General features: G+C 39.8%; 5 protein-coding genes across 15 annotated transcripts in view; 1 reads left to right on the top strand and 4 right to left on the bottom strand.

Moving 5' to 3' along the window:
- stx19 (syntaxin 19) overlaps positions 1 to 688 on the bottom strand; it is a 7,695-nt gene extending 7,007 nt beyond the window's left edge. The window contains exon 1 of the mRNA XM_063006478.1: positions 601 to 688. The gene's annotated coding sequence lies outside the window, so the exon portion shown is untranslated. The remainder of the gene's footprint in view (positions 1 to 600) is intronic.
- A 5,160-nt stretch (positions 689 to 5,848) lies between these two features.
- Positions 5,849 to 10,464, bottom strand: rsph1 (radial spoke head component 1). Its single transcript, XM_063005654.1, has 8 exons — positions 10,339 to 10,464; positions 9,038 to 9,151; positions 8,398 to 8,503; positions 8,214 to 8,304; positions 7,924 to 8,059; positions 7,761 to 7,832; positions 6,138 to 6,264; positions 5,849 to 6,014 (listed from the first exon to the last, which is right to left on the bottom strand). Exons 1-8 carry the CDS (start codon positions 10,387 to 10,389, stop codon positions 5,929 to 5,931), a joined length of 783 nt encoding a protein of 260 aa, XP_062861724.1. The 5' UTR covers positions 10,390 to 10,464; the 3' UTR covers positions 5,849 to 5,928.
- Positions 10,465 to 14,126: 3,662 nt separating this feature from the next.
- On the top strand, positions 14,127 to 20,290 carry cln5 (CLN5 intracellular trafficking protein). Its single transcript, XM_063006687.1, has 4 exons — positions 14,127 to 14,233; positions 18,830 to 19,004; positions 19,091 to 19,316; positions 19,399 to 20,290. The coding sequence occupies exons 1-4, from the start codon at positions 14,127 to 14,129 to the stop codon at positions 19,884 to 19,886; spliced, it is 996 nt and encodes a 331-aa protein (XP_062862757.1). The 3' UTR covers positions 19,887 to 20,290.
- A 3,262-nt stretch (positions 20,291 to 23,552) lies between these two features.
- fbxl3a (F-box and leucine-rich repeat protein 3a) lies at positions 23,553 to 28,097 on the bottom strand. The gene is made up of 5 exons (XM_063006246.1): positions 27,939 to 28,097; positions 25,321 to 25,666; positions 25,055 to 25,177; positions 24,785 to 24,956; positions 23,553 to 24,498 (listed from the first exon to the last, which is right to left on the bottom strand). The coding sequence occupies exons 2-5, from the start codon at positions 25,663 to 25,665 to the stop codon at positions 23,858 to 23,860; spliced, it is 1,281 nt and encodes a 426-aa protein (XP_062862316.1). The 5' UTR covers position 25,666; positions 27,939 to 28,097; the 3' UTR covers positions 23,553 to 23,857.
- A 1,948-nt stretch (positions 28,098 to 30,045) lies between these two features.
- Positions 30,046 to 118,046, bottom strand: mycbp2 (MYC binding protein 2). Of its 11 annotated transcripts, none has more exons than XM_063006012.1 (85): positions 117,391 to 118,046; positions 112,757 to 112,832; positions 105,104 to 105,319; positions 100,822 to 100,975; positions 100,526 to 100,722; positions 97,672 to 97,914; positions 97,510 to 97,581; positions 97,325 to 97,421; positions 96,567 to 96,640; positions 96,150 to 96,288; positions 94,571 to 94,647; positions 92,607 to 92,811; positions 88,995 to 89,159; positions 88,570 to 88,728; positions 88,252 to 88,456; positions 87,321 to 87,466; positions 86,893 to 87,003; positions 83,702 to 83,806; positions 82,886 to 83,005; positions 82,154 to 82,235; positions 81,279 to 81,396; positions 80,954 to 81,158; positions 80,501 to 80,654; positions 79,559 to 79,731; positions 79,198 to 79,323; positions 78,943 to 79,070; positions 78,708 to 78,799; positions 77,690 to 77,824; positions 77,482 to 77,565; positions 77,295 to 77,391; positions 76,786 to 76,978; positions 75,978 to 76,252; positions 75,089 to 75,310; positions 73,062 to 73,253; positions 71,276 to 71,482; positions 70,905 to 71,042; positions 69,927 to 70,105; positions 69,558 to 69,700; positions 69,366 to 69,466; positions 68,601 to 68,819; positions 68,177 to 68,399; positions 67,913 to 68,031; positions 66,939 to 67,026; positions 66,675 to 66,724; positions 66,405 to 66,577; positions 65,825 to 65,969; positions 65,513 to 65,719; positions 65,360 to 65,415; positions 65,159 to 65,274; positions 63,722 to 63,819; positions 63,182 to 63,298; positions 62,584 to 62,724; positions 58,913 to 59,137; positions 58,029 to 58,161; positions 57,744 to 57,869; positions 53,662 to 53,826; positions 51,607 to 51,705; positions 49,614 to 51,230; positions 48,412 to 48,581; positions 48,063 to 48,307; positions 47,312 to 47,479; positions 46,778 to 46,935; positions 46,036 to 46,235; positions 45,774 to 45,923; positions 45,187 to 45,347; positions 44,906 to 45,062; positions 43,530 to 43,754; positions 41,380 to 41,445; positions 41,036 to 41,275; positions 39,526 to 39,615; positions 39,338 to 39,418; positions 38,982 to 39,248; positions 38,598 to 38,881; positions 38,407 to 38,503; positions 38,149 to 38,268; positions 37,181 to 37,282; positions 36,936 to 37,064; positions 35,798 to 35,930; positions 35,574 to 35,677; positions 35,288 to 35,476; positions 35,093 to 35,200; positions 32,930 to 33,139; positions 32,070 to 32,177; positions 31,707 to 31,872; positions 30,046 to 31,172 (listed from the first exon to the last, which is right to left on the bottom strand). In XM_063006012.1, the coding sequence occupies exons 1-85, from the start codon at positions 117,660 to 117,662 to the stop codon at positions 31,057 to 31,059; spliced, it is 14,238 nt and encodes a 4,745-aa protein (XP_062862082.1). In that variant the 5' UTR covers positions 117,663 to 118,046; the 3' UTR covers positions 30,046 to 31,056. The 11 variants fall into 11 exon arrangements, with proteins under 11 accessions (XP_062862082.1, XP_062862083.1, XP_062862086.1 ...); XM_063006013.1 differs by having other exon boundaries at positions 86,893 to 86,979; positions 117,391 to 118,045; XM_063006016.1 differs by lacking the exon at positions 63,182 to 63,298.
- Positions 118,047 to 126,862: the final 8,816 nt, after the last annotated feature.

The following is a 126,862-nucleotide window of genomic DNA, read 5'->3' as shown; positions in this document are numbered from 1 at the left end:
ACAGATTTCTGTTTTTACTGCATTATTGAAAATGTCCCAACTTTTTTTGTAGGGTTTGTATATCAGTTCTATCTAATAGTTACAGAAAAGTTAATACAAAATGTGAAATGATAAAAATAAAAAGCTCCTCCCGTCCTTGCTTATAAAGAACAATAAGCCTAGGCTTAGTGACATATTCTGTCAACTAATTCATTGTGAATCCAAACTATGAAACTGGTATTACAGCAAGTTTTGAGTTCAAGTCACTTAGAGATGTGTTTTTGTAATAGAAGAGTTATTCTAACTACGTTGTTTGATCTCTATTTCACATATGTTCTTTATTTATTAGCCAAGACAAATGCCTTTATTATATGTAGCTTTTATCTTTTATATGTTTTATATGTTAAAAGGGTGAGAATGTTTAGATTTGCTGTGCTTTAATGCATTACATTGTGCTGGCTGGTAAACAGCAAAAAAGTCACACACACACACACACACACACACACCCCTCAATACTTAGGATGGGTGTTCACACATACACTATATAGATCCCTGTCTATGAAACTGTTAAAAATATTTTGTATTACGCTCCTTTACCCTTTCAGTAAGAAATGATTTTACCTTTTATCTTGTGATCTGAGAAGACTTGAATCACACTGCATCATCAGTCCAGTAAAGATCCTAATAATCAAGATTCCTCTGAGACATTCTTATCCAGAGACAAACTATCTTCTTCAGCTCTTCTAGTTTCAGTTACACAATACAGTATGCTGGAAATTCTGGTAGTGTTAGTTTACAACCACACCCACTGTTACAGTTAGGACTTTGTTTAACCAATGAAGGACAAAGTATGTTAGGGAGTAACATGAATAAGCAAAGCATTGAATAAACACAGGCAATGCCACAAGCAGTACCACCTCCCTTTGCCTACTGTAATTTAAAACAACAAAAAGCTCACTTCACTATGATTATTTCTGACAGGGTTTAGGATTTCTAACTTCCATAGCAGGAAGTGGAGGATCCCAAAAACATTAAACTTATCGCAAAGCTTTACTTTATAGCTCCAAAAAATACGCAACAACTAGAAAATAATCAGTTTCTCTGTTTCACTATTTAAAGGAGTGTGTTTGAGTAAACATTTTTATTTAATAAACTACTGGCATTTATTTGCAGAAAATGACAGCTGGTCTAAATACCAAACCATGCAGAGTTTTCAGACCTTGAATAATGCAAACAGTCAGTATTCATTTTACAGAACACAATACTAATGTTTAACCTTAGGAAACGTTCAGAAAGCAATGGTTGTTGAGGGACATTTGAATAAGCGGTCATTCTGGTCAGTATAGAGTCATTTTCACCCTTTGCCAGTCTTTGTTGCCACCGATGTTTGCTGTTTGACCTTGTTCAGACTCTAGTAACTTTGAGGTACTACTAGCACTGCTTTTGCCACTCAGCTGGTCCTACTGCAAAAAGAACGATATGGCCACTGTAATGTTTTTTCACCTTTTTACATTAAATAAGATTTGGTTTAGGTGATCACTTAATCTGCACCTCATTAAAATAAAGTGTGCCTGTTTTTGGAATTTAACAAGCATTGGAGTGGTTTCTTATTTTTTACCAAAGCTGGAACTATTTACAATAACAAATGTAATTCTTGTAACATTTCAGGCAAAACAAACAACATGCTATACAAATGTCTTTTTTGTATAGCCTGTTTTTAAAAGTCCCACTGAATCCCTGCAACCCACTGAACTGACAGTGTTTAAAAGTATGACAGTTTGTATGTTCTGTATACTCTCAGGACTCATACATACAGTAATATCAGAAGAAAAAAAAGACAGAACAGTGCCTGGGTAACTTCAGGATCTGAGCAGATCATTTTAAAACCTTGAGAACATTTAGTGTGAGAGTAGAGTGCTTTTAGAAATATGTTTTTGTCCTCGGTAGAGATAAGATAAACTGGCAGAGGGTTAAGACAGGCAAAGGCATTCAGTAAAGCATGTGAATTTAGACATATGCAGGCATATTTAACCCTAGGGTTAAATAAGTGCTTAAAAAAGTGGACCTACAAATGTACCATAAAATACAAAAGGAAGTAGCAACTGTATATGAGCAACAAATAAGCTATTCATCTCTTTAGAAAAATTTGAGTGGAATGCAATGTTAGATTAAATCAGATGTCAGAGTCTCGACAGTTTGTCAGATTTTAAGGGGAAACAGAAGGTTAAAAATAAAGCAATAAGTTAGGAGCAAATAAAGGTGTAACCAAATACAGTACACCCTTGTAGCACCAATCACACTAAATAAGGTGTAATCCAAACTTCTGGTTCACCTGTTTATAAGCAATGTGATTTTGAAAATTCTGACTGACAATGTACAAACCCTATACCTATAATGATGGTAAAATGTAAATAAAAAATGACAGCTATGATTTGCAAATCCTTTTTGACCTTTATTTGATTAAAAACTGCACAAAGATATTTAACTCAGTAACTAAACAACTAAGTAGTTTTTTCATATACATAAACTGTGTTGACTGAAACACAATCTCAAAAATGAGTTATACCACTGTTACATTACCTTTCCTTTAAACAATGCTGTGAAATTGTTTGGGAACTAAGATATTGTTTAGGTAGTCACCGCAAAGAGGAATTGTTGTTCGATATTACAGTGTGGATTGCAGACAGGCCAGTCTGGCAACTGCATCATGCTATAACTATGAAGTCATGCTGTTGTAACACTGGTAGATGGCAGCATTTACAATTTACAGTAAATTGTAAACAATTCTGGCAAGAATTCAGCATTTTGTTCTTTTAATTCAGCATTTTGTTTGTAAAAACAGTGTAACAAAGGTTTTGCTTTTTATTTTAGCACTTATTCTGCATGTTATTGTGGAAAAGCAATTACGTGTGCATTGCATTTTACATTTTTCCTCTGTAGTGATTGCATTTGAGTTTGGCACTCATTCCTTTCCATACTGAGGCCACTTCATAACTGGTATGTCAAGGTTTGTTGCTGATCAGATGACAAAGAAAGGGACTTCTGGAGAAAAGCTTTGAGGTTTTAGTAATTTGACCACAAACCCAGAAGCAACATGACAATTGGGAGTTTCAGGAAGACACAAGATTTTAAAGATTTAAAACTATGTATTAAATGGCCTGTCTGACCAGGTCAGAGATGCAAAAGTTGTTCCAGAAGTTTGATGATACCTATCAGCTGTGGGGCGTGCAGTGTATACTGTGGGTTCACCTTCTCACACAGATCTTGTTAATGCATTACAGCAAAAAAGATCAGATCAACAGCCCATAAATACAACTACAACAGACAAAACTAAACTAACATGTATAAAAAAGCACAACAATTATCAATTTCCCAGTAAATCCACAAACTCTACAGGTACATCCGGGTCACTGGATAACTGGTTTAGTATACAGTACACCAGGGAAGCCAAAACATTCAAGTAAACACCAAACTCACCAGTCTGTTAGGTCAGTTTGACGATAAAATCCATTCTCTGCTCGTTTGCCAGAAAATTGAGACTTTGTCGTAGAATGTCCTGTTGCGCTTCAGTTAAATCAGCAACATGCATCATTTTTTCCTAAATAAGATTTAAAAATGAAAGTGACCGACATTGCTTAATTATTCGGAGTTTCTCAGTAAAGTATATCCTCAGAAAAGGCTTTTAAATTAGGTACGGTCAGTGCTTGAATTGAAGGTGAATAAAAGGCCAGGTACTCTCCCTGTTTACATGTTGGTGTGTATATTAACCAGTATCAGCAACACGTTGAATTTACATTTGTTTTGAATTTGTACTAGACTTGCCAGTAGAACAGGAGCAGGTGAGCATCACGTAGTGCCCTCTGGGTAATATAGTTTATAAACGGTTATTATGACTAGTCCAAAAACTCATATGGAGATTTTGGCCAGTATGCAAGAAAAAAAAATCACGGTACGCCAAACAGTAAAACACAGAATACAAGGTATGCATTACTCAACAATGCCAGTCTCATTTGCAGTCGTCATTCAAATGTAGCTAGCTAAACCTAGCATATACAAAGACGGGGTTTTTTTTTTAACGAAAATAGAATGCATAGCCCCTTCTTTAGTACGCTGATAAGTGGTAGGTAGCTATGTGTCAGCCCCCGTAGTCAAAATTATAAATGTGCTTTTGCTAATAATAATGACTTACTCTACAAAACCCATCAAAATATCATGAGAAGGAACATTCAGGCATGTACTCAGGATAAGGCCCTGAAGCCATTCTAATTAGGAGTGAAATAACCTTTCTCTGAAGGGTTAAAAGGACCTGACTGCACACTACTGGCTATTAAAAACAACTGAGGTGGAAAAAAAAACTGTTAACTAGACATATTAACAAATTTTAGTGTGCTGTATGTATATTTTTGTCAGATTTGTTATGTTTGAGTAAACTCACAATAGACCTATAAAGTAACTCAAATGATTAATGTTTATAGACAAAGATTAAGTCTCAAATATTTACACAAGATAAGGCGATGGCCAGGCGCTTGTGTATGCTTTACAGCAGTAGAAGAGACAGCACCAGGTTGCACTGTAGTACGATCCATCTCTCAACGTACAAAAGCTGCTGGTAATGTCCTGGTACCACAGAGTCTTGTTAAGTCAGAGCACTTTGACAGCATGCTGGGTGGGTGATCCACATGTTTTGGCTCACCAGTTTCCGTGAGTTGCTAAAGCTTGATTAAAAACCCAGAAGGTAGTATACACCTTCCTCTGCTGACATTACTAGGAAAAAACGGACAAGTTCACTATTCATTCATTCATTCATGCATTATCTGTGTTACCACCTCTTTATCTGTAAAGGGACCTTGCTTTGTGCCCACAAACATGAAGCAAACAATTGTCTATGATGTCTTGTTATGCTGATGCATTAAGATTTCTCCTTACTGGACCAAAGAGGCCTTGGGCAACCCTGTGAAAACCACCATACAGCACTGTCACTCGTCCACCAAACTTTACAGTTGGCACAATGCAGTCAGGTAAAGGCAGGTAATGTTCTCCTGACATTCACCAAACCTAAACATGTCCATCAGACTGCCAGATATAGAAGTGTGATTTGTCACTACACAGAACACATTTCCACTGCTTCGGAGTCCAGTGGTGGCGTGCTTTACACCACTTCATCTGACGCTCTGCATTGCATTGTGCTTGATAATGTAAGGCTTGCATGCAGCTGTTAGGCCATGGAAACCCATGTCGTAAAGCTCCTGGTGCACAGTTTTTGTGCTGATGTTAATGCCAAACAAGGTTTCAGCTCTGGGGTTATTGAGTCAGCAGAGCATTGGCAACTTTTATGCCCTATGCACCTGAGCACTCAACGACCCAGCTCTGTAACTTTATGTGGCCCACCACTATGTGGCTGAGATGCTGTAGTTCCTAAATGCTTTCACTTTTCAATAATACCACTCACAGTAGATTGTGAAATATCTAGGGGGAAAGAAATGCCATGAACTGACTTGTTCCAATGGTGGTATCCTATCTCAGTATTGAGCACTAATGAGCACACTGATCTAATGCTTGTGTGCAGCTGCTCTGCCAGGAAAATCAATCCATGAATCTCCTAGCAAGCACTGCACTGATGTTCCATGTAGAGGCATTTAGAATTAGTTAAATGCTGTGTCTAAATGTTTGTAAATGTCAATTACTTTGACACTTGTTCTGTAAGCTTGTGTTTGAGGTTGTGTTGTATTTCCTGACCATTTTATTAATACAAGGCAAACTGCTCCCATCCTGCTATGACTTCTGATTACATCAGGGTATCTTGTGTGCATGATCTGCATCTGATCATATGATAGATACTTATAACAATAACTGAAAAATATCAAAAGTGTTTATAGAGAAAATAAGCATATATTTGTTTAATGATAGTTAAACCAATAGTTCTGTGAAAAAGAAAAGCATTCAAAATATTTAGCTGGCTTCCGGGGCTGAGGTCTGCTCAGTTTTTTGTTCCTCTAGGTGCACCTGTGCCATTCCTTCCTCAGACAAGCCCAGACCTAGGGAAAATGCCTTTAGATCAATTAACATGGAAACAGTATGGCTTTCTAACTAAACTATTTCTGCTATATCTGTATCAATAATGGTCCAAACAGTGCAGGTGTTTGGGCACAATGACATACCCAAGGAGGCATTGTCTGAGGCATTGTCTTTAGCAGGGGTGTTGGATGATAAGCTAGTGATAGCTCTGGGTTTCCATTTTAGAATGGTGGAAGTTACTGGTTCCTCCTCATCTGTATCTCCTTTATCCTGAAGTAAAAAGATCAAGTCATAGGCTTGCATTAGTACATGCTTACAGTGTGTTCCAATAAAACTAATACTACTAGTGTTAATATTTTTATATTATGCATCTATATAACAAAAACTCCACAGTCTAACTACAAGGATTCTCTAAGATCAAACCGTTTGGCAACAACACGACAAATAAACAAGTTTTTGGGTTTGTTTATTTACTTTCATATTTCCTTGTTAGCATGCACAAGGGAATCAATGTAACTACTCTAAAAGAAAGAGGCACAGCAACAGTCTATCAGATCAAAATAACCATCGCAGCAGAACCTCGTTGCCAGTGGCTGCAACGGAGAGAAAATGCTCTCGGTGAGAAGGGAAGGGGGGACAAAACTTCAAGGTCTTCTGATCCTTAATCGTCCTCATATCTAGAGCCGGCTGAAGTTTTAGCAGGGGAAATTATTTTAATCAATCACAGGATTAATTCCTAAAATACTCAGCACACCACATTGCAAACTTGAATGACAGTAATAATGAAATCGTTAGTTATCTTTGACAACTACATTTTATGACTAAAAGCATGTGGAAACCCACTGTAATTGGTGAATGTGTCTTTTAGCAAAAAACAATTGATAACAAGTGCATTAAATTAAGACTAGAGCCAGGTATCTTTATATACAGATACAACAATAGATTACAGTAAAAATGCACTCTAATAGGATGCCACCTTTTTAATAAGGCAGTCTGTAAAATATTTACTGCTAGAGCTGCCCTGGTCAACGTCATGTGCTGTTTCTGATAAATAAGAACATATAGGCTTAATAACAACTAAGCAGTAAAGTGTAGACCACACAGCAACATAAAGACATAGGACGATAAACTGTCCTCATTTGCAAAAATAATAATTCACTTTTAAACTGCCTCTGAAAACAACTCTCTGCAAAAACTGTTGAGAGCCTTAAACGGTTGTATAGGAGTGTTGCAAAGCACACAACTCTTGGACTGTGGAGAATGGAAGTGTACTTTTTCAACCTGATTATATGTCACCTTCTTGCAGTTTTATGGGCTAATCTGTGTTTGGCAGATACCAAGATAATGTTACTGGCCAAATGCAGTGTGTCAGCTGTAATGTTGTTGGAAAAGAAATAACAGTCTGGGGCATTTTCAGGTTTTGTGTTAAGCTGCTGGACAACTGTGCACTTTGTGGCATTTGGTTGAGTTTTTTTTTTCTGTTGTCAATGGCAATGCCATGTGATCAAAGATGATCCATAAATAAATGTTTTTCCAAGTCTGATGTGGAAGAACTTGACTGTGCTGCACACTTCTCTGAAATCTACCACACCCAACACCTTCGGGATAAATTATGTAAACTGTAAGACAGGTCTTATTGCCCAACATCAGTGATATGAGCAGCTCATTAATGCTTTTGTTGCTGAATAAGAGAAAATTATTTATTGCCATTTATTTGTTTGTTGTACATTGATACACATGCAGCTGATATAAACAATTATGATTACCTGAACAACCTGCAGATACTCTCCATGTTGCTCGCAGCCAATGTCAAACACATACTGTCCTGCTCCTGAGGGCTGCAGAAAGCCTCAACAAATGAGATCAAACTAAAACACAAGCCTAATCTTTATTATGGAAATGCAGAGGCAGAAAAGTGTGGGAACTTACATTATTGTTTAGAAAGTTGCCCTGGTATCTGTGGTTCTGATAAATTAACTCTCCAGCAGACTCCATCTTACCCATGACCCATGGGCCAATATATTTTGATTTTGTGTCGTGGTATGTGTACACCCCTTGTCCATGCCTATGAGACAAGCACATCAGAAAAGAAGCTGGTAAATAAATAACTGCAGTATTTTCAGCACAATCAACAAATCTGCACAAAGACTAGTCAATTTAGCCAGGCCAAAGTAGCTATAAAGTAAGATGATCTGTCTGAACTAAAACAGACAACAAACCTTTGATGCTGCAGCCACTCCCCATCATAAGTGTCACCATTGGGATATGTATAGATGCCATGACCGTGGCGCTGGTCTTCCACCCATGAGCCTATAACAAAGGATGAAACAAGAGAATCACATTGAGTATATGGTATCGCTGTGAAATTTCTGCTTTGAGGACACAAGTGCATTAAACTCTCACCTTCATACTTAGAACCATCAGGGTAGTAGAAAACACCCTGTCCATGCTTCAGATTCATGTAATACTCCCCTATGTAACGAGCCCCGTTCTTAAATCTGTAAGTCCCCTAATGAAAATACCAACACAACTTTTGAACAACAGTGAACAACACAAATGAACAGATAAAGGAGAATATACAGTTGTCCCCAAAAATATATATTTTTAAAGTAGGGTTACTATTAATTTCCATGTATTTCCTTGTGTCTTCCTAGGCTTTACATGCTGGGTGGGTGGTGGAGGTTGTAATCTGAACTAAAAACAAATGTATTGCATTTTGTTCTTACTGGGTTACAAAATGGTAAAGTGCTGATACAAATAAACTTATTAGTATCAATAAGAGAATAAATGCTAATACAGCCTAGTACCCAGTTAAGAAGCACAAAAGTTGCTAGCTAAAATGAGCAACAGCAGAATGGAAGTAATTTAAGGAGAGAGTAAAGCAAGTGATCTACCCTGTGTTCACCTTAATAAAGAGATTTTCTGATACCTGTCATTCAGATGGAAGTAAAACTATTTAAGTAGCCTACTTTAAATATACATTAGCAGTACATAATGGACATATTTTTCTGTAAAACAAGTATGTATTAGTATGGCAAAATACCTCCCCACATCTTTTGCCCTGTTTGTACATTCCCTGGTAGGTGTCTCCATTTGGCAGTACTGCTTTCCCCTCGCCGTGTCTCTCTCCTTCTTCATTCCTTTCACCTTCATATTCCTAACCCACATGAACACACAGGAAATTATTTTGCGAGGCAAATTACATGTTCAATGACATGATATTTTCTGTTCTAAATTCATAAATCAAATTATAGAAAGAAATCAAAATAGCAGTGCAATAGTTAGTTTATTAGGATTTTAACATCATGTTTTACACTTTGGTTACATTCATGACAGAAACGGTAGTTACTCGTTACACAACATTCATCAGTTCACAAGGTTATATTGAACACAGTCATGGACAATTTAGTGTCTCCAATGCACCTCACTTGCACGTCTTTGGACTGTGGGAAGAAACCGGGGCACCTGAAGGAAACCCATGCAGACACGGGGAGAACATGCAAACTCCACACAGAAAGGACCTGGACCACCCTACCTGGGGATCAAACCCAGGACCTTCTTGCTGTGAGGTGACAGTGCTACCCACTTAGCCACCGTGCTGCCCACAGTGCTATACACCTGCCCATATGCCATACAAAAAAGACAGGAAACTGCTTCTACTAGTTACATAAAAATTAAAGAGAGATTGAAATACATCATTGTTAACTTCTTTTTTTGCTTCCAAATAACTTTGGGAAAGGGGGACATTGTCGTGCTAGGAAACATTCTAGTGTGTAATTCAGCAAAGAGAAAAAAAAAATGTATATAATGTCTCCCAATGCCTGAAATGCACACAAGCACTCACACATTCTAACATGACTCAAGTCAAATTTAACACAAAACTTAACACATCATTTACAGTAAAAAAAAAACTCGAATAGGAATATATATGAAAAGTGTTACAATTTCTTTTTATTTGTTGAATTAAATATATTTAAAAAACAAACAAACAATGAAAGCAATGAATGTTATGTTAAGCAATGTTTATGTTATATTAGCAATTTAAAAATTAATTGTGCAGTACAATGGGCAAAAAAAGTTTCCTGTAGTGGGTGTATGATTTCTCTTTTTATTTAAATCTAAAATTCGAGCAATGACTCTTTAGAAATAATAATATATATAAATAAAATATAATAAACAGTTTTACTTAAATAAATAAATCGATATTAAGTACCTGCAGTGGTACATTGATGTACAGAACTATGTGCTATACACGCCGTAACCCCAAATTCCTCATGCCTAACGCTCCACAGCGGTGTTTTTTAACCTAATAGTGAAATATTTGAATAAAGATGCGGTACTCACTCCTAGATAACCTTGCTCATCTTCAAAGTCTTCAGATCCCGCATCAGACATGATTTATTCTTCCTAAAGCAGCTAACAGCAGCAAGAAGTGAGTCGGTTAGCGTTCGGTTACCATGACAACACACAGGCAGTAAACACGTCTGAAACGGACATGCGCTAAGGGTTAGAATAGTCGTGTAAAGGTGTCAATACGGAGCCTAGCCAACTAGTTCACACAGCTGAGATACTGAAACCCAAATAACTCATACACCATCACTATCATTATAAAATATATAAATATATCACTATTATTATGCAAGACAATAAATATGCAAGACTAATGCACTGTGTGCGGTATACTAACTATACGAAAACAGCTGTGAGTAAATATCCAAAGGGAGTTTTTGAGTTTTATTATTGATAATGTTTATATTGTTATACACCATACTGTTCATTTGTCTTTTTTATTGTACTGAGTGTCTTGCTATCCCTTCGCTGCTGTAACTTTCCCTACTGTGGGACTAATAAAGGATTATTTTATCTTATCTTAACAACGCCGGTACTTGTTAGCTTAGTCGCTAACTGCTAAGCTAATTGCTATGATTTCTGTTTCCAAAAATTACTCTATAAATATAACTTTATCATATTAATATTGTAATAATGATTTTGTAAGTAGCCACTCTCAGTAGGGTTGTAGATAAAGTTAGAGGTTTAAAGCTGTCAGCTTTCTTGTTCTGGGTGTTTACTTTCTCGACACTTCGGAGGTAAAACGAGATGTGCAATAAAAAGTATTCCAAAAGTATTCCATTCTCTCTCACTCACTCACTGCTACATGTGTTTGGTCTCTCTGTGCCGCTCAGTCACGTGATGGTACCACAACAAAACACAGCAGAGCAGGAGGGGAGGAGCCAGGTGAGCATGTACGATGTAAGAGGGGCGGAGTCTGTACTGCACACACACACACACACACACACAGGCTCTCTCTACTTTCTTATAAAACGAGAGTAATGTACTGAATGTAGTGAAGAAATAGTAAAACTAAAGTATCGATCCGATTCCAATACAAAGGTTGGTATTGATACTATCGATATTTGGATCGATCCGTCCACCCCTATTAGATAGTACAAATGTAGCTGTAGCCTACTTTTTATTTGTTAACAATCAAAGTAGAAAACATTTTTGACGTGTATGCTATGTAAGGTGCTCGTTTTATTTGTTTGGTGGACATACAGTATATCATTAAAATAACCGGTGTTAATGTCTACCTATGTTACAGGATGTAACAATTCTGTTTCTGTCTTTTTCTTTCTTGTTTTCTTTACCTTTCCGGTTTGCCGTTTTTGCTTTATTCTGTTACTCTTTTTTACTCCTTTAGGCTTAGTCCGAAGTACAGATGCAATTAACATTATTTAACCTCCATTGCAAATGCATACTTTACAAGCAATCAGCTCTTTGCAATAAACCAATCAAACGAGCAATTTAAATAGCTCAGCACAATACAATTACATTTACAGCATTTAGCAGACGCTTTTATCCAAAGAGACTTACACAATAAACAAGTGATTTCTCCAAATTATATATATATATATATGTGTGTGTGTGTACAGTGAGGAAAATAAGTATTTGATCCCCTGCTGATTTTGTAAGTTTACCCCCTTACAAAGACTTGAACAGTCTATAATTTTTATGGAAGGTTTATTTTAACAAAGAGACAGAATATCAACAAAAAATCCAGAAAAAAAACATTAAATGAAAGTTATAAATTAATTTGTATTTAATTAAGGGAAATAAGTAGTTGATCCCCTACCAACCAGCAAGAATTCTGACCCCCACAGACCGGTTAATTAGTCCTGTCCCTGTATAAAAGACTCCTGTCACAGAATCAGTTTCTTCCGTTCAAATCTCTCGACCACCATGGGCAAGACCAAAGAGCTATCAAAGGACGTCAGGGACAAGATTGTAGACCTGCACAAGGCTGGAATGGGCTACAAGACCATCAGCAAGATGCTTGGTGAGAAAGAGACCACTGTTGGTGCGATCATTCGAAAATGGAAGAAATACAAGATCACAGTCAATCACCCTCACTGGGGCTCCATGCAAGATCTCACCTCGTGGGGTAAGAATGATTCTGAGAAAGGTGAGGTCAGTCCAGAATTACACGGGAGGAGCTTGTCAATGATCTCAAGGGAGCTGGGAGCAGAGAAATGCTGGATATGACCCCAAGAACACCATCCCCACTGGGCATTTCTCTGCCTCCAAACACGGCGAGTGGAGTTGATGCCAAAGAGCTCAATTTTGGTCTCATCTGACCATATCACATTCTCCCAAGCTTTCTCTGAATCATTCAGGTGTTCATTGGCAAACTTCAGACGGGCCTGTACATGAGCCTTCTTAAGCAGAGGGACTTCGCGGGCACTGCAGGATCTCAATCCATTACGGCGAAGTGTGTTACTAAAGGTTTTCTTGGTGACTGTGCTCCCAGCTCCCTTGAGATCATTGACAAGCTCCTCCCGTGTAATTCTGGACTGACCTCACCTTTCTCAGAATCATTCTTACCCCACCAGGTGAGCTCTTGCATGGAGCTCCAGAGCAAGGGCGATTGACTGTGATCTTGTATTTCTTCCATTTTCGAATTATCGCACCAACAGTGGTCTCTTTCTCACCAAGCTTCTTGCTGATGGTCTTGTAACCCATTCCAGCCTTGTGCAGGTCTACAATCTTGTCCCTGACGTCCTTTGATAGCTCTTTGGTCTTGCCCATGGTGGTCGAGAGATTTGAACGGAAGAAACTGATTCTGTGACAGGAGTCTTTTATACAGGGACAGGACTAATTTGTGTGCCTTTTGTGCACATAACCGGTCTGTGGGGGTCAGAATTCTTGCTGGTTGGTAGGGGATCAAATACTTATTTCCCTTAATTAAATACAAATTAATTTATAACTTTTATTTAATGTTTTTTTTCTGGATTTTTTGTTGATATTCTGTCTCTTTGTTAAAATAAACCTTCCATAAAAAATATAGACTGTTCAAGTCTTTGTAAGGGGGTAAACTTACAAAATCAGCAGGGGATCAAATACTTATTTCCCCCACTGTATATATATATATATATATATATATATATATATACAGTATATATATACACACACACACTGATCAGCACCGATCATACCATAACATTAAAACCACCTCCTTGTTTCTACACACATTGTCCTTTGTATCAGCTTCACTTACCATATAGGAGCACTTTGTAGTTCTACAATTACTGACTGTAGTTTATCTGTTTCTCTGCATGCTTTGCTAGCCCCCTTTCATGCTGTTCTTCAATGGTCAGGACCCCCACAGGACCACCACAGAGCAGGTATTACTTGGGTGGTGGGTAATTCTCAGCGTTGCAATGACACTGACATGGTGGTGGTATGTTAGTGTGTGTTGTGCTGGCAGAGTAACAGATGGACTACAGTCAGTAATTGTAGAACTATATATATACAGTATATATATATCAAGAAATGTACTGTTTGCAAATATGCATTCAAATCTAAATTTATAAAATAATTAAAAGATGGCAATTTAAATAAAATTTATTAATTTACATCTCACAGCTGTTTAGCTGGAATGACCCTGTACGCTTGATCTGTGTATTTGTGTTAGTTTCAGTATCAGATATAAAAACATAACGCATCTGTGCAGAACGTTTTTACTGAGTGTTTGCTGTGTAGCGCGTGACACAGTCTGCATCATGTGACCGCAGTGGTGTGGAGAAATGAGGAAGCGTGGCGGAAGAGCTGTGAACTTTTACAGTGTAGAATGAAATATGAAGCGGTTCGTTTTAACTGGTTATTCTGTTTTAAGTCTTTTATTTTCGGTGGTGATTAGTTCTCAGATTAATCATGGAAAGCAAGTTTGGCCGGTGCCTTACAGGTAAGATAACGCATCGCTAGTAGGAGCTCGTTAAAGTGATGTGAGCTTTATTTTAGCTGGCTGGATGTGTGATGTCTTCTGAATGATCTGGTTTAGTGTGATGTGTGATGTCTTCTGAATGATCTGGTTTAGTGTGATGTGTGGTGTCTTCTGAATGATCTGGTTTAGTGTGATGTGTGCTGAATGATCTGGTGTAGTGATGTGTGCTGAATGATCTGGTTTAGTGTGATGTGTGCTGAATGATCTGGTTTAGTGTGATGTGTGCTGAATGATCTGGTTTAGTGTGATGTGTGCTGAATGATCTGGTTTAGTGTGATGTGTGATGTCTTCTGAATGATCTGGTTTAGTGTGATGTGTGCTGAATGATCTGGTGATGTGTGATGTCTTCTGAATGATCTGGTTTAGTGTGATGTGTGCTGAATGATCTGGTGTAGTGTGATGTGTGCTGAATGATCTGGTTTAGTGTGATGTGTGCTGAATGATCTGGTTTAGTGTGATGTGTGCTGAATGATCTGGTTTAGTGTGATGTGTGCTGAATGATCTGGTGTAGTGTGATGTGTGCTGAATGATCTGGTTTAGTGTGATGTGTGCTGAATGATCTGGTTTAGTGTGATGTGTGCTGAATGATCTGGTTTAGTGTGATGTGTGCTGAATGATCTGGTTTAGTGTGATGTGTGATGTCTTCTGAATGATCTGGTTTAGTGTGATGTGTTCTGAATGATCTGGTGTAGTGTGATGTGTGCTGAATGATCTGGTTTAGTGTGATGTGTGCTGAATGATCTGGTTTAGTGTGATATGTGGTGTCTTCTGAATGATCTGGTTTAGTGTGATGTGTGCTGAATGATCTGGTTTAGTGTGATGTGTGATGTCTTCTGAATGATCTGGTGTAGTGTAATGTGTGCTGAATGATCTGGTTTAGTGTGATGTGTGATGTGTGCTGAATGATCTGGTTTAGTGTGATGTGTGCTGAATGATCTGGTGTAGTGTGATGTGTGCTGAATGATCTGGTGTAGTGTGATGTGTGATGTGTGCTGAATGATCTGGTTTAGTGTGATGTGTGATGTCTGCTGAATGATCTGGTTTAGTGTGATGTGTGCTGAATGATCTGGTTTAGTGTGATGTGTGATGTCTTCTGAATGATCTGGTTTAGTGTGATGTGTGCTGAATGATCTGGTGATGTGTGATGTCTTCTGAATGATCTGGTGTAGTGTGATGTGTGCTGAATGATCTGGTTTAGTGTGATGTGTGCTGAATGATCTGGTGTAGTGTGATGTGTGATGTCTTCTGAATGATCTGGTTTAGTGTGATGTGTGCTGAATGATCTGGTTTAGTGTGATGTGTGATGTCTTCTGAATGATCTGGTGTAGTGTGATGTGTGCTGAATGATCTGGTTTAGTGTGATGTGTGATGTGTGCTGAATGATCTGGTTTAGTGTGATGTGTGCTGAATGATCTGGTTTAGTGTGATGTGTGATGTCTTCTGAATGATCTGGTTTAGTGTGATGTGTGCTGAATGATCTGGTGATGTGTGATGTCTTCTGAATGATCTGGTGTAGTGTGATGTGTGCTGAATGATCTGGTTTAGTGTGATGTGTGCTGAATGATCTGGTGTAGTGTGATGTCTTCTGAATGATCTGGTTTAGTGTGATGTGTGCTGAATGATCTGGTTTAGTGTGATGTGTGATGTCTTCTGAATGATCTGGTGTAGTGTGATGTGTGCTGAATTATCTGGTTTAGTGTGATGTGTGATGTGTGCTGAATGATCTGGTTTAGTGTGATGTGTGCTGAATGATCTGGTTTAGTGTGATGTGTGATGTGTGCTGAATGATCTGGTGTAGTGTGATGTGTGATGTGTGCTGAATGATCTGGTTTAGTGTGATATGTGATGTGTGCTGAATGATCTGGTGCAGTGTGATGTCTTCTGAATGATCTGGTGTAGTGTGATGTGTTCTGAATGATCTGGTGTAGTGTGATGTGTGCTGAATGATCTGGTGTAGTGTGATGTCTTCTGAATGATCTGGTTTAGTGTGATGTGTGATGTGTGCTGAATGATCTGGTGTAGTGTGATGTGTGCTGAATGATCTGGTGTAGTGTGATGTGTGATGTCTGCTGAATGATCTGGTGTAATGTGATGTGTGCTGAATGATCTGGTGTAGTGTGATGTGTGATGTCTTCTGAATGATCTGGTTTAGTGTGATGTGTGATGTCTTCTGAATGATCTGGTTTAGTGTGATGTGTGATGTCTTCTGAATGATCTGGTTTAGTGTGATGTGTGATGTCTTCTGAATGATCTGGTGTAGTGTGATGTGTGATGTCTTCTGAATGATCTGCTTTAGTGTGATGTGTGATGTCTTCTGAATTATCTGGTGTAGTGTGATGTGTGATGTCTTCTGAATTATCTGGTGTAGTGTGATGTCTTCTGAATGATCTGGTTTAGTGTGATGTGTGATGTCTTCTGAATGATCTGGTGTAGTGTGATGTGTGCTGAATGATCTGGTGTAGTGTGATGTGTGCTGAATGATCTGGTGTAGTGTGATGTCTGCTGATTGATCTGGTTTAGTGTGATGTGTGCTGAATGATCTGGTTTAGTGTGATGTGTGATGTCTTCTGAATGATCTGGTGTAGTGTGATGTGTGCTGAATGACCTGGTGTAGTGTGATGTGTGCTGAATGATCTGGTTTAGTGTGATGTGTGCTGAATGATCTGGTGTAGTGTGATGTGTGATGTCTGCTGAATGATCTGGTGTAATGTGATGTGTGCTGAATGATCTGGTGTAGTGTGATGTCTTCTGAATGATCTGGTGTAGTGTGATGTGTGATGTCTTCTGAATGATCTGGTTTAGTGTGATGTGTGATGTCTTCTGAATGATCTGGTTTAGTGTGATGTGTGATGTCTTCTGAATGATCTGGTTTAGTGTGATGTCTTCTGAATGATCTGGTTTAGTGTGATGTGTGATGTCTTCTGAATTATCTGGTGTAGTGTGATGTGTGATGTCTTCTGAATGATCTGGTGTAGTGTGATGTGTGATGTCTTCTGAATGATCTGGTTTAGTGTGATGTGTGATGTCTTCTGAATGATCTGGTTTAGTGTGATGTGTGCTGAATGATCTGGTTTAGTGTGATGTGTGCTGAATGATCTGGTTTAGTGTGATGTCTTCTGAATGATCTGGTGTAGTGTGATGTGTGCTGAATGATCTGGTGTAGTGTGATGTGTGCTGAATGATCTGGTGTAGTGTGATGTGTGATGTCTGCTGAATGATCTGGTTTAGTGTGATGTGTGATGTCTGCTGAATGATCTGGTTTAGTGTGATGTGTGATGTCTGCTGAATGATCTGGTGTAGTGTGATGTGTGCTGAATGATCTGGTTTAGTGTGATTGATGTCTTCTGAATGATCTGGTGTAGTGTGATGTCTTCTGAATGATCTGGTGTAGTGTGATGTGTGCTGAATGATCTGGTGTAGTGTGATGTGTGCTGAATGATCTGGTGTAGTGTGATGTGTGATGTCTGCTGAATGATCTGGTTTAGTGTGATGTGTGATGTCTGCTGAATGATCTGGTTTAGTGTGATGTGTGATGTCTGCTGAATGATCTGGTTTAGTGTGATGTGTGATGTCTTCTGAATGATCTGGTGTAGTGTGATGTGTGATGTCTGCTGAATTTACATTTACATTTACTGAATGATCTGGTTTAGTGTGATGTGTGATGTCTGCTGAATGATCTGGTGTAGTGTGATGTGTGATGTCTGCTGAATGATCTGGTTTAGTGTGATGTGTGATGTCTGCTGAATGATCTGGTGTAGTGTGATGTGTGATGTCTGCTGAATGATCTGGTGTAGTGTGATGTGTGCTGAATTATCTGGTTTAGTGTGGTGCACTTCAGGAGTTACAGTCGAAACCTAATTAAGTGAATAGTGTTCACTGTTCTGTGCATATTGTTTTGATAGACAGACAGACAAATAGAAAGACAGATAGCTAGCTAGACAGACAGATAGATAGCTAGCTAGCTAGATAGCTAGATAGATAGACAGACATATACGTAGATAGATAGATTTATACAGGTAAGACAGGATCACAGCTTGATACATTCTTCAATAACAATGAAAAAGTTATATAATTACCCTGGGTCTGGGACCTTTCTGTGTGGAGTTTGCATGTTCTTCCCGTGTCTGCGTGGGTTTCAAGTGAGGTCAATTGGAGATACAAAATTGTCCAGGACTGTGTTCGATATAACCTTGTGAACTGAAGAACCTTGTGTAATGAGTAACTACCGTTCCTGTCATGAATGTAACCAAAGTGTGAAACATTACAATAAACAAACAATCCCACAGTCCAAAAACATGCAATCAGGTTAATTGAAGACACTGAATTGCCCTATAGGTGAATGGGTGTATGTGTGTCTGCCCTGCGATGGACTGGCGCCCCGTCCAGGGTGTTACTGTGTGCCTTGTGCTGATTGAAAAGCTGGGATAGGCTCCAGCTGACTACCACCTGTTGTCTTGGACTTTAATTTTATTTATTTATTTTTTGTAACTTTTGTTTAAAGAAAATTGTAATTTATTGTCTACAGCAAATTACAGCCCTGACACTGTACTTTTTTAGGCGATTTGACCGCCGTCCACCCACTGACCCATACTGCCAGGCGCTGTACCCGTTTTGCCCAACTGGAGACTCAGGAGGCCGCATTCCTGACATGAATGAAAATGATGTCATTTCAGTGTTTCGACTGCAAACTCCAGTGTGGGAATTTAAATATGGAGATCTTCTGGGGAAATTTGTAAGTTGTTCATTTAAAGAGAAAAAAAAATTACCCATACAGATTTTCTGTAAACATAAAAACAAGATTATGTATTTTCTTTTCAGAATATAATGCATGATGCCATTGGTTTTGCCAGTTCTAAAAGTGGAAGAAACTACACTATGGAGTGGTATGAGCTCTTTCAGCTCGGAAACTGCACGTTTCCTCATGAAAGACAGGACACAGTGGAACCATTTTGGTGTAATCAGGGCGCTGCCTGCTTCTTTGAGGGGATAGATGACGTACACTGGAAACAGAATGGAACTCTTGAAAAAGTGGGAGAGATTTCAGGTATGAACTTAAGAAAGGAAGGTGTACAAAAGATCTTTAGTATATCGTTATTGATACTGTTTACATTTTGTTTTGCTCATAGGTAAGCAGTTTAATAGTCTGGCACAGTGGGTTAAAGAGGACAACGAGACGGGTATTTACTACGAGACGTGGACAGTACGTTCAGACTCTGAAGCCAACGCCACCACTTGGTTCGAGTCATTCGACTGTTCTCAGTTTGTGCATCGCACATACAGAAAACTGAATGAGCTAGGGGCCAAGCTCTCGAGCAAAACTCAGACGAACTACACTAAAATTTACCTGTACGGTGGTGAGCCTACCTTTCTTGGGAATGACAGCATCTTCCACCAGGAATCCATGAAATCTCTGGCCATGGACATCAGAAAGTTTTATCACTCGTTTCAGCCACACCAGTCAATGCTCCAGTTTGTTCTCAGCTTGATTAAAGCCTATGAAAAAGTAGTATTGGAGAAAACATTCTATTTGTACTACAATTTTGAATATTGGCACTTGCCAATGAAGCCACCTTATATCCAAATTACATATGAGGAAGTACCTTTACCACGATAACTGTCTTTACCAAGAGTAAAATGTTTTACTTACTGTATTCCACTGGCAAAGCAGAGTATATATTCACACCACTACCAGCTAATACCTGTTTGCTAGGTTTTGCATGGGATTTGCTCTGTCTAATAGACCAAAGGTGCCTAAATTGCCAAAGGTGAAAATATATTTCTTTTTTGCAGTGATATTTGCAATCACAAAATTAGATGTAATTTTAACAAATTATTTTTTAAAAATTGTAGTTAAAACAATGATCAAAGCATCATGTAAACATAAATAATACTACAGACAATAATTTTCCAACCTTTTTCCCCCAATTTTCTCCCAAATTATTGCTTATTTTGTGATTATTTACCAATGAGAAACATCAAAGGGTTAATTTGGTTGGCAAATGCAACATGAATGTGATGTGTTCTATTATTAATAAACTTATATGAAGTGTTTTATTAACTCTGTGTAATTATGCACATATTCAAATCAGTTTCTGGTCAAACATTTACAATTGAATTTTATATTCTTTATTTAAACAGTGCAAAATGCAAAGCAAGTAGGAATGTTGAGAAATAACAAACTGAGGATAACACATAAAGGTTTACCAAAATGAACATCACATAAGCTACTTGTACAGATACTCAATAAAACTGACTCAGTTGCACGTTGAGATGTACACTATGGCCAGAAGTATGTTGACACTTGACGATGACGTTGTTGGAAATCCTATTCTAAAACCATGTGCAATAATATGGACATTGATTAATATGTTTTATTCATTTTGACTTTGTCAGGAAAGGCTTACCAAAAGATTTTGGATGTTGTCTGTTTGAATGTGTGCCCAATTCAAAGGGCATTTATGAGCTTGGGCAATGATGTTGAATAAGAAAACCTGCAATTGGTGTTTAACTCTTCCTAAGGTGTTTAATGGGGTTGAAGTTGGGATTCTGTATAGACCACTAGAGTTGCTCCACACCAAATTCAACAAACTGTGTCTTTATGGACCTTACATTGTGCACCAAGGCACAGTCATGCTGGAACACAAAAGATTTCCCCCCCCCCAAAGTATTGCCACAAAGTCTTTGTTTTATACACAATAGCAATGTGTGGCTAAAACCATGAAAATCAAATGTTAGAAGTGTCCACATACTTTGGCCATAGTGTATTTGTGATATGACAACCATAATAACATTTTACTCAATATATAAACTTTACAGAGACTAATGTTAAAGCAATTTCTTTTAGCACAAGTACAATGTAAATAATAAAAAGCTTTAGCAGTCTTTACAATAACATGTTTAGTAAGCTGACAGTATTCCAGTCTTTGTAGCACTGAAAAGTGACAGCAGAAATTCCTGGATTTATAAAAAAGGGAATTCCTTTATAAACAGAATTTCTGTTTTTAAAGGTTTTGTTTCCCTTATTGGACTAATTCATTCAAACTCATTAAAGTCATTTAAATATATTTAAAACAAAGCTGTGCACAAAGCACCTCCATAAATATAATAATATTAAATACAAGGATAGAAAGAAACTTCAAACCCTGATATAAGGTGCAGGACAAACAAGTAAATTACTGTTAATATCAAACACACAGCATTTTCTAATATAAAAATAAGACTTCCTTCTTAAAGGCAAATTTCTGGTGCACTCCAGTGATTACAAGATGTTGAAGTCAAACAGTGGTAAAGCATCAGCAATAAAGTGCTGATCTATTTTTAAAAATCTTTTAAACAGAACTTTTCTCAGCTCCAGTCCTGTGGGCCACGGCCACGTATCTTGCATTTGTAAGGATGGCTTGATAGTTAGTTGTGTTTGGGACAAAGAAATTTCAAACACAGCAGATCGGAGTGGTCCACCTGGGCTGAAGTTGAAAATCCCTGTTTTCAGAGGCATCATACACTCAACATGAAGAAATAGAGGAAATATTCAGCTAATAGATCAGTATGAAAGACTTTAAACATCACCTATTCAGGTTCATTACTTACAGAATACAAGTTCTGTTTAGACTAACTAGATTAAACAATTATACAGCCATGTTATTTATTTCTATTAATTTCTTGCTAATAAGCATAGTGGTTTGAAAGCCCCCTCTCTGCTAAAAAAGTAGAATTTTAATTTGCTGTGTATGTAAGATACATTATGTAAACATTTATGCATACTAATGTTAGCTAAATCAATCTTAGTGTCTAAAGTGAAGGAAATACATTGTATGACATATTTTACAGGTATAAAATCAAAAGCCATCAGCATACAGTGGATATGAAAAGTCCTGTTACAATGCCAGGGTTTGTAATGTACAAAATTAGACCAAGATGATTAATTTCAGAACTTTTTCCACCTTTAATGTTTATTCTGAACACAACCAAATCCCAAATTATAAGAGGGTGTGCACACATATGCAACCACATTATTACATACATATTTATTTACATTTTGTTGTTTTTACATGGCACAAACCTGGCATTTTAACAGGGGTGCTTAGACTTTTCATCCACTGTAGGTATTAAGACTGCTGTGTACATTTTTACATTTACTACAGAGCTATTTATAAACAGCCGAACTACATTTATTCCTGTTTTTCTCTTCGGTTTTATTAAACCCCAAATTAGCATTTTACACCCATATACTGCAAACAGTGTCTTCTCCACTGAACCCTCTGTACACTAACCCAAGTTCCCCCCAGTTAACAAAAAAACAGTAAAATTCTCATTATGTAAAAGCTGAACAGAAATAATGATTCACATTATTTTGTTCATTAGTGGATAAAGGTGCCACTGAGTCGAGCAGGGAATTAAACAGACTTAATCACAACTATTTAGCGGCAAAACAGCATCTTATACTACTTTCAGCAGAGCTTTTTAAGATGTTCTACATTAACATGTATTTAGCAGATTTTATCAAAGCAACTTAAGACAAGACAGGATGCATTTAGATCTGTTGTGTCTTGCTCTCAAAGGCCCAGCAGCAGCAGCTTGGTGGGGATGGTAATTAAAACTCTAAACGTTGATATAAATAGCTTAGTTCCTTAAGCAGTGGAATCATTAGTACTTACATTTATTACTGTTAATGCTCTCTTCAACATAAAACCATTTAGTTACCACTGCTGTACAAACTGGGCAGAAGGAACTAAATTAGTAAAAGACTTCAATGTTGTTTCACACACACAATTCCCTACACACATTATAATACATACATTTCAGATCATCAGACTATCAGACAAATATCAGACCAAGAAAACACAAAATGCTTTTTTAAATGATTTCCAGCCCTACCTGGCCCTATGCCATGATGCCATGTTCGAAAGAGATTCAAATACAGTCATCTACTTGTCTGGAAAAAGTTACAAAGCCATTGCTACTGCCAAGGGTTCCACAACCAGTTAATTAGGGTTAGGGGGCATTTAAAAGCTGCATTTTGTATTTACTTATGTTGTCTTTATCTTCTGAATAAACGGAAACATTTAAATGAGACAAATTAGCAAAAAAAAAATCTGTTGAGGGGCGAATACTTTTTCACTATGTATGTACACAAATTTACAAAACAATAAGTTATAGCTGTCAAACATTATTTGTAATGAAATGTGGGATATTCAAATGTATAAATAAACAGCCCACGTGATGTAGGCCCTTTTACATTTTTTACTCTATTCTAGTTAGAATAAAAGTATTTTCCCCCAATATTTCAATTCGAGCTGAATACAAGCTTATTAATAAAATCCCAGCACATATACACTGGAATAGTACCGCATGTTTGCTGCTGTATACCTAGTGTTCAATTCTTTATACAGATCTTTTCTTGTTAGCAATCTTAAAAGCGACTGCTGACAGTTCCCAAAACTTTGAGAAAATAAAAATCTCAACACCCAAAACCTTAAAATACTTTTTGAAAAGTATGAATAGCAACGTATAAAGTCATCTAATGATTCTCTTATTTGGTAAGGAGTAAGCTTGATGATTAGGTATGTGTAAAAAGGTCTGCAGGTTTCACCAGGTAGGCATCATATCAGGAAACCAGACACGGCCGAGATGTTTGGACACCTCCCAGTGGATCTCGTCCAGGCTGTACTTGTGGTCAGGGATAAGCACTTCCTCCATGATGGACAGCTGTGAGAGGCGTCTTCCACACATCTTCACAAACTCCACAAAAGCGCTGCAGGAGACTTCGCACTCGCCCAGGCCGATGGCAGACAGCTGCTTACAGCGTTCAGCAATGCGTATCAGTTCCTCGTCCAGTGGACGTAAGCCATTAGCACACACAACCAGTTCGACAAGTCGGGGACAGTTCATGCCTACGCGCCCAAGAACCTCTTTACTTACTGAACGGCCAAAGTAGAGGTGCGTAACGGGAATCTCATCCCGGAAGAAAGGCTCAAACTCATCATCGTAGAGGAAGAAGTACATAACCAAGTTGAATTTGGGTGAGTGGCGCACCATGGCATCCCAGCTGCTTTTCTTGATGGTGTGGAACTGCTGACCTGGGTTTTCACTTACCACATCGATGCGAAGGTGCTCAAGATGCACGTGTTTCTCTGAGGAGAGGGCAAGGAGTAGCTCATCACTCAGCAAGTGGTAATTCAGTGCAAGCTCCCTCAGGCCGTGGCACTGATCTGCAACACACAGGATTCCTGCAGGCAACAGAGTTAAAGGTTGCAAAACATTTAAACTAACCTGAAAACATTTAAATAAATAAATAGCAATTAACAGCCATAAGAAATTGGGCAGGGTATCAGTTTTGCTCAATATGAAAAATAAGTATTGCAAAAAGCCAAAGTAGTTTTGTAGAGTTATTATATGGAGAACTGACTGAATACGTATGTGTATGTATATGTATCATGAATGCAGCCTTAATGTCAGATCATGGAATCTGGTATATAATATAATATCTATTCAAACTGTGACAGAAAGTCTTACCAGCTGGGGAGACATGGGGGCAACTGCTCATCTTCAGCAGCTTGAGTGTGTCACTGTTGTTGGCCACTAGGACCTTAAGTGATGGGTCATCAACAGGTGTGTCATCGATTTTAAGTGAGGAAAGAGACTTGGAGTTGACAAACACCACTGTCAGTGCAGAGATGAAGTGGGACTGTGGAGATAAACAGAATTGTTAAAGATGAACAGGTCATTTTCTAAAAAAACAAAAAAATAAATAAATAAAACAAACCTCATGGTTTTTGCATTTACCTTTGGTAACTCCATGAAGCTTGGACGTGCTGTCGAAATAAGGCCCAGGGTCTTTAGAGAGCAGTTTACTAGCTGAGACAAGATGTCACAGGCTGCTTCTGCTGATTCTGTGCTGCTGTCCACCTAAACAGCCACATTCAGCAATATCACACAATTACAAGAAAACATTGCATTAACCAATTCAATAACAAACATAAAATGAAATAGGTAGAAGTTATTCTGCAAATGTAAATTCCTAATACCACACTTCCTTTGATGCCCCTTACCTTAAAGCTGACATACTGCAAATGATTCGAGTGCCTCTTAATGATCTGCTTGATAAGATCAGGATGAGTGGCTTTTAGGTAGGAGCTTGCAGGTTGGTTGAGTTCAAACTCAAAGCATCTCCAGAGCTCTGGCATGTGAAAGGCTTCGTTCCAGCCACGACACACCTGAGAGGCAAAGGCTCGATCCAGGAGAGGCAAGTACTGGTACACACGCAGCAGAATTTCCTGGGGTAACCATGCCCAGGTGGATGCCACATCTTCACTGGGACGTCTTGCTCTCTTGCAAACCTCTGCCAAGTCTTCACAGGACAAGCCACTGCACTCTTTGCTAACTCTTCTCTTCATTCTAAATTAAAACAACAGGGGAAAAACATTTTGCTTTTAGAAAATACAACAAAAACTACATGTACACTATATGCCTAAAAGTATGAAGATACCCCTCCTAATTATTACTTTTAAAGGCATTCATTGCCAACTGGTGTAAAATTAATTATATCAGATAGATTCTATGTTTGGGGTAACACTGTTCTACTGCAGAAGGACTGTGTTCCTCTGTGATCCTGTGCACAAAGCAATGAGTGTTTCACCATCCATCACACCTCTTTTGCATGTTGGCCACCTCTGGGCAAAACAGGCTTTTTTGTTTTAAGTTGCACATCTGTTTATGCCACCATGCTTTCTTTTGAGAAACCATCATTACCATAGCACTTCCAGATGTTTGGACTGCACATCTGTGCAGATGTACACAGAAACATGCACACTTCGACACAGTCTCAAGCTCTCTTCTTCTAGGGCTGCCTTGCAGGCAAAAAGCAGTAATACAAAGCTCTTATACAATCGCTTAGGGTGATAATACAAAAAAATGACAATTTCTCAATTAAAATTATTTTAGTTCTTTTATAAAGCAGTTGGACAAAATACATTTTGTTTAAATAAAACTGCTTTTGGAAAGTGTAGAAAGTGCAAATTATCCGTCCTAATCAGTGAGTTCAGGTGTCTCACTCATTTCTGACAGGTGTATAAAATCAATTATATAAAAAAAAAAAAAACCCTGATATTTCCAACTTTTCAGCAACAGTTTGGTGGAAGCCCTTATCAGTACCAACAATAAACTGCCCATGTGCACACAGTAAGGTCCATAGACATGATTTGATGATTTTGGTGTGTTGCAATGTATGTGGACTGCACAGAGCCCTGGACTTAACCCAAATAAACACCTTTGGGACAAACTGGAATGTCAATTGTACGCCAAGCACAAGTTTATATGCTACATGTAAATAAATTGTTGTTTGCTCAAATACAGCTGCACATATAAATGTCAAAGTGAAAGAACAGACAGTGGACCTAGATGTTTGATTATTAGTTTCATTTTCCAGATTTTCAGAACCTAACATTAATCACAAAGTGTACAGACCAAAATTAAACTCTAATACGTTTGGTACTCTGCAGTATTTTATATTAAACCTGAAATAATCATAAGCTACATATAATTCAGCTCCTTGTACAGTAGTGTGTTATTATTTCTTTTAGTTTTTCATGCTCTTAATAATTCTTTTTATAGAGTAGTGTACATTCTAAATTGTAGTGTATATTTTACTGTTTTAATTGCTTATCTCTCTTGTTTTAATTTCATATTTCCCAAATTGTAGGGTATATTTTACAATATTTTCTTTAAATTTTTCACGTTCTTAATTTTTTATCTCTCTTGTTTGAATTTCATATTCTCTTAATTGTAACTAAATGTTTGCAAGAAGTCTTTCTGAGATTCTAGATCTCAGGAATGTTTTAATGCTTTTAATTAAAAAATTTTTCCTTATGTAAAGCACTTTGAATTGCCACTGTGTATGAAAGGTGCTATACAAATAAACTTGCCTTGCCTTACAGTAGTACTTTACTAACACTAACTTTACTAAATTATACACCACGTTTAGTAGGTAATTTAACAAATATTAAGATAAAACTGACAAACAAGAAAAAGAAATAATTAAAATGTTTTATTGGTATTAGTTATATTGTAGTATCTAACGTGTAATGACTTCGAGAGAAGCTTTTCACATATCATCTACATTAAATATGTTAAATATGCACAGATTATTGCTAGATCTTATCTTGCATTCTGGGTAGATAATATAATGTTGTATTTTAATTACTCTTTATTGAGTTTCAAGCCCAACTTTAACGAAGCTAACAGCCACCTCTAAACATTTAATCCTGAACATAAATTAGATGTAAACAAACCGACTCAGGCTGCAATTTCGTAGCGCACCCTCTCGTTTAATGCCAAACCCTCCGACGATACCAGCCGTTCTGTAAAATTGTATAATTATTCCTATCTGTCTACAATATATAATGGTTATTATTCAGTAAAAGTAGGTTATTATTTGGGTAATGACTGCACAGACTAGCGTCTACACCATATAAAATCAGTCCAGACGGTTAGTTAGATTAGCAATTAGCATTAGAATAGCGCTGTTCTAATCAGCTATTTTGCAATTTAGCGAATAACGAATTATTTAATATAAATACTTAAATATTTATGTAGCATTAAATGTACTGTATTTTGTAGGTTTTAGCTATTACGCACGTCGCTAGCTACTGTGCAGTGCAGTGTTAGTTACCTGGTTAGTGTTTACACTGAGCCGAAGGTGTTTTACTGACCAAACAGGTCAATCCACCGCACTGTAGATTAGCCCGGACTCCCTCGATTAAACAACCGACCAGCTAATAAAAGGTACATTGAGAGGTACAGCAGGTTTAGCTGATAAATACGAACAGTTTCCTGTTACCGCGACTGCTGACTGACCTAATTCCTGCCCTCAATCTCTAAGAATGGCGTTGTTGTTGTTGTTGTCGTGTGACGAAGAGTGAGGCATCATGGGATATTTGAATACGAAGCCGCTTATTAAACCCTGAATCTGTGACAGGATTCTAGCAGTTTCTCTCAAATAGACGGTTCTTAGTGCGTAGGGGTTTATATAAATAAAAACAGACTTGACTTTACACAGAAGCTAACACTGTGTAGACGATTCATGTGGCAAAGCCAACATATTATTCGGATCCGTCACCAACTGCAGAGGAGACGCATAAGACACAGATGGAGACAAAATCAAGGCCTACACACTTCATCAACGTTATGAGAATTTTTAACTGTAATTTATTAAGAACCTTTTAATAAATTTTTAATTTTCTTCACTTTTTCATACCATTATTTATTGTTCTTCAGTTGAACATTTTGTTGGTGTTCTGTCCGTTAAAAATTAAGGCTTTTACAAACCAAAACAAACTGAGTCATGTTCCAGAGAGTGACTGAGGAACTGAAACTGTGTAGAACCTTTCATACCACCTGGTTTTACACTTTTAATTTTCTTCACTTTTTCATACCATTATTTGTTGTTCTTCAGTTGAACATTTTGCTGGTAGCCTTGGCTTATCCCAAGTTTTCATAAAAGAATAAAGTCACCAACTGCAGAGGAGACGCATAGGACACAGATGGAGACAAAATCAAGGCCTACACACTTCATCAACGTTATAAAAATTTTTAACTGTAATTTATTAAGAACCTTTTAATACATTTTTAATTTTCTTCACTTTTTCATACCATTATTTATTGTCTCAGAATCTGGCAGCATTGTTAATTCTTCATTCAAAGTTTTTATAAAAGACTAAAGATAAACAAGGTCATGTTCTCAGACACATGAAATAAATTACCATAATATACTGTAAATATATCCCGCAGTTCAGCGTTACCAGACATTTACACCTATTTACACTGAAGAACATTCAAATAACTTTGAACCAAGTTGAAAACATTCCCGGTTTATTTCATTTTCACTATTAAATTAAATATAAAATAAAAAAAGTTGGGTAACATGGTAGAAGTAGGTGTCACAAAAACATGGAACAGCATGGCATGTTTCTTTAAGTGGATGTCCTCCAGTGTTACCAAAAACATGCAGAAGCTAGTGACTACCCTACATTTACCTTCCAGGTTGGATCGAGTTAATGTGTTCTGTGATGGATTTGCCACCTGTCCAGTGTTTTCAAGGTGATACTGGAGCCACAGTGATGTATGATGTAAATGACAGCAGACCAGCTTGATAAAGTTAGTACTATAAAGCTCCATTGGTCACGAAACAAAACCAGTCGAAGTACTCTACAAGGTACACTAATCTATAAAATTAAAGCTTAGTCTTTAAGGGGACTTTCACAACTGCATGGTTTAGTCTAGAGGCCCCTAGACTGGGTGTCGATGGAAATTTTTTATTTTGGCCAGTCTTGAAGAGATCTGGCGAATGCTTTAGAAAGAAGTGATCTCTGTATTATGTACAATGTATTATCAGATCACTATCTTATCAACTAAAAAAATTTCCTGTAAAATACTATGTAAAAAGCTGTGTACATTTTTGTTGTATCTATAGTGTTAGGCAAAAGGTTGGGAATCCTCTACAGGGAACAAACATCTGCACATTTCAATTCACAGTTGTTTTTACATGCAATCATGTGTAAATGCATTATTAACATTGTTTTCATTCAAACAAACAAATTGTGCAGAATAAGCCATATTTTAGTTTGTTCTCTGTAGAGAACGTTAACTTTTTCAGTTAGCAAATAAACTAAATATGATATTCCAGATCATTATACTTGTGTGACTACATAAATAATTAGAGAACATGCACACATTGGGTATAATTTCATCAGCAAAGAAAGACACAATTGTAATTCACATTGCAGAACAGAATCTGTTTTATTACCATCCAACTCTATCCACCACAGATAATACAATGCAGATTTACAGGTAGCAAGTATTTTTTGTCTTTTACAGCAGCGGTTCATTACACATCCACTCATTCTCACACCTCCAAAAGATACACAATTTCTAAATTTTTTTCTGGTATGAACACTGGCCCCAGCCAGATTTACATGTTCTATTTTACAGTACAATAATAGAACATACTCACCTTTAATAGATTTAAAAACACAGAAAATGGGTTTGTACCACATAATATAATTGAGAAAGTCGAAAGGGTTTACATTAACAGATGTAGGCCTGTTGAAGATTTCTGAGCACAAAGATGTTTTATATTTGCCTGGTGAAGCCACAACAGCGTTTATCACTGTATAAAAATGTACAGTGGCTTTTTTTGACATACATTCCATGTTTACAGCTGCAAGAGTGGAGAGGCACACCCAGTATTGCACTTCATTAAAAGTTCTGGCTCAAAACAAAACCCAGAATATCAAACAAAACTGAAGTGTAGAGTAGCAACATCTGAGTACACATATTTTGGATAATATTATATACAAGTTTAGATAAATCGTACACTATTTTCCTGTCATCATAACATTCCTGACAGTCCACTTATATAATCTGAACAGAACTGTTTCTGCTAAACCATTATGCACTCAACAGTGGGGAATACTGTACAGAATTGGAAGGGGGACCATTTTTTATATTGTTACACTTCAGTGATAAGAAAGTGCGCACTGTTTATGGGAGCCGAGTTACAACGGCTACATGCAAACACGTCACAAAGGTTTTGTCTATGTTTTATCTTTTTCCCTGGATTCCTTCGGGTCCACTGAGAGAGACATCGAACCTCAAAGCACAGTGGTGTGTCACTGCTTCCTTATAGCCAGACATCAGGGATCATTCCTCTTAGACTGGCTTAAGCAGGGGTCTGCAGTGGCAGGTATACCTGGGACTCGGAGAGCGACCATCACGTGGGAGCCAGCAACTTAGAAGGTATGGGCATTTCTGCACACACCACAGCCCAGGGCAAATTCTTCTCCAGTGGGAGGATGCACAACATGCAGGGGGCACTCACTCCCCTCCAGCTGTTTACCCTTAGGACCTGTTAAGGAGAAAGAAAAACAACAAAAATGACATATAACAGACATGGTGCTTTATTTACAAAGTTGTTACAAATTAGGGATCATTACAAATTAGTCAGTATATTTCCGAATCCCAATAATTAAGAAAAACTTAAATATGCATTACTAAGTGTAGTGAACAGAAATAAAAAGGAAACTGATTTTTTTTCTTCTTCCAAATGGTAAATTTTTGCTATAAATGTCTTTTTTTTAAGGGTCAAAGATCTTTGGACTGAAAATCTGATTAAGATAAAACATTATTTAATAATATAATGTGAAAATATTTATAACAATGTTTAAATTTCATAACATGCAGAATAACAAGCTGAGAAACCTGCACTGCTGAAAAACTACAATTTGAAATATAAACTATGAATGTGCTACATTATTTCAACCTGTCAAATTCAGTATTAAATATTTACATTTGTATGTAGAAATTGTGCATTAGAATGATCAAACAGCTGCAATCTGTACATTAGGATGGCATTTGTTAAATGATTGGGATTGGAATTTACCAGCTGGACAATGAGGCAGCTCTTCTTTGGGGACGCTGGTCATTCTCTGGAAGTCATCATGGCAGGCATTGCAAAAGTGTGTGGTCCCGAAGCAAAAGAATACAGCGACAGAACAGCAGTAACGGCATTTATATTCAAGAAAGTCTGTCCCATGTTTGGAGCACATCTGCAAGAGGAAAAAAAAGTTTCTTTGTTTACAGCAGCAAATTATTCTTATTCTTTTGTTCTAAAAATAATTTAATAGAATTACATTAAATATGCCAATAGCGGCATCAAAAACCCCTACAATGTAAACGTATCACAATATTTAAAAATATGCATACATGCTTGTATTTAAACAAGATTGAAATTCTTTTCAATTACCTGTGCCCTGGACACATCTGAGCATGCTCCACAGATGAGCTCCCTGGGATCGTAATCATCGCCCTGTCCCGCCTCTGCATCACAGCGTGCCTCTCCTCCAAAATAGGCCTGAAGGAAAGTTTACAGATCACATTCTGGGCCAAAAAAAGTAGTTCTTTAGGTAATGGATAAACTAACTGTGATTTATGGTACCATCTAACCTTAGGGTGTGTTTACACATGCAGTTCAGTTCCCTCGGTACATTATTACATTTTAGTCCTGGTTTGCTCAGCGTTTACACTCACTAATTTACAATCACTTATTGGGAATGTGTATACCTGGTGGTATTTTTACCAACTGGAAACACAAGATGAGGTAAAATGGATAAAGGAGTCAAAACAACACAGAAATTCCTCCACTGCACACACCAAAGAAGGCACGCTCACGGCACGTTGAGTTGCATCTTGTGACATAACATCCTGTGTTTGGTTTGTTTAGATGACTTTTGTTGATATTGTGTTAACAACTAAAACTAATCACATCAGAATTTGTTCAGAAAGCTCACCAGAATTCAAAAAGTACAGAACTAACAATCACACCAGTTTGTTTTAATCAAACCAAAACTGACAAGTATAAACACACCCTTAGAAGATCTATTCCTCACAGGACCAGTGATAGCTATCCTGCTGTTCCCAGTACTTTCTTAGAAATTAAGATTCATTTGTTATAATGCATGTTTTCTCTCATAATTTGTGGGTTCCATTTCAGTTAAATGCTAAATTAAAACACATTTTTATAGTAATAAAAATAAATACTGATCAAACTTCACATTTGAACAGAAACTATTAATTACAAAAAAAAATGCAATCTTTAGGACCAACCTTTTTGCACTTGTAGCAAACATAATAAGCATATCTATTCATAGCAAATCCAGCAGGGTCATTGTAAAAGCGAGCTCCTGGCATTGTAATGGCCTCACTCTTATGAAGGCCTTCATATTCCAGTCTCATTAAAGCTTTTCTTCTTACATCTTCATACAGTTCTTTAATAGGATCCAGCAGATCTTTGATCACGGAATGATTAATTTTGTTCTAAAGAGAGAAACAAGCACGGAATAACAAAATAAATCAGCACAGGTATTTCAGCACAGGTATACAGTCAAAAACCCTGAAGTAGATATAGTAAACTTCACATTTGTAAACCACTTTTGCATGTTCAAAGTGTGCAATGTTTATTACTAATCAGAAGGACATGATAATAAAATAGGTCTGCAAGAACAATGTGATCAAATCAAGTGTATCAAAAGACACATTCCTCCAACTAGTCATATTATATATTTTTTATTTATTAGGATTTTAATGGCATGTTTTAAACACTTTGGTTACATTCATGACAAAACAGGTAGTTACTGGTTACATAAGGTTCATCAGTTCACTGTGTGATGTCAAACAGTCATGGACAATTTTGCACTTGCACGTCTTTGGACTGTGGGAGGAAACCTGAGCTCCCGGAGGAAACCCACGCAGACACGGGGAGAACGGACCACACAGAAAGGACCCAGACCGCTCCACTTGGGAATTGAACCCAGGACCTACTTGCTGTGAGGCGACAGTGCTACCAACCGAGCCACCGTCCCATCCTGCTAGTCACATTATAAGCATGCCTTTAAGAGGCCCTCAACAGTTCACAATACACATTTAAGGATGAAAATGGTCTATGGTATCCAATTACCCAGCTGTATCTTTCCTCCACTACTACAGACCTTTACCAGGTTGAAAGATGCTTTTCACCTGCCAGAGAGAGGTTTACGCAGAACTGCAGTATCGCATATGGAGAGATGCACACTGCTATCTATTAATCCCCATCTCTGTGCGAGCTCCTATGTCCAGCCAGCAGAGATGCAAATTGCAGCAGTAGTAAGGAATCCCTTAGACTCATTTCACATCAGACATAGCCAGTCAACAGCACAGCTGAGATTACAGCAGCTTTTAAATCCTTCTCTTTTCACTTAGCAATAGCTTCATTTTGTAACTGGGTCAAGACATATAAATTTTACTTAAGCAATAGAACACGAGAGGGAGTGTGTTATCACGAATAACATCACGGCTGTGATTTGGTCGCAGGCACGAGCCGAAGGCGAGTGCCGTAGATCATCATGTCTATGTGTTTTCACAAAATAAAGAAAGAAAATAAATCAAAGAAGCCCTAAATTTAATAATAAATATGCTTTAATATTGACAATACCTTCCGCCAAAAAGTAGTTCCACAACCAATATAAAGTTTAACACTACAAAGCAGACATCCCAAGTTGCAAAAACTCATTTCAGGGAGGTAAGAACAACAACAAGAAAAAGGTAAGAACCTCCAAAGGGAAAAAAAGAAATAAAAAAACCTCTTGCACACACCAGAGGATATACAGGTGATAACAGAACTCTTAGAAGCTGCTAACTGGGCTATTATGCTAACTGTTCGCGTTACAAACACATTAAAGTTCCCTACATAGTGCACTAGAATGTGTATCAAATCACGGATTTATGTTCCCTACATAGTGCACTAGATAGTGAATTAGACAATTGGTTATGTTCCCTATACAGTGCGATAGATTGTATATCAGATCACGGATTTAAAACGTGATCGGGAGCTGTGTCGCCTGCGTGCACGTTTGTGTGTGAAGTATTATTGGAAAGAAATACAGGAGATAAACTGTTCAGTAGAGCTTTGTTTTATTGCATCCTTAAACTGAACCCACGCATGCGTATACGGCATCAAGCATAACTCCGTATTCTGTGTTAACCCTTTAACGTCTTAAAGGCATATTACAACAGTGTGCATGCAGCTTGTCGTTACTGGCAACGCGTCAGCGGAGTAATACCGTTGTGGTGTGAAAAGCCCGTGCTGTTGTCACGAATATCAGCACGGTTAGAAGGCTTCTCAACCAATCAGATTGTACGGTTGGAACTAACTGTTGTATAAATGTGAACTATTGTCCTCTATTGTGGTGAATAATTTAAATCGGCAGCACATCAGATGAAAACACTACATACCTTACAGATAGGACAGGACATAAATCCAAAGGTTATTCTGGGCCCAAGCCAGCGGTTTTCCAGCACTCTGCGTGTGCACTGAAGATGGAACACATGGCTGCAGTCCAGCTGAGAACAAGCAGACACAGGTCAGATGTATAACACATTCATAAACTTGAGTACTGGGTTCACCTGTCTTTAAAACAGTTCTAGTACCTGGACAGCAGGGGCAGCAGACAAAGCCTCGGTGAAACAGATCATGCACATATCATCTGCATCCTGTTTCAGACAGCCAGTGCTCTTGTCACAGCCATGTAGACAGGGTAAACACAGCTCCTCATTCTTCACCCCACCGCAAGGGTGACCACACGCATGGGTCTTACTGCAGGCCAGTTTGGCATACTCCTACACGCGTGCACATAAACACAAACACACATTATACGTAAACGAATCGCTTTGATCATGTTGCTGATTGTATTTTGAAATGTGCAGAGCTTTGTACCTGACAATCTGGGTCTGAGCACACACTGCCTACTGCAGACAACTCTGTGCCATTTCTGGTACCACAGAAGCGGCAGGCATCTGAGCTGCTAGAAGCGGGTTTACCTAAGGGACCAAATATATAGAAATGTGTTGCCATAATCAATAAATCATTTTGGGTAAAATAATTAAGACAAAATACAGCACGACACTAATACTGTAGAAAGGAATACATGAATTGGTTACCTGTGTGCTCTCTGAACTCCACCATTGCCTTCATGGTCTTGGAGTCAGCCAGTGCCATAAGCCAGAATAATTTGGTCCTTCCACAGCCTTCATGAAGATCAACTTTGATAGCTTCCTCTTCCTCTTTAAAGACCTTCAATCACAACACCAAAATGATCAACGTGGTCTCACAAATGCAGGTGCTTACTAATTTGCACAAGGTTATTTATCTATTTATTTATTAGGATTTTAATGCCATGTTTTACACACTTATTGTAAAAAAAAGCACTATATAAATAAAGTTGACTTGACTTTGGTTACATTTATGACAGGACAGATTACACAAGATTTATCAGTATAAGTCTTTAATGTCAAACACGGTCATGGACAATTTCGTATCTCCAGTTCACCTTACTTGCATGTCTTTGGAATGTGGAAGGAAACCGGAGATCCAGGAGGAAACCCATGCAGACACGGGGAGAACATGCAAACTTCACACAGAAAGGACCTGGGTCGCTCCATCTGGGAATCGAACCCAGGACCTTCTTGCTGTGAGGCGACAGTGCTACCCACCGAGTCACCATGCCGCCGATTTTATATAAATAACAGGTTTAACCATGGTTGATGGGCTGTAGGGAGCTCGGAGGGTAGAGAGGCAAGTTACGCCAACCCACTACTGCTGGGATTCAGTGTTTAAAATCAGGTGGACGTCTACATACAGACATGATATCTATGCTATGTCTAGAAGAAAGGGTGGTTGAGGCCCTGCAATTGACATGTGTTCGGTCAGGGATGTGTTACTGTATCGCCCCCAGTAGTTCAGGTGAAACCAAACCCCTGACCAAGATAAAGCAGAGGTGAAATGTATAAATAAAATGAAAAGAAGGGATATAATAGTTTGTTATATTATTTTGTCTTTATCAGAAACACGTTTTTGCCAAAATCATTTCCTTGCATTATTCATGGCTTAGCAAATTCCTGGAGGAACTGTTAGTTGTAAAATATTACTATTATTAAAACGAATATCAAGATTAAAATTTCTAAAATAAGCAATAAAGGTCAAAAGACTATTCACTTGAATGACTTTGATCAACTAAGACATAATAACACTGCCCTTGGAATTCTCTAAGCCTGCTTTATACTTCTCCAGTTATTGTACCTGTCTCTGATGGGAGCGTGTGCGCCGGTGCAGATGAAGGAAGCGATCGCAGTCAGTACACAGGTTCCCACACACGTTACACAGAATGATGGCCGCTGTCTCGCCGTCATCGTGATTATCACACATGGGCTGTAAATAATCAAAAGAAATGCATTTAAATGTTTGGTTTAGTAGTAATAGCATTTATGCATTTATAGGGTCTTGAAGGACTCATAGGTCTGCTGTTAAAATGCAGTGTGGTTTACCATCTGTTTCTGCTGGCCATCTTTGCCCATCCAGCGGCCTGAGGACAGACGGTCAACGTGGTCTTGATCCAGAACACAGAGAGAAGCCAGAGCCAGCCAGAGCTAAACATAAATAACATGCAAGAGAGTTTGTATTAAACAAATAACAGGTGTACAACAGTGAGGAATAACAAACAAGTCATTAAGTAGTGAAGACCCAGAAAGCAGGATAATCTGGAGAAATTTTATCCATACGGTCACCAGAAGTAACATATAGACAAAGAACCGTGGTAGCCTAGTGGGTAGAGCTTTGGGCTATCAATTGGAAGATTGTCGGTTCAAATCCAGCCCTTGAGCAAGGCCCTTAACCCTGTCTGCTCCAGGGGTGTGGTACAATGGCTGATCTGCGCTCTAACCCCAGCTTCCAAAGAAGCTAGGATATGCAGAAAAAGAGTTTCATTGTACTGTACACACGTTTATGTATAAAGGCCTTGTTCTTCTTCTTAAGGTAAAACATTAAATATTCCATTTAATTCAAGACTGAGAAAATGTACAAATGTACAAATCATTGCATTCTGTTTTAGCAGCACTTCTCTTCCATCTGTTAAAAAAAGGTTTGCATAGCTTTGTTAATTTATTCATTCCTTTCCTTAACTGCTTTATCCACAGGGTAAGGATAAAGGGTCAAGGTCATGGGGTTTCCACCAGGAAACACTAAGTGCAAGGCAGAAATACCCTGAGCAAAGGCCAATCCATTGCAGAGCTTTGGTCACCCCACCCTAGACATAGCCAATCACATCTGTGTAGATGAACGGCTGGCCAAAAGCACAGCTAAGATTCTAACCCGTTTCTCAGCGTTGGTAAACTACCATAATGGCCTGCTGTGCCACCCAAGCGCCTCTGCCAGCTTTGTGAAAAAGTCAAGTGCCTTATTTGACCTGTGCTTGAATGAAACAGATGGCAGCTCATTAAAAGAAGTTTAGTCATACCCGTGTGGTAGCAATGCAGCGCACTGGTGAACGGTGCTCTTCCTCCATCTTGGTGAGAGCAATAATGGTCTCAGCGATGGCGTTTTTAGTTACCCTAGACCAGGCTTCTGAGAGATGACCCTGGTGCAAAGAAGAGATGGTTGGTGATGATGAAAAGAGATGGTGTTCTAGTTTTGCATCCACCACCAAAACCATTCTAAACCCACAGTGGAATTGTGGTGAAATTTTTAAAAAAACATGTTATCATAGAATTCTTACAGCAGCCATGTCTTTAACCAGCTTTATGATGATCTCAGAAATCTGAGGTGGCGTCGAGCCTTTCATCCACCAGTGACTCTCACCTCGACGGATGTAACTGCTCAGAAACAGAAAGATAAAATAACTCATGATGTTACTACTCCAAATATCAAACCCATTTCTTTCATATTATCTTAAATTAGTAAGCTCACCTTGAGTTGAAGATCATGGGCAAAGTGACTGTTGTGACGCCCTTGCCTACTGCCATGCCAGCAATGCCAGCAATTGTAGTGCCCTTGGCCTTCAGTTGTACTGTCAAAGCCTTGGCAATACAACCCAGGAACATGTCCAGGATCCCCAGTTTGTTCCAGTCACCTTTCTCTGTTGAGTGGATGATGTCACTGATATCTGCTGGTGGCAAAGCCTTCACTCCGATTATGCTGGCCAGTCGTACAGGAGTCACCTCAGGAAGGACCCGTCTGAGCAGTGACGTTACCTGGGTGGAAATTAAAGATGAAAACAAGTTATAGTTATGGCCATAGTTTCAATGTTGAGCAAAATTAACTGGTGGCAATCTACTACACACTGAGACACACCTGTCTCTGGACACGTGGTGAAGCTGTGTGCAGTAGAGAGAAGAGATCCTGTAGCAGTGTGAGTTGCTGAGCCAAGTATTGTCTGCCCACATTGGAGCCACTCAAAGCAAGAACCATGGACAGCAATTCAAAGCAGTAGGCATCAGAGGAGGCGTCGTCATCACTGGGCTGCGAGTTGGCGTTCTCCTTACTAGAAATGGCATGTTCCCACTCCTCGCGTACACGGGTCGCTTCCATGCGTATGGCCTGAACAATGTGAGCACAAACCTGGGCAGAGAAAGCAAACAAAACAGAAGAGATTGATTTAGAATTCCTTATAATATAGCCGAACAATCAATCTTTTAATAACACTGTACCTGTTTCTGCAGATTAGTGAGCTTGCTCCTGCTGAATATGATGCCAACCATGTGTTCTTTTAAATCAGCATCAGATGGTGCCTAGTAAAGATGTGGAAAAACAATCATTAGGAGATGAAATGGTACTTGGTGGCAAGTACATACATGTTTCTTTGTGTTTTACAATCATTGCAAACACTGATGCTGACCTTGTCTTCACCCTCTGGAGATGACAGCAGGTTCTTCTCCTCCTGCTCTGGAGTAGGCTCAGCATCCCCACAAATCAGCTTTCCAAACACCTATACAAACAGCAGTGGATCAATTAATGAGGCATTAAAGTAATTAAAGTCTAAGACCAGTTGGGACACTAATTGGGTGTTTATATACTGTATTTTTGCTTTCAGGAATTAGTAAGTGGTGCTCGGTTGACCCAGCATTCTTTTATGCTAGCCCCCCATTGCTAAGATTTGGGTTTGAATCTCATTGGTGCTTTCGACTGAAAGGACGTCTACACAGACACGGCTGGCTGTGTCTAGTTGGGGATGGCCAGGTGCCCTGTCCTGCCTTGCACCCAGTGTTTCCCACTGAAACTGGACATGCAGTGACTGACCAGAATAAAGGGGTTGATGAAAATTAAATGAACTTTTAATTTAAATGTCCTTGTACAGAGATCTGACTTTTTTTAAATATTAGAATTTAGGGCATGGCAATATGGCAAAAACATTTCATGATGTGTTTCATATTTTATTTCATAGTTACATTTATTTTGAATAACATAAATTGTTCGTTTTATGGACTGTATGTTTAATTTAATAATTAGAAACTATGCTTGTTTACGGTTATGATTTTGTTCTGGGTTTTTTCCCCAATCTGGTCATTTCCAGGTACTGACTGTGAATCCGCTGCTGCTTAGACCAGTGGTCCCCAACCACCGGGCCAATTATTACCAGACCGCACAGAAAGAATGCATAGTTAGAGATTGCTTCTATTTCGGATGTTATTGTGTTATCGTCACCCCTAGGTGGGAACAGCATCTTGTTGCAGCGAAAAAAGCTAATTTTACATTGTTTGTGAGCAATATTATTAAATCCTCCCTTTCCCACCAATCCGTGAAATTATATCTTATATGAAACCGGTCGGTGGTGCAAAAAAGGCTGGCTTAGACAATCCCCAATCTGATCAAGGAGAACAGGATTACCACAACACCCTCAGGTGCCTCCCAATCTGTGGCCGCTTCTGATCACCCCCCAGTGTTGGGTTCCCCACACAGAGCCGTATCACACGCTAAGCTACACGTATTACCCCCATGCCACATAAGGGCTCGAACCAAACACTCTGCAGTGGTGTGCTAGCGCACCAGCTTAAAAATAATTAATCATAAATTAAAAACTACTGCAGGCTTGATAATAACTTATAAACAATACTTATAAATAATATTTAACAATACTAAATAAAACAGCTTAATTGATGAATAACAGGTTGTTTCTTCATGCAGAACAAATTTGGGGTTTAAAATTCACAGATTTTATGAATATTTAGAGTAATTTTAATAGTTAAACAGTTAAACATAGTGGTGGGTCATTTTTGACACTTAAGACAGCACAAGAATTAAAAATGATCAAATACTACAAATACAGTTAAGGCTGGAAAACCTGGAGAATTGTCCAAACAGCTTTAATTTACCCACACTAAATAATAACCAAATAGAGTCAGACTAACCTGTGAAGTGATGAGACGGAAAACACGGAGGGTCTCCGCTTCACAATTCTTCTGCTGGGCCACGCTAGCTGAGATCTGCCCAGCGATTTTGATGCTCTCACCATCCTTCCATCCAAGCACTTTAACCTGCCTCACCCTCAGTGTGTTCTCAGGCCCCTTCATCTCAATCTTGATCACATGGTGGTCCCCACCAGGCAGCTCACTGGTCACCCAGCCCATGTGCCTCGAATCCAAGTCAACCTGAAACAACAAATATTCCACTTACTAAACCAGCCATGACTATGCTGTTTAGCTATTATATTAGCCATGTTGCTAATGTGAAGATCTTGATGAAGCAAACTGACCTGTTTGATCCTGCACAGGTCTTCTACCGCCTTTCCACAGAGGAATGTCATTGATGTGACTTTGTTCTAATAGAGCAGAAAATGAATAATTTAAACACATCTAATTAATATTTAAACAACTATTATTACAATGGAACCTCGATTTAATAGACCTCCATTTAACGCATTTCGGATTTAACAAACAAAATCTGAAAAACTGAATGTCGGGTCCGATTGTTTAAAATTCCAGCGAGAAGCGTGCCAAAACCAGTAGTTTAGTAATTGTCCGCTAGCTGGTGCACGTCTCTCTGTTTACATGAGTGATAGGCTTTATTTTGCCGGGAGGCTCGCTTTGTTCTCGCCTTTTTCTCTGTGTTTTATGCAAATTCTAGTGCTTAGTTATGGCTTCGAAAGACAAGGGAAGTGTTACGCCAAAGAGGGCACATCTACAGGGGTTGGACAAAATAACTGAAACACCTGGTTTTAGACCACAATAATTTATTAGTATGGTGTAGGGCCTCCTTTTGCGGCCAATACAGCGTCAATTCGTCTTGGTAATGACATATACAAGTCCTGCACAGTGGTCAGAGGGATTTTAAGCCATTCTTCTTGCAGGATAGTGGCCAGGTCACTACGTGATGCTGGTGGAGGAAAACGTTTCCTGACTCGCTTCTCCAAAACACCCCAAAGTGGCTCAATAATATTTAGATCTGGTGACTGTGCAGGCCATGGGAGATGTTCAACTTCACTTTCATGTTCATCAAACCAATCTTTCACCAGTCTTGCTGTGTGTATTGGTGCATTGTCATCCTGATACACGGCACCGCCATTGGATGCACATGGTCCTCCAGAATGGTTCGGTAGTCCTTGGCAGTGACGCGCCCATCTAGCACAAGTATTGGGCCAAGGGAATGCCATGATATGGCAGCCCAAACCATCACTGATCCACCCCCATGCTTCACTCTGGGCATGCAACAGTCTGGGTGGTACGCTTCTTTGGGGCTTCTCCACACCGTAACTCTCCCGGATGTGGGGAAAACAGTAAAGGTGGACTCATCAGAGAACAATACATGTTTCACATTGTCCACAGCCCAAGATTTGCGCTCCTTGCACCATTGAAACCGACGTTTGGCATTGGCACGAGTGACCAAAGGTTTGGCTATAGCAGCCCGGCCGTGTATATTGACCCTGTGGAGCTCCCGACGGACAGTTCTGGTGGAAACAGGAGAGTCGAGGTGCACATTTAATTCTGCCGTGATTTGGGCAGCCGTGGTTTTATGTTTTTTGGATACAATCCGGGTTAGCACCCGAACATCCCTTTCAGACAGCTTCCTCTTGCGTCCACAGTTAATCCTGTTGGATGTGGTTTGTCCTTCTTGGTGGTATGCTGACATTACCCTGGATACCGTGGCTCTTGATACATCACAAAGACTTGCTGTCTTGGTCACAGATGCGCCAGCAAGACGTGCACCAACAATTTGTCCTCTTTTGAACTCTGGTATGTCACCCATAATGTTGTGTGCATTGCAATATTTTGAGCAAAACTGTGCTCTTACCCTGCTAATTGAACCTTCACACTCTGCTCTTACTGGTGCAATGTGCAATTAATGAAGATTGGCCACCAGACTGGTCCAATTTAGCCATGAAACCTCCCACACTAAAATGACAGATGTTTCAGTTATTTTGTCCAACCCCTGTAGGTATTTCTAAAAAGTTCAAACTTATTTATTTATTCATTAGGATTTTATCGGCATGTTTTATGCACTTCTGGTTACATTTATGACAGAAACAGTAGTTACTCGTTACACAAGATTCATCAGTTCACAAAGTTATTGCCAAACACAGTCATGGACAATTTTGTATCTCCAATTCACCTCACTTGCAGGTCTTTGGACTATGGGAGGAAACTGGAGCTCGTAGGTCTAAAGAAAAAATAAAGGAGTATGCAGTGAGATTTAGTGTAGAAAAAAATAAAAATAAAATAAAAATATTCATTTACATGTTATATATTACATATTTACATATCTATTGACCTTAGTGCTGTTTTCGTATATTTTCGCAACCCCTGGAAAAAAAACCTCGCATTTTACGGACCAGTGCTCCCCCATCTGTTAAATCGAGGTTCCTCTGTATCTGTAAAACTATAAAACCAAACCCAAAAATGATTTTACCCCAAGGTCACGAGAGTTATCAATGTGCACTGACACATACAAGGCATTAATGCCTTTCACACAGCTGATAGTAATGCTTTTAGTCTTGTTCTTGTCCTCGTCCCCTGATTCCCAGAACGTCTCAGTCGAGCCATCTGTCAGACTGCCAATCATAGCAGGTCTGCTTGAAGTCTTCATGTCAACCACACTGGTCAAGTCCTTCAAGCAGGTCACCAAGCACAACTCCTGTATTAAAAGATATGTTACAACATAGAGAAGGTAAATATTACTAGACACATTACTTTTTTTACTCCCTGTTCATTTAGTTATTTCAGCAATTGCAACGAAGCAGAGTACTGAGAGAAAACACAGAGATGCAGCACTGCCTAATGGAACACAGTATGAAATAATGTCATTATTAATACTGTAGTTATTGTTTAGCAAAAATTTTTGCAATCTGTCACTTCTGGACAAACCCAGATGTACTGATTAATAAAAAGATAATGGCATTGTATTCCCACAAACAATTTGCACTGGAATGTACTAATTTTCAAGGAGAAAAAAGCATTGTGCACATCCCCGTCTCTAAAAAAGCATGTCAAGTCCACTATGTGACAGAATCACACAGGGTTACTGGTCATTCTGCTGAGCTTTGTTGCTGAAGCGTTTCTGGTTTTAAAAGTCTTGATCTAAGACTTACAGTATGTAGATCATATGTAGATCTATGGCTTTCTAAGGCTTATGAATGATCTAGTGCAGGGTTTTGTCAAACCCTTGGGTCTGTCGCGAGCCAAAAAAATGGGTCACAGAGAAAAATAATAATTACAAATCAACCAATTTTAACAGGCGAAAACCCGACATAAACTTGTACATAGACGCCCCCTTGTGGAGGCTTTACGTTACATCTAATAAACCACAGTGGGACCAGATTGCCACCATTTTTTATAATTAAGTATATTTCTGTGTGTTTCTTTTTGATGCAAAACCGACCGAAAGGACATCTACACAGACACGGCTGGCTGTGTCTAGTTGGGGATGGCCAGGAGCCCTGTCCTGCCATGCACCCAGTGTTTTCCACTGAAACCGGAAATGCAGTGACTCAGACCAGGATAAAGGGGTTGATGAAAAACATATTTAAACATAGTGGAGAGTCATTTTTGACCCCTCAAAACAGCACAAGGATTTAAAATGCTCAAAGACTACAACTACAGATAAGGTTGGAAAACCTGGAGAATTTTCTTAAGAGTTTTAATTTACCGACACTAAAAAATAAACAATTAGAGTCAGACTAACCTGTGACTAACCCATTTTTTGTGTTGGCTGACAAAATGTGGGCCGCTTGAAAAAAAAAGTGATCTAAGGCCTAATAAATGTATAAAACAAAAAAGTGTTCCAACCTGGCTGATAGCTTCATATCCCGATTGCACACTGATGTTAAAGCTCTCTTCGCTGTCTCCATCATCTGATTTAGACAGGATATTGTTGATGTGATGAAACACGTTACTTTGGTGCAGAAACTGGTGGTCTGACTGCTTGAATTTGAGACTCCAGCACCTATTTGAAGTATCAGGATTTCAGTCACAAAACAGATTTTAAAGATAGACATAACAGACAAATAAGTGTGTTTGTCTGGTGGTGGTGGGGGACAGTATTTTAAACAAATCAGTTGATCAGTCACCTGAGAGCCATTTGTTGAAGGGAACTGCCACTGGGTAGTGACATCATTAGGTCAGAGATGGTCTGAAGGAGCCGGTGGAAGGTGTGAGGAAGTGGGTGTGCAGCCTCTCCTGCAATGACGATATCAGAAAGTGGATGCTCACACACACCCAAGTCCTTCTCCTGAAGAAAAAACACATCAGATGGCATTCAAAAATTAGACCACATTTAAAAAAGGTGTTTTTAATGACGCAGTTGCATTTTTAATGTATTTTTCCACAATCTTCCCTCCCAGTCTAGTTGTATCCAATTACCCAATCACATTTCACTTCCTTTACAGCTGCTGAGGTCTACTCCTGAACGAGAAGAGCCATGACTACTAACACAGCCCCTCTGACACATGTGCAGTAGTCGATTGCTTCTTTTCACACACACAAGGCAGATTTATATGAAGATCCATATAGCCCACAGAGAGTCATGCACTGATCTCCATTATCCCTTGTCTTATTGTGCAGGCGCCATCAACCAAGAAATCCCCTCCAGCATTCCCACCCTCGGACAAGCCAATCATTGTCCGTATCTGAAATTCAAGTAACAACACATTGTTACCTGCTCCACGATATCTTTGTTTGCTTTGTTCTCATCCTCCTCTTCCTCCTCTGGCTCACTGGGAGATGGAGTTAAAGAAGCCACAAAGTGCCAGAGGATATCATGGAGAGACGTGGTCTGAATTACATTGCACAGTAGCCAGTTGAATGCCTGACAAGGAAACAGAGAAACTTTATCATGAACCATGTTTTTCCTTTATTATTGTATGTGCTGATGTCCAAGTCTCACTGACAGGTTGAGTATCAGACCGGATATAACTTACCTCCATGGCAAACACCCTGCAAGCTGACTTGCGCAAAGCATGCTTCATGGCCACCTCCAGGCCCTCCAGATCATGGTGCTGAATGACAAAGGCAAGCACAGGCCACTGGAAATTTCTTTCCCCCTTACTGAGAGAGCCGTGTGCCGAGATCAAACGAGAGAGCTCAGGAGAAGGGTGGCGCAAAAGGGAAGAGCCCACTTCTGCAAAGCAAGGAAGGATTCATGTAACATGCTTTATCATGTCAGGGGGAAATGTCTAGAGCTGGCACTTATACATAAATTTACAAGACAAGACCATTTTTAAATGACTGGGTGGATTTACATTTAACCAGCATCAATAATTTTATTGTATTTTTTTAATGCATTTTCTCCCCATTTTCCACTCGATTTAGCACACTCAATTTTGTCTTCCGCTGCTGAGAGACACCAGATTGCATCCAAGGAGAGCACGTCACTGTACTAGACTGTGCCACACATACCCACCCACACCCACCCACCCACACATAAACCTGCCCCGACTCTGCAGATATGGTGGCCAATTAGCACCTGCTGCAGGCACTGCCAATTATGCCCGCCAGATGGCACCCAGCCGACCGGTGGCAACACCGAGTTGCGAACCGAGGAGTTCAGAAGCTCGGTGCTGGTGTGCTAGCGGAATATCCCGCTGCACCACTTGGACGCCAGCATCAATAAATTGAGAAATTATTTCAGAAGTCAGTGGTAATAATACTGTCATTGAGTACCTGCATCCCCACTGTGCACCCTGCGCCTGGGTACTGCCTTCACTCGGGCTGGAGAAGCAGAGTGCTGTTTGTCATACTCGGAGGCAACCACCGAGTAGGAGCGCTGGAATACGGTACGTTTGGCTGTGTCACTGTCCGTAATGGGGCTTGTCTCCAAACTACCAAAGCAACAGGGACAAAAAATAATCATTTTAATGACATAAACGTCTTATGTGTTATTAAAACAAATCCATGGCAAAATGTAATTTAATTCTCTTCAATAGTACAAACAAAAGAGAACTGGTAGAGGTCGGTGCACTGGACATTGTGCGAAAGAGACAACACGAACTGTGATTACTCCAAAGTATAGATTTTCAAAGTTTCAACTATTTTAACCTATTGAATCACCTTTAACAGCCGAAAGAAAAAAAATAAGCAAAATATTTAATTGTATTTGCCTAAAACTATTGTTTTTACATAAACATGAGTAAATTATTATTTCTTTAGACAAAAGATGATTAACATTGCAGCAGAACATGAAAGATTGGCTATTACCTGGGCGGCATAGACTTCATGTTGCTTTCTGGTTCCTCAAAGACATTAGGACAAGCATCTGGTGTGACAGAGATATAAGGAGCCGGGACCGATGTCGATCTCAAATAGCGCATCTCATCCTGGAACAGGTTTTCATCCTGGTAGGCGCCGAAATTCTCTGTGTGTTGACTGCAGCACAGAACACATACAATGTGTCATTAGTAAGGCCCTACCTAATTCACGACCATGAAAATTGTGTCATGGACCATGAAATGAGCAGTTTCCTGTGTAATATGCAGGTTTACTGGTTAATTTGCACTATGAGGCCGTCCTAGCAATTCTACAGCAATTGATTTAGCAATCAGTTAGTCAAAATGTTTGAGATGTTGAAGTGTAAAGCAGCTAAAAACACTAGTCGGGTAACTGAGTTTGGAGAACTCCCAACCATTTTTGAGACCGTCGCTGAATTTACAGTCAACCGTTGTAGGACTAGTTAACTGTTAAGGTAGGCTGTGCTGTGTGTTGTAGCTTCTGTTTATTTTGTCATTCAGTTTATGAGTGGAATTTAATGACTGCCGTGAAATGTGGCGCTTTTCTTAAAAAATCTGTTAAATCTGTAATCTTTAAAATTAAGCACATTTTCCAGTGAATTTAGTAGAGTCCTAGTCATTTGGTATGTTTACTGACATTTATATTTAACTTGGTCTTGGTATTTTCAGTGTGAGAATTTAACCAGACAGGTACAGATAACAGAAAATAGTGACGTATTTACCGAGCCAGGGTCTGCAAATACAGGCAGCCAATTTTATTCGGCAGCTCCTCAGAAACGCCCTCTTTGAGGCTGGGTAGGTGTGCATGGAACGGTTTGGGTGGATGGTGGCACAGCATGCTCGGCTCTGCTGCACTGCTCAGGGACAAGAGGAACAGGGCGTTGGCACGGATCACCTGGTGAGCCTCCATAGTCGGAAGTGCTCGAGGAGTTTTCACTTGTAGGGGCTTCTTTCTGGACTGCTTGACCTGAACCAAAAGACAAGACGGAATTAAATCTGGATGAGTTAATACCAACGCTAAATAACAAAATCGAACTCAGTGTATGTGTACGCGTAAAGCTGGGTTTATACCTTCTCCCTGGCTGCAGACTGTTTCTCTCTGAGGTATTTCTCTCTGCAGCGGTCACACACCAGATACCAGGTGCTGCCTCCTATGCCACCATCTCCGCAGTTTCCTGCCCATCCGCCACAGAAGTGGCCAATGCTATTATAGCCCTGACCGCCAGCATAACGTCCACAGCCTGACAAAAACAGTGATTTTAATTACATCTAAAAGTTTTTCAAAATGTATGTACAAATGCAAGAAGGAAATACATTTAAAGGTCATTACTTATACAATTTGGTCTTACCCATATCAAAGTCATAATAATAGACAAACAAATACTGCTTAAACTAATATATAAAGTACATATTTTATTTTTTTAATTGACTTTTATATATTTTCAACAGCCTGGATTGTAAATATAACAATTTGTCCTCCTACTTTCAGTCATTTACCTCCTAATCTAGTCATATCCAATTACCCGATTGCATTATGCTTACTTTCTACTGATGCTGACCTCCACTCCTGACTGAGGAGAGCCATGACAAACACACGCCCCCTCCGACACTATGTGGATCATGCACTGATTTCCATTACCCCTCGTCTTCAGCCAGCACAGGTCACAATTGCATCAGTTATGAGGATTCCCCTCTGGCACCCTCCCTGCGAACGAGCCAATCACTGTCCGTGTAGGTGCCCAGCCTGCCGGTAGCAGGGCTGAGATTCGAACCAATGAGTTAGAGATGTCATTAGAGATGTCATCTCTGGTGTGCTAGCATGTTTTACTGCTGCGCCACCTGAGTGCCCCAGATACAAGTTCTAAATTAAATTCTATCCTTAGTGGTAAACATTTTATCTTGTGTTACAATATTGTCGGCTGCTGCTGTTTAGCAAAAACACAAATGGTTGCCATGGTAACCATTATTTTAAATAAGTAAACTGAGGTTCTTGTTGTGTACAATAGTTAATAGCAACATATAGTTGAATAACAACAAGCTGGAATCATTAAGATGCTACCAATACTGAATCTAAAACAGGTTTAACTACTTCTAAATACTAATCTAAAAAATTGAGCTAAAATAGTTTTTAACTTAAATTTATATTAAAATTAAAAATTAGTTTAGAAGGAATGCCTTTGTTTATTATCATGAAGATTACACCAGTTTCTTTTCCTATCTAATACTATAAAAAATATACAGTATGTATAACAAAAAAACAAAATGTGTTATACCTGGGTGGGTTTGCCTCATGTGGTAGGTAACAGGGTAGGGGTGAGACTCTCCACAAAGCTCACAGATAGTGTCTTTCTCTGGGCCTCCCATGGCCAACTGCGCCATCTCCCCAAACAGGTTCCCTCTGGGGCGAACCTCTGCTTTCTCCTTCTTCTTCTTTTCCTTCTTAGCCTTTTTGTTGTCCTTTTCATTTTCCTTCTTTTTCAAAATAGCACTGGAACCAGGGCTGGGAAAGATCATATTCTGTGTGGCAGCTTTAATAGTTGCCATAGAGATATCCTCCCAAAAAGCAACAAGGTGTTGAAGAGTGAGGGGCAGAATAGACTTTGACCTCAATGTGGAATGGCTCGTCACCTCATAGGAGACCTCACCTTTTCCATCCTCACACTTCTCAGGCAGTGGTGGCTCCTTAAGCATGGACAGAACCTTGTTCTTATTAATGCTGCCCATCTTGGAGATGTCAGGTCCATGTGGTGATATGTTGAACATGTTAAGAGCAGAGGAGATCTCCAGAGAGTGACGATTCTTCTGCTTGCTCTCCCTTTCATCCGCATTCTGCTGGCCGCTGAGTGAATTTCGAATAGGTGCATGTTCTTTGGTCAGCTCAGGGTTGAACTTCAGGAAGGAGGAGCAGGCCATGGCATCGTGCACAATGCCCTCGTGCCATAGGAAGGCTGCAAACACAGCCCTGGCACATTCAGCCACAGAGGGTGACATGGCTTGCTTGGCGGGTTCAGTATGACGAGCACTGTCACCTTTAAAGAGTGGGCTTGATTTGTCCTTTTTGGGGCGTGCATGCCTGCTGGAGGTCTTGCGGCTGACCTTGGGCGAGGATCGACTTTCTGATTCCTCCTTGACTGGTGCCTTTCCGATACTAAAATGTACTTTGGACGAGCCTTCTTCAGCATTAGCTAATTCTGAATTTTCATCATTGGCTTCATCGTTGGACAAAAGGGTGCTGGAAGAGCACACTTCTACTACTTCACTATGGAGATTCTCCTGGACAACATGGGCGGACGGAGTACAGTTTTCAGCATCATCACCTTCACCCGTGTCATCTTTGGGTGAGAGTTTTGATTTGGGAGATGTAGACCTGCCTCTTATTGGTTCAGTCAGGGGTAGCTTTTTCTTTCTCAGAACATCAGGGTCCAGGGTGTAGGAGTCAGATTTGGACCTCTCACGAGGAGGGTCTAGATGGGCCTTGGAGGAGGGACAGACTTTCAGTGGGACATTTTTATCATGTGGAGAGGAGGAACGTGGGGAACCCGTGCTAGAGGGGCTCGACCTGCCTGAGGTACTGATTTTCTGTTTGGGTGAGGAGGAACGTGAGCCAGGGTTTGGCGACTCAGACCGGTGACCTGATGTCTTCCCTTCTGCCTTCAGGGCCTGTAGAGTGTTGTGGTTGGGTGAATGGGAGCGGCTGTGGGAGTCGGAGCGCAGTTTTCCTGTGTCTGATTTAAGGCTCAGAGCCTCGCTAGCAGACAAGCTATCAATGGACTTATTTTTGCCCTGGTCAGTAGTGCGGCTGGAACGGCTATCTCCTTTGGAAGAGCGGCCTTCATGATGGTGCCTGCTTGCTGGAGACATGGATCGAGTGGTTTCGTTTCCCTTCTCACCTAAATATAATAAATCATTGGTTACAAATTGGAAGAGATACAAATATGTATGAAATAATTCTATTAAACATAAGCTTTGTTAGTGTGCATTGGGGAGGGAGGGGGTAAAGAAAAAGAAAACAAAATGTCAAAGTTAAAGATGATTGCTGATAAGTAAAACAGGTAAAAATGTATAACAGCAGGGACTAAAAGAATAGAAAATAAAATAAAAATGACATGAACGATAATGGCAAGTATCTGCTGAACGATGTCTTTCAATTTTACAATTTGCTTAATTTTCAAGCACCTCCAAGTTCGAATAAAGCATTAAAGGCATCGAAGAGTGACCCATTACCAAGTGACCCAGTGCTCCTAAGAGAAGGCATGCATTACCCACCCTTTTGCCTGAGAGTAAGAGATGAGAGAGCGGTGCCAGACCCAGTCGCACTGCTTTTGTGCACACGCTCATTTGAAGAAAGGCTGCATGATGAAGCATCTACAGCAGAAAACAGTTGCAAGGAGAGTAAGCAAGATTTGACCGAAGAAAGAAAGAAAACAAAAGAACATGAGAGATAAAAGGAGTAAAGAGTGGAAAAAAGAAAACATAAAGGCAAAGAAAGAATATAGGCACTGATGATAAAGAAATAAAGCAGTAACTAATGCAATGGCTGTGAGTACATGCAGTGGTTTAAGAGCTCAACAAATGCCCACGCAGCCTCTTACTTTCTCTATTTCTATATGTAACTTTAAATCATTTCATACAATCCTTCGATTAAACAAAAGACGAGGACATGACTCACAATTTTTATTTAATAAAAGCAAAAAGTTATGCAACACATTTCTCTAATTCTATCTTCTCTAAATCTAATTGCCCTGAATAATAAGGCCTATTTGTCAGCAACACGTTTCTAATAACTGGAGGATCTGTGGCCCTTTTTTTTTTTTTTTTTTTTTTTTTTTTTACATGAGTCACATAAGAGGGCTTTGTCGTATTAATAAAGCTTAAAGAATCCTCTCAGAGCACTCCTATAAGCCTAGAAAAGTCTAGCTAGGAGTTTTAGCTCAAGAGCGATTTAAGATCAATCTCAAAGCAATTCTGAGCAAAGAGTGAGGATGCGAGGCTAACCTTGTTGCTGTATTTGTGAATAAAAACCCACATACACCAAAATAAAAGCACTTATTATGATATATTACAAACCTTTACTTTTAAATAACAAGCCTACTTCTGCCTTATTTACCCTAATCACACCAATATTTACTTGCTTTATTTTATTTACAGTTTATTTACAATGCAGGTCATTTTTTTTACTTAATTTATTTGATATTAACTGGTGAAAAATAGATTGCTCTTTACAGTTACTGTGATTGCTGCAAGGCATGAATGTCCAGTGAAAACAAAATGAACTGTGACATATGCTGTAATTGTTTGTGTGATCACTCTGATGATTAAAGAACCTGCCTGTTACACAAACACATTAAGAGCCAACATATTTGGATCATTATAGATAGAAATGTATGGTTTAAAGCCCTTATCCGTTTTAATCACTGATTATGGCATAATGCTTGAATGATCTGAATAATATAGTTGACTAAGTCTGGGCAAGTCTTAAAACGATCGAGTAAAAATGCCACCACTAGTTTTTTTAATGAGTAGGCTATAACAGTAGGATTCGAGCATCAGAAGCGAAATAACTGACCCGTATTGCAAAGGAACATGTGCATATAACCCATTACTTATCAAAATGAATCCATCAAAATGGTCCAGTTGGTGTTTAAAACACATTAACTTTATTTTGCTTTACTTAGATTGTCGTTGTCTTATATTAACTTTAGCTTGTAAATCTAAAACAATATGTAACAACTAAATAATAAGCAAAAAAATAAATAAAAATGTTTAAAATCAACCCATACATTGAGAATTGTACTACAGACATATTTATTAAAAAATGTCTGGTATTTTCAAAGGTTTAGTCTGAAAGACATCTAGTGTCCTACTGTATAAATCTATAAAACACCTCAAGTACAGATTAAAGAATATAGATTTAAAATATGTAATTAAAGATGCTCAAAATGTGTAACAAGTAAAAGGGATATATATATATATATATATATATATATATATATATATATATATATATATATATATATATATATATATATACACATATATATATATATATATATATATATATATATATATACACACACATATATATATATATATATATATATATATATATATATATATATATATATATATATATATATATACACACACACATACACACGCACAATAGCAGCAGGCAGAAAAAAAGTTGGCTTAAGGCTAAGGCGCACACAAACACTTCAAATGGAAAATGAAATATTAAAAGCAAAACATAAATACTAAGCCTTGTGCATCTGTGAAAGCAAGCACCATCACTGTCATACAGATGGCCAGACTTAGACTTACTCAGAAGCTGTGGTTGTGGCTGAGGCTGCTGGGAAAGGGATTGTCCAAACACAAAAGGGCTGTGGACAGGGGAAGAGGGAGGTTTGGCGGCTTGCTCAAATATGGAAGGAGCTGGGAGGAAAGGCCCAGACTGAACGGAATTCAGTATGGCACTCAGCCGGACACCTGTAATGTGGAAGACAATGGGAAGACTAAAGGTTTTACGATAGGATTCAAAAACCCTTTTCACATATGCACTTTTGCCTGGGAATTTACCGGGTAGGGATTCAGTTTAAATGCACCCCAGAGTAAACAAGTGAATTAACCGGGTCGAGACCTATTAAATTACGGGGTGACATTATTGGTTAAGACAAACTGGCACACATGCAGGTAGTTTACAACATTAGCAGAGTAACAAAAAGACAAGTTTCTTTTTGAATTAGATATTATTTCCATACATGTCATTATAATAGCGAACTAGAGTGCTTTATTTCTATTGCATCCATGCGAGAAACATAATGGCTAACTTAAAGCCTGTAATAAAAAAAATTTTTTAATCATTTTTATTTTTTATACGTCATCCACAATTAAACCTTGGACAAAGATTTTGGTTATGGTTTATTTTGTGAGCTGACAATATGAGAGCTTTCTGGTATTGTGTCCATATTGTACAAATAAAGCACAAATCATCTCGTCTCATAGAACAAGGTGAGATATTCACCCCTCATATCAATTCATATTTAAGACCTATGACTAAAGTAATGTAATGGAATAGAACTAAATTATCCAGCATGAAAGACATTACCCCTTTTTGCCCCCATTCAGAAGTAATCTAATAATAAAACTGAGCAGGACGGACAGTCACAGTCTTGTAATGTGCTTACTCAGCCGTGAAAAACGTAACTAGAGTAAAGATGAACTCAAATTCCACGGCATCAGGCATGTCCTATCTGTTGTGTATTGGGTCTTTTGTTTGTAAATGGGTGCAACCCGGTAAATGATCAAGTGAAGGGTGCATGTGTGAATTATACAAAGTTGGGAAATTACCAGTACAGGGAACCAGGTAATTACCCAGGATTTAACTTTGAAAGGAGATTAAAATGTTTAATGTTAGTTTCATCAACAGCCTCACTGACAGTGGAGATGAGTGTTATTAAGTTAGTTAAATCACAGGAAAGTCAGTAAGGCGGGTCTACAACATCCACACCTCAGGTAAGGTGAAGTATACAAGGCCCTGGCCTAGGTATTGGCTGTTGCAATATCGGCTTGGCTTTTCTTTCATCGCTTGCAAATTGTTTTTGGAGTCACTATTGAAACCCACACCAAAAAATTGTCATCTTAATGTTTGATCATTAAGTTGTAATGAATCAATTCATCATGCTGCTTAGCATAGGCCTATGAGAGCCACTCAGCAGCAAGAATGCATGGCAGGGCCAGGCTTGAACCCGAATTCACCACTAAGATAAACAGAAGGGTAGAAATTGGTAAGACCAGACTGTAGCACACAGTGTTACGCTCATGCACACAGTGATGGCTCGACATGGCACTGATGTTAGCCATGACACACAATACATATGAGCATGCACAGCACAGAAAGAAAAGCAAATACTTAGTTAATATGATAACGCTTGTTAGCTCCTTTTCCCCACCCGAATATGACTGTACCAAGAACTGCATTAAAGGATACCAGAACTTATTACTTGTTATTGTACAACACATAGTAATTCTAGGCAATGTGTGGTTAGATGAGGATTGGATTGTTAGACATGAATAAAGTGAAATTTAAACAAGTTGCAAATCTTATTCAGATGATCCTCAGGTAGTAGCACTTACATAAGTAAGAAATATGGCTTTTTTTTTTAACTTTTGCTATTTGTATCCATATAGTTCAACAGCATTTGCATATCCAAGTAAACAATATCATTAATAATAATCCTTGACAATAATATAATATTTTACAACTAAGGTAAAATACTAAGAAAGTCAGATATTTTTATTGTTTTAACAAAAATATATTCCTACCCGAGGTACCTGAGGATATGTTGCTAACTACCCAAGGTCGGTAGTAACATGCTACAATAACAAGGTAGGTTCTGATTAAATCTGATGTGCTTACTCTTGTAAAAGTTTTAGAACAACAGTCTCCAAACCCCAGCTACTGACTGGGCATATAATCAACTGTAGACAATCAGTCAATATGTCAAATTTCTAGGGAAAGTGGACTTAGCCCAAAATCAGTTTAAATATACATTGTGATCTGGCTGTGCAACAGTGAAAGAAATTTGAAAGGCAAAGGCACAGAGGTCCCTTTTTTGACTTATGGTGTATATACAGGGGTTGGACAAAATAACTGAAACACCTGTCATTTTAGTGTGGGAGGTTTCATGGCTAAATTGGACCAGTCTGGTGGCCAATCTTCATTAATTGCACATTGCACCAGTAAGAGCAGAGTGTGAAGGTTCAATTAGCAGGATAAGAGCACAGTTTTGCTCAAAATATTGCAATGCACACAACATTATGGGTGACATACCAGAGTTCAAAAGAGGACAAATTGTTGGTGCACGTCTTGCTGGCACATCTGTGACCAAGACAGCAAGTCTTTGTGATGTATCAAGAGCCACGGTATCCAGGGTAATGTCAGCATACCACCAAGAAGGACAAACCACATCCAACAGGATTAACTGTGGACGCAAGAGGAAGCTGTCTGAAAGGGATGTTCGGGTGCTAACCCGGATTGTATCCAAAAAACATAAAACCACGGCTGCCCAAATCACGGCAGAATTAAATGTGCACCTCGACTCTCCTGTTTCCACCAGAACTGTCCGTCGGGAGCTCCACAGGGTCAATATACACGGCCGGGCTGCTATAGCCAAACCTTTGGTCACTCGTGCCAATGCCAAACGTCGGTTTCAATGGTGCAAGGAGCGCAAATCTTGGGCTGTGGACAATGTGAAACATGTATTGTTCTCTGATGAGTCCACCTTTACTGTTTTCCCCACATCCGGGAGAGTTACGGTGTGGAGAAGCCCCAAAGAAGCGTACCACCCAGACTGTTGCATGCCCAGAGTGAAGCATGGGGGTGGATCAGTGATGGTTTGGGCTGCCATATCATGGCATTCCCTTGGCCCAATACTTGTGCTAGATGGGCGCGTCACTGCCAAGGACTACCGAACCATTCTGGAGGACCATGTGCATCCAATGGCGGTGCCGTGTATCAGGATGACAATGCACCAATACACACAGCAAGACTGGTGAAAGATTGGTTTGATGAACATGAAAGTGAAGTTGAACATCTCCCATGGCCTGCACAGTCACCAGATCTAAATATTATTGAGCCACTTTGGGGTGTTTTGGAGAAGCGAGTCAGGAAACGTTTTCCTCCACCAGCATCACGTAGTGACCTGGCCACTATCCTGCAAGAAGAATGGCTTAAAATCCCTCTGACCACTGTGCAGGACTTGTATATGTCATTTCCAAGACGAATTGACGCTGTATTGGCCGCAAAAGGAGGCCCTACACCATACTAATAAATTATTGTGGTCTAAAACCAGGTGTTTCAGTTATTTTGTCCAACCCCTGTATATCAAGGTTGAATTGAATTATGGTAGCTATGTGTACTATGACAGTCAAAGGTGATGTCTGAATAAATTTTAGTATTACAACTAACTTTATTTATATATGTGTGTATAATTGCATATTTATTAAATACTGGATTTAAAAAACAAAAACTATATAGCAATTGTATCCACACACAAAACGTTACACTTGAAATATTAAAAGCTGGTGGATTTATCAGAATTCCTATGTTAGCTAGGAAAAAAACCTATGTGGTTTTATGTCTTGTAGCAGGACCAAGAAAATATAAATACATATACCTATGCCAACATGCATACAATTTTAAAATTAAGAGGGTAAATGATGCATGTACTGTGCTTATTCTACAAATGTGTGTACAAATCCTGACATTTCTGATTATGAGAGAACAATGTCAATGAGAAATGAGTACAAAATAACATACAGAGGTTTGAAAAAATGCTGATTTGTTATGCAGCGTTGAGCAGGCTGATAAATCTTACTGGCCAATATACGGTGCTTAAGCTCACCTTTACTGTTAGTGATACCATAATCGAAGCCCTGAGCTCCAGTGCTGTCCATATTCCTGCTGAAGGTCTGCACTGAGAATGGACTTGGGGGAGGAGTCTGAGCACTATGCTCCAGGATGGTTTGCTCTGTTAAAGGAAAGCAGGTTAACACAGTGACTTTTGAGATAAAATCCTTGAAAAAGATTTCCATTTGAAAATTTTAAATTGAGTTTGATGTCACTTACTGAAGCAAGCAAGGTTACAACATCATATATGGCCTTTTTTTTTATCAATGACTGGTGTTACCTTCTTCATGGCGCAGATACTGGTTTCCTCCTTTGTCTCGGGCAAGGGACCAGGCCTCTCCATCATCACTCTCACAAAACTCAACTACGCTGTTCTTGTCCAGCTGCACCCAGGTGCCCTCAGAGTTAATCACCTGATACAGAGATAGATATATAGAGATAAAGACAGAGAGAAAGAGGGATAGAGACGGATGAATGGATAGACAGACAGACAGAATTTATCTGTTTTATCTGTTTATCTGTATATTTATATACATATATATATATATATATATATATATATATATATATATATATATATACACAGTATATACACACATATACATATATATATATATATATACATATACACATGTGATTAATGTGTACAAATGTGATTAATTTTAAGGAGGAATTAGAGAAAAGCATGACACACCACACCCTCTAGACAGACTAAGCAGGGTTAAAGGAACAATCAGCCACCTCTATGCCAGACCATGAGGGGGGAATTCACAATTTTGAGTGGGCAAAGGTAATCACAGATGACTTCAGCTTTTGGTTTGAGCATAATGCAGGAAACATGGCATATCAAAACGACTGAAGTTGGCATATTAGTCACTAAGCATTCCAAAAAGTTGCATTGGCCTGTTAAGAGTGAGAAGAGAAGCAAAAGCTGAAGCCATGCATGTTTTCATTAGACTTTATTTCAATCAGCAGAAAACGTCCACACCAGAGGCATATCAAGTATCGTTTGGTAAAAAAAAAAAAAAAATATCACACACTTCTATTTTATAAGATACAGAGAGGGAAAGGAAACTGGTAGTACAGTGTCTGCAGCACTAATAATAAAGCAAGAAACTAGGTGATTTACTAGCAGCCAAAAAACACACAGGTGGTAGTCCATACCTCGCCTACTGCCTTGACTTTGTTCCCCAGAACTAACATCCCAATGGGGATACCTCTAAGGTTTGGGCAGCTTCGGATGTTGTGACCCGAGGGCCCCGTCTTCACTACCTTATAAAAACCTGGGCCACCACCCGGGCCAGCCCTGTCCACACTGCGCATGGAAGCTTCATGGGATGGGCGGCCATTGGTCTGCCTTATACACTCATCTGACTGGGGCTTGGCCTCCTGCAAAACCAAAGGTGACAAGTCAATCTCTCAAGCAGAGCAGCAACAAGTACAAAACATTACATTTAAGCCTTTCCTCTAAAAGCCTTTCCTCAGACATCAGGCCAACCAACATGGTTCTAACTTGGTGCTGTGTCCCCCAAGCAACAGGCCAAATCAGCTATTCAGAATTACTGCATTGTCTATCTACTACTTATGTATATAAAAAGAAGTAGTCTAGTCTATTGCAGCCATAAGTCTGTCTTTACATCATGCAAGTAACCTCTGAACTACAAAGCCATAACCTGAACACATTTAATATACAAATATAATTAATTAAAGGTAAAACAAAAGGCATTACTTATGTAGAGGCAAAATATTTTCTAAGCATGCACAACTTATCATCCTGAGTCCTCCCATAGACACCAGTTACCAAAAACATGCATCTGTAATACTACACATATACTGTTATAATTACAATGAAGATTTTCAGATGACAAAAATAAATAAAAAGGAAAGGATCAGCCAAGCCATACGCATCTGTCACTCCTTTTAACAACTCACCTCAGTGAAACAAGACAAGGTCATCCATAACCAAACAGTGATATCCCTTACTCCTTACCTAGTTCTAAAGGTATTCTGAGCAAGAACATTATAATCACTGTAGGAAATCACTTCTAAGATGCAGTAAGGGTGCTGCTGATGTGGATTTTTCTTTTTGGAAGAGAGCTAATTTAGCTAATGATTGGAAGATGTATTAATACAAGTATTGATTTGTTATTTTCCTGAAACACACATGTATTGTATTAGGGCTTAGAAATGAATTAAGGTGTAAGAATAGAAGATCAAAGCTCCAATAAAATTCAATTCAAAAACAACAAAATTAACAATCTTCCAAAAAAAGACAAAACAGTGGTGTGTCATGCTGTTCTCCCCAAGATTCCTAATTAAAGTACCCTAAACAATAAGTCGGCTGCTCCCATATTTAGGGGTCACCACAGTGGATCATTCATGCTTTGGCAGTTTTACACCGGATGCTCTTGGGACTGACACTGATATGCATTGAGAAGTACACCTCGCAGTGGCTGGGCTGTTTGTATTCGTCACAAAATGTATTACAATTTTAGATGCAAGACACATTAATGAACTGGTTTGTTATTCTCTCATTCGCATACTCATAATTAGCTGTTGAAAGTTTCTCCACAAGGAGGGAGCTATTGGCACGTTAGTCATTTTTGTTTTTCCTTGTTTCTACATATCAACCTGCAGACACACTTTTTACAGTCCTCAATGTAGGTTTAACTGAACAAAGAAGCCAAGAACAAGCTAACGATCATTATATGAGTCGTATTTTAGATTAGATGGGGGTGGTGTCTGTCTGCAACTAGCAACAACCTAGTTTTGTTCCTTTAATGCAACTGGTTCAAGTGTTTTTCCCCCCTTTTTTTTTTTTAAACAGCTTTTTTTCCAGACATTTTTTATTCTCCCTATTTTCCTGTGTACAGTAATCCCTCGCTATATCGCGCTTCGACTTTTGCGGCTTCACTCTATCGCGGATTTTATATGCAAGCATGTCTAAATATAAATCGCGGATTTTTCGCTGGTTCGTGGATTTCTGCAGACAAGGGGTGTGTTCGAAAAGCTAGGAAGCTCTCTACATAGACGCATTTCACGTCATCCTGTGCGCTTCCGATAAGGAGGCTGTTCCAAATCCTTCAACATTTCAACGTTATTTTCACTCAAAAACGAGTGAGCATCCGACGCTGCCTTAGTGATCAAGGCAATCCCAGAATTCATTGCGGGTCGGGTGCTCTTCTCTCACAGAAAAATAAACATGGCTGACGGTGCGGACAAACGAATGGAGTTCTTTTAAAACGTAAATAAAATATTACTGATTTTTAACTTGTATAAACTTGTACCGAGTGTTTTTATTTGCAAGTTCGGGCTTGTCAGGAAATGTAACCGTAATCGGTACATGAAAGGAGATGTTATATTGACATGCTACCTCAATCCATTGGTTTTAATGACAAGATGCTAAACGCTAAACCCGATGGAATCGGGTTATGAAAATAACCATATAAACACATGGTTTTTACTTCGCGGATTTTCACCTTTCACCCCGCAATCGAGGAGGGATTACTGTATCTCTATTTTAACAAGGCTTTGTTTGGATAAAAATAGGGAAACAATAATGAAATTTTTAGTGCACTACAATAATGATTAAGTTCACCAGCATTGTTGCTGCTCAATACAACTGTAAACAGACATAACCAGTCAGACTGAGAGCAACCTCAGCAACTCGTTGGCTGCAGCTGTGTTGAACTAATGGATTAAAGCATGCAAGAATGCTGGCCTTAAAGGGGACATATCATAAAAATCTGAATTTTATTTGGACATAAAACTGGTAAAACAACTCAGTGTGGTTCATGTGGTACACAAAGTATACTTACAGAATGTCAATTATTGAAATTTTCTAACCGCCAAATTTACCTGCTCACTGATATCTACCTAATAAATGTACAACATAGACCCACAGTTCTAACCACTTGGCCTGAAATAAATGCTAGTGATTATTCTGGCTGTAAAAAAGAAAATGTTTCATAGAAATTGATCTGACAGAATCAAGACATTAAAATAAATTTAAGTCTGTAACGTTTATAAACCAGACTTAATAATGGAAAGGGTTTGCAACCTGTAAGTAGTTGTAATTAAATCATTCAATGTTTGATCTTTAAATGTATTGATCGAGTTTCCCCCATATTAATCTCCCTAGTCTATTCATTTCCAATTCCTAATTGTAAATCCCCAATCTGATCAAGGAGAGACAGATCACCACACCCACATGTCCAATTCTTATCACCCACCAGTGTTGGGTTCGCACACAAAGCTCTATGTGACATCCCCTCCTCACTCACACAGGCGCCCAGACCAGTCAAAGTGTGCATATCGCAGCGGCAGCAGAAAGTGACCCTTGTCCGACCTCCCCTCCATTAAACAATTGGGTTTCTAAGGACACTAGGACCGGTCGGTGGCTCTGCACAGATTCAGACTCGCGAGTTTGAACACTCTGCAGTGGTGTGCAGGCGTGTTAAGACTGTTAGGCCACCAGAGCACCCACGTTGGATTATTTATTATGAGGTAGCTACTTATATTATTTGGTTTGCACTATTAGCAAAGTGCTGAGCCAACCTTCACACATTTTGTCCATGTTTTGATCTCACGATGATAAAGGTGAATAAACATTTGTTCTAATTTATTTGTACATTTTGTACAGCAGTATAGTATAGGCCCCCTTTAAAGAGGTGCTTCATGCTAGCACGACGTTTGCAGATGCACTTGAGAACTTGGATCGCATCATTTAAGACACAGTTCTCCAGTTAGCCTTTGATTTATGAAGCAGAACCCTTAATGTCACACAAGCAGCCTAAGAGCTCCTGCTTGTCTACGAAACGGAGGACTATACTTACATCGACAGGGACCAGAAGACTTCTGCCCAGATGTTGGTTAAAAGAGAGGCACCAGGCTTCAGTGTACCCATTCATGTTGGGAACATACTTCTTTACAGTCTCATCATTCAGTCTGAGCCACACACCATCATCATTGTGGATCTATGGGAAACAAGCAACAGAGCAGAGCCATGCTTCCTGTTTCTGCTAACAAGCCCTTGCACGATCCTTAGAGGCTGCAGAGGTTCGGTCAAAAGTACCATGACTTTACATGGCTTTACTATGGCTGAATAAATCTAGAGAGTTTAAGTATATCAATGCTACTGTCTTACAGATTATCAAAGGTGAACTATGATTAAAACAAAAGAACTTTGGGTAAAGCTAAAATAGAACTGCAGCCTCAAAGTCTCCCGCATTGGTCAAGCAAAGAAAAAGAAAAGATTGGAGCGGCAGAAATGATTTGAAAAGGCTTTTTGATGTAGATTTAATTTAAGAACACATCGCCCCTTCAAAGTCAATTACTGTCACCAGGCTGATGATTAGATAAAGACACGAGAGAAAACAACAGCACTTGAAACCATCACATAAGATCATGTATCCCTAGTCTAGATTGGTTTACCTCGTCAATGAAAGTGATGGTGCCATTGACTTGGACTATGCCTATCTGTTCACTCTGCAGAGAGGGGTGACTACGCACACGCAGCCCTGCGCTGTCCTTGGCGACAAATTTGCGCACCTGAGAGAAGCAGAGAGAGAGAGAGAGAGACGGGGAGACGGGGAGACAGTGAGACAGGCAAGCAGACGGCAGGAAAGCAAGCACCTCAGATCACAAGAGCACGAGACGCATATCAGAAGGGATACACCGCAGACAAAGTGAGAACTGCTCCATTCTAAAAAATAATCTCTGAGAATTAACAGGAAGGCCCAAAATAACAAGTGATTCTGCTCAGCAGTGTTGCTCGTTTCCCAGTGTATAATTAGGTTAACATGGCATGAAAGAAAAATGCGCTCCCTACAAATCAGGACCTCAAACTTTAGTTTCAACTCTCAAGCTTTGATGGAAAATCGAAACAGAGATAAGACTAATGAGAATTCCTCCATGGCTAAAACAATCAGGTCTAGAAATCAATCTTCTGTCTGGAGTTAACTAGAGTCTCACCTTGCTTGGCTGGGGTTCAGCTTTGGGCTTAACCATCTGCGTGCCTGGAGGAATCATGCCTTTTGGTGGATCTTTTACTTCAACCTCCAGACCAGCATCTGTAACAAAAAAAAAAACCCTGGCTATCAGCACAGTCATCAAACAAGATGTGTCCAGCCCTAGACAGAATCACAATGAACTTTAGGAGCATTGCTTGCCTACACTAATGCCATTATTTATTTATTAGGATTTTAACATCATGTTTTACACACTTTGGTTACATTCATGACAGGACAGGTAGTTACTGATTACACCAGATTCATCAGTTCAAGTCTCAAAGTCAAACACAGTCATGGACAGTTTTGTATGTGCAATTCACCTCACTTGCATGTCTTTGGACTGTGGGAGGAAACCAGAGCTCCCTGAGGAAGCCCACACAGACACTGGGCGAACTTGCAAACTCCACACAGAAAGAACCCGGACCGCTTCATCGAACCCAGGACCTTCTTGCTACCCACTAAGCCACTGTGCTACCCTCAATGCCAGAGCAAGTGAACTAAACAAAACCAAAAATAAGTGGGCAGCGGTGTGTGCCAAGCTTTACTGAAACATTTCGCAATTTTATAAGCATGTGCTTGGACATCAGGTATGAAAATGTTGCCAAATTCTTTTAAACGGCAACCATTCATTTTTAAAGACTTTACAGTTTTAGGCTAGCAAAGCCAATAGCACTGTTGAGATTCGAACCCTGAATCCCACATTACTGGTATGGCATATTACACTGCAATATACTGTACAGTGCACTTTGACTTTATTAACTGCTCAGATATTTCAATGATACATGATTTAAAATTAGAGGTACGGCACTAGAGCTTTATTATAGTCGTGTTTGTCATCAGTGAAGACCGTGAAGAGCACAAGTTTCACCTTAAATAGCATTTTAAATAAATATTTCTACTAGACTCCTTTAATAATGTAGGTTTTGATTTTTTGATACTTGTAAGGTAAATGTAATACAAATTATATAATTACTTGAAATCAAAAGCTGGAAAACACACATTTGGTGCTTTAATGCATTATTCATTCGTTCATTGTCTGTTTTACCATCACTTTATCCAGGTCAGGGTCATGGTGGGTTTGATTCATCGGGTGAAAGGTAGGAAACACCCTGGAAGGAAGCACACGGACACAGGGAGAACCAGAGAGAAAAGACCCTGGTGGCCCAGCCAGAGAATCAATTTCTGGTCACTTTTGCTGTGAGGCGACAACGCTACCCGCTACGCCACTGTGCAGCCTGCATTTCAATCGTTGCTGTGTAATTATTTTGTCCCTGATGTTCTTTTCAAGCTCTTTCCCAAACCAAGTGAAACTGGGTCGAGGTGTTTGTGGAAAGTGAGGGTAAGCACGGCAATGACTGTCTGAGTGGTTCTGCCCACTGTAAATCAAATAACAACTTACCAATCTCAATGCCGTCTATTGTGACATGGATAGTGTAGAGCCCCACAGCACCAGGAGTCCAGTTTGCACTGTAGGTGCCATCTGTGTTAGCCCTGATGAGCATGTTCTCACTAGGCCTAATGAAAACATAAAGCAGTGATGAAAGTGCTGCCATTCATCAGAAAGAACCCATATTTTAAACTTTATTTTACCCACATTTACCTCTTAGGAGTGGGTGATGCAAAGCGCAGCTCTTCAAAGGAATAATTCTCATAAACCTGGGCAACAAAAGCACAATCCAAATATGAAACATGCATACAAGCAAGGCACATTCATTCTAGTAGTTTCCTACACAGTAACAAAGCAGCAATGAACCTTCATCATGGTAATTGCAATGTAGCGGGCCTCTTTAATGATCATGGGCTCATAAGTGGCCTCCAGTTTTGGTGGTGGGAGGCCTCCGAAGGTGAGGTCCATCCCTGACGCTGAGTTAGAGGGGCTTCCTGGGAGTCGCTGAAACTTCTTTATGTTGTCCTGCTGTAGAGACTTTTTCTGAGACACGGGCACAGCCTTTACCTCCACCTACAGAACAGATTTGTTTTTAAAGAAGAAATCTCTCAAGCAGCACTGCAAAACTATAGATCTATAGATCTGTAGAAAATTCAATTCTTGTGAAGAATGGTTCACCTTCATATTTGGCACATGTACCACATCCCCATACTGGTCTTTGGTCTGCACGACAACAGTAGTTGGCCAACCACAGCGGATGTCATCTTTGTTAAGGATGAGAGAAGTTTTCTGAGGATCTGCGTAAGAGTCTGGTTGAAGCCACCTTAAGATGAAGAGAAAGGCAAATAGTTGTCTTTTTATTAATGTACTTACAGATTACATTCATGTTGGACATTTATATTAAACTTTCTACAGTGGAAATCATTTGGGTTTGTCAGTGACAATTTAACAGTTTTCACAGAGGGAGATAGAGCTGGCATGCCTGCAGGCCGTGTCGACTCTGCTTATTGATTTTTATGGCCTGAGGCTAACTCTATTAGCTTAGTAAGCTAAAAAGGCAGCGGTAGGTAGGGGCAGCTAATGACAAAATTACTATATAATTAGAGCATCTCAGTAATCTGACTTCTTCTTCTTATTAATGTCAGTTAGAATCCTATCTACTTAAGCAGCTGCCCTTGGTTTTGGGACAGACCCATAATGTCACAGATACTGTAGCTGTCAGTCACAACAAAACAACTTTCATCATTCTATGACTGACCTGGCTAGACGACCTCCACTTGAATTGGGCACGCAAGTGATGAAGTCCTCCAGAAAGGAATGCTCATTACTCTGCAAGTGCAGGGGCAAGTTGCCCTCCAGTGCCTCCATAATGGTAGGTGAATGGGAGAGAGCCAGCCCTTTCCCCAGGATTCCTGAATGGGCCTTACAGACCTGACGTACACAGAAACAGAATGGAATCTCAACCTACTGATCTGTAAGGTGGCACAATTATTTTTCTTCTTTTGTTATTTATAACTTAATGCAATACCTGAAGTGAGGCCTCTTCAAGAATCTCCAAATCTTCTTCTAGTTCATTTCCTATAGATTAGGAAGCACAGTAGGATAGAATTAAAATGAAATTCTAGGTCAGACTATGAGCTGACATATGTAACATACAATGCTTTAAATGGTATTGTCATTTTGGGTTTCTTAGTACTAGTGAAAATTAAAAAAGCCATTCATTATTCACAAGGCAAGGATTTATTCACACATTGAAATGTAGTGCTTTTTTATTATTACTATAACTTTTTACCTATTGGTAAAGCTAAGTCCTTCTTCATAAGGGCAGCAGCACACACACTGCCCAAATATGCCAGCTCCTTTTCCAGCTGAATGATGCCCTAAAATACATAAACAAATAATAAGAGTTAATAAGAGTTGTAAACAAGAGCCTGCCATGAACAGCTGATACACAAAGTAACCAAAAATAAAAAAAATTGTCACACACACATACATACATACACCAATCAATCAAAACTAATATTTGGTCAGGGTCAGGGCGGGTATGGTTCCACCAGAAAACAATTCATAGCACATACCCACTACCCCTTCAGTCAATCATGATCGTAAATCATGCCTGACTGAGTAATAAACCACAGCACCACCCGATAAGCAACAGTTTCGTTAACAATTGTGCATGTCATGTTGTGCTGATGGTAGGTACTGTAGTGCATGTTGAATGCAGCAAATATGATCAGGCATAAAGACCTGAGTAAAAGCTCGACAGGTTGTTGGGCAGCCAAGACTCACTGCCGCTAGAGGACAGGGAAGGTACGGACCGAAGGAAGCACTACTGTGGCACAAACTGCAGATTATTTAAATACTGACAAGGTACATGTTAGAACACACTGTGCATCAAAACCATCTGTGTATGAGGCTGCAGTCGCAGGCCAGTGAAAGTTCTCATGCCAACACGCGTCCACTGTCAAAAGCACCTACAATGGGTCCACATGCATCAGGACTAAACATCAGAGCAATGAAAAAAGGTTAAGTAGTTCACACCCTGTCTTCTTCAACATTATGTGGACAGGCTATCAAGTGTGCATCAGTTACCCACGAAAGAGATGATCCAGTTTGCAACATACAGTGGTTTTAATGTTTTGGCTCATCGGTGTCACCCGGCCGGTTAATATCATCAGAGGAAACGCATGTAATGCACACACTGGTTTTGTTTACAGAAATGTATTTAAAGTAGCTTTTTAATAACAGATTAATAATGACACTTACCTCTTCAGGGCCAGGGTTAAATTCATACCCTACAGCCACACATTTAAAACCATAGAAGCAGGCTTTCTCATCTTTCACATAATCTGATGCTGTTTCCAGGGAGAAGACGGCCTCGTTACCTGGTTGTACAAAAAACATAGATACAGGTGACACAAGGGTCACATTAAATACTGATACATTCATACTAGTGCTTGCCATGGGTTGTCCCAGTATCTGAAAACAGTTTTATCCTCAAACAGGTGAATAAAGGATTTGAACGTCTACCTGGCAGTACAAGAATGCTAGTAGGCCAGCCGTTGGAGCCGGAAAACTTCTTCAGCTCGGTCCAGGCATTGATGGTTTCATGGGCGAGTGGTCTGCCACTCAGACTAGAGAAATGCATTGCTCGAGTGGGAATGAGGAGCCTTAGCACATCCTCTGGCTGAGCTGTGCCACACTGAGGGTCAAACTCTATGGTCATCCAACGAACACAGTCTGGGAAAAATACCTGCACAGAGAATGTTTTTTTTTTTTTTAACACGGTTTCCAATTAAGTCATCATTTACATCTGCTTACAAGAGTGTTATTACAATTGAAGTGTTGTTATTATTTGTCAATTTTATTTTTTTAAAGACATATTATTTACATATTAACTGAAACATTTACTCAATTCAAGTATTCCCTGAAAAAGCCTAATGTGAAATGTTACCTTGTACTGGGTGACACCAGCTTGCTTGTAGGGATGGTCACTCTCTAAAACAGCATAGTGACTGGATGTGGTGCAAGCAGACAGGCCCTGCTCAGGCTGGTTTCCAGTGGTGCTGTCTGTAGACTGGTTAGGATTAAAGGCAGGTGGTGCATACTTTTGGTTCAGAGCAGACACAGCAGGAAGAAGCTCCTGCACCAATACAAAAACCTCCACAGCAGCCTAACAGAAGAAGGTACAAACAAGTAAGTACTGGCTGTTCAGCCCCAAAGCATTATAAAATTAATCTATATATATATTTAATTAATTTCCATGTTTTACCCCTGCTTTATACTGGTCTGGGTTGTGGTGGGTCTGTAGAATCACTGGGTGCAATGCGACAACACCCGAAAGCCCCAGACAGAACACCAATCAATCACAGGGCTTTGGGAATACCCCTCCCCCCAGGCATACTATTTCAAATCTTTATAGTGTGTACTATAACTTTTGATCTACTGAGGCCTTGATTTGCTTTGAAATTAATAAAGTATTTATCTAATATCTGTCTGTCTGTCTATCTATCTATCCAATCATGTCTGTATGTAGATGAGCTACCAGCTCCTGGATCCCAGCGGTAGTGGGCTAGCATCATTTACTGCAGAGACACCCAAGTGCCCTAAAATCTATAATAATATGCTGTAAAATGTCAACTACAAACTAATCAAAATGCCCATTAAAAAGACCTGAAATAAACAAAGATCTTTGGGTAAAGAAAAGAAATGTCCCTACCTTTGGTACAAAAGCAGCTACAGGGCCGATGTAGGCTAGAATGAGAGGAAGCAGCATAGAAAACAGACTGGAGTTGCTCAGCAACTCTGGAATATCTTCAGCTGCAAAAAAATAAATAAAAAATTTGCCACCACATAAACCCACAAAAACAGCACATTATGATTAATCACGGCCACAGCGGATAAGGCTTACCATCCACAGCAAAAGCTCTGTGCAGGAGGTCCTTAGCAGCTCGAACCACAGCACTAACTACTGAGAGAGCTCGACTACAGTTTTTATCCTCCTCATTGGCTTTGCTTAGTAGCTGAGTCTGCAGATCTCCATCATACTCACTTCTGTAAGAGTGAGACAAAAATCTGTGTCATATACAATGTTCTAAACGATTGTTTAGTAGTTTAGCAGTTGTTCTACTAGTCGATTATACAAATGAGGGGTCATTTTATTATTTCCCCTCCATTTTTAACATTGTGATAACATTTACTCTCACCACAAATCTGTAACAAGAAACCTTGGATTTCCACTTTAAAAACTGAAATTGTATACATAGATTAAGATTCTAACCTGTAGTAGAGGACCTGAGGGATCTGGCCTCTGGTCTGGTTGGTTCCATTACTGCTGAGACTGCAAGTACTAAAGGTGTAGGTCACTCCATCCGAACACTGCACCGTGGTCATTCCTCCATCCCCATTAGCTGTACGACTGCCGTAGTTACGTAGGCGGACAGCATATTTCACGCTCTCCTGTGTGAAACGTGTGTTAAGTGGGTTTAATGATCTAGTATAAATTGCAAGGGTAAAGTCATAAAGAGGAAACATGGTTGAGCTTAACCCTTTAATAGTCTGATTGAGCTTATTTCGAGTCTAAATATTTGTGTAAAAATAAGCTGTATTTAAATCTGTTTGGACCGTACCTACTTACTGGTTGACATGAGTTTGTTTGTTTGTTTGTTTGTTTGTTTATTAGGATTTTAACGTCATGTTTTACACTTTGGTTACATTCATGACAGGAACAGTAGTTACTCATTACACAAGATTCATCAGTTCACAAGGTTATATCAAACACAGTCATGGACAGTTTAGTATCTCCAGTTTACCTCACTTGCATGTCTGGACTGTGGGAGTAAACCGGAGCACCCAGAGTAAACCCACGTGGACACGGGGAGAACATGCAAACTCCACACAGAAAGGACCCGGACCTCCCCACCTGAGGATCGAACCCAGGACCTTCTTGCTGTGAGGTGACAGTGCTACCCACTTAGCCACCGGTTGACATGGGTTAAACTTAAAAAAACTGGTAGATGGTTTTAATAAAACAGCCTTTCTAACCTATATGTCAACTTGAAGCTAGCAGCTAAAAATCATCCATGAAAGTTGCATCATTTTTGTGATCATCTCAACTGTTTGGCAGAGGCCTATTAAATAAATACTGTGTGCACTAGTAACACAATATTAATTTTTCTGTAGTCGGTATAGTCCCAAAAAAACTAAGAAGTGCAAATTTAATATGATTTTCCTGGCGTTAATACAGTAGTGAAATTACCTTCAGAGGCACAGCCTTGTCCAGACGAATCTCTGCAATGTCACTAGGGCTGTCATCAGTGCTGTAAGTGCCTTTAACCAGCTCTAAAGACGTCCATCTGTGGGAATGTGTCGAGTCTCCATGGTGCTCAGTCTGGGCCTAAGACGTAAGCCAGCATTTATGTAATGAGGTGTTACTTTCTAAATCTTTACTTCTAAGTGCTTACGAGAAAATAATAAGCTGCATGAACATATTCATGCAGTCATCAAATGTAATCAGATTTATCATTCAGTGTAAGATCTAAAGAATGTTTCCATTACTGGTAATGAAATCACTGATGACAAATTGAATTGGCTTTCATGGTAGAAAGCATACAAAGAAATAGCACTTACATCATCAGCAAGAACCTCCAGTTCATACTCATGGATGCCACCTCCTCCATAGACACAGAAACCCACCAGCACCACACCTGGCTTGTCCACGTTAAAGCAGATGGCATCAGGGGAGCCGTTGCCTGTGTTCCAGCTGCGACCTTGGCTCGTCTTAGTGAAGCGGTTAGGAGTAGACTTCACTGAGTGGAGTGAATTCAGCCCGTCCACCTGAGCAAGCACAAATTACAACAAACAAATGTTTATTTTCAGTCTTTTGTATTTATATTTTTAAATAATCCTGATTCTGATGAGGGTCGCTGTGTGTCCAGGCACATACCAAAATACAAAGCAGACCTGAAACTAATACTTTAGTAATAGCAACTACAGAATATGTCAAATGACAGACTGTATGGTAAGAAAACACTTTTTTCCCCACTGAGTGGCAGTAGTGGGGTTCTAGATATCCGAGTGAAGGAGAATGTTGTAGTTACCATCTTCATGAATGATTTTTAAAAGGACAATCATTTTTATTTTATTAGGGTTTTTTTTATTTATTTTGTTTATGCATTTTCTCCCCTTTTTCTCCCTTTTAGCTCAGCTCTGTGTACGGAGAGACACACCCCGAGAGCATTCTTTTTTCATCTCTGTGCAGGCACCATCAATCAGCCAGCAGAGGTCGTAATTGCATTAGTTATGAGAGAGAGACCCTATCCGGCTTAATCCCACCCCTATCTGAACAACAGGCCAATCGTTGTTCATGTGGCTGCTCAGCCCAGATGGCAGGCAGAGCTGAGATTCGATATGATGTATTCAAGATCCCAGCTCTGAATCCAGCGTGTGTTTTTACCGCTACGCCACCTGAGCGGCAGCTTTTATTAGGGTTTTAACCTATGTTTTACACACTTTGGTCACATTCATGACTGGACAAATTACTGGTTACACAAGATTCATCAGTTTAAGTTCAATGTCAAACAGTCATGGACAATTTCATATCTCCAATTCACCTCACTTGCATGTCTTTGGACTCTAGGAGGAAACCAGAGCTCCCAAAGAAACTCAAGCAGACACAGGGAGAACATGCAAACTCCACACAGAAAGGACCCGGACAGCTCCACCTGAGAATGGAACCTCAAACCTTGTCACAGAGGAGTAATGCGCTAGCCCACCACAGCTGAGATCTCAAGCGATCAAGTTTAATAGCATAGCATGTCTCTCCGTACACAAGACGGATCTCTGTCAGAAATGGCAGGCTACCTGGGTGTGTGAACGTCTGGAGCTCAACTGGCAAGCTGTGGAAAAGTTACAATGAGGGAAACGTAATGGATTGGACTGGGGGGAAATGGGGGAAGGGATGCAAAAATTAAATGTGAAATATATATTTAAAAAAAGTAAAAAACGGTTTCTTTTTTGTTAAGATAATCCTGTTCAATACTAACTACGTGTCTGGGCCAGTTGCCCTGACAGTCAATCAACAGCAATTTCCAAAGTGATAGGGAGATGGACAGAACAAGATGAAAGATGATTCTGTGCCCGTGACTCAGCTGTCCATATGACGCCACTCCAAAAGCAGAGAAGAGAAACAGAAACAAAGAGAGGGGATAAACGTAATGACCAGAGTGATATCAGCTTCTCTGCAGCCTCTGCAGTAATAAGATAAAACAAGAGAGGCTGAGCTGGGTTGAGTCTAATCAGAGTAAGTCTGTACGGTCATGTGTTTCCAGGAAACAGTGAGAAGGGTGAGTACAGACCAAAAAACACCACAAAAAACATCAGTAACAAACAGAAATGAACAGAACATTTATACAACCTCAGAACCAAGCGCAGATGCTGTGAGTTCGCTGACGATGCTGGCCAGAAGGCCGCAAGTGTTGGAGACCAAATGAGGAGAGAAAAGCTCCACTTCTTTTCTCAAACTCTTTCTCACAGGTAGCACCACTATCACCAGCATTTTCTCCAGGACCTCACGGAAACTCGTCATTCCCATCAAGTTCTCCTCCGTCTGCATGATTTAATAATTAAAACAACGTGTTTTAAATAACATAAGAAGTTATAACAAGTTGCACAGTCGTGCACCTGTCAAATATATTAGCCCACTACCAGCCTGACTGGGTGTTTAAGAGACACAGTTAGCCATGTGTACTGAAAGGCCAGACAGGGAATTACCTACTGTCTGGAACTGTGGTAGCTCAATGGGTAGAGTTCTGAGCTATCAGTTCGAAATGTTGTGGGTTTGAATTCCAGCTCTGCCAAGGAGCCACTGTTGGGCTCTTAAGTACGCAAGTACCTTAAAGGCCTCAGCTACAGGGGTGCCATGCAATGGTTTACAATGGCATTCTGAGCTTACAAGGAAAAAATATATGACAAATTGTACTCTAATCTACGGAGCCCCTAAGGTGACATCCCCTAAAAAAAAATAACGCGTGGCCACGACTTACTTAACGCGTTCCCACGCCTTAATAACGCGTGGCCACGACTTACTAAACGCGTTTCCACGCCTTAATACCGCATGGCCACGACTTACTAAACGCGTTTCCACGCCTTAATACCGCATGGCCACGACTTACTAAACGCGTTCCCACGACTTACTTAACGCGTTCCCACGACTTAATTAACGCGTTCCCACGCCTTAATAACGCGTGGTCACGACGTAGTAAGGAGTGGGAATGAGATCGTGGCCACGACTTAAAAAAGTTGAAACAGTTGAATATTGTTTCTGTTCCCTTTCTTGACTATCGTGTCAATAAGCAGAATGGATGATTAAAGAATTGTACTTGCTTACTTTATATTTATTACATCTACAACAGTAGCGAACATTAACGTGTGTATAAACATTACTATGACAACCCGCATACAACTGTGTGTGCGTCGCTCTAACAGTTCCGTACTGAAACATAAACCATCACAAGTTCCATACATTAACACATATTGTTAGCCGTAGATTGTTTGTTTTGGAGCCTTGGTGTAATATGCAGTCTCCCTCCTGGGTGTAACAGATGATCACAGCATATTCAACCGAGCCCATAACATGTGTTAATGTATGGAACGTGTGATGGTTTATGTTTCAGTACGGAACTGTTGGGTTGTCATAGTAATGTTTATACACATACACATACACATACACACACACACACGTTAATGTTCGCTACTGTTGTAGATGTAATAAATATAAAGTAAGCAAGTACAATTCTTTAATCATCCATTCTGTTTATTGACACGATAGTCAAGAAAGGGAACAGAAACAATATTCAACTGTTTCAACCTTTTTAAGTCGTGGCCACGATCTCATTCCCACTCCTCACTAAGTCGTGGCCACGCGTTATTAAGGCGTGGGAACGCGTTAAGTAAGTCGTGGCCACGCGTTATTAAGGCGTGGCCACGCGTTATTAAGGCGTGGGAACGCGTTAAGTAAGTCGTGGCCACGCGTTATTAAGGCGTGGCCACGCGTTATTAAGGCGTGGGAACGCGTTAAGTAAGTCGTGGCCACGCGTTATTAAGGCGTGGGAACGCGTTAAGTAAGTCGTGGCCACGCGTTACTAAGTCGTGGCCACGCGTTATTAAGGCGTGGGAACGCGTTAAGTAAGTCGTGGCCACGCGTTATTAAGGCGTGGGAACGCATTACTAAGTCGTGGCCACGCGTTATTAAGGCGTGGGAACGCGTTAAGTAAGTCGTGGCCACGCGTTAATAAGGCGTGGGAACACGTTACTAAGTCGTGGCCACGCGTTATTTTTTTTTAGGGGATGTCACCTTAGGGGCTCCGTACTAATCATTTCAAGTGCAGGCTACATTTCAGATTACAGCTACGTTTAATCGAATGAAAAAGCAGGAGGACTTACATGACTGAGTTTCTCCATGTGAGCTACCAGCAGGGGGAAGCGGTATGCCAGGGCCGAGTCATTCTCCGTGCTGACCTGTTTGACCAGCGAGCATAGCCTAACCTCACCGTCATATGCAATGGGCAGGATGGAGGTCAGCTTTACTGACGTGTTACACAGTGCAGACATAACGGCAGCCAGCAGACGACTGCTCGAGGTGCGAAAGTTTGCCTCTTGGATGTCCTAAAAGATAAAGAGGATTTAGAGCAAATGTGATTTTTGCCAGGACAGCTAGTAAATAAAAGAAAAAAATGATCATCCAAAAGTAAATGTGGTGAAAATGTAGCCTAACACCATCCCTGGCCATGGAGGGTTAAGACTATCACACGCCACCTTTGAGGAGTTTAGCACAGCTTTTATCTCGAGTGACTGAGGGTTGAGGGCCTTGCTCAGGGGCCCAACAGTGGTAACTTGATGGTGGTTGGAACTAAGCCAGCAACCAGTCTCAGAGATTTGCATTGCTTTTGGAATGACACGCTAAGCTCTCCAGATAATAAATTTCTAAGGCAGGCGCCTCTACCAGACAGCAGAGGCCGCTATTGTACAGCAGCAAAGAATTTTCAACCTTTATCTTTCCATACAGGCACAGGCCAATCGTGCCTGTGTGGACGCCGGGTCAGTCAGTAGCACAGCTAAGATTCAAACTCTGATCTCAGCAAAGGTGAGCTAGAACATCAGACTGCTGTGTCAACCTAGCGCCCACAGTAACAAAATTGTCAGTTGTAAAATACATGTGGCTTTAATAGAATTATATTCTTTTTTTTTTTCTTTTAGTGCAATGTTCTGTAAAATCACTTTAGCTTCAGTTTTAAATATAAATAAAGACAGCTAGAGGGAGCAAAAGTTTTACCTGGTCAAGACAGTTAAGGAGATCACAGAGACAAGCCCACTGCAGAGCAGGAGTGGGATAAAAGGAGTGAAAACAGGCAGTGAAGGTATTGTGGCATTCCTGCAGAACTGCTTCGAGCAACGTTAGAGGCTGACTCAGGTAGCCCTGAGGGTCATTGTCCAGCTTGGTGAGACAGTTGTCCATTCCCTCCGACAAAATCTTCTTGAGTAGGCTGCGCGTCTTACCCACACACTCTGCCAGCCTGCTCGACTCCTCCACAGCTATTTTTGTGCTGGCTGAACACACACAATGATGCACAATTACAATTACAGGTGTATATAGAATACACAGTTGATTCAATAGCAGCTATACTGTTCCCACCACTAATACTGACTCTTGTGAAAAAGGCCAACAAAGTTGAGGTGGGTTAGTATAATAGACCGCTGCACTATCCAAGTGAATTGATGAATCCTTTTTTCTTTTATTTAAAATAATAACTAAAAATGAATCATTGTGCTCTGTTAAAAGTACACTTTTTGGCTGCTCCCATATTTAGGGGTTGCCACAGTGAATCTGGTCCACATGCCAGACTTGGCCCAGTTTTTTTTGTACAGGACACCCTTCCTGACACAACCCTCCTATTTTTATCCAGCCCTGGGAGCCCTCACAAGTGCACCTCTCGGTGACCAGGCCGTTTCGGCCATCCATCTTAGACATTAGCAAATGTCTACACAGACACAAACCAAAATCGCATACAAACTATTAATATTATCCAGCAAAACACTGACACTCCTGTTCTAAGAGCATCTATGTAATTATGTTTGTGTACCAGAGATTGGGTAGATCTCGCAGATGTAAACACGGAGCAGGCGCAGACAGCAGGCGCCCACAAAGCGCAGACGCTCCAGGTCCAGCAGAGTGGCTGTGTATTGGAAACCTTTCAGTCCTCTCAGCTCCTCCACCCCCAGCACCAGAGTGGTCCAACTCCAGTGAAGGATACTGAGCAAAGACTCAAAACACTCCTGAGAGGAACATACACCAAGACAATTCAGCTTTAGAATATCACACTGGTTACAGAAGCAACAAAATATGTTTTTATATGTTACTCTGTTCAAAGAGCAAAATTAAATCATGCTAGGTAAATTCTTTACTGCACATAATCTAGTTGTGTTACAAAGCACACACATTATTTACAGGTAAAAATAATAAAAAACAAAAAGTAAAAGTAAATAAAAAGTATATTAGCCATGTGATTAGCAGCAAAATGACTGTAATTCCTCTGTCGACTAATCTGATTGGATTAAGTCTGTGTGCTTTTGGCCATCATGCTAAACATACCACTGAGACGGTCCTAGCAAAAGTGCGTTTCAGAATGTGAACTGGTTCACTGGTTTGCTGTTTTCCTTTTGATGCATTGCCATCATTGGAGGGCAGCCTGAAAAATTGTGCAAATAATCAAGCGTGTAAATGACAGTGATATATAACATCCGGTTAAAAGAACATCTCTCTGGTTAAAAGAACATACCTGTATAACAACTGGGGGATCTGACCAGCATTTACATCAGTACCGTTGTTGGATTTTTTGGAGCTCTTAAACTGAAACACCACACTGCAATTTAACAGAGATACATAGAGTGTGAATTTTCTTTGATCTTTACATACTACTTGTAAAAAAAAAAGAATCTTGTTTAAAATAGTATAACAAAAAACAAATACATAAAAAAGGCTGATACCCATCATCAGTTGTGATAGTTGCTTGGCCATGTGAACCACAGTCACTGCTGGGCCCTGACACCCGAGCCCAAGCGACATACCACCAACCCAGTTGAAGCAGCACTGGCTCATCAAACATCATGGCATATTTTTCTCTGGAAACACAGAGGATAGACAAATCAATTACAAACACAAATGCACAACATTGCACAAAATACTTAGAATGTGTTGTAGACCATAACACAGTAGCCAAGCCTCCAAGAGTCTACTATTTAAATAAGCAAACCAATTGTCCAAGAACTAAAGAACAAAAAAAAAGCTCCCAGTTACCATGTGTACACCAGAGTACCTCTAAGATCTCAAGCTCTTAAGTTTAAATATCAGCTGTGCTATTGACTACTGGCTGTGTCTGTGGGAGGGGATGTTTAAAGGGGTTTGTCAATGCTGCTGCAATTGTGGCCTCTGCTGGCTGGTTGAAGCTCCTGTTTGAGTGAAGGTAACCTGACTCTCTGTGCACAATACTGCTCTTCGTGAGACATTGTCTCTGGCAGATGTAAAGCAGCGGTCAACAACTGTGCGCATGTCGGATAGGGCACATGCTAGTATGCGGCTCTCCTCAGCCAGGGTATATAGACAAGGGGGCCTCGGTTGGGGCAGCGGCCTACTGCGCTAGCCCAGGACCTCTGAGATCTCAAACACTTGAGTTCAAATCTTAGCTGTGACCAGCCACACTGACACAATTGGCTGTGTCTGTGGGAGTGAGAGGTCGAAAGGGGTCCTTATTGCTGCTGTAACTGTGACCTCTGCTGGCTGGATGAAAGATGGGGCACATGGTAGCCTACTGTATGAGAAATGTGTTTTGATTCAACATGTACACCATGAGTACCATGTATTTTATCTACAACAGTGTAAAATGTTGTAAACTATAGTGTGAAGGTGGCATGTTTGAAGACATTATTTGTACAAGCAACCTGGTATTTACGTTTTTGAGTGTAAAAAGGACTTTAGTGAAGTAAATAACAGAAAATGTCAAAGTACCTAGCAGCACAGTCATAGGCCAGGACATCTGTTTCAGCCAACAGATCACCATCGGTTTCATGATCGCCTCCATCTGGGCCCAGTTCAAACAGCTGCAAGAAAACAGTCACAGAAAAAAAATTTATATTAGCACCAATCATACTAATATAGTTAATATATAATATAGATTAAATCAAATCACACCACCATTACTGGGCATTGTGAGCTTATATGAGCGCACTAATGTCTTGTTCACCTTAATTTTGGCTGTGTATTCTCCTCGACCTCCGAAAAGTCCCAGACCCCCAAGCAGGATGTCGGCATCCGCACAGAAACGAATGGCTTCTACAGAGTGAGCAGAGTAACCCCAGCCTCCACCATGACCTGAAAACCCAACGAAACAGCACAATGACAAATCACAGCAGCATTTCTAAACATTAGGTGACAGGGATCCCTATAAGATTAGAGTTAAATAATTGAAGCGATCATGGGAGTATTATTAAGTGCTCACTCTCAAAGCGGTTGACCACACTGTAGTCCTCCTTTGAGTAAACCTTCATGACAGCTTGAGTCTCCTCTTCAGCATTAGCTACTCCCATCTTCAGCTCTTGCATGGTGGCTAGCGTGTCCAGACAACCTGCAAATCAGGTATAGAATAGAGACTCAAATCTCACACGGTATTTCACATTTCACAGTTTGCACTTGAGCTTGGTAAGGCTGTACTCCAGCAAATAAGATGATTCATCATTATTCACATAATATACAAAACTATACATGTTTCCTAAACAGAATGAGACTACATCAAGCCATCAGCACGCTAATCGTGTAAGCAATATTAGCAGAGTTGTGGGATTAATAGGGTGTTAGTGTACCCAGGACATGCAGGGCTCCGTGGGACCGTGTGGTGGTGGCATGGGAGCCAGACGGTAGTGCCAGCTCTGGGCTCAGGATGCTGCAACGGGACTGGATGTCTGAGGCAGAAGGCATGCGGGCATCTGCGATTACAGCATTATAGCACCACATCTCTCGTGTGCTGGGCAGGAACCTAAAAAAAAAAAACAGGGTAAAAGTCTTTTTACAGCCTGATAAATCAGTTATCTGAATTAAAATCAAATAACAAGACTCTAAACAATGATTATTAAATAATGACAGAGTGTTGGGTTAGCAAGTTGTACTAATCACAGCAGAGCCACACAAAATGTCAATGCATTTAATTACTTAATGTCAATTTGACACACAGTAAATGATAAAACTTACACTGGTGAGCCAAAACATTAGGACCATATTTTGTAACAATTGTGCATGACACAATCAAGGATATATTCAGTGTTGGGCTAATGGTAGTTACTGTAGTACACATTTTAAAGGCAGAGGATATGATCAGGCATACAGACCTGGGTGACTCTCTGATAAACTAAAAATTGTTAAGGCCATGATTGGAACTGGACACTGAACCAATTAAAGGGGGTCACCTAGTCCAAAGCAATTTACAAGGCCCAACAGTGGCAACCCTGCAGTGGTGGGGCTTGAACTATAATAAATAAATAAATATGCTACTTAAATAGATCAAATGTTTTACTATGATGTGTACCTGTATGCAAGTAACAGTACTTTTTACCTAAGTAAAATTAAATCTACCGTTCGAGGTTTAAAAACAAGATAGTGAAAAAGTATTTAAGCCTTCCTTGTTCTTCGAGGACAAGTATCAAGTCACTACCAACACAGTGAATTATTATGTACACAACATTCTGTTTCCATTTAGCACTTTAAGTTTGTATGCTGACATTTGCATCTAGCTGTAATCGGCTCCTTACCTCCAGATGACATCATATACAGGGTCTAAGCAGAGACCGAAACCCTGCAGGTCCTCCTGTTCTGAGTCATTGAAAGTCCGACAGCTTCCGTCCATTTTGTTGATCAGCAGGCATTTAAATGGAGGTGGCTCAGAGACAGAGGTAGGAACCAAACCTAAATAGATTATAAAGCTGTTTAGTCAAGGACAAAGAACACTTTCTTATGGTGATGTGCATAGAATTGAATGGAAATGTACAGGAAGTCTCAGTAAACAGAGAAAGAAGATTGATCAATATATTCAAGCAATTCTGATGAGTTAAAAAAAAACGAGTTTAATTGAAAACATCTAGTTCTCTTTAAGCAGGGATCAAATAACTGTGACATGCCACAGCAGCATTTACAAAATATTAAAATTAAATTATTAAAACTACATCATTTATTTGCTGTTAGTTTTAATAGTACATATGCAGTACCAATAATGTGTTTGCTGGCAAAGATCTCTGAAGTAGCCAAGACATGGGAGTTTATAAGTGCTTCATCGATTCTCAGGAAGGTCTGGTCTCCACTGGCACCAATCCATGTGGCTTTGCGACCATACTTGGCACCAATGTTAGGCATGGCCGCAGGTTTAGCATTCCAGTAGGGCATATCCAGAATGGGACGGCCAAGTTGTCCTTTCTGCAAAAGGAACATATACAGAACATGACTAAAATATAAATAACACATAGGTCTTAATATCAGGTTCTTCTGCACACATAGATATTAAGTGGTAAATATTAGACTGTTGCTAGAACATACCGAGAAACTCCCGAAGGTAAAGACCTGTCCATCCACAAGAAGCACTGCAGTGTGGTTACTGCCTGCTGTCACCTGAATACTGGGGCCAGGAAGAGCCTGAACTAAAGTTGGAGAACCCCTTTGTAGAGCAAAAACACAAAACACTACAGGTCAAAAAGAGAAGTCTTTTTTTATTGTTTAAAATAAACAACATGTACACAGCACCTTGACATATATCATAATAGACTAAATGACCAAAAAAGTGTAGACATTTCTTTTAAGGGTCCTCTTAGGGGTTGCCACAGCAGATTATTTGACTATGTATTTGTTTTGGCACAGTTTTTTATGCCGGATACCCTTCATGACACAACCATGACACAACCTTCCTATTTATCTGGGCTTGGGACCTGTACTTATAGTGAACAACCAATGGCTAGGTTACAATTACTCTTAAGTTTTAAACTGACATTGGAAGCAAAGTTTACCAGGACTTTAATAATTGAGTATCTGTAAACAAGTATCACCTGAACTGGAAACGTTGAGCTCCTTTGCTGTTTAAATATGACAATAGCCAGTGCACAACGTGAGCCCCATAAAAATGCTTTTGGTGTGTAAAAAACAGGCACAAAATCCTGACCTGAACTGAAATGTTGACTATGAGCCACGTCTTATCACCTACTCACAGTTCCTGCCTTCACTAATGCTGTCATAGCCAAATGTCAGAATATGCCTGCACTCAGTCCATAATCTGATAAAAAGTCTTCTTATAAAAGTGGGAGCTGTTAAAGCAGCACAGGGGGCAACCAACTATGCATTGTTCAGATGTCTAAAAATCGTTAGTGTCCTGCACTCAAGCACTGTTAAACTGTTTAAAAAAAACATCAAAATGTTATTACCTAGAATTGACATCTCCATGTCCAAGCTGACCATGCTGACCATAGCCAAATGTGTAAACATCACCATTTTCCATCAGCACCACTGTTGAGGGGAAAGTTGACAATTACATTCAAGCAATAATAGCAGGACATAATCTGTGATTAAAAAAATTGTTTATCAAAAAGCATACTGTCATCATTAGACTATGTGCATTTTATTTATCATATAATTAACTGATTATAAAAGAGCTAAAGAGTCATTTGTAAATACTGAATAATAAAAGTGCACAATAGACAGCACACAATGGGTCCGTCTGAAAACCTATTGAGCTGCCTTGCTGCCTACTGCCTGCCTAGGCAACCCATAAGGCAGATTATTTAGATGCACTACTTAGTGATTATGTCACCGCAGTTTTCGCTTAATTGAGCTAACACACTTAGCCTCAGGCCATGTACATTTACATTTTCTGCATTTAGCAGACGCTTTTATCCAAAGCGACTTACAGTTGATACAGTATACAATCTAAACAATTGAGGGTTAAGGGCCTTGCTCAAAGGCCAAACAGTGGCAAATCCATGTTTGTCTTCCATATTTGTAATTTTTTGTGAGAAAATGCTCAGACTGCCTTCACCGCTAAGGAAGCATCCCTTGTTATTCTGTCAGATTATCACTCAGAATTAAGGCCCCTCATTAGGCAGCATTTTAAAGTATCTTAGACACATCTTGCGTCATCCTATGCACACTGCCCTTACCGGAGTGGTGAAAGCCACAGCTGACTTGCACTGCACGGAGCTCACAGTCAAAGCGTACTGCTCCTGGAGGATACGTAGTAATCTTACTCGCATCTTTGTCCCCACGCTCACTGCTACCATCTGTAACACAGATCACAGTTAGATGATGTTGACTACAGCCGCACACAGATGAAGGTCTTTGTCAGCGAGTAAAGTCAGAGACTATAAGTTATCTGCAAAAGAATCAGAACTGGAGCTTCAAGAAAAACAATGAAATGAAGGACTTTCCATGCATAGTAATATAAATAAAGAAAGAAAATTACTTAAAAGGATGGGGAAAAAGCACAATATCTGGTTGATAGCCCATTAATAGCCATGCAAGTAATTTTGTGGGAGGACACTGATAGCTAAAGTGTTAGACCCCCCATATAAAAAGTAAGATGAGTATACAAATGACTCGAAAAGTCAACATGTTTTAGCATGGACACGGAAGGTGGACACTCTGCTGTCCAAATCTCATTAAAAATATCACATGGAAACATTTATCCATGCACTGTAGAGCTGGTTAGTGATTCCTATTATAATATAATTTATAAAAAAAAATATTCAAATGATAAAAAAGGGCCACAAATACAAAAAAGCATGCTCAAAAATCCTTAGCATAACGTATTCTACTTTTTAACTACCAAAGTGTGCATTAAAATGAGTGAAAGAAGGTGAAGAGGTAAAAGGAACAGAGGCCAAGAGATGCCAGTGTAAAGAAGGGAAGTGTGTTTGGTGAGGGCAAAGAGGGGGCAGCTGGGCTCCAGGCAAAATCTGAAATGAAGACCATAGTACCTTTGAGTTTCTCCCGCATTAGCTTAAAAGCCTGAAGGGGTCTTAGTCTGGCTAGGGCCTGCTCACGCTGGTTCATTAATAGGGGACCAGGGAATGCAAGGGGGCCTATGAGGGGAGAAAGAAACTTTCACATGCATGGGCAATGCATCTCACAAATGGCAACATAACAGAGTTTGTTTATTATAAATGGAAAATCATGAAATACAAAAGTAGGGGGAGAGGGAGGGGGTTGGTTTATGAGGCAGCTGTACAAAACATAAATGTATTAGCACATGTAAAGGTTGAATGTAGTAGTTTTGGAAGCACTGTTCCAATATCTTAAGTTCCCCAGATGTACACAAAAGTTGTCAAACCAGATCTTTATGAAGCACGCTTTGTGAACCAGGGCAGATTAATGATGTAACATGATGTAAGGACCTTTTCTAAGCTGTTGCCACAGTTAAGCATACATTTTTAAAATATAATAAATGTTTTTATCTGTTATGGGTGTGGCTAAAACACCTGGACAAAAAATTCTGAAGAGGTGGAGTATGTTCAAGTAGGACGTGTGTAATGATTATGACTAATTTGCAAAATACTGAATACTAAGGGACTGTTTGAAAACCTAGGGAGCTGCCTACTGCCTGCCTAGTACCTTCTCTTACTAAGCCAACACAGTTAGTCTCAGGCCATTTAAACCAATAGGCTGAGGCAACACAACCCGCTATCATCTCCCTCCTTGTACCAAAAATGGTTAAACTGTCACTGACAAGCCTGAATTTGCAAATAAATGACACTTGTACACCTTTATACAAATGAAAAATCAATGAGTATTTATTTACATTTGAAAAGAACTCCCTCGTTATATCTTAGTAGGCAGCATTTTAAGGCATCTAGGAATTCGAACAGCCTTTTTCTTGGGAGCGCACAAAGGATGATGTAAAATTCTGTCTATGTAGAGAGCTCACTAGGTTTTCAGACAGACCCTAAATGTTGAATCTCTAAATGAAAGCACATACACAATTAGCCATAGTGCTTGGAACCAATGTAAACTGGGACTGATCAGTAGTGGGTCATAAAATACATAAACTATACCTAACACTAGGGATGTCCCGATCACGTTTTTTTGTTCCCGATCCCGATCATTAATTTTGATCCCGATCCGATACCGAGTCTCAAACCGATCCTTGTGTTTTCTAGATATTGTCTAGATAAGAACTAGATAATACTGTTCACACAGTGCACACTTCAAGTACATTACAGTTATTCAAATTAATCCAATGTATATGTTTAACAACTGAATAGCTCTGCAGTTCTGTAGGAAAAAAATTGCCTGCATCCAAGCTATTGCTTAATGTTCTTTTGTTTTTACAAAATAAAAGTAAACAAACTTAGTGCAGCATTGTAGTAGTAAAACTACAGTAGAACACTCGAAATGGGTGAGATAATTACAGTTTCATTTTGAACTTTACATTCAAAGAACACAATTCTGTTTAATGCAGTGATACACTAAAATGAACAGAAATCTCCACTCAGAAGTGGTGTAGCAGCTTAACTTGAATATAAAAAAAAAAGCAAATAAGTTACTTAACAGCATTACAGTAAAACCTGAATACCAAAATAAAATGGAAAGGCACTCTTTTGTTATGAAGGAAAGCCAGTTCTTAAAGTGCTTGTATTGTGACAATGGTTTGATGGACGTTTCTACGCGAAGTGAGTGTGTTTTGACCCTTTGGGGGCTTCCATAGTGCATGGAATAGCATGCTTGACTAACGCGATGACTCTAGCTGTCCGCTATTCGGTACCGTAACAGAAGTTAATAAAGTGTTCTGCTCCCGACAATTTGTGAATATACCGTGTATTTATTTCTTTATTAAGCAAGTGCATCACTACGACGCTCGGTTACATAACTAAGCCAATCAGAGTGCTTGATACTGAGATGTCGTTCAGTCTAGTAACACGTAAACTCGTAAAAGCTGTATGTTATGGTCCTGAAGTTTTCATACTCGGATTAAAAGTTATTGTTTTGTAAACCGGTGTGATCCTTGACTCACGCACCATATAAACAGTAAAATTCTACAGTAATGAACGCAGCTCTGCTCCTACCGCCTCGTGAAACGCTCGCATTGCAGACATTACACTTCGCTGTTGGACTTGTTTCACTTTCCAATTCAAAGTATTTCCAAAAGATCGGGATTAGGATCGGCATTAGTAAAGCCGATACCGATCAGTTAAAAAATGCCTTGATCGGCCCCGATTCCGATCTTTGAGATCGGATCGGGACATCCCTACCTAACACCCGGTGTTAATTAGAGCTGGAGACAAAAGAAGATTGACGAATACTGTGTAATATTTAGCAGCACATAAATTCCTACAAGATATATATTATGTAATTTAAGAATATCTTTACGCTCAGGTGGTGCAGCGATACAATACACAAGCCCACGGTCATCAAGATCCAGAGTTAAAATCTTAGCAGTGCTATTGGTCAGTTCGGATTTTGCACAGACATGATTGGCTATGTCAGAGGACAAGGGGCTGGCTGTTGACCAAACAGCGTAGCCAGTGGGAGGTGCACGCCAGTGCGCTCTCAGTGCTGGCCCTAATAGAATAAGGAGGGTTGCACCAACAAGGGCATCCGGCGTAAAAACTGTGCCAATTTAGCTATGCAGAAAAGAATGATCCGCTATGGCGACTTCTAAATACGGGTGCAGCTAAATGAGAGGTTTGATTGTTTAATTTTTAACACCATGTCAGCTGCTATGGCTATCGTCATGGCTGAATATGGTATGGTAGAATTTTGTTCTGGTGGTGTTCATATTTTGGCATGAATAGGGGATGTGTTTGATAGAAAGAAGTTCTTGACCCACAGAGGGGGCAAGTGGGGGTCTGGTCTCCTTTTAGCAGGTAGGTATGGGTGAGTTTGGCGTGTCCTATGCAGCACCTTAGAAATCACAGAGGTTAAATTCTCTGTGTTAAACTTTGGCTTAATTGAAAATAATAAATCAAAAATATATCATAGCGAATTAAATAATTAAAAGAAGCAAACAGCATAAAAAGCCTTAGTTGCACATGAACAAGATACAAGAACCCAGGAGAAAGTTACTTGATTTAAAAGCCCCTTAAAGCTCCAGTTCTACATATCTCTGTTGTCAAGCTACAAATTGATTGCAGGTCAGAAGATCTGCAAAGAGTTAACGGCAACACCATACCTCTGCCTTCCTCCACCCTGTGGCGCCGGTTGATGCGCTGTCTCTTCTCTTCCTGCCGGATCTGGATGTGTTCCTCTATATTAACGCCTGGAGGGGGAGGGACAGGCATAGCTGAAATAAAAAAATAATCCGGAAGCAGCCACACCGAGGAAAGGGACAGACAAGAGACAAGATGGACAAGGTGAACGATGAGCATGGAAAAGCAATGCAGTTAGTGCACACACACACACACACACACACACACACACACACACACACACACACACACACACACACACACACACACACACAAACGTACTGTATATTTACACACAATGTGATCATCCAACCAATGACTACACTCCAGAAACCACTGCTCTTATGAATGAAATGATATGTTGGAGATGATAGTGGATGATCACATATGCAGTCATAAATTGGTGTTGTACCTAGAAGTAGGTCTAGAGGTATCATCTCCTTCACAGCATCAAAAATCCCTCTCTGCCTGGCCTCCTGGCCATCCAGCTCACGTGCACAAGCCTTGCAGCAGCCACACAAGGAGCAACCCGACTCGCCAGAGCCACAGCCGCAAATTCTGAAAGAAGCACAAATAGCCATACAGAGATGTTAAAGCACACACAAGAGCCAACAGCACAAATCCAAAAGCACAAACTAGCAAAGTGACTTGTAAGGATGTCACAATTCATTCCATTATTCATTTTGCTTTAATTTAATTGTTCCTGATAAGAGTGGTATCCAACCACCCACCAGTATAGGATAAAAAAACTTTACAGATATGAGCAGTGATGCGAGATGATCACTTTGAAGAGCGTACGAGTGACAGAAGCATGTTAGACCAAGTTTGTTTCCCCAATTTCCCTACCAATCTTGTCATGTCCAATTACCCGATTGCATTACACTTTCTCTTTACTGATGTTGACCTTCACTCTGACTGAGGAGAGTTGTGACTAACACAAGCCCCCTCCGACATGTGTGCAGTAGCCGACTGTATCTTTTCACCTGCACAAGGCGAGTTCATATGTGGATCAGCTTTGTGTATGGACACACCCTGATCACATTATCCCTCGTCTCTGTGCAGGCACCATCAATCACCATCTGCAGCCAGCAGAGGTCACATCAGTTATGAGAAATGAGCAACAAGCCAATCATTGCTCGTGCAGGCACCCAGCCTGCCAGTAGCAGAGCTGAGATTCGAACCAACGAGTTCAAGATGTCAGTTCTGGTGTGTTTTCCCACTGTGCCACCTGAGTGCCTATGAGCCAGTATTTTTATTTTTAGCTCCAATATCACTGGTCATTATCTGATCAACACATCCCTAGTGGGGTCCTGCTGCGGTGTTTAGTGGGATGCGTTTCTCACCCTCCTGGCACTCTGTCTGGTCTTCCGCTGCTTACACAGCTGGCACCGTAGCCAGTGCAGTCCCCACACACAGTGCACACCATACACTGATCCAGCTTCCACTTGTGCATGCCTGGCTGGCACATCATAGACTTTTCCTCCTTCTCATCCAGCTCATCTTCCAAATCCTCATCCATTGCTGTAGCCATATTCTCCACCCCAAATGCTGTCATAAGGAAAAATGAAAATCTTAAATTAATATCATTATAAAGTAGCACTGTTGCACTATTATCCAGTCATCCAAATCTAACGTGCATTAAAAAAACAGACGAGCCTTACCTTTGCCTCCCTGACTCATGGCACCGGTGTCTCTGCCACACTGGCCTTTGTTGTTTACTCCAAACGTCCACACCTCCCCATTTTTAGTCAGGACGCACGTATGGGCTTTGCCCATGGCCACCTGAGTTACAAAATGCCCCTTCAGATCCGATACCTGACCTGAAAGAAGGTTTTGAAAGAAGGTTACAAAAACATGTAATAATTAATCAAGATCATGTTTTCCACATCTGATCAGTTTAGACAAAGCAAAAAAGGAAATAATCTCAAATAAAATAATACCTACCTAGATATTTAAATACCTACCCAGACAAAAAAGCAACATTATGCTGCAAGCCAGACAGATAAATTGCTCACCAATAGCTAAAAGTCAGTCTATAATTGATAAAGGCTATCTTTAACCCAGACGTCTGAAACACAGTACTTACAGGTGCTGTCGCTGTAAATGGCATCCTTGCCAAACATGTAGAGCTCTCCGTCCTTAGTCACGATGCTGCTGCTGCCATTGTTGCAGGCTGTGTAGACGGCTGTCTTGGTCTCCAGCTTGATTATCTTCTTAGGCTTGTAGGGTTTCGGCTGTCTACGACTTTTTGCTAAAAAAAATCAAATCACAATCATGTCTAGTCATTAGTTTATCAAAATCTTTCACATGCCTGGAATGTAATAGGTAGGCAAGTAAAAGAACAATCCTGTAGCTTTTTTTCTAACCCACACATTAGTATAGTGACAAAGAACCCAAATGCAGTCTAGACCTTGAACCAAATTTCTCTATATAAACAAAAATATAAAATACATAATTATATATATGTGTGTATATTTGTACCTGAGTGTACCTATGTGGAAATGTGTGTGTGTGTGTGTGTGTGTGTGTGTGTGTGTATACACTGATTAGCCATAACATTAAAACCACCTCTTTGTTTCTACACTCACTGTCCATTTTATCAGCTCCACTTACCATATAGAAGCACTTTGTAGTTCTACAATTACTGACTGTAGTCCATCTGTTTCTCTGCATGCTTCCTTAGCCCCCTTTCATGCTGTTCTTCAATGGTCAGGACTCTCACAGGACCACTACAGAGCAGGTAATTACTTGGGTGGTGGGTCATCCTCAGCACTGCAGTGACACTGACATGGTTGTGGTGTGGTAGTGTGTGGTGTGCTGGTGTAAGTGCTGGACTGAGAATAGTCCACCAACCAAAACAATTCAGCCAACAGCGCCCCATGGGCAGTGTCCTGTGACCACTGATGAAGGTCTAGAAGATGACCAACTCAAGCCACAGCAACAGATGAGTGATCGTCTCTGACTTTACATCTACAAGGTGGACCTTTGCTGTGTCTGATCCACTCATACCAGCACAACACACACTGACACACCACCACCATGGCATTGTCAATGCAGTGCTGAGAATCATCCACCACCTAAATAATACCTGCTCTGTGGGGGTCCTGACCATTGAAGAACAGGGTGAAAGCAGGCTAAAAAAAAGTATGTGAAGAAATAGATGGCCTACAGTCAGTAATTGTAGAACTTCAAAGTGCTTCTATATGGTAAGTTGAGCTGATAAAATGGAACTGGCTGATCCGTGTGTGTGTGTGTGAGTGTATATATATATACTGTATATACACATACAGTGTATCACAAAAGTGAGTACACCCCTCACATTTCTGCAGATATTTAAGTATATCTTTTCATGGGACAACACTGACAAAATGACACTTTGACACAATGAAAAGTAGTCTGTGTGCAGCTTATATAACAGTGTAAATTTATTCTTCCCTCAAAATAACTCAATATACAGCCATTAATGTCTAAACCACCGGCAACAAAAGTGAGTACACCCCTAAGAGACTACACCCCTAAATGTCCAAATTGAGCACTGCTTGTCATTTTCCCTCCAAAATGTCATGTGATTTGTTAGTGTTACTAGGTCTCAGGTGTGCATAGGGAGCAGGTGTGTTCAATTTAGTAGTACAGCTCTCACACTCTCTCATACTGGTCACTAAAAGTTCCAACATGGCACCTCATGGCAAAGAACTCTCTGAGGATCTTAAAAGACGAATTGTTGCGCTACATGAAGATGGCCAAGGCTACAAGAAGATTGCCAACACCCTGAAACTGAGCTGCAGCACAGTGGCCAAGATCATCCAGCGTTTTAAAAGAGCAGGGTCCACTCAGAACAGACCTCGCGTTGGTCGTCCAAAGAAGCTGAGTGCACGTGCTCAGCGTCACATCCAACTGCTGTCTTTGAAAGATAGGCGCAGGAGTGCTGTCAGCATTGCTGCAGAGATTGAAAAGGTGGGGGGTCAGCCTGTCAGTGCTCAGACCATACGCCGCACACTACATCAAATTGGTCTGCATGGCTGTCACCCCAGAAGGAAGCCTCTTCTGAAGTCTCTACACAAGAAAGCCCGCAAACAGTTTGCTGAAGACATGTCAACAAAGGACATGGATTACTGGAACCATGTCCTATGGTCTGATGAGACCAAGATCAATTTGTTTGGTTCAGACGGTCTCAAGCATGTGTGGCGGCAATCAGGTGAGGTGTACAAAGATAAGTGTGTCATGCCTACAGTCAAGCATGGTGGTGGGAATGCCATGGTCTGGGGCTGCATGAGTGCAGCAGGTGTTGGGGAGTTACATTTCATTGAGGGACACATGAACTCCAATATGTACTGTGAAATACTGAAGCAGAGCATGATCCCCTCCCTCCGGAAACTGGGTCGCAGGGCAGTGTTCCAGCATGATAATGACCCCAAACACGCCTCTAAGACGACCACTGCTTTATTGAAGAGGCTGAGGGTAAAGGTGATGGACTGGCCAAGCATGTCTCCAGACCTAAACCCAATAGAACATCTTTGGGGCATCCTCAAGCGGAAGGTGGAGGAGCGCAAAGTCTCGAATATCCGCCAGCTCCGTGATGTCGTCATGGAGGAGTGGAAAAGCATTGCAGTGGCAACCTGTGAAGCTCTGGTAAACTCCATGTCCAGGAGAGTTAAGGCAGTTCTGGGAAATAATGGTGGCTACACAAAATATTGACACTTCAGGAACTTTCACTAAGGGGTGTACTCACTTTTGTTGCCGGTGGTTTTGACATTAATGGCTGTATATTGAGTTATTTTGAGGGAAGAATAAATTTACACTGTTATATAAGCTGCACACAGACTACTTTTCATTGTGTCAAAGTGTCATTTTGTCAGTGTTGTCCCATGAAAAGATATACTTAAATATCTGCAGAAATGTGAGGGGTGTACTCACTTTTGTGATACACTGTACATACATACATATATATATTTATACTGTATGACATAGACTAATGAAAGCAGACATGATGGAGAGAAACAGATTATCACCGTTTCTCAAAACCCTGAACTGTTGTATTTCACTTTCATTTTGAATCATAATTTTGTGAGAAAAATATGCTGTTAAGACTAGTGAGCTGTGAAATAGGGAGACAGGATTTATATATTAAATAGCAATCCCACGCTTACTATTACTGGAATCGCTTGTTGTGGCTTCGTAGTTGTTTAATACGATTTAATTCGCCCTTTGATTCAAGCAATAAAGTTCATTAACCCATTTTAGTTTTTATCTCGTCCCCAAATGACAACTGTTGCCAGAGCTATTTCCTAAGCACTCATCATGCAACAGAAGCAGTAACCAATTTCCAGTTGTGCTTTATAAATCAAATCATGTCAATTGATAATAAGCAAACTTTGAGTTTAATGCCTCAATGGTTTAGAGTCTGTTTTTACACCGAATGCCCTTCCTGACACAACCCTTCCACTGTCATCCTGGCTTGGGACCGCCACTGCAAAGTCACTGACAAGTGCATCTTCCAATGGCTAGACAACCCCCCTCAAGACAATTATGTCTGTGCAGACGCCCAACCGGCTGAAAGCACCACTGAGAACTTCAGATTTCCGGATCTCAGTGGTAATTAGATAGAGCACTTTACCACTGCGCCACCCGAAACCCCCAACGCCCGGATATTTGACTAAGAGCCACTTTTTTAAAACCTTAAGATACAAGTAAACCTTACTTGACTCTCCATCTTCTCCTTTACTGGCAGACCCAGTAAAGAAGACACTGCCATCTTCAGCCACCAGGAGTGCATGAGAGCCATCATGGCCAACTGAGAACTGAATAATCTTAGGTGATTTTGTGACTGGCAGCTCCACCCACTTTCCAGCTGATGGGCCACCCTGCTTGATGCCAAGGCTTTGATACTTTCCGGTGTAGTAAATCTACAAGAAGAGTGAAGACAGGAAGAGATTGTTTAATTAGGAGCATAATTATAAACATGTGACAGGTTTCACGTCTTTAAATATTACATGCTTTTGGGCGAGAAAGTTCTTTATTAACATCAACTGACCGACTGCTATTGTGCTATTGGTAAAACCACCTGTGAGAGTGAAAGTCTGTGTATAAAGTATCAAAAATAAACAGTGCAGCTGTGGGATAGAAAGTCGCTGTAACTGTAACCAGCAGGCCAATTTCATTATTATAAAGAGAGAACTACACCACTGTACTAGTTGGTAAACTTCAATCGTCACTGTCACTGATATGATTCCACTGAGCAGAAAATGGACCACTGATTAAATTGACTTAATGAGTACAAAATGAATCTTTTTTTACTGATATATCTGTCTGGAACAAATCAAATGACCAGAAGAAAAATGTACTCTAGGGCCTATGGGCTCCTACCTGGTGACACTGATTTGTGATTTGAGGTGCTTATATTCCTTAAAATCTATTTATCTAATCTATTTCCTTATTCTCCTGGGTTGCCAGACTTAAACACTCCTATGTTCTTAAAGAGTACATAAGGTTGGTTTGTTTCAAACCTTCAAAACTTTTAAGTCCTTATCAATACTGTTCGCAAGTTTATTTTGTAACAAGTACAAGAAAAAGTTATATTATATTATGTAATATTTAAGTACATTAATTGTGCAAATTGTAAAACTCTTAGATTTAAAACATTAGATTAAACACACAAACTTGCAACACCAGCTAGCTGTAAATGTTTATCAATTTTTTAAATTAGATTTTGCACCCTTGATTGTAACTACACGTCCGCATAATGACAGCAGCTGAAACACCCAGTATCAACAAAACTGTGGGTGCTGGGTAATAATTTTTTCGACCTTAACATTCCAACTTAAAATTCCCTGTTGGTGGCCTCTCAGGTGGTGCAGCGGTAAAGTACGCTAGCACACCAGAGTTGGGGTTTCGTAAAAAATGCAGTCTGTGAAGGGTCGAATCAGTACAGAGGATGCAATCAGGGTAATTGGACACGACTAGTGGGGAAAAATAGAAAATTAATAAAAATAATAATAATAATAATTCCCTGTTGGTGAATCTAAAGCTCATAGTTGCATTATATAAGAAAATGCACATGAATTCCTGAGTGTGTAACTATGAACAAACCAAATGAAACACATGAACAGTGGAATTTACTTGCCCTATTGATTGATATAATTAATATAAAATGTAATAATAATGAGGGCCAATTAAATAGAGTAACTGTGCGTTAGCTAAAGCTACACTGTTGGCAAACTTTTTCACTTAAGAATAGGGTTCTTGCAAATATTCCCCAACAGAGTACAATAGCAGGCTGTCACATTTTATTAACACACAACACATTTACAACCTCTCGGGTGATGAGATGATACATTTAATACAGAGCAACGTCTGTGACTAACTAAAAACCAGAAAAGCCTGCTCGAACCCAATCATTCTGTTACAAAAAAACAAAGGCATTATTAATTACTCCTCCTTTGGGATTTTACAGAATGGGAGTGTGCTTAATAAGAACTCATGCAGCACACACATTATTTTTTTCAGCAGTTTTATAAGTACACGCTATGTCCTGGCACACCTTTATCACCCTAGTAATGCAACATACACAAACCAGAGCGCACACTATATAAAATATAAGCTGGTTTTATTCACTACTAAATATTTTAACAAACAAAATGGAATAAGGATGATGTAGACGACTACCTTGCCAGAAGCTGTTTTCATTAAAGCAAACTCTCGACCAGCTCCAAGCAGCGCTGCTTCTTCATCAAACCCCGTGCCTGAGAAATGTGATCACAAACAGATTAAAACACAAGCAAAGCGGATGATGGATGAGTGAAGCAAAACAGTGCATGAGGCATGAACAATGAGTTGAATTTCTTGCATGTTCTTAGACATGATATAGGAGTGGGACTGTATGAAAGTTCTTATGATGGTATTAGTGAGAAACATTCTCACTTTTTTTTTTTTTTACTGTTGCAGTATTATTAAAACATTTTAAGTAATTTATCCTCAGCTGTACTCAACACTGTTAATGTCAATCGAGACATTTTCAGACTGACTTTGTGAATAGTAGAGCATAGACACACACTTATTTTTAAATTACCCTTCCATGCAGCAACTTTGACCTCTAAACCAAACACAATATCAAAAGGTTATTGAGGCGAACAAATCAAAGATTTTCTTTATTAGTCCAAGAAAGATTTTACGCCAGTCCACAGAAATCCCAATAAATTATTGAAAGTCTGTTTATGAATAGCTACAGGAAGGACAGACTTCCATATTTTCAGTATTTGACCTATTAATAACGTTGCCACAGGTCAGCCGTGTTGGCCGAAAAATTGCATCGATACTTCCATCCGAGCCAGCGGGGCTGGCCATAAGGTAGGAAAAGGTTCAAATCCCATTTTGGGGTGCTCAGTGGTACACCACTGTGGAGTGTTTGGACCTCAGCAGAGCCCCCAATGGGGCTGGGCATCCACACAAACACAGTTGGTTCGAGACGCATTTAAGTATTCTGTGTTCACTTGATTTAATGGCATTCATCCCAAAATTACACCCATTTTCAAACATTTGTGTTAGACTGTAATAATAATAACAAAGAAAAACTTTTATAAAACGGATAGTTCCGGTCCTAAAATCTGATTGGCTGAGCCGCGTTCGAAGCCGTTGTAAAATCCCCGATAAACTCACACCTATGACCACCTCACATCATTCCATATTAATATGCCACTGAATAGAAAAAATTTATGTTATTTTCGCCCTCATGTTGCCTAGCAACACTGTTCATCGAACTATTTTGCGTCGCGGAAGAATGCTTTATTGTAAGTTTATACACAATAAATACATTTAAGAATTAAACATTGTTGTATTTATTATATTTTATGTTGACCGCCGTTTTATAAAAGCAATAAGCCACTCGAGACCGTGCATTACTGTTAAGATTTTAGCACGGGGAAAGAAGTTTTAGGCACTCCGCTTCGCGCCGTGCCAAAAACGTCATCCCCGTGCTAAAATCACAGTAATGCACGGCCTCTTGTGGCTTATTGCTTTATTATGTAATGCTAGCTATGCAATATGCATGCCCAGCAGCTTTATAAAAAGTGACAACAGAATGTTTATTTCCACAGAGACTGTAGAAGAGTCACCTTGGCATTTTAAAGACCAGAATAATGGACGGTTATTGCAATTATTAATATTTAAAAACAGGATGATTATATACTGTACTGCAGCATCCCTACTAAAGCATTTCATAACGTACATCATTGAATGGATCACTTACTGATGATATGCAGATCTTTCTCCAGATCAAATAAAGAAATACCACAGGCATGCAGACACTTTCTGGCCAGCTTAAGTTGCAGCTCCTGCTGCAAGGCTGGGTCTGTGCTGGTAGCATAGATTCGCACCACAAAGCCATCCTACATAAAAAAAAAAAAATTAAAAAAAAGATTTTATTTACGAGTGTTAAAGTTCTTCAGATATCAAATGTCTACATTAAAGCAGTAATTACCCAGCTATATGTTACTCATGTATTTATGGCATATTTGTCAGTTATTATTTTTTTTTTTTGTATCTCCGTACCCACTCAACAGGCATAAACATGGACAGCGAGTGAAGTAGCCGGTATTAATATACGCCCTTACACTTCATTAAATCTAAAGAGGCTAAAGTTCAGTAAAAGTAAATGACAACTCACATCCTTGCAAGCTGCGATCTGGTTAATATACTCTCCATCGGTAAATACGATGTTCTGTCCCTCAGCTTGAAGACCTTAAATAAAAAAATAAAAAAATACCAGCATCATTTAATAAACCTTTAATTGCATACTGGTTACACCAGATTCATCAGTTCAAGTTTTTTATGTCAAATTTTGTATCTTCACCTCACTTGCATGTCTTGTCACTGTAGGAGAAAATCGGACTTTCCCGGAGGAAACCCACGCAGACAGACACTTTGAGAACACGCAAACTTCACACAGAAAGGACCTGGACTGCTCCACCTGGGAATCGAACCCAGGACCTTTTTGCTGCGAGGCGACAGTGATACCCAGACTTCCTATAACCATCTACCAGTGTCTGACATCGACTGGGAGAAAGTTTTCTCCACTTCTTAAAAGCTGTGTTACTGCTCCCAAATAATTCAAGTTTGGATTCATCAGCAGATGTGGGGTACATGATTCTAATTTGAGGAATTTTAAGTGGGGTGGGGGGTCTTAACTTTTCCTTACAATAATTTTACAAAGCATTTTGTATTTTAGCATTTTACAAATCATACTCCCAGTATTGTTAAAATAAAGATTAAATGTTCATATGTTTAAATATGTTCAAAAATTCAATAGGTCCTAAATGTTTCACATCACTATAATGCATGGTAACAATTTAATGAAAGCTAACTGTACAACTAAGCAGCCGTCTGCACCCATACTAAAACCCAATGTAAGGAAGTTGTTTGTACCAGGCATTGTAATGGTACCCTCCTGCTCCAGAGTCTCTGGATTGATCTTGATGGCTGCCATGCTGTGATTGTTCATGTCTCGATAAAGCAGGGAGCCCTACAAACACAGGTAAAGCCATTTTAAATCTAACAGCCTGAAAGCTTACTTTACAACTGTTATTTAGAAAATGAGGAATAAACGTTACCTGAGCAAATCCTAACCATGACCTCTTTTCCTTTCGATTCCTGATGCGTGATGTAGAGTTGTACACATGGCCCTGTACACATAACATAATACATGTACATTATAACAAAAGCAAAACAATCAAGACATTAAAACAAACTAAATCAACTGGAACTAAGCTCACCCTGACCGTGCCGCTGTACCCTGAGCCGATTTTGTAGAGGCCATCCTTGCACAGCAGATAAAGGAAGGATCCGTCCGTTTGAAGTAGACAGTGCTCATCCTCATCAATGGTGACCTCTTTTAGAACCCACTTGTTCATCAGTGCTGCTCGCTTAATGCCATTCCCAAACCAGTCCTGGATCTGGACCTTTCCTACCAGCACTGCTTGTACACTTCTTTGTAGAGCATTCAGAATTGTTGGAACCTTTAAGTGACACAGATACAGGATGGATCATTTGCCAGATGCTTTTACCCAAAGCGACATACAACTGTAAGCTATTAAAGGTTAAGGGTCTTTATGAATTGCCCAACAGAGGCAAATTGGCATTAGTGCGGCTTGAACCAACTACTTTCTGATCATTGGTCCAGTACCTAAACCACTGAGCTATCACTGCCATCTTTGCTATTATTTGCATATGAACATTTGTATAAATTGTTCCACAGCAATCTGGTAAAGCACTGTGATGCAAAAAAAATGTGTATCAGGTACACATCATGTAACCTTGTAAAAATAAAGACATTCTCTGTTTTTGTACAACTGTGTGTGTCTGCACGTCTGTATGCATATAAGTATCTGTGTGTGGGGTGGGAGGGGGAATCTTGGAGAGGATGCCACAGCTGGATGTACACCACATACTGATTATTATGGTCAAAAAAAGCAAGGCATCCTGTCTGAAAACAGCCATTAGCATTTGACATTTTTCATCCTCTTAAAGTTGATAATTTATTACCTTGTGCTATTATTGTCTACAGTGCGACTGAAAAGCATTTGGAATGATTACTGTCAGAACTGTTGAAATCTAAGTATCACTTAAATATAAATCCTGCCTGGTAATGTAAAGCATGATGTAGGGCTGGGCGATTTTCCAAAAAAAAAAAAATCTCGATTATTTTAAAATTATACCCGATTGTCGATTACGATTTCGATTTTTTTGTTCTTGTATAATGCAATTAAAATAAGACTCAAATTTCATTTTTTTTTCATTGTAATTAAAGGCTGCAGAAGTGCACAAATAGTAACAGCACCACCTATAATTATCCTTTTAAGGGACTCAAACTTTATTACAATAACGATAACAATAATTAAAACTAAATAGATCTAAATTATCTATATCCTTAACTATCTATATCTAAGAATAGCTCACAAACAACTCTTATTTTAAATAATGTGCAGCAGAACCTCCTTACAGTAGGAAAAAAACTACAAAAAGTTCTTTACAGGTTTCTTAAAAGGAACACGAGCCTTTACTGTGCTGTTTCCACCACTGAGTGAGTCTGTATCAGTATCTACACTGGGGGGCATCAAGTGATCACTCAGCTCAGCTTTGATTTTGTCCTCTTGTGATTTGGGGGGTGGATACAACATTTTGAACGTTTAAGGATGTGTAACGTGTAATTTTAGTCCCGTAAAACTTTCAAACTGTATTAACCACTATTTATGTGTCGTAGAATGATTCGATTCTATTGAACTATTCTATTAAGCCAAAATAAAGGAACCGATTCACGCATTTGGGAGTCGTTACATACATACGGCTCTTTAAAAGGAACCGAGCCAAAAGATCCGACTCCTGATCACAGAATTCACTGCAGCAGTTTCCCAGACGAGAATTTTTTACTCAGTAACGGATGTGATTTAAAATGTAGCGAATTACAATTCTTAATACAAAACATACTTAAGTAAAAGTAAAATTACAGGCTGTAAAATCTACTTTAAAAAGTACAAGTACACAAAAAAACGACTCAATTACAGTAACGCGAGTAAATGTCATTCGTTACTTTCCACCGGTCAGCCAATCCTGATCGCGCTAATCGGCTCCGGAGTTTTGATTCAGTTCAGCGGTGTTTGATTCAGTGAATCTTAATTAAACTCTTCTGTTTGTGTCTCGTTTTGCCGATCGTGTTTGCACTCCTTATTACTGAATCTAACGGTTACCGTGTATAATCCTTGTTGTCTTCCGTTTTTCTGTTTTAGTTTTCGCTGGTTTTGGACTCTAATCCTTTTTATATTAAACTTTCCCTAATTTACAATCCGCGAGCGTCTGGTCAGTTTCTGCCTCGCGCCATGTTGGTATTTTAATTAAAATATAAAATATGTAAACAATCGCGATTGTCACATTCTAACATCGGATGAAAACCTTCATGCGAATTAACCGAATTAATCGTGAAAATCGCCCAGCCCTAGCATGATGCCACCAAATACAAAGATTGAAGTACAAATGTCAAAGTCGTTGAAAGCTACCAGTCTGGAAAGGGTTACAAAGCAATTGCTAAGGCTCTGGGACTCCAGCAAACCACTGTGAGAGTCATTATCCACAAATGGAGAACTTACCAGGAGTAACCGGCCTATTGAAATTGCACTAAGAATTTCTCAAAGATAAACTAATTGCACTAATTGCTCTGGGATTCATCCAGAAGCTCACAAAAGATCCCAGACAAACATTTTAAAGAACTGTAGGCCTCACTTTCCTCAGTTAATATCAATGTAAACAATTCTACAGTAAGAAAAGTCACTGTGTAGGACAATGATCCGAAGCATACAAGCAAGTTCACCTATGAATGGCTTATAAGAAACAGAATTAAGGTTTGAACTAAACACTTCTGGGAGACAAAAAAAATACAATGAGCCTGGATATCAGAGAGCTGCAGCATTTTCAGCAGATCAATGTCTGAGCCAAAATCAAATGTGGAATGATTAAAATGTGGTAACTGATATTCATTCACTGGTAGGCTAGCATACATGCAAAACTGTGTGTCTGTGTCCATTTGTACATGCAAACATCTTTTTCCAGCAAAATGTTTGTATGCTGCTGTTCTACCTGAATAGTTTGGCAGGCATGGCTGCCATTGTTGGTCAGGATGGCAGATACAGACTGTAGGATTTTCCCAGTGTCTCCCCATGCCACCACCAAGCTGAACAGGCACGCACAGGACAGAGCTGTCAGCGCCTGACCAGTGGGGTCATTCATTCCTGTACTCCGGACTGTGGTCTCCAGCAGCAGGTGAAACAGTGATTCTGCAAACGGAAAAAAACATGATATGTTTACCATGATCCTTCCTGTGTGTATATACATTGGTGTATGAGTGACAAGAGGAGAGGTAGAGGGATCCTCACCCAGTACATCTGGAGGTTCGGTTTGGTAGCTCTCAGGCTGTTGTCCCTGGAGCATGTCTAGCAGTGCTTGCAGGCTTCTTAAACACAGTGAGGGGTGTGAAAAACGTGTTTCCTTGATAAGCTCAAACACTCCGCACAGTCCGATACCAATGATCTGACCAAAAGAAAAACAAGAGTGTTATTACAGTAAACATTCACAAAGAAACCAGTGATGACTACCACAAAGTGCAACAGGGCCTCAATTATTGACATTTCTGCCAATAACTGTCACAAACAATTTTGAATGACATTTTTAAGCCTCTTCTGTTAAAAAATAAGCAATGTAGGGCCATAATATATTTACGGGAAAATGTGCTTAATTTCATGGACCTCGTTTTTCAAAAATCACAGATTTCACAGATTTTTAAAGAAAAGTGCCACATTTCACAGGCAGTCAATAATTGAATGACAGAATAAAATGAAGCTTTAATACACAGCACAGCCTACATTAGCCTACATTAACGGTTGAATGTAAACCTAGAACATTCAGCGACAGTGCAAGGCTCAGTCAAATACAAAAATTCTCGCCCGTGTTTTGACATCCCCCGCCCCCTCGTCCACAGAACTGGTTGGGAGTTTTTCAAACTTAGTTAAACGAGTATTGTTTTTACCTGCTTTACACTCTGATACCTTGGACATATTTATTAAGCAATTGCTAACTGAATTGCTGTAGGATTGCATAGTGCAAATTAACCAGAAAACATGAAGCACTTGAATGCTACGCGAATTAAAATGTTAACTCAACACAAACTTTACATTTGGAATTTCACAGCAAATTGCATATTACACAGGAAATCACTCATTTCACAGACTATGAATTAGGTATGACCTTATATAAAGACAACACATACAGGGGTTGGACAAAATAACTGAAACACCTGGTTTTAGACCACAATAATTTATTAGTATGGTGTAGGGCCTCCTTTTGCGGCCAATACAGCGTCAATTCGTCTTGGAAATGACATATACAAGTCCTGCACAGTGGTCAGAGGGATTTTAAGCCATTCTTCTTGCAGGATAGTGGCCAGGTCACTACGTGATGCTGGTGGAGGAAAACGTTTCCTGACTCGCTTCTCCAAAACACCCCAAAGTGGCTCAATAATATTTAGATCTGGTGACTGTGCAGGCCATGGGAGATGTTCAACTTCACTTTCATGTTCATCAAACCAATCTTTCACCAGTCTTGCTGTGTGTATTGGTGCATTGTCATCCTGATACACGGCACCGCCATTGGATGCACATGGTCCTCCAGAATGGTTCGGTAGTCCTTGGCAGTGACGCGCCCATCTAGCACAAGTATTGGGCCAAGGGAATGCCATGATATGGCAGCCCAAACCATCACTGATCCACCCCCATGCTTCACTCTGGGCATGCAACAGTCTGGGTGGTACGCTTCTTTGGGGCTTCTCCACACCGTAACTCTCCCGGATGTGGGGAAAACAGTAAAGGTGGACTCATCAGAGAACAATACATGTTTCACATTGTCCACAGCCCAAGATTTGCGCTCCTTGCACCATTGAAACCGACGTTTGGCATTGGCACGAGTGACCAAAGGTTTGGCTATAGCAGCCCGGCCGTGTATATCGACCCTGTGGAGCTCCCGACGGACAGTTCTGGTGGAAACAGGAGAGTCGAGGTGCACATTTCATTCTGCCGTGATTTGGGCAGCCGTGGTTTTATGTTTTTTGGATACAATCCGGGTTAGCACCCGAACATCCCTTTCAGACAGCTTCCTCTTGCGTCCACAGTTAATCCTGTTGGATGTGGTTTGTCCTTCTTGGTGGTATGCTGACATTACCCTGGATACCGTGGCTCTTGATACATCACAAAGACTTGCTGTCTTGGTCACAGATGCGCCAGCAAGACGTGCACCAACAATTTGTCCTCTTTTGAACTCTGGTATGCCACCCATAATGTTGTGTGCATTGCAATATTTTGAGCAAAACTGTGCTCTTACTAGGGCTGTCGCGGTGAAAGAATTTCCCCTTGCGATATTCAGCCTGTCTTAATATCGCGGTATGCAGTGATATCGCCATTTTTTTAGTTTTTTGAAAATTACTTAATTTATCTGGATTTTAGAGCTATATAAACAAGCTTTATTGTTAGGCTATGATTCGGTATATTATTGCTTTATAATGACAAAGATGAGACGGTTTTAAGACCAATGAAATGCGTGTTTAATGTTAAATACAGAACAGAGCAGGGATGCGCGTCTTTTCTCTATTAAAAAAAGCTTTAAATTAAGCTTCTAGCCTAGGCTAGATATGCACTGTGAAACGAAAAAAAAAGAGTTCAGGCTAAATATTCTAAATGCACTTCTAATCAAAATATGGTAAAAAAAAAAATAGAATTAATAATAAAGTCTGTAAGTTTAAACCTGCGTTATCATGCGCGCTAGACGAACCAACATGTTCACCTGATGTGGTTTAGAGAGGATCTGAGTGGGGTAGTGATGTTCCCGGCGTTACCGTTGTTACACTAATACACGTGTACTGATCCTGCATGCGACTTTACAGATCAAAGCAAATCTAGCCTGGTTATCGCGGCACTATTAACTATCTATTTAGTAGGTATAATTAACATAATATATACTACATTTTAAGTTATTATTCGTTTCAATACATTTTTATTCAACGAAAAAATTCATTTAAATCATTCCAGCAAGCCAGCAAGAGAATATTTGCAGGCTGCAATGCCATATTACCCGTCATTAAGTGTTTAAGTACGCCAAGGCTGTTTAAATATACTCTAAATTACAAGTATTTTATTGAGTGTGAACTCAATTTAATCATTAATAAACTTGCCTATAATTCATGTTGCGATTGTTTACATTTTAAAACACAAAGCCTGAAACTCAGCAGCAACGGATGCAAACAGTTGGCAGGAAAATGTCGCTCTTAGCTCATTTTCATTATGAATTTATTTAACATTTATTACGCCCGAATGTAAACGTAAAACAAGATGGACCCTGCAACAACAACAACAACAAAAAAAAAAAAGATTAGAAAGAAAGAAAGAAAAAACTTGATTATCGCGGTGATGCGGTTGCTTGGCATGCCCTGCGGTTGGCTGGTCTATACCGCGATATCTCAAAATTGCGGTTAGCGCAACAGCCCTAGCTCTTACCCTGCTAATTGAACCTTCACACTCTGCTCTTACTGGTGCAATGTGCAATTAATGAAGATTGGCCACCAGACTGGTCCAATTTAGCCATGAAACCTCCCACACTAAAATGACAGGTGTTTCAGTTATTTTGTCCAACCCCTGTATATAATAATACCCTGATTAAACACTATAAGACACACCAATCTAATACAGGATACGATCAGCTTTAAAGAAAAGCTGCCACTACCTAGAACCCATACTACAAAAATGTAAGGTTTTTGTCCATGCTGACATGATTGCATCATGTAACTGCTACAGATCAACCAGGTGCACGTTTATTGAGAATTTTCCATTCTAACACATTGCAGTTGTGCCTTATTGGATTTAGATATGGTAACATGGAAGACCAGTGAAGTACACTATACTCATTACCATGCTCAAGGAACCAGTTTGTTATGTGTACTCTGATAGGGTGTGGCCATAGCCACATTGGGTGGCCCAATATGTGCAAAGAAACCATTACCCGACACAATTATATCATCGCCACCAGCAGGCTAAACTGTTGACACAAAACAGAATCCAACATAATTTATGCTGTTTGTGCCAGAATCTGGCCCGTCCATCTGCATGTAGCAGCACAGATTAATTACACAGCAGGAGATTAATCAAACCAAACAATGGTTCTAGTCTTCAAGAGTTTTGTATCATAGAGCCTATTTACACTGTAACTTAATGTTTAAATCATGTTGTTCCTATTGTTTAACTCTTATGTGGTCACTTCACTGTTGTAGCTGACCTCAGTTCCAAAATAATTGGAAAATATAGTTTTTTTGGAATGTGTTGCAACCATTAACTTAAAAGGGGGTACAGTTGCTATTGAAAATATTTAACTCCCTCACTTTAAAACGTATCATTGTAATTTGTATAGAATTGCATGAAAATCTCCAACAAGACGCCTCAGTATACAAAGAAAGAACATTTTCCTACAGAAATATATGGCCAGGAGATTTAGCCCCTAATAAAGGAACCGCTGAGCTGGCTGTGGCTGTTGTTGCTCAACCTTACATTGTAATTGCCATTTTATTTTTTACATGCTTCTATCAGGCTCCCATTATCGACGCTGTTGTAATTTACTGACCTTGGGTAGTTTGACAGCCGGTTCTCGGTACTCCTCCTCTTCCTCGCTGTCCGAGTCGCCGCTCTGCACAGAGTTTCGGGAGGCCAGGACCAAAGAGGCCTCCTTCTGCTGCCAGTCCAGCACACAGCGGCGTACATTACAGTAGACATTAAACGCAGAAGGATTACTGTGAAGCTTGATGTCAGGAATCGAAAAGGTCCCATCCACATTATCTGTCTGCAGAAGAGAAAGATGTATTCAAGGCATGAAAGGAAAGAGGAGAGGGGGAAGGGAGAGAAGCTGTGTGAGATGGACTATATATTCTTGGAGTAGTAAATAAATAATGGAGCTCAAAGAAGAAAAAAAACACAACCTCCACTTCAGTGCAGCAAATATGACTAACTAGTTGTAGATCAATATGCCGTGTCATTATACAGATCACCGATGCATACAGAACAAAGTACCTAAGGGGGCTATTATTATGGATAATGAGCAATTATTAATTTGTGAGCAATTTATAGTAGTACATGAAGTACAGTTCAATGAAAGACGTACGCCTGTGTCCAAATTAAGAATGGTAAAAGCACAAAACAAAAACAAAAGGTTAACTGTTTAGCTTATGTTGTTGAGGATTTATTCTTTATACTAAAGACTATTTTCCTTTAGATATTTGAATACCATTTACTTAACAAAATGCTTGTCCAGAAAGCAAAACTCATTTAAATACCCTAATGCAGGGCTCTAGAGTGCGACCAATTTGGTCGCACATGCGACCTAATTTCTCAATGGTGCGACTAAAAAAAAATCTCAGGTCGCACCGGTGCGACCAGGCGTCCGAGGGAAAAAAAAAACAACAACAGACACACATTAGGCCAATATCATGGTCTAAACCAATCAGAGATGGTGAAGGGCGGGACAATATTGTAGCGGTGATATGTGAGCGACATTCAGCTCAGCCAATCAGAATGCAGCACCAGGTTTATACACGTGCGTTTGGACTCGCCGGATGTCCCCAGAATGAAAGTTCGGGTTCTGGAGCTCGGCGGTGTAGTGTTGTAACGCTCACTTAAGTCCTGACTAAACAGTTAAAGTGACTCGACCCTGTCGTGTGCCTTTATTCCCACACCTCCACCACCACACAGCAAAAGACCCGCAGCATCCCCACCGGACAGCGGCTAGGTGAGCCGACCCTCTACAGTAGCAAGGGGCTAATGCTAGCGGTAAAGTGCCGCGATAGTGAAAGTAAAAACACGACAATATAAAGTATAAAGTAAAATATAAAAATAACTAAAAGACCAAAATATATTACAATACATGTAGTCAAAATACGCAGTGAGTGCACTGCAAGCGATTTTGGGAATCTGTGTAAAAGATTCAGTAAAGCCGATAATATAATGCACTGCATTTAAGATTACACTCTAACACACACAAACATATACATATAATTTTAAATATACACACACATATAAATAGATACACACACATACATACACATTTACTCTATTATTTTTATAATTTTTATAAGTGTGCTATAATTAGTCTGTAATACTATAATTAACTGTAAAGAAGACAGTGGCCGGCAATAGTATATTTGTGACTGGTTCTAATACATTTTGAATTGAAAGGCTGAAAAAGCCCAATGCATCTATAAAACACATTACATGCCGCGATAAATGCACTGCCCAAGTGTCCCCTCTCCCCACTGCCCTTCATTGTCAGGCAGCAGAAAACAGATCATCAGACAAGGCCATGTTGACCAGATTGTTAGTTATTTCCAAGTCAATATTGCCTGTATGGACAGTGATTAAAAAAAAAAAAAAAGTGAACCTGTAAAACTGCGGTGTTAAATGCGATGCGGTCGAAAATTTGGGTGCACCTAACTTTTGTGCTGGTGCACCTAAGAAAAAAAGTTAGGTGCACCAGTGCAACCAGTGCAAAACGTTAGTCTAGAGCCCTGCTAATGCCAAGTTCAGGTCGCTGTACAGTTCACACGACACAACTGGATCTCTTGTAATCGGGAGTCTTTCAAGTCAGTGTGCCTTTCACACTACACGACTGATCGGCGATAGGGGGTCACACACTACACGTTCTGTCACCAACTGGAATCGCAGGCGAGCTTCTCTGGTCTCCCAAACTACGTTCTGTCATGAAAACAAACACGAGAAGTGACGAGGGGCTTAATGATACCACGTCCAAAAATGCACGTCAACAAGTAGCGATTGATCAAAGTTTGTGTGCTGATGTGCAGCGTAAAAACAAAGAGGATAATAGGAGCAGCATTGATTGTTCTATAGTGAGTTGGAGGTAGATAAATATTTTTTTCAATGCAACGTTGGTGTTATGTTAGATCAGAAATACTGTAAAACTTGTGTGTGCGCCGATGTATTCTGATATAAACTATATTATGCCCGTCCCACCTTTTTACAACTCCTCCCCTGTGTCTCCCCTCAACCCGTATCCTGCGTTCTCACTGGCTGTTCGACAGAGCACTTATTGCCAGTTGGGCAACTCAGATCCTGATATTTGACAAGCTAGATATCTCTCTTCGGCAAGCTGCTCGGATCGAGTTGTTGAGTAGTTCACACATAGCGATTGAGAGCCGAGTTTTAATTGCCGAGCGAACGCCGAGTTGCTCCCGAGCCGGCAAATCTAGCGCCAACCAATCGGGGAGCGAAAATCAGGGCAAAAATCGAGTAGTGTGAACTAGGCATAACTTTCTAGATCGTCATTAAAGATTTTATTTATTGATACATATTAATACAAAGCATCTAATAACAAGTCTGTGTGCATAAATCCTAGCTACGAAAGCATTTTATAAGAAAGGCATTAGAATAAGTGCCTTAAAATACAGATGTCACAGACCAGTAACACAAATATAATGAAACAAACAGTATTTGGAGTAGGAATGTTAGTGATTAACCTAGCAAGAATTCCTTGTTTGATTAATGCTGTCAGTTGAAAAGGTCATTTAAATTAATTTCCAACAGCTGAGGCTTGATTTCAATTGAGTGCGCAGCTACAATCCAAACACAGAGAAAGCGCCCTGACGCACCCTCAGAACTCACGCAAACTATTAGGCATCAAATCCAAAGCAGTGAAGCGGTTTTAAGTCAGCATAGTTTGTTTGTTTATTAGCATTTTAACATCATGTTTTAAACTCTATGGATGATAGACAAGCTATTTACTCGTTACACAAGATTCATCAGTTCACAAGGTTATATCAAACACAGTCATGGACAATTTTGTATCTCCAATTCATCTCACTTGAATGTCTTTGGACTGTGGGAGGAAACCGGAGCACCCGAAGGAAACCCACACAGACACGGGGAGAACATGCAAACTCCACACAGAAAGGACCCGGACCACCCCACCTGGGCATTGAACCCAGGATCTTCTTGGCCACTTAGCCACCGTGCCGCCCCAAGACAGCATAGAGTCTGAATACATGATAAACTCTGAACTTGTGAATATTTTGCATCATGTCCCAGTCTAAAAGTAAAACTGAAATTATCATCTCATAAAAACTACTGATGTTGTCAGGAAGAGCTTTAATATACTGACTGCAGCTATCTTGATTTAATTAGCATGTTTAATTAGTGCTTGTAATGAACTGTTCACTACAGACTCTGTGTAAAATCTACATTCTGAATGCTGAACTGCATCTGCTCACGATGTTCATGTTCATCTTACTGTTCTACAGTACATTCCTGCCACTGATTCCTTTTTAAGGCGATCTTGTCGGTTATCGGTTAACCGTGAACTGAACCGTGAAGGTCAGTTGGTTATTGGTTAATTAAGCAATAGAACACGAGAGGGAGTGCGTTATCACGAAGATCATCACAGCCGTGATGTTATTCGCCATAACACATGACCTCAAGTGTTCTATTGCTTTTATACAACAGTTTTTACAAAATAAAGAAAGAAAATAAATCAAAGAAGCCCTAAATTTCATAATAAATATGCTTTAATATTGACAATACCTTCCGCCAAAAAGTAGTTCCACAACAAATATAAAGTTTAACACTACAAAGCAGACATCCCAAGTTGCAAAAACTCATTTCAGGGAGGTAAGAAGAACAAGAAGAACAAGAAGAAGAAGGCAAGAACCTCCGAAGGGAAAAAAAGAAATAAAAAAAAAAACCTCTCGCACACACCAAAGGATATGGGTGATAACAGAACTTCTAGGAGCTGCTGACTGGGCTATTAAGCTAACTGTTCGCGTTACAAACACATTAATGTTCCCTACATAGTGCACTAGATTGTGTATCAGATCACAGATATATGTTCCCTACATAGTGCACTAGATAGTGCATTAGACAATTGATTTATGTTCCCTACACGGTGCACTGGATTGTGTATCAGATAACGGATTTAAAACGCAACCGGGAAAAAAAGTCTGTGTCGCCTGCGTGCGTGCGCGTTTGTGTGCATGAAGCTTGTCGTTACTGGCAACGCGTCAGTGGAGTAATACAGTTGTGGTGTGAAAAGGCCGTGCTGTTATCACGAATATCAGCACGGTTAGAACGCTTCTCAACCAATCAGATTGTAAAGTCGGAACTAACTGTTGTATAATAGAACCTTGCAAAATGTACATCCCTGATTTGTATAACAACAACTGAAACCTCACCCCTTTTGAATGAACATTTGAAAGAACCCAGACTGTAAGAAGCCAGTTGCGATGAAATAGGGGTGGACATAATCTTTTAATAACATTAATTTTTTTTTTGGAGCACAAGGATGCAGCTTTCGGACAATAATTAAATGTAACTGTAAGCTTTATTTACACCAGCGCATTCTGCTCTAAAACTTCCACACAAAATCCACATTTCTGGTCTGACTCCCTCCATCCCCCAGCGATAAAAACGATTTAGTTCACATTCACACAAACAATTAAATAATAAATTACATTTACTCATTTATTATTATTTATATTATTATTACAACAGTGGTCACGTCAACACACTCTGGATGTTTGTTTATTAGGATTTTAACATCATGTTTTAAACTTTAGTTACATTCATGACAGGAACGGTAGTTATTCATTACACAAGGTTCATCAGTTCACAAAGTTATATCAAACACAGTCATGGACAATTGAGTATCTCCAATTCACCTCACTTGCATGTCTTTGGACTGTGGGAGAAAACCGGAGCACCCGGAGGAAACCCACACGGACACAGGGAGAACATGCAAACTCCACACAGAAAGGACCCGGACCGCCCCACTTGGGGATCGAACCCATGACCTTCTTGCTGTGAGGCGACCGTGCTACCCACTTAGCCACCGTGCCACCCCACTCTGGATGTGAATTTACTCTGACTGTCTGTAATTCAATCAGGTTATTTAAAACAATCATTCTCCTATTTCTCAATTTTGCAATGGCAATGGTAAAACACGCTAGCACACCAGAGCTGACATCTCGAACTTGTAGTTCGAATCTCAACGATTGGCTTGGTGTTCAGGGAGGGTGCCAGAGGAAATTCCTCATAACTGATGCAAGTATGACCTCTGCTGACTGATGGTGCCTGCACAGAGATGGGGGGGGGGGGGGGGGGGGGATCAGGATGTGACTCCCCATGCGCAAAGCTGATCCACATATGAACTCGCCTCATCATGCAGTTGTGCACTGCACACGAGTCGGAGGGGGTGTGTGTTAGTCACGGCTCTCCTAAGTCAGGAGTGGAGGTCAAGATCAATAGAGGGGAAACGCCGTCAGGTAATTGGATACGACTAGATTGGAAGGGAAATTGGGGGGGAATGCAAAAAAGTCATAGTTGAATCCGGAAGCTTCTGCATTATATTACAGACTGCCTTATGTCAACTTCAAAGTTGTCCAGACTATTGTCGAAGTCAGATCTGTTTCTAATCTATATAAAAAATTCTGTGTAAGTATTGTGTTTGATTATATCCAGCAGTTCCACACTGAATTATTCTAGCTGTACCTAGAACACTTTTCTAAAAGTCGTCACTCATGTCCGACTAAAAGGAACCAATTTATGCCACAGCACCCAGAGAAAGACAGCTACAGAGAGAAATGGGGGCTGGAAAGCGAATGAGCCTGCAGCAGAAGCCCCCCGCTCCCGAGAGTGGATGATTGCAGCACATTCCTGTTTCTGCTACAGTGAAATTTATCTCCCTTAGTCCTGAACAGAATCTATTCCTGTTCACTGGGGGAAATAAAAGTGATGAATAAAGGATATCTAAACACATTTTCCCTCACGCAGACTGTGTTGTTCTGTGCAAGATGTAGAGAAAGCTGTTGCTGTGGAAAAAGGCAGCATAGGTTGCCTAGCAACATCCAATCATGATCCAGCCACTCCCAAAATCTCATCCGTGGACTGAAGTGCTTACTGGAATCTACGCAGCTTTAAAAGCCTCGTTAAAATAGTCTTCCTGGTGTTGCAAATGCAAAGGTTGTGCAAAAGATTAGTAGATACTAATAGTGTTACATCACAGATCTAAAAAATACAAGTATTTTCAGGTTTTTGAAGGTCGTCCCCCAGGTCAGAAGTGTTTAACTTAAGATCAACAATGATCACAACTGGCACCAGCTCACCAATGTTAGCTGTCACTTGTTCGGGTAGAGCCTGACTTCAGCTAAATACCCTTGAGCTTGTTTCTACTCGGAGAGAACAAGACGACTGATTCACCCTGTCTGAGCTGAAAGCACTTCTGCACATTCTGAAGCACTTCATTTGATGTCAAAAATGATTTATTGTGTAATAAAAGTGTGTATAAGAGTTTGATATACCATTTTCTTACCTTTAACTTTATTAGATACACCTATCTTGTACAAACATTCATTGGTTATATAATAAACTACACCAACCATAAAGATGCTTTTTTGTTATATAACCACCAAGGGTGGCACAACCAGCTACTAGTGTTAGGGAGGGAATCACTTTTTCACATGGATGACAGAGGTATAAATAAATCTTTAACTTTAATAATTGAATATAATAAATACTTGTCTTATTTATTCTAAAGTAAAAGCAATTGGAAGATCTGAAACATTTAATCATAACATATTAGTGCAAATCTGTTTGTTTGTTTGTTTGTTTGTTTGTTTGTTAAACGTTTAACGTCATGTTTTAAACTTTGGTTACATTCATGACAGGAACGGTGGTTACTCATTACACAAAATTCATCAGGTCACAAGGTTATATCGAACACAGTCTTGGACAGTTTAGTATCTCCAATTCACCTCACTTGCATGTCTTTGGACTGTGGGAGGAAACCAGAGTTCCCAGAGGAAACCCACGCGGACACAGGGAGAACATGCAAACTCCACACAGAAAGGACCCGGACCGCCCCACCTGGGGATCGAACCCAGGACCTTCTTGCTGTGAGGCAACAGTGCTACCCACTTAGCCACCATGCCGCCCTATTAGTGCAAATAGAAGGGCGAGAAGCAAAGCTCTGTATTTTTTCCAGTTTGTGCCCAGTGTTTCAAGTGGCGACAGACTCAAGATGACCCTGATCATGATGAAGGGGTTATTACAAATAAACTAATGATAAAATTCATTAACATTACCTTGTAATTACCTTGCAAATGCAAACATAACCACAGAAAATTATTAAAATATACAATAATACGTAGCAAGTAGCATTATTCTACTAAGAGTGAAAGTTCATGTAACTAATCTGTATCTGAATAATATTCTGAAATATTACCTTTGTTCTTGTTCTGACTTTTGATCTGATTTTTTGCCGCCTCTTCAGTTTCTTCTTAGTTAAAGCTTTCTTTCCCCTAAAAGATAAAATTCAGGTCAGATTCCACAAATAGATGACAAAAGGAATTACTTTCTGTTCTTATAATGTGTGTGATTAATCTTTTACATTTTAAGCAATATTGACTGCACAACATTTGAATGCAACTTAAGCTGTTTTAATTAACAAAATCAACAAATGCTTCTTAAAAACCAGTTTAAAAGTTTACTTCGTTAAACATTATAACAATTCTGCAAACAAATTGCTTCAAGACATGATCGCTCCTTAATTTAACCTTTAGTGTATTTAATCTTCAACATCCTGATCTCCCATAAGGAAAAATACTAACAGTACTAACAACTATTTTAAGGCTTTTAGAGTGTGTCTATAGGAATTTGTGCCCATTTAGTCCAAAACTGCAAAAAAAATTTCAAACGTCAGGCACTGATATTAATGGATCTTGTGCAAGCCAAGAATGTTTCTCCACACCAAAATCATGAAATTGTGTCTTTATGGACCTCACTATCTGCACAGGAGCTCAGTTTTGATGAAAACAGAGCCTTCCACAAACTGCTGCCACAAAGGCTGGAGCATACAATTTATTTTATACTAGAGATGTTGACGAAAAGCCAACAAATCAGTCACTGTTTGAATAACGTTGGTTGGTTTAATCAATCAATCATTTAGAATGAATGCTAATCCATCAAAAGGTCACGGCCATCACCGCCCTCCCCCCAAACATAGCCAATCATGTATGCATTGCAGCACAGAACATGTTTGTACATTAAACCAGTACAGCATCTGTAAAACCAGTATCTAATATATGTAAAACCAGTATTTAATACACGATTGTCTTTGAAAGGACTACTCTTGAAGATTATCTAATTTACAGGAAATAGTCAACAAATGATGACACATCAGCAAATCAGCTAGGCATCAGTTTCAATCGGCACACCTCCACAGCCCATCCTATCCCTGTTTGTTTCCATTCAAATATGCTACAATAATGTTGGAGCTTAAATACCTGGCATTTATTTGTTTGGGTGTTGGCACAAAGGCAAAGCCCAGGATTTTAGGCTTACGACAAGACACTCTTGTGCCAGGGAGATTTGCCAAAAAAAGCTGGTCCAGTAAACTCTACTAACCAAGCACAGGTTTCAGTTTAATGGTTGTAGGTGGGCAATACTAACAGCTTTAAATAAGCAAGTGCTAATAATTTTCTGTAAGATAATTGTTGCATGACATGTTATTCATCTCCACCTGCCTCAGAAAGTATTCATAAAGAGCCATAGTGCAAAGCTTTGCATTGATGGGACTGTTTTTGTTTCACTTAAGTGCTGGACTAAAAGATGGAAAAGATCCAATCTTTTTAAAAAGAAATGCACACTGCACACCATGTAACACTCTCTGACCTTTCTACACTTGACTGTTTTATGCTTCTTGAGGATTGTGTTGAAATACAGATTACAGAAATCCAGGCTAAGATGCACCAGCAACACACTTAAATCAGGCACAAATCATATTGCTGAAACACTTCAGAAACCAAGGTAAGCTAGGATGCATTTCATCCGCATTACGTGTCCAAATTCATGTTTCTACAAAACGCAAGACAACTTAAATCCACGTATGTGAGACAATACAATTCAATACATGACATCATAAACCAGTAGGCTCAGTATTACTGATACAGCTCCACCAAAATGCCATTAGCAGTGCAGCAGTCAGCATAGAAACTAGCCAGATCCCTACAACACAGAAATTATGCGGTTGAGCCTAATGAAGTGATTGCGTATTACATGTGATACAAAGCATCAGATTTCAGTCTAAGTGAAGATACATTCGACATTCATGCATGTGGTTGAAATAATGTGTGGATAAAAATCCATATACAGGATGCCTGAAATGACCAGCTTTAAACAGGCTCTTAAAATAAGCAGAACAAGCTTTTTATTATTTTTTTTAAAGAAGACACACCAATCAAGATCCAATTTATTTATTTGTATATTTGGTCGTGTGAAAGTGAAAAAATGGAAAGTGAAAATGTCCTGTAAGGTTGAATTCACAAGGATATTTTTGTATCTGTTAAAACACATAGTTGTCATTGGTTTTAATTAAAACGGCAGGTTAACGAACCACATGCATCAGCACACGACAATGCTTAAAAACTGTGATGTTACTGGCTTAAAAGTGTCACCACAGTTGACAAAAGGTGGCCTGACATTTCAACCAGTAAGAAACACTGCTTTAGTAAATAAAATGGTGAATGACAAAAAAAAATTGTCTCAGCTTTCAGTTCCTTAAAAAGTGCATAATCCACAACTGAACTATATCATTACTGTATATCTCAATAAATGTACACTAAAAGTAACTAGTAGTTAAAGGACAAATTGATGACTTTACTTTATTCACAGCATGTTTCAGTGACACTTGGATAATGCAAACGTAAGGCACAAGCCACACATCACCAAAATAAATATATATAATAAATAAATACATTCAAACATCCAAGGTTACTAGTTTCTACCTGTTTTAGCTTGTGACACAGAAATCAGCATTGGAAATCTTTAAGGAAAAATCAATTCTTAAAATGCACTCTGAAGTAAGTAGTTAAAAAAGCTTCTAATGCAGGTACATGCTGATGTGTAGCATAGACATTAAAAGAATACATATACAGTACTTACAAAATACTATTTAATATAAAAACAGTGTATATTTTAATATATAAAAAATTACAAGTATAATTACAATTGGGTCCTCGCTTTATCTGTCCTCATTTATTTATTTATGTCCTCAAAGCCAAGCGTGTAAAGTTAAGAATGGAAATCTGCCACTCGGGTGGCGCAGCGGTAAAACACACGCTGTTCACCAGAGCTGAGATCTCGAATACATCGTATCGAATCCCGGCTCTGCCTTGCCGGCTGAGGCTGAACGGCCACATGAACAACGATTGGCCTGTTGTTCAGATAAGGGGCGGGATTAAGCCGGATGGGGACTCTCTCTCAGACTAGTGCGATTACGACCTCTGCTGGCTGGTTGGTGGCGCCTGCCAGATGGAGATGGGAAAGGAGTGCGGTAGAGGGTGTGGCTCTCCGTACACAGCGCTGTACTGCACTGCACTCGTCAGGTGTAGGCGATAAGGTGCTCGATTGCCGTGCACGTGCCGGAGGGGGCGTGGAGCAGCATTAGTGAGAGGATGATTGACGGGCAGAAATTGGATGCGCTAAAGTGGGAGATAAAGGGAAAAAAGATGTTTCCATCTGGAATAATCTCCACCCAAACACACCAACAACGAGCTACAACGAGCTACAACTACTCATCAGTGGTACCAACAATAACAATACTGTGCAGGTTCACTGTTGCGGTATATCATCAGCCCAATAATCAGCACATGTCTAAAAGACATGTAAACGTTTAGATTTAGTTGTAATAAGATGTTTGCATGAATGCATGCTGATATTGGATGGAAACTGTGTGTATGATAGAGAAGAGAAGGATGCTGAGCAGGTCGGTGAAGCTTTAGATGGAGATGCAGCAGAGCTCAGAATGTGAACAGAGTGACGTAAGCTAAAAGCTCGTTCAGTCTGCGCAGCTGAAACTAACAGGGCCTGAGCGATGCAAACATAAGCAATATATATATATTTATTTCATCATTTTCCTAAATATTGGATGCAGATTGGGCCTCCTGATTAATGTGGTTTAACGATAAAACTCGGTCTGACTAGCTACTGCTTATCTAGCTGCATTCCAGTGATGACATCTTTACTAGCTACACCCTCCCAACGTTCCGAGATAAACAACCTAAAAGCCAAAGATATAGCTAACACTGTGTAATGCTGTTTAATGATAATGTTACAACTTAAACATTATTTTAATTGTTTATTTTTAATATAAAACAGCACACAGTTAATGTCACAACCACGGACGCGTCCTAAACCGTGTATGGTTTCTACAATACTAAAATATGTCAGAATTAGAAACTGTCGCATGTTATGTACATATTTAACACAGTAGATTTAATTTACAAAAAAAAAACAGCAAATAAATTACATTTTTTTTATCTGAAACCACAACCCAGTCAATAATAAATTAATTAAATAAAGAATGACCATCTTGTTAGCACGCTAGCTTTCAAATGAACTGTTGACGGGCCGACCCAACTACTAGGCTGTTCTTGGCTTGTCTTGTTTGTTGCCAGGAATGTTTTTATCATTTTTTGTAAAAAAGAATTCTGCTTGTAATAGTGACGAACTGAGTAAATATAAAACACCACCAGTATGAAGCAAACATTATTAGCTGAGCATTTTTTAGCTTAGCTACGGAAGTTAGCTAGCTATACAAGGTTAAGAAGCTGTGTTACAAACCGCACGCTTCACCCTGTATAGTGTACATAAATATTATTACACTGACTCTAGAAGTGAACTAATTTGACACACTATTTACATTATTTGAGACGCAGCCCATGTCTTCTAGCCAGTTAGCTTGCTACATGATTATGCTTATCCTGAAGCGCTGTTTACAAACGACATAGTTCACATTGTGGCAAATGGTTTATTAACTGTATTTATTTAATGTGTTTTAAATGAACTGAACAAACAAACCTTCCGAGGCTTATTCCTTGTTCTTTGTCGCTGACAGCGCTGGTGTAAATCCGTCTGTACTTTTCAGCTAAGGCTCGGCCGGACAGGAGCAGTTGGTATCGGCTACGACAGTCCGGTTTGGATCCCGAAGAGGAACAGGAGGCCATGCCGGTTCCAGCAGCACAAAACTCGTCCCCAGCTCCAGGAAAAACCCGCACACCTAACGCCATAGACGGGGACGAAGACATGATTCCTCCGCCGCCTGGAGCTGCCGCAGCAGCAGCGCACATCATCGTTTTGGGGAACAATTCATATATTACATCAATGTGTCACTAGCCGGCGATCAATAAGTACTTCCACACGTCATGAAGTGCACAGCACCCCCCATACATCCGACTCGCAAATACAAGCGTCCGAAAATTTGCACAGATCGCTTTAAAATCCACCACCAAGATCCCGCTAATAATAATGACGGTGTACAATACAACGTTAGCCGCTGGTGCAACTGCGAAATAAGCCGATCTCACTTAGAATAGTGATTACAAAAATTACGAATAATCATCTATAGCAGCGCAAATCGAATCCTCTCAAAAGCACGAACGGACGACTATGATTTTCATTTCATCCTTGTGTTTTTTCTCAGGTCGGCCAGGTAACAGCCCTAATGCGCTGCCATCTTAACTCCATCCTCATACTTAAGGCTTATTCGACTCCAGAAAAGAGTCGATTCTATTTTTTCATATCCCTGAACTGGAGTCGAGTCCGAAATATAAAGAGTCGAGTCTTTAGAGGATGCTTGATGGCGTATTTTGTGGGCGGGGCCCCATTATGGACACAGAAGCTGCTATGAGAATAGATTTTTGAAGTTGAATTATGTACTAAGGAGGCCTAAAGTGAACATGCTGCAAATTTGATTTTTTTTCCCCCGAATTTAAGTGAATTATGTCATTACAAATCATATTAGCAAAGCAATTTGAGTAAATGGTTGAATCTTTAAAAACACATATACATTTTAATTTGTGAATTTGATCATGTTAATTCCTTGGTCAGAAAGGTCAGATTTCTTTAGGGTTGCCAACCGTCCCGTAAAATCGTACGCAAAATCGAACGGAATCGTTCCTTATTTGTAAACTAAACGTGGTATTGAACTGATACGGGACGCGCTTTGTTCTGTATTTTTATCAGTGGGAGAGAAATGCTGCAGATTAGACTGAGACAGGGTCATATGTATAAAACAGAAGGAAACTGCTGCTACTGTGGGAATTAGAAAGCGTTTGGTTAATATTTTAAGTAGTGTTTTACTTTAAGTCTTAGTAATGGCATGTGTGCGCAGGTATATCAGCATAACAACCTGTTTACTATTCTGCTGTTTGAGTAGTGCAGTGGGCAGAGCGCATTGTGCATATTTTTCCGCCCTAGGTTCGAATCCGGCTTAGGGTGAAACTAAAGTAACACAAGCAGGGCCGGCGCTATGGGGGTGCTGGGGTGGGCATAAGCTCTCACTGCCCCCTTAAGCAACGCAGTCCAGAATCGGGGCTGCATGTCAGTGTGAAGATGGATTACGTAAAAATGTTGTTTGCACTATTGAGAAAAAATGTTGCATGATGTTCTTTATGCATGTTGTTTGCCTGAAATATGGTTCTGATTTATTATTATTATAAAGAATGAAAATAATAAATGTTAAACAGCCTAAATAAAAAAAATTTATAATGTTGTATAATGACGGTGTAAGACCCATTATATTTTTTATAGGTGCAACCCTAACCGCCTACCCCCCGCTCCCGCTCAGGTAAACATCCACCATACCACCCCCCACCCTATGCCTTCCGCCAACCTGCCAGCCCAGGGTGTTCCTTATTTCCAGTTCTGAAAGTTGGCAACCCTAGATTTCTTTAAATCTTCTATTGAAGCACCTACTTAGATAACATTGTGCAGATGGATTTGATCTATTCATCAAAAGCTTGTTAAAGTTTTTACATTTGCAGTCATTGTTTACCTATTATAAATACTACCATACTAAACAATAAGATAATAATAAAAATCTGTGTAAAATTTTTAACAATTTAACATTTTACTTAATTTATTATACGATTTGTAATGAGAAAACGTTTGATTACTTAAAAAGGTCTTAAAAGGTATACAAACATCTTATACAAAGATGTATTTATTTATTAGAATTTTAACATCATGTTTTAAACTTTTGGTTACATTCATCACAGAAACAGTAGTTACTTGATACAGAAAATTCATCAGTTCACAAGTTTAATGTCAAACACAGTCATGGACAGTTTTTGTATCTCCAATTATCCTGACTGGAGCTGACCGGAGCTCCTGGAGGAACCCCACGCAGACACAGGGAAAACATGCAAACTCCACACAGAAGGGACCCAGAGCGGCCCACCTGGTGATCGAACCCAGGACCTTCTTGCTGTGAGGCGACAGTGCTACCAACTGAGTCACCGTGCCATCCACAAAGATGTATACACGAAACAGAAAACTATGTAAAATATTTATTTTAAAACTGTACATCACAGTAGCATTTATGGTAGCCAATTCTGCATGTTTTTGTAAGATATGGGGAAGGAAAAGTCCCACGTGGACCCAAAGAGAACAAGCCAAACTCATCACAGACAGTGACAGAAGTGGGAATTAAACTAAGTCTACCAGGACCCAAGTTGCTGTGCTGCAATTCACTTTACCACTGTGCCATCCTTATTTTTATGGGCAATGAAAAATATTAGAATACAAAGTTATTGGGTAAATGTAACAGTTAAAATCTAATGACAAGTGAATACATTTTCAGCATTTAGCAGACGCCTTTATCCAAAGCGACTTACAATTGAGACAGTATACATCGCAAGCAGTTGAGGGTTAAGGCCCAACAGTGGCAAGCTGGCTAATGCGGGGCTTGAACCAGCAACCTTCTGATTACTAGTCCTGTACCTTAACCGCTGTGCTATCACTGCCCTAAAAATAAGAGCTTAATTGTTGTATTATGTACATTGTAGTTGTTGGGATTTGGGGGCGTTAGGACGAAAATGTATGGAGTCGACTCCTCAAATGAATTCAATCGAGTTCCTGAACTATGAATCAAATTCGAAGTCGACTCTTTGGAATCAAACAGCCCTGGTCCTGATAGGCATGCCGGGATACGCTCCCACCCACCCAATCACACATCGCAGCAAAGCGCTGATGCGATTTTCCCAGATATTACTGCAACATGAACATGACGTTTCATACCACTGAGTTTGCTTCTGTGCCTTATTCATTTACACCCTTAAAGTCAAGCGAGTAAACCCCTCTAATGTAGCCTTAATACATCTGTTAATAACAGGTTATTCATATTAAGCAGGCTATGAATACATTTGCATTTTTATTACCAATGAGAGTTAATGACATGATGGTACGAATGACACGATTGGACAAACACTCTTGATGTCATGTTTTGTGACAGTGATTATATATATTTTTCTTTATTTTTTCCCAATTTTCCTCTCAATCTAGTCATATCCAATTGCCCAGATTGCATCTACTGATGCTTATCTCTACTTCTGACTGAGGAGAGCCGTGACTTACACACGCCCCCTCCGACACGTGTGCCGTAGCCGACTGCATCTTTTCACCTGCACAAGGCAAGTTTATATGTGGATCAGCTTTGTGTACAGAGAGCCACACCCTGATCAACACATTATATCTCGACTCTGTGAAGGCGGCATCAATCAGCCAGCAGAGGTCGTAAATGCATTAGTTATGAGAGAGTCCCTATCCGGCTTCCACCCTGTATGAACACCAAGCCAATCATTGTTCATGTAGCCGCCCAGCCCAGCCGCAGAGTTTCGAACCGATGAGTTTGAAATGTCAGCTTTGGTGTGCTAGTGTGTTTTTGAATATTTGTACCCATTTTAACAGTAAGCTGTTCAAATCTGGCCCCCTGTCTGGTACAGTGGCGGCTGCTGGTCTTTCAAAGAGGGGAAGCTCATTGTCGGCTAACATCATAAAATTTGTCAATTTATTTACACATAAATTCTGCCCTCTGTTCCTTTTACAAGAAAATGGCCTGAAATGGGTTGCAGTTTGTCTTTCGACTTCACTCGCAAAATCCACGATGGGACTGAAGCTCCCAGTGATTAAGTGACTAATGAAATGTATTGCTTTGGCAATACGAATGTCCCTATTTGACATGCCAATAAAGCTTCTTTTGAGTTTAAGTTTGAGAAGTGACGGTGTAGCGCTCAAACTAGCTGTCAATCAAAACGGGATTCAGCCTTTCCACTGATCCTCCAATCATCTTGCAGAAGCTCAGTGTCCAGACCCGCCCACAGCCCCATTCACCCCCAGAGACGCTCAGCGTCCGGGGGCGGGACAAAATCGAAGCATTTATCCAATGACCGGCGAGTTTCGGAGCATTAAAAAAAAAACCTCAACACAGTCCCATAGAAGTGAAGAGACGCTCAGCTTCTGCTTTCTGTCCGCACGAAGCGCGTTTGTGTTTGTTTGTTTTTGTATTTTAGCGCTTAAACATATTTGCTTTGTGGAGAGTTAAAGCCGTTTTCTGTTCGTAGGAAGCGCGTTCTGTTTATTTGTTTTGTACACCAGCACATAAACACCTTTTTCCTTTAGAATTACAGCCGGTTTTGTCGGAAACAAAGCGCGTTTGTGTCTGTTTGTTTTTGTACTTCAGCGCTTAAACACCTTTATTTTGTGGGGAGTTAAAACCGTTTTCTGTCTGTAGGAAGCGCGTTTTGTTTATTTGTTTTGTACACGAGCGCATAAACACCGTTTTCCTTTAGAATTACAGCCGTTTTATCCGAACGAAGCGCGTTTGTGTTGTTTGGTTGTTGGTTTTTGTATTTCAGCTTATCAACGCCTGTTTCGTCCGGAATTAAAGCCGTTTTTCTGTGACTACCAGCAGAAGCGCCGGTGAAACCAACATAAACATCAACTCATCAACTTCAACTCATCTTCTAAAGCTAAGTATTGTTATTATGGCCCCAGCAGGAGCTTTATATCCCTGTTCCGAGTGCAACATGTTCAGTTATTCCTTCTCCGTGTTTAGTGATAACTTTATATGTGATAAGTGTAGATTAGTTGTTAGTCTGACGAAGAAGATTTCAGTGTTAGAAGGGTGCATTCGGGCGTTAGAACAGACTACTACTAGTGAGGGCTTAGTTTCAGCTGTAGCAGTCCCGAATGCCAGCAGTTCAGGTGTAGAACCCCAGACTCCGGCATTAGAGCCCTCACAGCGGGGCGACTGGGTGACGTCTCGGCGACATAGTCGTAGGGCAAAGCACCGACCATCTCAGTTGCACGTGTCCAACAGGTTTTCCCCACTCAGTGACCCACCCGCTGAGAAGCCTGTTAATGTAAGTGCTCTGGTTATAGGAGATTCTCAGCTCCGACACGTGCGTATTGCAACCCCCATAGAGACACCAGCAACCATAGTCACTTGTATTCCGGGGGCCAGGGCGCCTGACATCAGAGCAAATCTGAAAGTGCTGGCTAATGCTAATCGTAGATTTTAGAAGATTGTTATCCACGTCGGCACTAATGATGTTCGTTTACGGCATTCTGAGGTTACTAAGAGTAATGTTAAAGAGGTGTGTGAGTTAGCTAGGTCGATGTCTGAGGCAGTAGTGTGCTCTGGCCCCTTACCGATTCGACCCAGTGGCGAAACCTACAGCAGGTTGTTGTCGCTGAACTGCTGGATGTCTAAATGGTGCTCAGAAAACTGCATTGATTTTGTAGATAACTGGTCCACCTTTGAGGGAAGGCCTGGTCTTTTGAAGCGGGATGGTGTCCACCCCACGTGGGAGGGTGCTGCTCGCATTTCTTGCAGCATAGGTGACAGGCTTTACCACCGCGTTAGTGTAGCGGCAGATAGTGTTAAATGACTATCCAGAGCCAAGACCAGGCAGCAGACAAACAGGCCTAACCAACTGTCTGCGAGTCGCCATCGGACATCACCCGGAATCCTTAGGTCACAAACCATTAAGACTGTGTCTGTTTACCATGGCAGGTGTAAGCCAAAACAAAATCAAAAAGTATGTCATAATAACTTAATTAAAATTAATCTAAATGAGCATCATGAAAACCCTAGTAAGGCTAAACTAAAGTTAGGACTTCTAAACATCAGGTCACTTGCATGCAAAACAGTAATTGCAAATGAAATAATTACAGATAATAGTCTTAGTGCACTTTGTTTAACCGAGACCTGGGCTAGACCTGATGAGTATCTAGGTTTAAATGAAGCATCTCCTCCAGGTTACAGTTATGAACATAAGCCACGTCTTAGCGGTCGTGGTGGAGGAATAGCCACAATTTATGACAAGGACATAGGTCTTACTGTAAAATCATCTCCCATAACAAACTCGTTTGAAGTTCTTATCTCTGACATAACCAATAAATGTTCATCTGATAAAACTAGTATGTTTAAACTGGTTACTGTTTATCGACCTCCTGGTCCTTACTCAGAATTTCTTAACGAATTTGCCGATTTTCTTTCTAAATTAGTCTTATCAACTAAAAAAGCTTTAATTGTTGGTGACTTTAATATTCATTATGAGAATAAGTGTAATCCACTCAAAATTGCGTTTGATTCTATTTTAGAATCCTTAGGCATCACCCAAAATGTAACAGGACCCACTCACCGCTGTAAACATACCTTAGATTTAATACTTACTTATGGTATAAACATAGACAACCTGGAAATTGTACCACAGAATGACTTAATTTCTGATCACTCCCTACTAATTTATGAAGTGTCCCTGTCCAATAATATACAGCAACCACATCGTTTTAAATGTAAGCGCACTATTACATCTGCAACTGCAGCAGCGTTCATAAACTGCTTACCAGAATTACCAAATATATCAGCATCAGAACCTAAAGAACTAGATCAGGCAACTCAAAACCTAGAGACCGTACTGCGCACAACCTTAGATAACGTAGTCCCACTCAAAACTAAACTGATTAGGGAGAAAAAACTTGCTCCATGGTACAATGACCACACATGCGCACTTAAACAAGCAGCACGGAAATTAGAACGCAAGTGGCATCACACTACACTGGAGGTGTATAAGATTGCTTGGAAAGATGCTCTAACTGAGTATAAACATGCCCTTATAAAAGCTAAATCTTCATATTATTCGTCCCTAATACAGAAAAATAAAAACAATCCTAGATTCCTTTTTGAGACAGTGTCCAAATTAACTAAAAACGTCAATGAAACTGAATCTAATATACCGCCTGACTGTACCAGCGATGATTTTTAAAAATTCTTTAATGACAAGATAGAAAAAATACGACTTCAGAGTCAAAGTGTGTCACTTGCCAATGTTAAGTATGGACTCACTCCGAGCAGCATTGGTGATAATAGTAACGAGTTAATCCAACTAAATTCCTTTAATCCAATCTCCCAAAATGAACTAACTGTGTTGATTAAATCATCTAAGTCATCATCGTGTATACTCGATCCTGTTCCAACTCGTTTACTTAAAGATTTACTCCCAGCTACTGTAGAGCCCCTGCTTACATTAATCAATGCATCCCTTAGCCTTGGGTATGTACCTAAATTGTTTAAAAGTGCCGTTATTAAACCCCTGATTAAAAAACCTAATCTTGATCCACATGTACTAGCTAATTATAGGCCAATTTCAAACCTTCCTTTTGTCTCTAAAATATTAGAAAAAGTCGTTTCCAAACAATTATGTTCTTATTTGAATGAAAATTGTATTCATGAAAAATTTCAATCAGGATTTAGACCCAATCATAGTACCGAAACCGCATTATTTAGAGTAGTTAACGAGTTGTTAATGTCTTCTGATAATGGATGTGTCTCTTTTCTTGTTCTATTAGATCTTAGCGCAGCGTTTGATACGGTCGATCATAACATTTTACTGGAGAGGCTAGAAAATACAGTAGGTGTTAAAGGACTCGCACTCTCTTGGTTTCAATCATATCTGACTGACCGCTCGCAATTTGTTTATGTAAATAATAAATGCTCGGAAACTACAAAAGTAAAGTGTGGTGTTCCACAGGGGTCAGTACTTGGACCGCTATTATTTACACTCTATATGCTTTCACTAGGTGAAATTATTCATAAACATGGCATAAAATTTCACTGCTATGCAGATGACACACAGCTGTATATATCAGCCAAACCAAATGATACTGACACAATCAGTAAGATAGAAGATTGTGTAAACGACATAAAAAACTGGATGTCGTGTAATTTACTTAATTCAGATAAAACTGAGGTTTTACTTGTTGGCTCTAAAGCTGCAAGAGACAAGTTGTCTAACCTGGTGCTAAACCTGAACACTTTCTCTGTTACTCCCAGCCCAGATGTAAAAAACTTGGGTGTCACAATAGATTCAGATCTTTCCTTTGATACACACATTAATAATATTACTAGAGTTGCTTTCTATCATTTGCGTAATATCTCTAAAATAAGGAATATACTATCTGTTAATGACGCTGAAAAACTGATCCATGCGTTTATAACTTCTCGGTTAGATTATTGTAATGCTCTTCTAGCTGGATGCTCTGGTAGATCCATAAACAAACTTCAGTTAGTTCAAAATGCAGCAGCTCGAGTGCTAACTAGAACTAAAAAATTTGATCATATCAGTCCTGTTCTATCATCTCTACACTGGCTGCCAGTTAAATTCCGCATTGATTACAAAATACTTTTACTAACCTATAAAGCGCTACATGGTCTGGCTCCACAGTATCTGAGTGAGCTTATTAATCACTACAGCCCAGCACGTCCACTTCGTTCACAAGATGCAGGGTTACTTATAGTTCCTAAAATTAAAAAGACCACAGCTGGTGGAAGAGCATTTTCTTACAAAGCTCCACAACTTTGGAATAATCTTCCTGCCTCTGTTCGGGATTCGGACACAGTCTCAATGTTTAAGTCTAGACTGAAAACATATTTATTTTCTCAGGCTTTTGATTAATATAGACAAAGGTGCAGAGCTTGGGGGTTCTTGGTCATAGAAACTTGTGGTGATCAGGGATGTTGGGTTGCTGTCGTTCTGCCTCTCTTGTCCGATCACTCCGGTTTGGGTAGGAGAGGTGGGCGCTGATGTCCTGTGAAAGCCTTCATGACCTTGTTACCTGCTCGCTCTCCCTTTTAGTTATGCTGCAATAATTAGGGCTGCCGGAGTCTAAAACTCTCTGTAAAACTGTTTTACTCAACTAGCATTGTACATTATTAACTACATTCTTTGTTGTTTTACTCCAAAGGCATTCTGATGGAAACCTGTTTACCTGCCGAGGTTAAGGATTAAAGTCGAGACTGCCGTGACAACTATGCTGCTCGTGCCGGATGTGACGGGTCTGGAGTAATTGCACCAAGAATGACAAGAAATCACTAGACTTTATTGAAGACTAGAGCGAAGAACAACTCTATTATTATTTATCCATTTATTACCAGTTATAACTTTTAGATCATTTAATTCTGTGTTCGTATGCTCTGTGTAAATCGTGT

Source organism: Trichomycterus rosablanca, chromosome 12, assembly GCF_030014385.1.
Source record: "Trichomycterus rosablanca isolate fTriRos1 chromosome 12, fTriRos1.hap1, whole genome shotgun sequence".
NCBI classification, from domain to species: domain Eukaryota; kingdom Metazoa; phylum Chordata; class Actinopteri; order Siluriformes; family Trichomycteridae; genus Trichomycterus; species Trichomycterus rosablanca.
The sequence above is the reverse complement of the archived record's forward strand: the minus strand, read 5'-3'. Positions and strand labels throughout refer to the sequence as shown.

What these genes read in the sequence shown, in the direction of transcription:
- mycbp2 (XM_063006012.1), bottom strand. Translation starts at nt 117,662, where the DNA reads ATGATGTGCGCTGCTGCTGCGGCAGCTCCAGGCGGCGGAGGAATCATG. An exon ending in GTATATGATGTCATCTGGAG is followed by an intron (nt 79,732 to 80,500) that starts GTAAGGAGCCGA and finishes TTTTTTTTTTAG; the next exon opens with GTTCCTGCCCAGCACACGAG. An exon ending in CATGAGGCAAACCCACCCAG is followed by an intron (nt 48,582 to 49,613) that starts GTATAACACATT and finishes TGTTTTTGTCAG; the next exon opens with GCTGTGGACGTTATGCTGGC.
- fbxl3a (XM_063006246.1), bottom strand. Translation starts at nt 25,665, where the DNA reads ATGAAGAGAAGAGTTAGCAAAGAGTGCAGTGGCTTGTCCTGTGAAGAC. An exon ending in TGCAGTATGTCAGCTTTAAG is followed by an intron (nt 25,178 to 25,320) that starts GTAAGGGGCATC and finishes GTGGCTGTTTAG; the next exon opens with GTGGACAGCAGCACAGAATC. An exon ending in GCTTCATGGAGTTACCAAAG is followed by an intron (nt 24,957 to 25,054) that starts GTAAATGCAAAA and finishes TTATCTCCACAG; the next exon opens with TCCCACTTCATCTCTGCACT.
- cln5 (XM_063006687.1), top strand. Translation starts at nt 14,127, where the DNA reads ATGAAGCGGTTCGTTTTAACTGGTTATTCTGTTTTAAGTCTTTTATTT. An exon ending in GTTTGGCCGGTGCCTTACAG is followed by an intron (nt 14,234 to 18,829) that starts GTAAGATAACGC and finishes GTACTTTTTTAG; the next exon opens with GCGATTTGACCGCCGTCCAC. An exon ending in AAAAGTGGGAGAGATTTCAG is followed by an intron (nt 19,317 to 19,398) that starts GTATGAACTTAA and finishes TTTTGCTCATAG; the next exon opens with GTAAGCAGTTTAATAGTCTG.
- rsph1 (XM_063005654.1), bottom strand. Translation starts at nt 10,389, where the DNA reads ATGTCTGATGCGGGATCTGAAGACTTTGAAGATGAGCAAGGTTATCTA. An exon ending in AGGGCAAAAGATGTGGGGAG is followed by an intron (nt 8,504 to 9,037) that starts GTATTTTGCCAT and finishes TATTTTCATTAG; the next exon opens with GGGACTTACAGATTTAAGAA. An exon ending in TGATGGTTCTAAGTATGAAG is followed by an intron (nt 8,305 to 8,397) that starts GTGAGAGTTTAA and finishes CCTTTGTTATAG; the next exon opens with GCTCATGGGTGGAAGACCAG.